A 144,179-nucleotide genomic window follows, 5' to 3' on the forward strand; every position below is an offset into this window, starting at 1 on the left:
TCGACCAACACAGCCACACAACTTATATTGATGGGAAAAAAAAAAAAAAAAAAAAAAAGCCCACTGATGGGCTGGGTCAATCACCAGAGCTCTTCTACGATTATGAGCCTGCATCTCTCATAATTACTTCCTTCGCGTCTGATAGAAATGTTAGCTGCCATACACAGCTTCATGATTGTAATCATCCATACTATTTCCAGGACAGACATCTCATTCAGTTTACTTACCATTCCTAGACCTGTCTCTTATTCAGTCTCAACAATATACTGATTCCTGCAATACTGTACCTTACTCTCCTGAATAAAACTGATGGTGGAATTATTCTTCAAAAAGGCAAAATTCAAGTACTGAAAATCTCCTCTCAATCGCTTTGCTAATTGCTCTTCTGGTGGAGTTGAGGAAGGACTGGCAGGCCTTTTGGTTCGGTGGAGTGGACTTCGTGGAGTTGCAAGTGAATGTGTAGTCTCAGTAGGTGGAATATGACCTGGAGTGCATGCTGGTCCATTACACTCAGGTCCACAAGGCTCTTTAGACCCACTGCTGAAGAGCTTGGGTATTCTGCTGAAGGTCTTTCCCATGCTTACCTCTTTTTACACACAGACAGTTTACTGAAAGGAAAAAAACAACAAAAACCTTAATTCATGCCATACATGGGACAGTGAAAGGTTGATGTGGCTGAAAAGGGCCTTTGGGCCTTCAAGATGCGTCAAAATGCCACTTTGCTCAGTTTAGATCCCTAATGGACGGCATATTGCTGGCCAGAGTACGTAATTATTTTTTCTTTCCGTCAGTTAAAAAAAGTGCCAACTTATCTATGATTCCAACTCAAATAATATTTAGTGAAGAGTTGTTTTAATGAATGTAGTATGATAACTGACTTAAACTCTGTCAAGCCTACTTGCCAAGTATATTAACTAACTGAATAAAAGTTTTAAATAAAAAATGCATTAAATTAAGAAAGATAATGAACAATAACAATGAAGAATATGAAAAGACAATGAAAAATGTGAAAAACTATGTTTCCCCCTTTCCATCCTGGCAGCGCCAGGGGTACTGTGACAGGGTTGGTACTGCAGGAAGCGAAACATGTTTTTTTCTGAATCTTTATTTAGAAGTGTTTTCTACAAATAGTAGTCACTTATTCTTATTTTTAAATAATGTATCAAAGAATAAAAATATTCTTTACATTCTTTTTTATATTTATAATCAAGGAAGAGTGTTTTTGGGTCTGAGATAATCAGATACATTAACTTTTAAAGAAATTCCACCATTTTGATGATTTCAACTTTGGTGACACATTGTCATATCAATTAATTGCCAAAATAGAGATCCTTATGTACTTATGTAGCTAGCACTTTCTGTATATCAATGAAGCAAATTGAAATCACACACCCTCATTCCTTGACAATAATTTATAACATAATTTTCTGACACTGTTGAGATTTAAGAGGAATAACCACAAGGGAAAAATAGAAAATGATAACAGGGAAGTTAGTGTGGAAATATAACAATATTTGCAGTGTTAATCACATGGACGTGTAATACAGTGAAGCAAGACAGACTGTGGGGAAACAAACAGTAAAAAGATTGTGAGTGAATCTTATAATGTACAAAAGTGTTTAAGTTTTTATGTATTTGTTAGTTGGTGCCGACACAGAGGGCAGTGGACGGAAGATTATTCTTTGGCAATGACATAAATGTATTAATTCCTGATTGGCTGTAGTCTACCCATACAAAGTGAAAAAGCTGTAAACTTGTAAAAACAGACATATGAGGACCTAGAGGAAGTCTTTTACTAGTTGGGGGATGCACAGATCCTTGCTGGTAAGTTGTTGAGGTTGCACACAGGCAGCAGGAGGACAGAAACTGGTGGTGGTGGTGATGGTGACATGTCTCACATACTCTTCAGGATCTAGAATATCTATTGGCTGGGGCTGGGGGTCATGGGGCCACTTCTGTTGGTGTACATTCTCTGCCCTGGAGTAAGGATAATCAACAAAACCAACTATAGTTCATCATGAACATCAGAATAATGAATTGTTTGATAATCTCAAATTTTTAGCATAATTTTTATATCTATTATAACCCTGTCTTTGAGGAGCTGAATCTTGAGCAGGATGAACTAAATACTTTGGTCGGTAACCACAAATGCTGAATGTAATTCTACTGAAACACATTCTCTTGAAGTTTACAGTTACAAATGCAACTAATTTTCATCCTAATCATAACCCATGATGACTTGGACTAATAGATGTACTGACACCTGGAATGACCTCAAACGAGGAGTTCAAACTAAAACAATTCATGAATTTGAAGATAAACTTGATCAACTGGGATTTGAAAATTAGATGCCATGAGTGTAGCTCACTTCCTGTATATCATAACTAGATAAGAACACACACACACACGCACACACACACACATGCATGCAGATGAAAGGTAAGCTAGATAAGACAAGACTAACTCTTAATCTTGTATAATGCACATGCATGCACACACACATACACACAAAAGAAGGATATCAGAAAGTTGGAAAGGATACAGAGAATTGCAACTAAAATGGTCCCAGAACTCTCGAATATGACGTATGAAGACAGATTGAAGGAGATGGACTTGACGACACTGGAACAAAGAAGGGAGAGAGGAGATCTGATCACGCTGTATAAGTTGATAAATAACTTTGATGAGGTGGACAGAAATGATCTCTTCTTAACTGCGAGAACGCAGGGGCTGAGAGGACATGGGAAGAAACTTAATAAAGGAACCTGTTTGAGTGACCTAAAAAAGTATAGTTTTCCACATAGAAGTCTTAACACATGGAACAGCTTGCGGAAGGAGGTGGTGGAGGCGAACAGTGTCCAGCAAATGAAGGAAAGGCTGGATGAATGTAGATATGGAGACGGGACTATTAGAGCTTAGTTCGGGCCCGGTAGACTACAAATTGGTAAATACACACACACACACACACACACACACCTAGTTGTATTTACCTATTCACACTACATGGATAAGGATATGTTGAAGCTGACTGTGTCTAATAATTGATGCAATGGAGAGTAATAATTATTTTAGGGGGAATAATGAATAATATTTATACCTCATTAACACAAAAACAAAGGTATCACTATGAAACTACAGATTATGATGATTCATTAGAATTCTGATGAGAAATGACAAAAACAGTAAATGAACAAGTAAATGAGACAGCCCACAGATGAAATGGATATGTATGGGATGGAGTATCTGGGGCAATTTAAATAACTGTAATGAGGAATTCGAAATAACTTTAATTAAATTCTTTCAGGATGGTTTCATCAATAAGAAAGTTATCAGTAGCTTGACATTCAAGGCATTCCTCATCCACAAGTACCTGAGGTTGAGTGCTTCCTTAAGTTGAGTTTCCAGTGACCCCGCACTGACATCCAGAGACACTAACTCTTGAAAAACTGTATGGGACTTGGGCAGATTGACTTCCTTGCTGAGCTGACATGGTGAAGAGAAGAGTTAGTATCTAACTTTTATTTTATTGAAACTCATAGGAGACAAGAGTTTAGGGGAAAAAACCTATCTATCTATCTATATATGATGAAGATGCACTTAGATGTATAAGGCAATATACAAACTGTAGAATGTAATTAATCCAAGCATCTGTTGAGCTGAGCCTGTTCAGAGCATTAATTTTTTACTATTAAATTACATTCTAAATCATCATCATCATCATGTACGTACATATCAGGGATGAAGTGTTCATATTTAAATACAGTACAGAATAAAGTTCAGTTTTCTGCACGTGCATTAACTGAAACTTGACATTACGGAACAAGGACAACTCACAATGTCAGATTGAGGGATGAGTACATATTACCTTACTGGGAGGCTAGCACTTCCAGGCACGGTGCTGGCATTCATAATGTATCTGATTCATGTAAATGACACAGTGATCTGTTGGACAAGCCTGTTTGCAGATGATACTAAGATACTGAGGAAAATAAAAGTAGAGGAGAATTGTAAAAGATTGCAAGAAAACCTTGACAGGATTTATGAATAGAACCATGAATGGGAAACTGAATTAAAAAAAGCAAGATATTGGAAATGAGTATCAGTACTAATATGCCATCACTGAACTATTCAATAGGAGTATTGGTCCAGAATAATTTGTCACCTCAAACACATCATCAGAAACTTTCCAGCTATTGGCACACAGGAGTGGCATTTCCCTACATAGACAAAGAAATAATGAAGAAATTGGTAGTGGCAATGATCTGTCTCAGGTCAGAATATGAGCCAATAATATCATTCCCATGTGAAAATAAACAATACAATTGAAAGAGTATGAAAAGCAGCAAGCAAGATGTTCAAGGCAATGAAGATGAAGGGAGTAAACAATATTGATGGAGAAGTTAGTACTTATATGTGACATGGGAGGAAGAAGAGGACATAAAGAAATTGAAAAAAACAAGATTCTTAGAAGATATCAAGAAATATAGCTTTCTCAAAAGATGACTAAAACAGTGTAACAACCAGGAGAAAGAGGTTATTTAATCCTGAACTCTTAAGTTAAAAGGTAAATTTGACCTACTGACACTCAGAGACAGGACCCCATGAGCATTATTCATTTCCTGTATATCACAATTAGGTATATACAATTAGGATTTGTTTTTTATAAACACACAGTTACTATGCTATTCATGTTTCCACAGTTACCTCTCCTTAAATGTTATCTCAGGTATGTATGTACTTCTGATCAGCTAACCAAGCCTTGAAGACAGTGGACAGTAAAAATGTCTGCATGCTGGTCACTCAGCCAAATTTGGATTCAAATCTGGCCTAGGTTTTTGCAGGAATGAGAAAAATACCACCTCTACACATTCATTGATATTTTTTGTACTGCACAAAAAGAAATAAAATAAAATAAAGAGCCTCCCTACTGAATAAGCCTAGCACTGGTTTGTCCAAATGTATTTACCTGTTTTTTTAATTTAGCAGCTGTATTTGGGGAATACAGCTTAGTTCTCAGGAGCTGAGGCACATTGGGTTGCATCTCCCTGGCTTGGGTAAGCATTTCTGCCACATGGAGTGTTGAGGAAAGTTTTGGAACTCTATAGGTATTCTCAGCATCATTCACAGTTACGCTGGGTGGACCATGACTTCCATGAACTCCACGTGGTGTTCTGCCCTTTCCTCTTTTTTTAATGTTGTCTTTCCTTTGTGCACACTTTTCCTGTTGCCAACAGCCAATATTCCTCATGTGGGTGTTGGTGAGGACTCTGGGGTTGGCACAAATAACCTTTGCATTGTCTTGTGGGATCCGGCAGTGAGTGCCAGCGGTTACAGAATAGATGTGTTCCTCTCCATCTATCACCTCTTTTCCTTTCTTTCCTGGCTGAGACATCTGCAGGGGGTTTCATTATGATACTCATCTTACCAAACAAAAATATTGCTATAATCAGTGAAACAATTTCTCAGAAATTAGAGAGATCAGATAAAAAGCAACAACAATTAAAAAAAGGTTACTAATTCACTTCTCATGTAAGTTTGTAATAGAAGCTTTTTAGAGTACGCTGGAGCAAAGGTCCCAAGTGCATATTCATTAAATATTATGAGAATTTCTACAGAAGGAAATTACAGCCATTCAACTCATGGGATGCACAGAAGGAATCACTTCCTCTCGTCTCATTGTACAACTCAACTTTTGGAAGAGTATTATCATCAGCCATTAGTATCCAAACATTTTTATATTACAGCACATACACACACACACACACACACAAAAAAAAAAAATGTCATGTTCTTCATGAGAATACTGATGTATAATAGGTTTTAGGGAATGATACATGTATGTACGTAACATAAAACAACCCTGAGTCAGCATTCAACAAGTCAAAATTATGACACATCCCCCAAGATGGAAAAAGTAGTCTTCAGTCAGCAATGTGATGCATACTGGAGACTCAAAGGTTCCTTTCAGGCACATCAAATTATTGTCGTCTGCCATGGACAGCACAACGTTGTGCGTTTCAGGGAGCAGACCATTCTGCACATAACTTTTGCCGTGAATGGTAAGACAAGACCTGAAGCAGTCTCCCTCTCCTCAATTGGCTTACACAAATCTATATGGTAAGCTACTACACACCAGAGTTATATGCTGTAACTTACTGTACCTAAACTACAAACCTGTATAGCAGGTTAGTGTCTTCAATACTGTAAGCAAGGTGTGTGTGTGTGTGAATTAACCTATTTGTAGTCTACTGGGCCCGAGCTAAGCTCTAATAGTACATGACTACATGTCCCTTGGATTCATAAAGGAAGAATGCCTACAGATATAAATAAGGGTACACGACTACATGCCCCTTAGATTCGTAAAGGAAGATTGCCCACAGATATAAATAAGGGTACACGACTACATGCCTCTTGGATTCATAAAGGAAGAATGCCCACAGATATAAATAAAGGTACACAACTACATGCCCCTTGGATTCAAAAAGGAAGAATGCTCACAGATTTAAATAAGGGTACATGACGGTAGAGATTTGTTTTAGTACCGTGGCAGTATCTCATTATCTACTTTATGAAACATCACTCTCTCTTCATATGCCTTTTCTACAAACCTTCAACAGTCATATAAACGCTTTCAAAATCCAATTCAAGGCCTTTTTTTTTTACTCTTGAAAATAGGGGATAATGTTTACATAAGTGCATCGCCTCCTCTGTGCTGGCCGCGGCGACGGTGCCGCCGCCACAAAATAGCTTGCAGTGGATTTAGAGTGGGGAAGCATATTTAAACTACTCCAACCGAACTTTACGACCTGCTAACGGGGGAGCTGCGCCCCCCTCGACTCCCCTTATAACCAGGGAGGGCTGCTCCCCCAACTGGACCCCCCCCCATATGTATATGCGACTTATTTCTGCAAGGAGGTATTTCTCAACACTGGCTGCACCGCCGCCGCGCCCGTCGCCAGAGCAAACCTGTTATTTTTATGCAAATACCGTGTATTTTATCATGGAGCATGAATATAACATAACATAACCTTACCTAACCTAACAAAACCCTATTTTGCGGCGACGGCGGCACCGTCGCCGTGCTTCCGTAAACATTATCCCTTATTTTCATGAGTAAAAAAAGTCCTGGAATTGGATTTTGAAAGCGTTTCCATGACTGTTGAAGGTTTGTAGAAAAGATATATGAAGAGCTACTGATGTTTCATAAGGTAGGTAATGAAATACTGGCACGGTACTAAAACGAATCTTAACCGTACGTGACTACATGCCCCTTGGATTCATAAGGGAAGAATGCCCACAGAATCATAACAAACCATCTCTACTTGCAACCGAGTCTACTATACGAAAACACGTACAGTCTCAAATTACCTTATGCACGAGGGGCTTGAAAAAAGGAAATTACTGGACCGCTTGGCTTCGTGACGTTTATCTTGCCGCTTCCGCCTTCCGCTTGGTGTTTATCATGTTTTTGATCTTGATGTCACGGGCGACTTGGGAATTTACTGTTGCCAGATTATCGTACTCAGAGCCTCATATTTACCGGTTTCTGAGCCATAGCTATTGCCAAAAACCACCAATAATTAACTATTTTAACGATAACTATATATGAAGAAAGTTATTGGAGTCAAGGAGGTAGTTTTTGGGTCGGAAATTGGCAAACATAGGAGGCTGAATACGACAATCTGGCACCGTTGCTTGGGGACTTCAGTCAGGCCTTTGTAACGGCACCTCCTGATTGATTGATAGTTTATTGTTGCAGGTAAACAAGGGAGAAGGGAGGAACATGCCATCCCAACCCCCAGGCAGGACAGAGTGTGATTATACAACTATTAATACATGTGTAGGTAGGAAAGGAAACAAAAATAAACAGAACGGCCACTCCAACCCCGGCCCCTCCCCCCCCTGGTGCTAGGAAAGAACGAAAGAGACTAAATAGACTGTGTAGACGAATGAGGAGAAGGAGGCAAGAAAGCGAAGAAGCTGAGGGTGAATATACCCAATGCATGGAAAAGCTATGAGAAAGATCATGAGTGCAAAGGTTCAGTGTAAAAGAAGATTCAGACCCTGAGAGAGAAAGAGGGAGGGAGGAGGTCGAGAGGTATAGATTCCTAGAGAGGAGAGAGATGAGTGTGAGTGTGAGAATGTGGAATCTGAAGTGAAAGGTGAATTAAAAAAAGAAGATAAGGAGAAAAAAAAAGGGAATTGGGAAATTAGGAGGGAGAAGAAGGGGAAGTAGGAGTAGGGAGAAGTATTGTAGAGAGAGAGAGGTATGGTGAAAGAAAAGAGAGAAAAGAATGATGAGCTGAGATGAAGGGGATGGAGAAAAGACAGAAGAATGGTAAGGCTGACAGGACCAGAGATGAGATCCCAGTGAGTTGTATAAAATGAGGATGACTGAGTTATTCAACCAGGTATGGGGAAGAGAGAGAGAGCAAGTAATGATGAATGAAATAGAGTGACTCTGATCCACAAGGGCGGCATAGAGTAAGCAGGAATTAAAGAAACATAGGCCAATCTCTGGTAAACTCAATAAAAAAAATCTTTAGTGCTGTGTTGAATGAAAGGGGTTGTGTGAATTGAGGATTGAGCTGGGTGGTGTGAGGAGCAGAACGAATTCAGAGGGACAGGCGCGAGTGATTGAAAGGAAAAAGAGAGGGAGGGACTGTACTTAGGCTTTCCTAGAGAGAGAAGAAAGCTTATGACAGTGGAAATAGAGTGCAGTTATGCAGAGTGAAAAAAGTGGGCTGAGGATAAGATTAATAATTAAATTAGAGAAAGTATAAATGTAGGTAAAAGAGCAAAGTAGAGACTAGTAGAGGAGAGAGGGAGGTGAAGAAGAAGAGGAGAGGAGAGAGACAAGGCTGTATATTATCACCATTATTTAGTCTTTTCGAATGAATGCAGGAGTGAGAATTGGAGATAAAGTATGTGTTGTGTTGTGTGTTGTGATGATGTGGTGGTGGTGAGTGTGAGTCTGCTGAAGAACTACTAGATGTGGTAGGGGTAGGGGAAGGGGAAGGGATTTGGGGTTAGTAGTGAGAGTGAGAAGAAAATAAAAGTATAGTAAAGAGAGAGAGGAGGAGAGAGAAAAGACTGAGGAAGGGAGAGAGAGAACAGAGAAAAAAAGAGGGAAGGGATCTAGGGGGGTGGATGGTAGGATGGATGGGGAGGCCAATGTAAAAGATAAGTATGGTAAAGATAAGGGGGGCAAGTTAGGAGTGGCTGTGCGAGGATGAGGAGGTGATGTCAGAGAGGTCCGTGAGGAGGCTGATGTGAGCATTATATGTGTTATGGAATGGATGTGATGATGACATGGAACATGTGGAATAAAAAAATGGAAGTGGGCAGAATAAAGTGGTAAGAAGAATGGCATTGAAATTGCAGGTAATAGAGCTCTTAGGGGGACAAAGGGGGGGAGGCAGGGAGGAGACGGGAAAGGGGAATGAGAACAAAACCTAAGAAAGACTGGAAACAAGAGAGATAAATGGATAGAGGAAGAGAGAAATAGTGAAGTATAAGAGAGAGAAAAAGAGATGGCAAATGTAGGAATATGATAGACAAGAATGTTATGCTAAGTAGGTGGGTAAACCTCTTTGAAGATAGACAGAAAATGTTTGAAAGAGAATAACAACAGAAAATGAGAGAGGGTTTGAGGTGGATGAAAGTGAAGAAAATGATAGAATGGCAAAGAAAGATGAGATATTGTATTGTGCAAGAAATGAGATGGAAAGAAAGAAAGAAAACTCAGGAAGTAAGAGGGGGAGAAAGAGGCCCCAGTGAAGCAGGGAAGCCTGGAGGGTGATCTTCTTTTTTTCCAGTGTCTGGTTGTCTGTGATGCAAATGCAGGAACTCCCGCAGCAAAGTATGCCAGATGTGTGACAGGGGTGGGGACAGACTGTGCAGCATAAAGCTGGAATGCAAGAAGTATGAGAGAGAGAGAGAGAGATGTGTGTGTGTGTTTTTTTGAGATGGATGACGACGTAAGAGGGAGGGAGGAGGAAGGGTGCTGCTGCTGGGCTGCTGCTGAGGAGACGGAGATGACGAGGAGAGAGGTGGGAAGAGTGAGGCAAAGAGGTGGCGAAGGATGTGAAATGATATCTTGGGAGAACATTGACTTCCCTGTGTTTTTTTTTTTTTTTTTTTTTTTCTTTTTTACTGCCGATATAAAGGGGGGGCTGAGAATTATCCCCTGAGCAGAGATCACATGTATCCTCAGTTGTATAATCACACTATGTACTGCCTGGGGGTTGGGATGGGATGTTCCTCCCTTCTCCTTTGTTGTTTACTTGCAACAATAAACTATCAATCAATCAATCGTTTTTACTCCACACGCCACCAGTCCATTCCGCCATCTTTAAACTCCCACGGGCCGAGGTATGAAAAAAACAAAATCCGGCATCATCGCCTGCTGAATCCCCTTACTACTAACTTTTCATTCGTTTATGTAGAAAAAAAAAAAAAAAAAAAAAAAAAAAATCGTCACCTGTCTCCATATTGCACAAAACAATACTTTTTCGCGTTATTTGACTGTTTCATCCTTGTTAGAGGTAGGGGGTTCACCAGAAAAGGCAGGCACCTCCCGGGGATCAGTGACAACCCACACAATCCTCCATATGTGCTTTATTTCAAAGTAATAACTATTTCATTGGATTGGGAAAGAACATATGCTAGTTTACTAAAAAGACCACGAAAATAATGTCTGCATGTAACATTTCTTTTGTTTACCCAATGAAAAGATTATAAATATTCTAAATCTAAGATTTAAGAGGAAACAAATCAGTTTATTGGGAAGTAAAGAATGTTACACTAACTAGTTAATTAGGTACACATAGTAACATTTTTGCACTAGATTGGTTGAAAAAATGGTAGCAAAAATAAAAAGAAGCATCTCTCTTAACCTCCCATATACTTGAACCAGATGAGTCATACCCTTTCATTCTAATCATCCATGCTCTCTCCAGGAACTCTTATTTCACACTTCATAACGATGCTACTTTTTGTGGCACATATTTCCCATCCAATCCAAGCATGTTTCATCTACAACACTTGAGAACAGCTGTAAGGCATTTTAGTTAATGATTCATATCTTACTCATAACCACATCGTGTAGTGCCTGACCCGCCTGATGGGACAGCCTCCCATAGCTCACTCTGGGAGTGGGGTACCTCTTCGGCCAACTGGTTAAGGAGTAGCTTTCCCATCTCGCTGGTCGTGAGTTCCATCCCCAGCGCCTGTAAAACCTTTTCCTGATCTGGACTAATTTCTTGTTTCATGACATGCTGTGGTTGTGGATATGAAATTAAATTTGGGCAATACAATCTAACACCTCCCTTCTCCCTCTGATACTTCCTACAGTATAACATCATGTTGTGCTGCATCTCCTCCACCCCTTCGTCACACATCTTATTTCCCTGATTCTTTCATCTAAACAATTTAGCACACACCTTCAATGATGTGGATATTGCCTTGTAACAGTTCACTTCCTCAACTTCCATCATAAAATCAAGTATTGCTTGGCTTTAACAGTCTAGTATACTTGCTTCCTGCCATATTTGTATGCCACTCAGACAATACTTTCTCCCCTACATACTCTCCTCTATCTCTTTCTTCCACCTGCCAATGTTTCAAGCCTAATTTCTTGCCCCTCTGAACACTAACAACTTGCCTTGTCTACCTGCCATTTTGTACCACTTGATTTTTTCTCCATTCCAGTCATATACCTTACTTTCTTCCATAGTCAACAATTTCTTAATTACTATCCTTAGAATATTAGGCTATTAAATCAAATAAAATTCACTCAAAACATTTTTACTTTTTAAATCCTAATGTAATCCCTTTGTAGCCATGAAACATGTAATATTATTAATGAACTTTACAAACATACTGAGAAATTCATGTTTGTATTATGTACTCATAATTACATTTATTCCATGACGTTTTAAAGAAATATCTACATTGATTCTTTATCTTAAACTTTTCAGGTACTTGAAAGTGAATGTGGAAAGTAACCTTTTCTATTGATATTCAATTACTTTCTCATAACTTGTGAGATTACTCTCATGACATTCCAAACAATAAGGTCATTGCAAATATATATTTTTTGTGGAAATGTAAGTTTTAATTTCAGTTGCTGAGTTTATGCATGGCTCAAAGAAAAGAATGCAAAATACAACACACACAAATACAAACTTATGTTGCATGGAATCAAATGTTATAATTGATTTATGGATGACTTTCAGAAAAGAACTAAAAGAATATATATATATATATATATATATATATATATATATATATATATATATATATATATATATATATATATATATATATATATATATATATATATATATATATATATATATATATATATATATATATATATATATATATATATATATATATATATATATATATATATATATACTAAAAACATATGGGTCTTACAAATACTTGATTTATAAATGCATCATGATTAAGGCACACATTACATTATCTATTGTGTAAGCTAAGATGTTATTTTTCTTCCTAATATCCATGAGAAAATAAACCATGAAAACTAAAATTTGTAAACTGACCCATATCTAAAACTCATCTAATGACTGTCCACAAAATTAAACTCAGTCATATTTCTCGCGCTCACATAGCCTTACTCAGTCTGCGAGACCTGCGCACAGGTGTGGGTAGGCTGGGAACTGAAAAAAGAAAAAAAATTCAATTGTCATTGTCTAACACATATCCAATGACCTATGACTAATGTTAGATAATAAAACATAAAAGTCTTACAATCTCTGAATAAGATACAGAGAAATAACTGAGAATATAGGAGACTTAAAAGTGCTGACGTCTTATGGTGAAAGGCATCAGTGAAGCAGTCTGAAGATTAGAAAAACGACACAAAGTAAAAAGATGAGAATTCCAATTCTGGAATATATATATATATATATATATATATATATATATATATATATATATATATATATATATATATATATATATATATATATATATATATATATATATATATATATAAGAAAATTTTGGCACAAAATTCCAAGCATTTTTCAAGTTATATGTAGCCTCCTTACAGGTACTGACTACACACACCTGGTAGTTGTACCAGTTTTACATAAAAGAATTCCACTGACATAGAGAATATGCATAAGCTGAATGCTAGCAATTGCTAGTTATACATCAGGCATCTTTACCAGAGTTGCCTCTAGTGTGGTGTGACTGCTTTAACCCGAGAACGTCAGCAGACCCTTTTCTGGGCTTTCACGGGTTGTTGCTGTGGTACGGTGGACCCTAAAAAGGGCTCGCCATAAAACACCTAATTTGAGCTAATTGTAGGCGGTGGTGGCATAGTGCAACCCACCATGAATGCCCTAGGTCATTGTGATGGATCAGTGATCTTGAGGTGGGCTTTTTTGTCATAGGTGGTGCTGTAAGGTCATGGCATACTGAATTAGCTATCCATACAGTAATCACTTGTCAAATTCTCAATAGTAGACAACAAGCAAGTCTCGGCTAGATGCCACGCGTCACGAGACTTTATTTTATAACAAACACCACCCAAAAAGAATGGAGTTTGAGTAAAAGTAAATATTTTTAACAGCTTTATGGTTATGAGAGGAGTACTCTGATGTACGTTCCATGCTATTTTCTTAGTTTCAAAATGCAGTGTAATTTTGTCGTTTCTCGGCCACTTCTCGGCTTTCCCATAGCCGAAGCCAACGGGTTAAGTAAGCTAATTATCTGTTCTTATTGAAAATGTAAGTTCTAACATGTGACTGATTTGCCACTTAGGGTAACTTTTGAACAAACCTCATATCTCAAAGTGAGAGACAACCTGCAAAAGCTTGAAGTAAGTGTAATGAAACCAAAAACAGTGATGAGAAGAAGTAACCCACTAATAAGTTTTATTGGGGTATAAGATGACAAAAACAAAGTTACAGAATGGAGGATAACTAACCTGCATGTCCTGAAGCTCTCTTGGTCTCACAAGGCGAATCCCAAGTTATCAAATCAGTTGGAATAGATCCAGCCTCTTCCTTTGCTGGACTAAGTGTCATGCCTGGAAGCAGGCTTACCCGGCATGACTTTCTCCTTGACGTAGCTGCAGCAAGAGAGAATTAGCTTCAATTATTTTTCCTTCATATGGAAAATACTATAAATACGTATTTCATAAAGAAATTCTTAGGGCTCAGTAAAGCAATATTACCACTAGCTACCCTTCATATTTTTAATCTTAATCTTGAGACAGAGTAGTAAAGAATATGTTTTAACACTTCATGCTTGCCAGACAGGTTTTGGTGTGAGTCCCACTTACATGGGATAAGCAGCTTGGATTACTCAGATAAACAAAATGCTAATGGTTGGAATAGGGGACCTTACTCTCCTCTAGCTTCTTTTTCCAACAGATTTGAATCTCTGGTCAGTAATATGCAAAATAGGGCCTGTAATATTAAGTTCAGCATGTGGAAATTTGAATGACTGGGTGTTGTTACTTAGTGGAGTATTTACTCATACCTAGTTGCACAAGAAACAAGCTATGCTTGCAAAGTCCTGTGTCTAAATCTAAATCGGTCAAGCTGAGATATAAACTCATTTAAGTTTGTGGATTAAGCAACCTCTGTCTAGGACAAAAAAGTTAACTGATCAAATCTACTTCTACACTTTATGTACAATGATATAAAAATAAGTACAAAATACTCACAAGAGGTATTTTTCTCAGTTATCGGGGAATCAAATGCAATTAGATCTTGGCCAGGAATGACTGTCTCACTGATCCTTGGATCAACTTTGGCAAAGAGCCCCACTGAAAAAATAAATAAATAAATAAAAATAAAAATAAGTAAAATAAATAAATAAAAATAAATAAAAATAAATAAATGAATAAATAAATAAGTAAATAAACAAATTTTTGCAAACTTTCAATAGTTTCTGGGAGTGCCTCAGAAGGCATGATCCCAAGAACATTACTTAGACAAAAAATAATACCAAGAATAAGTTTTATAAAATCCAGAATATTAGGCTGCTGTGACATGAGCGAATTGTGGTCTCCACGCCGTGATGACATGAGTAGCTTTGATGACGCTGTTACATGTGATCTGATAAGGCCACATAACCATCCTGCACAGCCCCTAGACACACTAAGACTCAATTTCTTTTTACAGCTTCAGTGGAAGAGAGGAGACAAAGTTAATTTGCATGTTACAAAAGCATATGCTAAATGATTTCATCTCTCTTTTATTTAATCATTTCTGCTATTAAATCATTTACTTGGTACCATGTTTCTGAGATGGGACAAACAACTCTGACTTGACATCTCTATCTGTGGCTGTTTAACAAGTAATTCCAAGCATCAGCTCAGCTTGTCAAGGTTTTAAGTATGTACAATTAAACATTTTATGGTTTGCAAAACTGGGGCAGGGGCCGCAGTGTCTGTTGGCAGTATGTATCTTCATCATCATTTCATCAACGCCTGCTCCAAGGAGCTCCCACCAGGGGATGGCCACGGCAGAAGTTTCCAACTTTCTCTATCCAGACACTCCCTCCTTGCCTGCTCAAAGTTTCTCAAAGATCTTTCCCCCCTCTCCCTAACGTACTCCTGCACCCTATCCCTCCATTTCACTGGAGGTCGTCCTCTAGCATTCCCTCCCTCTATCTCACTCACATACACCCTTCTGGTCATCTTACTCTCCTCCATTCTCTCCATGTGGCCAAACCACTTTAAAGTCCGTCACTTCACTTCTTCCACCACTCCACACTTCTTCCCTTCAACCCCGTGACACATTCCAAAACGCTCGTACACACTTTCATTACTCATTCCATCCATTCTACTCACACCACATGCACTCCTCAAATAACTTATTTCCACTGCCTTCATTCTAGACCTCTGACTTTCATTCCAGGCCCATGTTTCACTTGCATATGTGAGGGTTGGTACTATTATTGTATTCCTCAAATTCCTCTTTACCTTCATGCTCACACTTCTGCCATTCATGATTTGTCCCAAACCCCACCACCCTCCTTCTTTGCAATGCCCTTTCTCTTATCTCTCCCTCCGTACCACCATGCTTACACATAACTGATCCAAGGTACTTAAATTCATTGACCTCCTCCATTTCTTCACCATTCAAAATTATTTTGCATTCTTTTTCACATTCAATTCCCACTCTATATGGGGATACAAAATCTACAACCTCACTTCTACTTTGCTCACAAACCATCACTTTACTTTTGTTGACATTTACTTTCAGCTTTCTCCATTTACAGACACTATCAAAAACATTGACCAAATTTTGTAAGTCACTTTCATTTTCTGCAATGAGCACTGTGTCATCAGCAAACAGTATCGAATTCAGTACCCACTTCCTCCCCCCAGCGAACATTTTTACTCCAACTTCCCCGACTTTGCCCTTCATTTCTCTAACACCATCCATATAAATATTGAACAACCATGGTGACATGACACATCCCTGCCTTAAACCCACTTTTATCTCAAAATGTTCACTTGTTTCTCCACTAATTTTGACACATGCAGATGCATCCTCATAGAAAGACTTTATTGCACTAAGCAGTTTTCCTCCCACACCATAAATCTTTAAAACATCCCACAATGCAATCCAATCAACTGTCATAAGCTTTTTTCCAAATCTTCTATGAGCAAAAGAGCGACAGTTGATTTGTTTGTAAGTTTTTGTTGTTTGGATCATGGTTATCAGTTATCTTTATGGATCATTCATGTTAACTGTGCCAGATTTTTTTTTTTTTTTATTATTTTTTTTTACTTCTTCGCCTGTGGCGCCAGTAGGCTTGCGTAGTAGGGCCTGATGGTCGGCCCCAGCCCGTTGTGGCACAGGCAAGTGTTTATAGTAGCACCATATTGCAGTGGCTCATGCTGTACCCGGGAACTCATCTTTGATCCTAGAATCTAGAGTCCGGGTTGATAGGTGGTCTTATGGACATGTCCAGCATGTTGGGAAGTCTTAGGCCACTCGGCAGTGACTGAAAAATCCCAGCTTGGTGTCACCGGGCGGGGTGCGAACCCACATCATCCTGGACGTGGCGCCATTACGCTATCCACCCAGCCGCCACCTCAACAGTGGCATTAACAGATTTTCATCATTAAAAACATTAGGAATTGTGCCAATAATTCAGTAACCTGAAGTACCTGTAGCCACATTCACTTAGATACAAGCCAGATGCACTGCAAGGCAAGTTAAACACAGCACCAGAATGTCACTCACCAAACACACAGTTTTTCAAGGTAATCTCTTGGGGTTAGAGTTATAACCATTTTTGAAGTACAGGTTATGAATTGTGGCAATAAAAAATAAGTAATAGAAAGTAGGAAGTCAGTTATTTCAAACTTTTTTTTTTTCTTCTTCAAAAATCTAGCTCAACAATTTAGGGGCTTATCTTTGAATTACATAATCAAGTGGAAACTAGATAAAAAGATGACAACATGTCACATACTTGACACTCTAGTAGATCTGCAAACTGGTGTGCCAGGTAAAATGCATGAGTCAGCCTTCACATCCTCTTCCTCAGTAACAGCAAACATGACAGATTTGCGAGACTTCCGTTTCTGTGATTTCTCTGCAAGGTTGAAAAACTCAATTAATAACAATATCCTAGTTTACACTGAACAAGATAGCTATTTATTGTAATGGAAAATGTTTTGAGTAGGTAATACAAAGGAGGCTTCAGATGAGGCAACAAGCCGATACCTGCATTCACAGCTGCTGGTGAACAGGATATATGTATAATTTCAAAACTGTAGGTAGCCCAAGAGAGATGTGCAGCAACATATGCCATAAGGAATACAAGACATTCCCAAAGAGATATACATCCCTACTAACCATTTTCTGAGTATTAACTATCTACCTTCATCACTAACTTCACCACTGAAGACTTCTTACCATTTGTACCATCCTTATCACCTTATGTATTCTAAACCTATAAAAATGGAACTTCATAATATCCAAATTAAAACTATCAAGTAACCTTTGTTTTTTCCATTTTGAAATGCAGACAAAATGTCAGGAGAGGGTGAGGAAGGTTCTGAAGCAGCAGGGTCAATTGCTGAGGGAGCTGAAACATTGGCATAAGCTGTCTGCACTTCTGCTGGCTCCTGAGCCATTATCCTTGGTCGTGCTGCCTTCTCACTTGACCGCTTCTGCCTAGAAGACTTTGGGCTTCCCAGTGCACCGATGGCAGGGCTCTCCTCACTCCAAACGTTCACCACTAGAGAAGAGATTTTCTTTGTGATTAAATTATATTTTCACTGGGGAAATATAATAAAGAATGGTTTCAACTTAAAGTAAAACTTGCACTATCTGAATATTTACTCAAAAACTATGCTTAATCTAGACGGATGAACCTATTCAATATTTACCACGACACTTAAGGCACTGTCATCTCAGAATGAATGACATCAGACCAAAATTAAGAATTATCCAGAAATGTACATAAATTGGCAAGACTGAACTCCTTCTGCAACAAGGGGTGGAGATGTCTATAATGCAAAACCATCAAAATTAAATAATTAAATTAAAGGAAGAGATTGGTCACTGAAGTAGGCCACATTATTTTCAGCCATTACTGGTCCACTGCTGGACAAAAGCCTCTACCAATATTTTACACCTCTATCTGATGCTAGTGTACTCTATCTATTTTCAGTGTAAAACTGCAGAATGTTTCTAACTTTAAATCAAAGAAACTGGATGTGTGTAGCAGAAATGTTAGAAATGAATGATTTACCATTCAGTCATGTTGAGGACAAAGGATTCATGAGACTGATGGCTGAAGCTGCCCCTCCCCTACAGGCTAAGGCAACAAAACTTTTATTTTTCATTGATATGCAACAACATTTATGAGTGTTTTTAATAAAATAAAAAGACTGACTGACATTATCAAACAGGTGTGTGGTCAAATACCTTAGCAGATATGCACGATATCAATAAGGATTTTGAAAGCATTGACTTTGCATTAGTTCCTGTACCATTACAAGAACAGCACAGAGGAGAGTATACTAAGAAAATAATAATAATAATAATAATAATAATAATAATAATAAAATAAATCAATCAAAATAAAATAATAATAATAAAAGGTGATTTGTTGAAGTGGGACACATCTAGTATATATCCACGGTGTTTTGAGTGTGGTTGCAGCAAATGCAAAAAGGAGCTCAATCTTTTTTAGATGTAAATAATCTGGATTGTGTTGTGCACAAAATCAAACAAGTTGCAAAAATTGTGATATCATCAAAGGTTAAAATAGACAAGATAATTCATAAATGTCACAGCACTGCTACTCATTTTCATACCTCAACAATGGTACAAGATAAACTAAAAATGCAGGATAAGCTGCAAAACCCTATGCTATGCATTTCCATTGATGTACCCACAAGGGAGAACAGCACCTTTCACATGTTGAAAAGAATATTAAGAATAAGAGCCACTGTTTGTATGTTGCTGCCAACTCCAAAATAATAAAACAGCACCAATGAATTGTTATGGAGTGAGCCTATGGGGTATTTTTTGAAGAATATATTTAAAATCGGACGAGTACATGTTTTTCGCTCAGCATGGCCAGGAAACCCTAAATTACCATGTGGTGAGGTTTGTTTTCGTAAAATTAAAACCCCTCCCCCTTGCGGGGGCTTTAGAGTAATAGTCAGACATGCGCGTCATAAGACGCTCTTGTCAACACATGCGGTATCATTCGTATATACGTAAAAATTGCATTAGAATATTTTATTTCTTCGTAAATTTTGTCATGTCATCCTCTCTTCTTCGCGCGGAGAGGCAGGGGAGGAAGAGAGGTGCCACTGTGCCAGTGCCAAACGAGAGACAGACGGGAAAAGTATGTCGTACTTTTCTCTCCTCTCCAGCCAAAAAAACGTCCCGACAAATGATGTACAAGCGCAAGGCAACCAGAAAAAGTCACCAACATCAAGAGGGCTTATGGAGCGGCCAAACCTCAGAAAACAAGCAAGAGAGTAGTGTAGAAGCAAGGCACTCCTGCGGCACTCGCGCTACCTGGCCACAATGAGGAAGGTGGCGCCTTCTGACACCCTCACCTGCGAGTGAGTAATACTTTCTTAGAAAGGGGGACCAGATGCCTTATCATTCTGAGGTTAGTCAACAAGGTATATACAGTCATATGTGAGAATTTCATACCAATCAGATAAATACAAATGGCAAGACAGGGAGAAATGTAAAAAAAAATCTTTAGGAGCCGATATCTCGAAAAGTATCTTTTTAACCTTCAAATAATTTCACAAAATCGGTAAAACGTCTGAATGACTTTTGTTAGGTATCATTTTAAACTACAACTAAAGGGCGATTTTTTGTTGGAAATGGATTTTCAAAAATATTAAAAGAAAACGGGACACAGATTGGAGAAAATAATAAGTGACAAAAAATTTAATTTTTTTTTCGAAGACAAAACAAAAAATCAAAAATTCACTTCCAACAAAATGTAGATAGGTAAACAAAGTTTCTATGGTATTTTTTTTCAAAGCGATTAACTGAAAAATAAAGCCTGTGAAACAAAAAAATGAAAAACACACTTTGTTTGAGTCTCTCCTAAACTTCACCCGATTTTGATGAAATTCGCAGAATATAATTTCTTTACATCAACAAACAACATACTACAATTTCAAAGCTATTGGACGTACCATATGCACAGGAGGAGACCCATAGGCGCGCCCCTTAAACATGCCCAAATGTGGACATCCAACCAACATTGTAGAAAGTTAATACCGTTTCTAATGCCATTCTTGTTGAAAACACTTTTGCAAGTCGTTATGGGAGAGATCCTTCTGTAATAGTATTCATACTTCAAGTAAAGTTCACTTTACCTGGGGACTCTGTATTCTGTGAGTCAGAGGGCTGCAGGAGAGAAAGGAGGTTTGTGCAAGTGGTGTCCTCACCCAGACTAGTCCCCAAGCCACTAGGGATCACAGGTTGTGACACAGGTGAACCTGCAGAATGAAAAGTGATCATACTTATTGGAAATGTACTAGACACTGGGACATCAATATAAATAGATCCTTACCAGCAAAGGGTGAAAAATACCAGACTTGGTATTTTTGCCTATATTCTAATTCTGGAGTCCAAGGGAGATCTTAGTTGCATTTCAACAAATTTTACAGACACTAAACAGAGTGAACATAAGCACACACCCATACAGTAAGGAGAATGGTGTGTACCTAAACCTAGAGATGATACTGAACAATGACATACACCTCTAATGCATGACCCCAAGTCCCAGGCAGCGAAGGAGCTGCCAGGGACTAGAGCCCAAAGCAGAACTGGGTCAGGGTTACAACCAAAGCCTTGACCCGGCCTCTACTTCCTATTCTGAGCCGAGGAAGCTTAAGGGTTCTATGGAGAGGGGTCGCAGGCCACACTCCAACCAATACTGATCAAGGATTGGGCTGACTGCTGGAACACTGAATCCTTAAGGAAACCCCCCAATTTACTACTTACCATCAACAGGGATGTCATCAAATGCTCCTTGTAAATCTGATACCCTGAATTTTTTCTTCTTTGATCGCTGTAAATTGACCCAAGGACTTGTTTCCACTGTCCACAATCCTTGTTCCCGACGGAGTATATTTTCTGAAAAAGTTTTCTCTATTAGCAAAGCAACCTCATCTCTCCTGGTATTATTAGCTTTGAATATGAATATGAATGAGAGGAGAGAGAGAGAGAGAGAGAGAGAGAGAGAGAGAGAGAGAGAGAGACTAAATAAGGACCTGACATCATAAATTTTGGTGGATCTTGTGAAAATATTAACACAAGAAAAAAGCAAGTATACTAATCCTGACATACTTAACAATGAAACAATAAGATACAAAAACACAATGTACTCACCAGGTGTCATCAGTGGTGAAGAGGATTCTTTCAGGGAAGGGTCATTCAAAGAGATACCAGGAGTAAGTTGAGGGTGAAGCTGTGGCTCTGACGTATTTTTAGCATCCATCATTCTGTCCTCATTGTCACGGGCCAGCCTCCCAGCATCATTTATTCCACCATCAAGTGGCACGGGGAAAGGACTCCCAATATCAGCCTCATAAAGAACTTGTCTCTTAGCGGATTTACTAACTGAGCGTCGAGGAGTTTTTTTAGTTGATCGTCTTGCAGGAGTACAGAGCTCAATTGGCATATCACAGTGGGCTGATAGTGAGCGCCTTGTACTTCTACTGCATGGTGTTCGAGGACGCAGCCGTGATAGGAGAGGAGTCATAGTGCCATCCAGACAGCAGGCAGCTGACCTCCTGGTAACACGTTTGGCTGGTGTGCTTAGCCTCTTTCTCTTTGGTCTTGAGTCATCTTCATCCAGTACCTCCAAAGCATAAGTGTTCATGTTACTGAGGTTTGAGCTTTCATCCTCTGGCTTCACTTGATCATACCCACTTTTTTCTTCACTTGCAGCAGGTTCTTCATCTATTTTCTCATCAATAAGCATTTCTAAATTATTTTCAGGCTCTGATTTTTCTTGATGTTTGGAATCTCCAGGAAGCTCGTCAGACAATGTTACAGGATCAGGTTGAATTTCATTTTCACTTGTTTTTGAAGTGTCTGGGCCAAAGGCTTCCTTATGTGGCGAATTTTCATTTTCAGTTGTGTCTGAAGTACATACTATATTGTCTTCCTGAGGAAACAGATCATTTTTGTATACAGATTGTGTTTCACAATCACCTGTTTCTGAAATATCTCCATCATCATTTTTCTGAAGAATTGAGGGGCATTCTTTCATGGGTGACACTTCCTTGCTAATTGCCATGTCTTCTTTCCTGGCATCAGAATGATCTAAGGAAACTTCCAGAGCTTGTGAAGAAATAGGGTCATCAATGCAACCACTTGAAAGGTGTTCAGTCCTTTTAGCTTCAGAGGTCTGTGGTGCCTGTTAATATAAAAAAAAATATATGTATTGCTCAAGTGTATATATGATAGATATTTTTTTTGTGTGATAACCAAGGATTTCAGCTGAGGGTGAATGATAAAAACAGATATTTACAATCAAACTTGATATCACAATGACTGATTCAGAACTCCTGTTGTTCTCTCTTCCAATGTAGCTACAGAACAGAACATTTACATCAAAATTGGAATTAGAGGCAAAGGATAGAAATTAATTGAAATGCTGATGCTGAAATATGGTGGGAAAAAAAGTTTCTTAATAAGTGACACCTTACCTCAAAATTAAATGCAAAGTCTGCGGGAGCAAATGATGGTAATGTCTGTGAAGGTAGTGTGGACTTCTCTGCTTTCCTCTGGGATGATGTTACTCGGGGAGTAAGTGGGAGAGGCTTTACCCCAAGGTCTTCCTGATCACCAAGTTTTCTTGAGTGAGTGGTACAGCCTCTTGCAGCACCACGCTTTCCTCCAGGCCTCGTACCTTCAGTTACAGCATAAAGAAAAATAGCAAATTCATGTGTTATGTAGTCATACTAAGATAAAAAGAACAAAATAGTGAACATCTAAGTTTCTGTAATTCATAAGCTGTCTAATTAGACTCCAAGAAACTGACATGACCTACCATTCTTAAGGGCTCCATGTGCTCTAAGGAAAGGACCACGATTTTCTTGTTTGTCTTGCTTTATAACCATTGAGGCCTGGTTCTTAGTTGATACCTTAGGTGTTAGTCCAGTATGAAACTGTGGCACCCTCAGCAGAGAAGTGGCAGGGGTGCCTCCAAGGTGGAAAACTGGCACCTTACGGAGTGAGGCACCAGGAGTCATGGCCTTCTTTTTCAGTGAAGCATGAGGTGTCTTACTACTTTCATGTTGCTGTTGATAGTGAGAATACTTAGTTATTTTTATTGTTATTCTTATTGTTAATGCTGGGAATGGTAACATGGAAGTTTGAAACTGCATGTCAACTATGAAATGCAACAGATTCATTATTTCGCTGTCTTATCATTTTGAATTCATAGTAAAGGTTATTTCTTGTAATCATTCGTAATTGACACCCAATAATCAATGTGCAAGTGCTTACTTGACTCATTTTAACTAAGCTGATATTTGAATAAAATCTAGCAATTAGAATTATTGTGAAACTGAGGACAACTGAAAAAAAAAATGTAGTACAGTGCAGCAGTGAATGCAGTAACTAAATGCTTACTGCAATTAACAAAGGCTTTCCTGAAAAATACAATACCAGTGGAGCCCTGAAAAGACTTATGGTTTAGCATAATTATTTCTTAAAATTCATTAGCACATTTAAGCATGTGATGAAATTGCATGATTAAGTTGGACTGATAGAAATGAAGAATACATGAGCTACACAGAGGAGATAGGGGGTGCAACTGATTCCAAATGGAGTACATAGACAAGGAGGACTGGAGATTCCTCCCCAACCAACCACCTCAAGAAGAGTTCCCAGAAAGAAAAGGGCATCATAACTGTGGATAGATAATAGATACAGGGTTATGGAAATATTTTAAGAAGAAAGGAAACAATCAACATAGGGAACAAAATAAAATAAAATAAAATAAATAAATAATAAATAAATAAATAAATAAATAAATAAAATCTTAAAATTTATCCTGTGAAATGGGCCATTCACACTCCCATGTTTAGACCATGAGTAATAAGATTATGTAAATACTGCAATATGACAGTTCTGGCATGGAAAATGATACTACAAGTTTGTTACATTATAATAACCTCCACACAACTTCAACTATGTACTCATCACAACTTACATCTTCAGACACAAGAAACTTTGGAGGACTTGGGTGGTATACTCCCGTCTTGAATGATGGCATGCGCCTTTTCTTTTCCTTTTCCAGCTGCTTCTTTTTCATTTCCTTCCATTTTAAGAGATTCTGATACCGCTCCACTGTTCCAATGGAATAAAAAAATAAAATATATCCATTATAATTACAGATTCCATTCACAACTCTTGTGCCCTCAGGCTTTTCATGAAATATCATACAACCTAAGACTTAAATTAAGTTTGGTATCATAGTATTGTAATAGTACATGAAAACTTCACATGAAACTTAATAATTTTCTGAAAGCCTTAAACACAACCTACTGATACAAAACTGCTGGCAAGTATAATGATTGAAGATGCAGATAAATACTCCATAAGGTCTTAAGCCTTGGGACACCCCTGTTCGCCTCTCGTCTCAGGAGTATGGGTTTGAATCCCAGGCAGTGTTGAGAAAATTATTATTTCTCTAGAGTAGATCAATTTCTCATGTGCTTCAAGAAGCAGAGATACCTCCCACGACACAAATGTGAGAAAACTATTCTGCAAACCATGAAATACTACTACTCACATCCTTTCTGATACAGTTCTGCTTGTCTATCAACAGCATTCCTCTTCTTCGGGAGATCAGCGACTTGTGGGGAGTCCTGAATATCATCAATCTGTCGCCGTGTTTTGAGCACATCATCTCGTTTATTGCGCTGTCGTTGCTGGTTGTGAACTGCCCTCAGGGCCCGGGAATCAAGGTTGTTGTTGAACTTGAGCCCTCGTTTCTTGTACCTGCAAATGACATTGTGTTTCAGTGCTGCTGGTGCCATGTACGAGTTTCTCTAAGTATATCAGTCTTATATAATAGTGCCTGACACATACTGTACATAGAATTTCAAAGTAATGTATTTACAAGTGTCAAAGATGCACCACATTTTAAGTGCAATATTTTGAGGGGGAAAAAAAAAAAAAAAAAAAAAAAAATCCTGACCTTGAACAGTGCTACTAAGCTGTGATAGGTTTTAAATTAATTTGCAATAGTAATGCATTCACTTGAAGAGAGGCACCTAGAAGACAGACACTGGTAGGAAGTAAGAGCAAAATTGACAAACAGTCAAGAGTCAATTAGCACTCACAAATTTATAAATTTATCGGCTATTTACTTTTTAATTTACATTAAATTAACTGGTGTCCAAGGAGTCCTGATATGTGCTGCTTACTTTCAAAATTGTGGGAAATTACCTCTATCCAAACCGGGGGTATCAAATAAATATTCACCGATAAATGATTACTTACTTAGTTTACTTAATCTTACTTAGTCTTGTCTGGAGACCAAAGCCTCAGTCATGGTGATCCACAGCTGTATCCAGCCCTGGTGAGAGCCACTTGGTCTGGTATTAAATTTGTTGTTGCCCAGCTATTTGCAGTGCAGTACGGCACCGGTGGCTCATTTGGCATTGCCCTCAGAAAGGTATCCAGAGTTACTTTTAACTTATCCACTGAGCAGTTATTTGTCTCTTATCTCCTTAGGCAGTGCAATGAAGATTTTTGACCCATCATGTACTAGGCTGGTTGTGAACAGGGTCTTAATTCTCTATGGAGCTCCTGTCAGGAGGGCTGTTCTTCAGCACTTGTGGCCTGCTCGTTCGCACCCCCCAATGGTTTCGAAATAGGCCTCAAAATGCCTCGGTTAATCTAGCCAACTACTGCTTCTAATGTACTGAAAAAAATAGCATGCGGAGTGCATAGGATACTTCATTTGCTTCACATTTGTTAAGGTTTTAGTTCCTGGTCATACCAATTGACTGCATAAACAGCTTAATTAGATGGGGATGCAGAGAAGAAATACAAAGCATCAGTGGCATAAACAAGTCAAATAACTTACCAAAACTTCAAGATGTTCAGATTTCAAGAATGAGTAATTATCCAGAGAAATAGTTGTCAGGGGGATGATTAGCACAATAAAAATCGGTTAATCTAGCTAACAACTGCTTCTAATATACCGAAAAAAAAGCTGTCAGCTACCGAAGTAAACTGGGTGTAATTCTAGAGTAATAACATATTTCCGAGACAATGGCAGTAATATTCTAGTGTACACTACATTCAATACTGGAATTTTCCCGTCAATTCCCGCCAGGTTATGTAGAAGTCCGGAAAACAAGCAGGAAATGGAATGACCTGGGATGCGAGGGGCTGGGAAGGGTTTGAATCAGCCACGACTTTGCTTCCCCCTCTGACCTTCCTTACCCTCGCCTGCAATGTTATCCATAGCCTACAAGATACTCCAAGCTCTCACGAACCTGCTGAGCCCATGAACACTCACCTATCATCCATGGTTCGGCAATGGGAAGCTGAAACAAAAAACCTTCACACCGCCACCGCCTCCTCGCCTTGAACTTCTCAAATTGAACGTTACCCGCCCGCGCCGCACCCCGAGTCCAACGTTGCCGATTATCGTACTCAGTGCACCGATTTTTGACGCCTAACTATAGCCAGGAAACATCAGGAATGAACTATTTTAAAGATAAATATATGTGAATCTAGTTACTGGGGCCCAGGAGGCAGTTTTTGCGTCGGAAATGGGTAAATATTAGAGGCTGAGTACGAGAATCTGGCAACGTTGGCCGCACCCTGAGTGAGTCCACCACTGCCAGATTATCGTACTCAGAGCCGCGTATTTACTGACTTCTGGCCCATATTTGTTGCCAAGAAGCACCAATAATTAGCCATTTAAACGATAACCATATATGAAGGCAGTTATTTGGGTGATGAAAGCAGTTTTGGGGTCGGAAATCGGCAAATATGAGGCAGAGTACGACAACCTGGCATCGTTGGCCCTGATAGCATTGCCAAAGGTCGGAGGAAAAGTAGTGACGAGTGGATAAAAGTAGCGAGGAGTGGATAAAAGTAGCGACGAGTGGATAAAAGTAGCGGGTTAGAAACTCGAGTACCCCATACACAAAATATTAATTATACAGACTCCTATGTACTTTAAGATGTATAGATATAGCAAGGCTTTTTTTTAGCATTTGTTTAATACCATAAAATTGTACCTGTTTCGTTTCATATATGGTGTTATACCTACACATGTTCTCCGGAGACTTCATCTGATGTTGTCTTGTCACCTAAGTGCTCCTGGCCTGAGTAATGACCAGACCACAGTCACCGTAGTCCAAGCCATGTAATGACCTGACCTGTACGTCTTTTGAGTGCTCCCATGGCTGGTCTATATAAAATGACAATCAATGAAACCCACATCACTATCCTCCATACACTGAAGCTGATAACATAATTATAACTCATTCTGCTACCTGCAATGCTGTTAAGAGATTTCTACAGACATGTCCTTTTGACACATGAATTAAATGGCACTTGAATTTTTATGAGAAAACAATTAATCTTCTTGACAATGATTAATCATCATTCAACACTATTCAACTTTTTTTCATCACCCTGCAGTATATGGTTCCTGTAGTACGTTGTCGTAGACCACACTCACGCTAAAAAAATGTAAATGGCGGGTAGACCGTGCTAAAGCGGCACCCTTTTTGGGCTGTACAACAATTATAAAGCTTAAGCAGGATTTTATTTGATTCAATAATACATAAGGAAAATTGCACCATTTACTAAATACTGTACAAATCAGTAAAATAAATATAATTAATTTAATTTTAAATATTTCACTAAATACATACATATTTTGAAACTAGTTCCTAGAGGTCCTAAGAGATTTGGCAATGACAGTTACAAGTGATATGGATTGTAAATGTGAAACAATGGTTTATAAACTTTTCTTGATTCAACTCAGTTCAGGTTTATGTACTATTTTTTCAAGTCTGGTGTACAACTCTTGATAGCACTGTGTATAGAGTGACCCCCCTTACAGTATGGGTAGGTCTGGTTATATGTAAGGATTACATTCCAGAATAGGCATTAATGTAAGAAAAATGTGTAAAAAAAATCTACATTTCACTCTAAATAAAAAGTGTAATTTACACATAAAATGAAAAGTGTCTGTATTCATTTATTAGTCTGTTGAAGGTGGCAACCCAGGAAGCAAAGTTCTGCAACCCTGTACAGGCTCATGACCTGTGCTTTGAAGAATCCTGCTCTAAAGAATGAGGCTAAACAATATTGGTCTCCAGAAGTGGTGTCTGAGCCAAAATTCTCTTGAAGCCAAAGCATTCCAAGTTGATGGTTCGGTACTCCCCATAAATGATACACTCCATGATGGCTCTGCCCACTCCTGGTGCCTGCTGAATGCCTGCAAAAAGTGCGCGCACACACACACACACACACACACACACACAAATGAATTAACATGTGAACTACTCATTATAATGTTACAACACTTATATACATACTCCTACCACCATACTATTAGGTTAGCATACATAATAACCTCCATGATATTGTAGTTTGCATGCCTAGTTATGAATCCGAGGTCTCCGGTTCAAAATCCTAGCCTGGGCAGTCAGGAGAGTCCACACAGCTATTCAGTTTCCCTTTTAGATTGATCAATAAATGGGTACTACCTAGTGAAACCTGGGGAAGGTAAACTGTGGTGACCCAAATGTCACACTTAGGTACCCTGTGTCCTGGGGTTAAATATTTGGGTGTGGAACATGGAAAAGCTGCTCAAAGGCTTACTAGGATAACACTTTTCAGTGTAAAAAAAGTGATAAAATGTCATTGTTTCAGCATAAACTATTAAAATATAATAAATGAAACACTACGACTGAGAAACAGATATCATTAAAATATGAAATTAATAATAATAAAAAAAAGGGTAATAGACTAATAGACAAGGTGAGAGAAGATTAGGCCACCACCAACTGAAAAAAAATCATTCATAATTTGCATGACTGAAAAAAATATACTGTCAGATTTGTTACATTGCTAGAAAACTCAGTGCATGGTACTTTCTGATGAGTTTTTACTCATATGATATGTGTGATCCTTGAAAACTTTTTGACATTAAAAGATTATCAAAACATAATGTCATTAGCTGAGTTGTGGGGTATACATGTAATGAGTGACCCGCCTGATATGGAAAGCCTCCCAAACTCGCTCAGCGAGTGGGGTACCTCTTTGGCAGACTGGTTAAGGAGTGACTTTTTCATCTCGCTTGCTTGTGGGTTTCATCCCTGGTACTGGTGAAACCCTTTCCGGGTTTGGATTAACTTCTCGTGTGTTTTGTGACATGCAGAGGTTGTGTGGAGGTATGGTAAAGTGGAATTCAGTGGCATTACATTCACTCCTTATTCAGACATGATAATAACTTTGCAATTTATTGAAATATAAGCATTCCTGTTAAGAAAAAAGTGGCTATGGAGGAAATTCTTTGAAATTTCAATGCATAACATCATTCTGAAAAAGAGATTTAACACAAACATTCTCTCGATAGGGTGGACTGTACCTGAAGGCTGTTGTGACAGTCCTGCAAACCCTGAGGATATGACATCACTTTTTTTATTTTTTTATCCCATGCTATGTTATTGCAGTTTCTTAGGAGTATATGACGTGAAATATGCATTTCCTTATGTGCATATAGCAGACCTTCTATTCAACAAACTAACTGAGGGGAACACTAAAGCATTATAATATTCAAATCACATAAAAGCAGATACTGTTTACAATATTTCATAGTTTCATCATATCAATTGTTTTAACTGTTTCAAGAAAATATCATTTTATCAAATGACATGAAATAATAAAATGTGTCTATTAAATATGAAAAATATTATGTACACTTTGATTTCTCTGATTCAACAATACTGATTTTTTCTTAAACACAGGTCTGTTGAACAGGGGGTTTCCAGTATACAGACCTTGGAGCATTTAAGTAGTCAAAAAATGAGTACTACATCTGTTGGGTGAAAGCTCCACCAAAGAAAATTCAAGGGAATAAAATCAACAATGTATCTGGCAAGATACTAAAATTTAAGTCGTCTACTCTTGCAATATTCTTGTGTTTAGCCCCCCCCCCCCCCCCAAAAAAAAAAAAAAAAGACAAAAATATAAAAAACACACTCTATCTTACCATGGCCACTGAATCCACCGCAGATGAACATGTTGGAGAAGAGAGGGTGGAGCCCAATGATGCCATTCTGATCAAAGGTGTTGTAATCATAGTAGCCGGCCCAAGCACTTCGCAGCTGAAGTACCAGAAATCATTACTCATATATTACTATTTATACTTGTGTAAAAGTCAATCACATGTAAAAAATGACCCCTTAACCCATATAGCCCCATGGACATCTGAGAGACATCCACTTTTCTTTTGCATGAGGGACCGTGAGTGTCTTTCAGATATTAGCATTCTTTCCCTCATAGCTCGCAAGATATTTTTCAAATCAAACTGATTTTGCGCTATGAGTGAATTGAATAAATTTGGCACATGATGCATTAATTGGTAATTCGCTCTGACTCTCACATGACTTTTACGCAGTGTGGATTAAAGAGTGAAACATTTAGCCTAATCATGTCTGGCACTGGTCAGTTACCAAGCTCTTTAGGCCACATTATATCCACTGCAGAGGCAGTGGATATACTAATTGGTGTAGATAATCTCTTTGATGACTTAGATGTTTCATCTGATGAGAAATATGAGCTGTGGTAGTAATGGTGAATGACTAAATGTATAATAATAATAATCCACTTTGAGTACAATGCAGCATCATTGCTCGGCTCTACAGTGCGGGAAATTCAAAAACTTGTGTGCCGGAAATTGCAAAGATGTGATAGCAGACTGTCCTTCGATCAGTATGACCCATATTTTGGATGCTGTGACCAGTTGGATTATGTTTTCTAATATTATTAGGTACATAGAATATGTATCTGCACAAAACCGAAAATGCCAAAACCAGCTGGTCCTGAGTGAACACAGACTTATAATTTACTCTGGTGCTCTATGGGTTAAGGCTATGGTATGTTCAACTGAGGAACAAGCCCCTACAAAATGTAATGATGTGATAATGCAACAAGGGAGTATGCTGTGGAATACACTGGTAAAATTTTGTCAGGTCGCGATGTAGTCTTGACCCCAGCTCTATAATCAATTTTGTATAGATTAATCATACCGCACCTAAAATTTACATGCTTTTATTGTTTGCATTTTAACTCAGCCCTGCCTATACCTTCAAATTTTCAAATGCAGGCACTCGCTTGGCAATAGTTGGCCAGACTTCCTCTTCAAAGAAAGTGTAGTCCACATCCAAGTTGTCCACTGGTGGCTCCTTGTCTTCAGGTGGTGACTGTCCACACAGGTAATGTCCTCCGAGGCCCTCACGCCGGAAGTATGTTCCATTGGGGTCAATCAAAAGTGGAGAATTTAGTCCTGGACCATCTGGGGCATGAACACAATAAACATAGCGCTTCCTGAAAAAAGTAATAAATACCAAGAGTACAGAAATTTCTCCTTTGGGGTAATTTGATATGGGAGAATTAAGCTCTGAGCTATCTGGAGCATGAACATAGAGAAATGCACACTCTGAACAGTCTTGCACCACCACCATCCACAAAATCAAGAAAGAGCTCTCAATCTGTCAACCTTTCCAGTGTCAAAGTTGTCACAGACTTAATTGTTATTCCATAGAAATAAGAGATCTTTCTGGATTCTAAATGAAGGTGAACGAAAATTATGGCAAATGAATAATAACAACTAACTGACTGAATGACCTGGGGAGAGTATATGAAAAAATCCACCCATGCTTTGAAGGCAGGCCATGAGTGCTTCCAGAGAGAACCAATAGTGTTTTGGAGGTGAATCAGCCCAGGCCATGAATGCTTTAGGTACATAACTGGAGAGGCTTGGGAGGTGGTCAGGCCCAGACCATGAGTGCTTTTAGTTTCTTTCTTCCTGCAGGGGTGGTTCTACCTTTCAGATAAAATCTGGCAACTATGGTGGGCGACATGCATTCTTTTCATTTAATCAGTTTTTATCTGAGTTTTCCTAAAGTTAATCATCTTAAATATTCACTTATGGATGTTCTAATGAGCATTTGGTTACTATAAATCAATCCTATTTTGAAACATTTTGGTAACAGACAGAAACAAACAAGCAAACAGACAGACAGTCAACAATGAAAACATTATTGCTCTCCTCTCTAAGAGCGAGCTGGCATTAATACATTATGTAATACATGACACAGCTAATAAAAAGACCTATTTTTAATCCTCGTACTACCTCTCATTCAACATCAATTCATATTATGCATTATTGGAAGATTGTAATGCAAAAAACTCAAATAATTTTTCAATTTTACAGTAAATGTTGCTTGCTCAAATAACACAAACCAAACCACTTGACTTTTCAGGAAGATAGTCATTATGCACAATAAGAGCTACCAATACAACCAGTAAATATTTACCTTGTCTCAATAGGGATGGGCACTCCAAGCAGGCCCTTCCCCTCCCCTATGCCTGCTAGGCGGCCAACATTTCCTGTCCATGCACCGGCTGCCACCACCAACTGGGCAAAGTTGATGCTGCGTTTCTCCCCACTGGTGAGTGTCACCTAGACAATGAAGTCACTCATGAAAAAAAAATTAGGCCAATGACAAACCCATATAAAAAAAGGTCCACAACACTATGCCCTACATAAAAGGAGACAATTAACCTGGTAGCAGTGACGGGTCGAATTTGTGGTTTTACTGTGTACCAGCGACGGGCCAAATTTGTGTCTTGATATATATATATATATATATATATATATATATATATATATATATATATATATATATATATATATATATATATTTTTTTTTTTACAGCAAAGGAGGCAGCTCAAGGGAAGTGAACAAAAACAACAACAACAATAAAAGACCACTATAGACACTGCTGCAATGAAAGAAAATAGAATAAGAAGGCAAAAGAGAAGTCAATTTCGCCTGGAGAGGTGTCTTGATACTCTCGTCTTGAAAGAGTTCAAGTCGTAGGCAACAGGAAATATAGATAAAGGAAGGCTGTAACACAGTTTACCAGCGGAAGGGATAAAATAATGAAGATGCTGGTTAACTTTTGCATAAGGGGTTTGGATAGTATAGGGATGAGCAAGAGTAGAAAGTCGTGTGCAGCAAGGCCACGTGAAAGGGGGAGGCATGCAGTTAGCAAGTTCAGAAGAGCATTCAGCATGAAAATATTAATAGAAAACAGAAAGAGATGCAACATTGCAGTGGGATTTAAGTGGTGGAAGGCTGCAAGTAAAAGGAGGAGAGTTGATGAGACAAAGAGCCTTTGACTCCATTCTATCGAGTAGGGCTGTGTGTGGAACCCCACAAATGAGATGCATACTCCATACGAGAGCGGACAAGGCCCCTACATATGGACAGCATCTGTGCGGGGGAAAAGAAATGATGGAGATGATACAGAATGCCCAACTTTGAGGAAGGTGATTTAGCGAAAGAAGAAATATGAAGTTTCCAGTTAGGATTTTGAGTTAAGGATAGACTGAGGATGTTTATTGTAGAAGAAAGTGACAGGTGGGTGTTGTTGAAGAATAGGGAATAGGTGTTTGAAAGATTTTGTCGAGTAAATAGGTGGAGAAATTGAGTTTTTAAGGCATTGAAGGACACCAAGTTCCTTTTGAAAAAGGTTACTGCAAAACAAACAATCACAAATAAACAATGAAAAATTATACAAACTTCTCAAGCCCTTTTGATTTTGACATAAAACAGCTATTATATATATAAATATTTGGCCATCTTGATAGACTTCACCAAAAGTTCACCTCAGCACTCTGGAGACACTTGATGTTGGACTGTGAGGTGCCCTCCAGAATCATATCATCCAAAGTCTTGTGGCTGAGCCCCGTCACCTTCCCTTTGATGTACTGGGTGCCCAGGGCGGTGGCCTTCCGCTGCAGACCACACAACAAACTCCATGGGTCAAACCTAGAATGTAAAGTCATGTTCTCAGTTATACATGTCTGCTGATTATACCGAACTGCTCAGTAATAAGCTACATGACATTGACTTACTTGCCGAGCAGCTCGGCTACTGAACTTTGGGAAGGGCTAGTAACTATTCACTTTTACTAGTTCAGCTGACTGCCTGGAAAAAAGAAGAATGAATTTCACCCCTGCTACATCACAATATACTATGGTGACTTAAATTTCCAGTTTACAAGAGTGTATTCATACAAAAATGTGCATTTTTCCTTACAACTGACCATCCTTCATTGTCTCTGCCCAGGACTCCTGCTGCCACACCAGACACATCCATCCAGGGGTACAAGTTGCAGAGCTCCTTGCTGGAGAGGAATGATACCTTGGCTCCCACACTCCTGAAGCACCAGCAGAGAATTACTATGGCTTGTCTTAGTGAGTTTATCAAAAATAATGCTCATCATATGGCAAAAATTTCCATCCATTATTTGTCTGTCTTGGAATCATTAAGTGGGCAGCTGTCATTTATTTTTATCAGTAATTATTGATCATGTGTCAATGAAAAAAAATGGAAAAAATAAAAAACACAGCCACTTAAGATAGTATACCAGAGAACTGCAGAAGACCTAATTAATGAAGAGATTAAAAGAAATACAGCTGATAACAATGGAGAAGAGGGAGAGGAGACCTGTATTTATATTATGAATGACTTAGTGAAATCAGATGATAAAGATCTATAACTGAAAAACTGAAATGAGAACAGAGAGGTAAGAGACCACAAGACAAAACTGAGAAGTGCAAGTGCATGCGTGTACATGTGTGCGTACATCTGTGTATATTGTGAGTGTACATCATACTGTATACCTTTACCTATTTGTATTTACCTAGTTGTAGTCTACCAGGCCTGAGATAAGCTCTAATAGTCCCATCTCCATATCTACATTTATCCAGCCTTTCCTTCATTTGTTGGACCCTGTTTGCCTCCACCACCTCTTCCCTGTGTGTATACATGTTTATGTGTGTACATTGTGTGTACATGTATGTGTATATTTATGTATATGTATAACTGCATGTATGTACATGCGTGCATACATGTGTGTGTAGATGTGTGTGTACATTGTGTGTGTACATGTGTGATGTACATTGTGTATACAATGTGTGTGTAAATGCCTGTGTATATGTGTGTGTTTGTTTATGTGCATATGTTTGTGTACATTGTGTGTGCAGCCCTATTCTTTTTAGGTATGGAATTAAGTACAAAATTACGGTATGATAATTTATTGTACTATTACGGTATGGACTCATTTTTTAAGTACGGTACGGAATTACGATATGGTATTATTCCAAGGTTCGAATTACAAGAAACTAACGCACCGTATTGTACTACATGCCCTGCTAATGGGTGAACCAAACACAGCTGAAACTTGTAAGCAGTGGGATATCCGGGTAGCTTCATATCCACCCTTCCTCAACTCACTTTAGCCGACTGGCGCCAGCTAGATCTAGCAGTATATGCTTGTATAGTAGAGCAGTATGCTTGTATAGCAGACTGTAGGCCTATAAAATGATAGAGTAGCGACTGCAGCATGAGGCAACTGAGGGGGAAGCATGGGTGGGGTGTCCCAGCCCACCCATGCTTCCCCCTCATTTGCCTAGCCCACCCACCCTGCTGCCCTACCCCAGCCTGGCTGAGGTGGGGTCAGCGTATGAGGACTGAGGATGGCTGCAGAGTTGGGGCGGGAGGGGAGGTGTTGGAACACTGTGCAAACAAACAACTGATCTACATGCAGGGGGATATTTTAAATGTCAACTCATTACTTGACTAAGCATTACGAATAGTATTGGCCTAGTCATTAGTGTGAGTGGTTGTAAGTTGCATATGTCGTAACTTGAGGACTTCCTCAACATAAACATACCTCTGTATATCATAGTTTTCCTTCAGTCGTTCATATCCTTCCTCTGAGGCAAGTGTGAGGTAACCTGCGGCATTGAATTGCATGTCGGGGGGATCCATACCCTCCACTGCCAACAGCTGAGGACTCTTGCGTAAGAAATTCATTCCATACATGGACAGCATAATATTCTCTGGTATACTGAATTGCTGTCGAATCCCCCCCACCGACAGCACCGTAGAGGCACGCTTGTACTGATGATAAAGAGGAGGTAAGAGTACGTCATGCAATCTTGACCTAAAAGACAATCTTGATTATATTATAGATAGGTGACCTTCACTTCATAACACCCACACATCAAATATTATGATGAAGATCACCTTTTACTTTCTTTTGCTCACTTATTACTGAACACCCAAATTTGCTTAACCAAACTTTTCTACGGGCAAATATATAAATGGTCTCTTGATTATCTAATTTCCTTTTGTGCTTGATTTAATCATTCATCATTTTATAGATTATGCTCCCCAAATCATTCCTGATTAATCGTAGATAATCATGTAATGAAAATGTTCCTAATTCAGGTCTAGTGCTATATAGCAGGGTAGTAATTTCTGGAGGCTAGGGGGGCTATATAGCCCCTTCAATGTTTCCTATATCGGCCTCCCACTAAAAGTGCTTATTTAAAAACAAAAATTCCCCACCTGCATATGCCCGCTTCATTTGCCACCCTCCCCCCTCCTGACTCACAAACCTATATGATGCCCTCTAGACCCCTACAAAAATTTGCCAAAATATTATGGGCCTGCATCGAGAGAAGGTCTAACTGAATCAATAGTTATATCAAAGATTTCCTTTAACAGTAGCAGTAGTAGTAGTAGTAGTAGTAGTAGTAGTAGTAGTAGTAGTAGTAGTAGTAGTAGTAGTAGTAGCAATAGTGGCAGTTGAAGTTGTAGTAGTAGTAGTAGTAGTAGTAGTAGTAGTAGTAGTAGTAGTAGTAGTACTGTAGTAGTATTGAGTCTTCTAGTAATAATTGGATAAGTGCAAAAGCAGAAAAGTTCAGAAACTTTCAAAATGCCATAACTCCAATCTTGAAATACTTATTTTTTTTTTTCTAATGCATGTAAAAGCATCTACAATAATGTAAAATATACGAAACAAAGAAGAAATGGTAAATCAAAGAAAAAATCAGTTAATGCATTTTCCCCTGATTGCTGCTGGACTATATAATTGACTTTCTGACTCATGACTTCAGTTCATGCTGATAAAATTGGATAAAAGATATAGCTAGAGCAAGTCCTATAGGATACATCAAGATATGGCAGAATGGAAACATGGAAATAGGACAATATAAACAAAATCTGACTTACAGTTGGGTCCTCCTCCACCACTACGACACTGAGTCCATCGCGAGCGTGCTCCTTCAGATGATAGGCGATAGAAGAGCCCACAGCACCACCTCCCACCACCAGCACATCACAGTGAGATGGCCACACAGCCTCCACCACCCCTGAAGCACTTGGTTCAAGATCATATACACTCTTCTTTGTGGTCATTGTCCTTCTTGACATGCCTGCTTTCATGTCTACATCTTTTCCTGCTTTGGTTGCTATTTGCTGGATGGTATCCCTCTTCCTCCCATGAAGGTCTTTTATGTCATCAGATACTGTTGTAAATGCTCTCTCCATGGGAGCTGAATGCTTGAACTGTCCGAAATTGTACACCAACTTCTGATTCTTTGAGCTATTCTCATAGGATGGGCACAAGAGTGACAAACTATGTCGAGACACTTGAGTGACATGCTGTGAGGAACATAACCCATAAAATATGTTTAATCTCCTGAACTTTCCAAGGACACTCAAGGTGGCCATAGTTGCAGATAGTTCAGTAACTATTTTCTGTTTCTTTTGAATACTTCAAGAGAAAAGTGTTCGGTGACAATTATCTTTACTGCTGTTCTTATTATAGCAGCTTCAGGAGTCTTGTAAATTGGTCAAAACCTAAAAGGAAGCATACTGTGAATACATATCTAGAAAATATTCATTATAAAGCCAACATTTATTTTCAGTTCTTAACTCATTATGATAAAAGTATCCAGTAATTATACTTTAATTACTGCTCTATATGCAGTTGTACCATGAATGAATACTAGTAACTTCAACCTTTGTCTGTTCTCTAAATCATGATGTCCCTCCTCTCCTGTCTCGGTGTTATACTCAGCATTTTTCTCTCCATTACTCTTTTCTCTCTAAATATTTAGTGAAGAGTCAAGTTACTGAACCATAGTATGACTGGAAGGATACACTGACTGAACACTATAATATATGATCTTCAAGGAGGGTGGCAGGTTGCTTTTCAAGACATTACAATGTTTAGTAAAAGTGCTCATCACATTCACATTTCTATACTCTCTCTGATTTCCTCATCGTACGCTGGGTTTGCATTAACTGCTTATCCTAAATGTGTATTAATTCCTCTAACCACTCAACAGCTTTAAAAATTGCTCCTTATCAATAATTATTGTTACACCAACAGATTAATGTTGTTTTCTTCATTATGATAATCATACTGAACCTGCTTAATTCAGACTTAATAAAGTTCCTTGATCAGTCATTGTAAGTTTCCCTCAGACTCATTTATTATATAATTATGACTATCATCTGTGAATATAAGGTTGTTGAGGTATCCACTGTATATTTTCATCATTATTGTATCCCACTCTAATTTCTTTAATATTTCTTCTGATCAGGCCATGAATCAGTTTGAAGAAATTGTGTCACTTTGCCATTCTTTTTTTTTCCACGCCCCGACTGGGTTATATATCACATAATACACTTGCAACAATAAACTATCAATCAATCAATCAATCAATCAATCACACCACCTCACCACTAGTGATTGGGGGGAGAGACCTTTAATCAGGTATTTAATTATAAATTATCTCAGTGTCTCGAAACACATTAGGAATGAATCTAGTCTGTAAAAAGGGAAATGAACTTTCCGGGTAGACAAATTGATAGATAGATACCATGTACCCCACTGCAAGTCTGAGCACTGACTGGTGATCTGCCTCGGCCTTGCCCCTCATGGTTTCTTGGCTCACGTCCAGACAGACACAAATTGGCTGGGATTGGAATTATTAGGCAGTGTTGAGTTGCTCTCTCTCTCGTGCGCGCACGACACCCGTGGCACATTGAAGTTATATCCATGGGCGTTCGTGATAACCATCCTCAAATAAAGCATAAAGAAAATACATTTGGTAAAACCTAGACGTGGCCACGAAACACATGAATGAAATGCAATGGAAGAGCCCAGAAGTGACCGCGGAACACATGAAGTACAATATGGAAGAGCCTAGAAGTGATCGACCATGGATCGAACACATGATCGAAATACCTACAATGGAAGAGCGTTTTAGCTACTATTAGTTTCTTTAGATTGAATTTGAAGCCGGAATTACACATACCAAGCATCACAGGTTAATAATAGGTAAACCTCTGATAAGTGACATAGCTTTTTTTTATGAAGGTCACAAAATTTCAATGATTCGATCGAGCAACTTTTCGCTAACTATCACCGCCGTACGTTTTAAATTAAGACCAGTGCTGTCCAAACTTTTTCGCCTATTGTATACTGTACCCTTTATTACCTTCTCCTACTGTTACGTACCCCCCATATAGCTGATCAAACTTAATTATATCATATTTAGGTACACGTACATTACGCGTCCTTTCTATAGGTAGCTACCCGTCCCTCCCTCTCTCTTTCCTTCATAAAAACAGTACAGCAACGATATACAGTAGACTCCTTCCTCACCCTCCACTATACCCATTGGTCACTTCAACAATAATGGACGTACGTTACCTCTGAGAATCCTTTGTCGTTGTGCCAGTACACTAGTGGCCCCGCTCCTCATAAAAAAGCTGTTATCATTATCACTTATCAGCTGTCACTTTGTTTACGCGTGTCAAGGCCGAGCTCACACTTATTCCTCTCCTGCTGGCTTAATTATTGCTGTATTTTCCTATTCACATCCACTTCTCCCTCTTTGAGCTTGCAGATACCTACTCAATAATTAGGCTACAGTTTGGGTGACATTATTTGTAATTATTTCAATTAAATTCACCATTACTTGGCCTGTTTCTCAAATGCTCATAATACTTGATACTAAGCATTCAGAGGTGGTATCGATGTATTTCCTGAATTCCACCTTCCATATTTTACCACGCGACCTCTGCGTGTTACGAAGCACATGAAAAATTGACCACCGGAAACTGGAAAACAAATGTTTCCGGAGCAAGGGATCGAACCTCCATGTTCCTGTTTTTTCAGATGTGACCTCAGCAACAAAAGCCATGGAATTCCAGTCACTCTTGAGTATAGAAGACTGGCTTGTTTGATCCTTACACCTTCACCTTATACTTTGGGTGTAGGCACTGGAAAGCAAGAGCCATCTTTGATTATTTCCAGTGACTATAATGCACTTATTTTCAACTTCCAAGCATCAATAGTCTCTGTCTCCATCTCCAACCATCTTTCTCCAACGCCCTGTTCTGATAGGAACTTCCTCCAAGGAGGTGGCTAGAGCAAAAACTTCTTCATCTTTCCCTATTCTGGCATGCATTCTCATATCTCTCACCAACTTAACTCTCTCTTGCACTTGTTCACTCTATTCATCTATTTCAATGGTGGTCTCCCCCTGACACCCTCACCCTCAAAAATTCTCTTCATAGTCAACCTGTCATTCTCCTTACATCTAGATCATCTCAGAGCACCATGCTTCACTAATTCACCCATTCTACTACACTCCACTTCCTTCATTGTTACACCCATATTAAATCTCTCATACACATTTTTATAACTTTCTCCATCCTATCAGACATGCCACATGAACCATTAATATTTCCACTGTAAATATTTGTGATTACTGCAATACATTCCATGTCCATGTGTTTGATGCATGACATAGCTGGGAGGATAATGCTGGTTCTTAACCCTTCTTACTCACAATCCTCACACTTCCTTTCAAAACTCTCTAATGTACCTATTACTTTTCAACCCTCCACTGCTCTTCAGTAATTGAGGCATTTAAATGATAGTCATGGTCAGTTTTATAATGTATAATAATGTAATACCAGAATATCTTATACAAACAAATTCTTCCCAACTTACTGAGGTTTACTGGTGTAATCCACCAACATTATCAATGAAAAAAATGCTGCAAATCAGTAAGGTCATAAAGACCTTCAGCTTAAATGAAACTTAACAAAATTCCAGCTTTACGTGCTGCAATGCCCCAGACACATACTTGTTACCCTGACCCTAGAATCATTCGAACACATTACAGAGTGTTTCTGTTGCCCTGAGAGTTCTAGTTCAACTGGCCGACATACCATGTAAGCTTGCAACACTATATTGTCTATTAAGTACCAGCTCTTGTGTGGTAGTTTTCATGGTAGATGTATCAAAGTTCTATTATTAAATATAAGCTTCATGATGTAGTTACAAATCACTACCTACTTTAAAAAGAACCCCAAATTAGCTGTACATTCTCCAACATTCATTCCCCCTCCCATACACAGCAACTATCCCAGTTTTGAGTATTTTCCTGCAGCAGCCATCAGTGTAGCTAACATTGAGCTAACAGTTTCAGGAGAGCATTCTCACTGGTACAAAGATTATGAGATCCCAAGTAATACAATTGTATTTTTATATATACTGTTGTGTATATTTGACTGACTGAGAAGTACAATTTCAATTTCTTTGTACATAGTCTTATACAGTCAAGTTCAATAATCCGAACACAGATAATCTGAAAATTCCAGTAGTATGAATTTTTTTTAGGTAGCTGACAAAAATTCCAAAAATAAAATACAAATATATAAAATTCAAATCAAGTACCAAATACACTGAGCAATGCCAAGCACTGGGGATGAAAAAGATTTAAATTTAGTCCTAAATGTAGACAGCCGATTATTTGCTTGACTTTTGGACTTCATATAGTGATCTATATCGCCAGAAAGATGGCTCCCATGGCTTCAAGAAGTGTAGTCCTGAATCGATGCTCGAGGATGGTAAGTGAAAGTGACATGTACAGTGGGTGTAAGAAATCTTAAATGAGTGAAAAGAGAATAGATTAAGTGAAAATACAGCAGTCAGGCAGCCTCGACTATTCAGTTGAATGACATTGTTCCTTGGCATTTTCATGACGCTGCTTTACTTATTTGTGCCTTTGTTACCTCTAGATTAACTCTCTTTACATGAATTTACCTTTCTAAAACTGCTGTTCAACTTGTGAGTAATAGAACATGTCATGCCTTTATTTTCTGATTATGTGAATCAAGTTTTTGTTTTGAGGGGTCCCTCTCAATAATTTGGACAATTCGATAATCTGAATGACCTTCGGTTCACTGCCATTTGGATTATTGGACTTATACTGTACAAAATGATTCTTTTAGTATTTCTGACTGATCCCTGTCGTTGTATCAGTGAGCTTTTGCACATCAGTAATTATCCCACTTTTCGACCAAGTTCCATACTCCATACTTTATTGGAGATGATATTTCTACTGAAGATTAACTTATATGTATGCCACACTGCAAGCAACACATCGATAGAAAATAAGCTTGGTAAAGCCAAGCCGACTAAGAATGATGTTCCTTATCAGTGAAAGCTTCATTGTATTATCATTTGAACACACTGCATTGCATTTTCCTTCAGTTTCATAAAAATTATACTAATATTAACTATAGATTTAGCAAATTTACATACTACCTGAGGCATTGACAATTATTTTATGTATAAATATACAAAGGGGTCCTGAATTCTATTGCCATGCCTAAGGCTATTTAAATATGAAATAAAAGGACAGATATATCAAAGAAGTATTGGAAGAGTGACCTCCATTTTTAATCAAAGCTAAATATATATGTAAGAATACATACATGTAAGAAGGTATATAAAAGTAATGGCAAATTAGACCAACATTATGAGCACAGTTTCTTGATAATAAGCTTAATTTGCTTGGCATCCATCTTTTCCTTAATGTTTTCAATCAAGGGTGAGTTTTCTCTACCTGTTGCATCTTCTAAAAATTGTCTCAGCATCATCAAATCTCTCTCACAGAGGAAAGAAATTTTAGAACGTTCACCAATGCCTTCATCTTTTCCTTGATAATTGAGGGAATTCAATTTGTGTACCTTTTCAGGAACAGGCAATATTTGAGGGAATTTCTTCTCTGTGATTGAAGAATTGTCATCATGATTAGAATTGGGAGTACACAATGCACTGCTTGCAGTCCAGTACTCAGCAGTGTTTGTACGAAGGGATTCTACCATACCGAGCTGCAAGGCCATGCATAATCTATTGTTGATTTCGGTTAGATTTACACATTTCATGGTTGACCATGAAGAAATTTCTTCTTTGAATCTATTGGAGTGACTTTTCAGAGGTGCCATTTGCATCATAGTCAGGGTGGAGAGTCTTTCCCCAACGGCTATTACCTCCTCTTCATTCAAGTTCAAGGTGAGTCCTGACAACTCATCAACAAGGAGGAGCAGAGCATCTAAGATCTTCAGAAGCTCAGGGAATATCAAGGCTGCATTGTGGTGTCCATGTTTCCAGGATATATACTTCAATAAAAGTTGAACATACTTGTTCCTCAAGTAGTCAACTTTTTCCATGTCCTGGATTACCTTTTTAATTGGGGTGTACATGAGGATGCAGTTGGTGATCACCCCCATGGACCAGTCAAAGTCCAGTTTGGCAGCAGCTGAGTGTAGTTCATACATCTTGGAGACAATGTGTTGAGGGTACACCTGAAGCAAGTCAGAGATGTGCACCACAGGGTGATTGAGTCTGTTGGTGGAGCCGGGAATATACCAACAACCAGTGTCTTTACTAAACAAGTACAGACCAGAAGAAATGACTGCCCTCAGTGAGCACCCATTTAGCAATGAAATTTGATCAGTCATCAAGAGGTTCAAAAAGTCTTCATTTTTAAAAACAAAGAAGAACTGACGCATGACAGCATTTAAATGTATATCCATGTAGTCAAGGGGTGTAAACCCTTTGTTTTTGTACAAAGTATCAGGCAAACTTATGGTCAGAACTGAATCTGATAGGCTTTTGATCAGGTGATTTATGTGACCAATTTCTTCAGGGTCAATAAAGTCATGAATATTTGATTTATCTGGAACATAAGGAATCAAGGTAGGCTGTTTTATAGACTTGAGAAGTGTGGCTATATCAGGTGGCTGACTGCTTCTCTCTGAGTACCTGCTACTGGTGTTACTGCACTCATCGGTGTCAGACTCTTTGGAAAAATTCGAGTCCACACACATTAATTCTGAAGACACAGTCTCACTACCCAAGCGCTTCTGACTCTTTTCAAATCTGTTTTCTGATGCTCCTGGAAGTTCCTTTTGTACTTTACGAGGACGGTTGTTGGCACTCCCCCTCCCACTGCTGCTGCTGGTGGCACTGCTGGAGCTGTAGTACTGTGACTCCCCTTTAAGCACCTCATCCATCAGTTCTTGGTGGGCTGCATGGAAAGGGTCTTCAGCTCTGCAAGAGTATTACAGTTAGAGCAAAACAATAAGTTCTATACACACTTAAGTCCATTTATCCATATTTTATTTGGTAAATTTCTGCACTCCAGATTTTGGACAAAAGTTGTTTTGGGTTACAATTTTCTGGCTTCAAGAATTCATACTCCTGATATGAAAGATTATAATTTACTGCATGAATTCAGACTGAATTGTCTGACCTGTGAAGATCAGATTAACAGACTTTTATTTGCCATAAGCTATCTAATTATGCAAGTCCTGTCCTCTTTCTGGAGTCATTTCTGACTGGCTGAGGATTTTTTTGCTGTCTTTGAAAACATCACCCAAAACATGAGATAATCTGATATGAATCATATTAAGGATGAATCATTCATGGAAAAAAGTCCTTTCTACCTCTGAGCCATATATATATATATATATATATATATATATATATATATATATATATATATATATATATATATATATATATATATATATATATATATATATATATATATATATATATATATATATATATATATATATATATATATATATATATATATATATATATATATATATATATATATATATATATATATATATATATATATATATATATATTGTGTAAAAAGATATGTATTTATCACCTTAAATATACAGATGAAGTAAGTGTACATAAGAAGCACAAAAAATCAGACACAATTATACAGATAAATTTCCGATTTTATGTACGTGACATCTTGAGGTCGGAGACTGTAGAAAATCCGCAGATAAGAATCACAAGAGAACGACACTTCGAGTAATCACTTGAAATTAATATATTCACCAATGAATTTGTAATTTTCCGGAGAGTTTTTTGAGGCAAAGAAAACCAATTAAGAAAAGCAACATGACATGACCTTTTGATTCATCCAAAGTCGATACTACGCATCCCAAGGGAGTGCTGGCTTAATATTGAGTTGAGTTTGGTGTAGAACACTGCATTATATGGCCAGCAAATGGAGTAACATCAACACCAAATGGCTGGGGTTGAGTGGAGATGCCTAAAGCTATCTCATAATGTGGGTACCATTGCTCATGCTGAACCAGTAGTAGGTGTATCCCAAACTACTGATCTTGTCACTTTTTTTTTTTACAACAAAGGAGACACCTCAAGGGCACATAAAAAAGGAAACAATAATAAAAAAAAAAGCTTGCTACTCGCTGCTCCTAAAAAGAATCCAAAGAGGTGGCCGAAAGAGGGGTCAATTTCGGGAGGAGAGGTGTCCTGATACCCTCCTCTTGAAAGAGTTCAAGTCGTAGGCAGGAGGAAATACAGATGAAGGAAGATTGTTCCAGAGTTTACCAGCGTGAGGGATGAAAGAGTGAAGATGCTGGTTAACTTGTGCATAAGGGATTTGGACAGTAAAGGGATGAGCGTGAAAATAGTGACAGAAGATAGAAAGTGAAGCAACACGGCAGCGGAATTTAAGAGGTAGAAGACTATCAGTAAGAGGAGGAGAGCTGATGAGATGAAGAGCCTCAGACTCCACTCTGTCCAAGAGAGCTGTGTGAGTGGAGCCCCCCCACACGAGAGGCATACTCCATACTCCATACTATGCCTCCTCATCTCAGAAAGTCCCACCATATCCACCTTCAGCATTCTGAGCTCATTTACTGAATGAAGTAGTCAGTGATTCGCTGAGAGGCTCAGAGTATATCAAGTGTCAACAAGCTGAAACCTTCAATGGCCTGATTCCATGGTCAGGTGCCACTTCTGCACCATCCTGGCCACCCTCAAAATAGAGAGGGGTTAGGCAATGATGATAATGATATCTGAACTTGGTCATGGTGCTCTTAAGATTTAGTTGGGTGTGAAGTCTTTACACAACAAATTCATACAGGTTATAGTTATGGTTACTCTCAACTATACACTGGTTCAGAGAATTAACATTTATATTGTTTATGTCTTTCTGCTCATGGGTATCTATATATGATTCTGATCATCACTGATTACATCAATAAAAGTGGTCTACAACTAGCTACTTAGCATAATTTGCTTCAAATACTGTATGCTATGATAAAACAAACTTGATGTGTATTATATTGCTAAAGAAAAGGAAGTGACTTACTGTGTTGACTCTTCAAGGCAAATATAGCTTAAGGTATCGCTCTCTTCGCTTATTGAGGGCGAAGGGCAGTTGCTGCGTGATGGTCTTTTTTCTCCTTGCTGTTGTGACTGGCTGGAGCATGCAGTCAGTCCTGCAGTGAGGCGTGAGATGAGGCTTGTAGGGGTCTCCCAAGCTTCACTTCTTGTGAAGGAAGGCCTTTCACTCCCAGACCATAATGATGATGAGCCCTGACTGGGTTTTCCTTCAGTGGCAACACTATGGAGTGGGGGTTGATCTCTGCTAGGATGCATTTCATACATGGAATGAGTTACAGCTGGTGTGGGCATTGTATCTGGCCTTGTGGCAGAAATTGCTGCTTCTGTGCTACCACTTTTCATTTCAGATGGAGGAATCTCTGCAGAACAAGTAGATTCTTGTGAAATGGGTAAAAGATTAGGGAGTAATCTATTCTGGATATGATGATCATCAGATTCAGGCACATTATGGATACGGCTGTCATGTGCAGCTTGTGATGACACAAGTACTTGAGGCCCTTGTCTTGGCACTGGTGGGTGCTGCGACACGTTCACAGTGGTGGCACATGATGGAAACGCTATAGTAGATGGCTCTGGTATAATTTTGCAGTGATGAGCAGTTCCAGCAACCACAGAAGAGCGACATACTGGACAAAACTTGATATCCCTTGTATAATTAATGTCAGGTGATGAGCTGCACGATGAACTACTGTTAGCTGAACTACTTGTTTTTTGTGATCCCCTCGCATGTACATCAGGGTGTGTTCTCCCTGGCTTCTGAGACCATCCTGGTGAAGGAAAATAACTTATCTGAGCATTTTTGTTGAACACAGTCAGGAGACTACGAGGGGGTTGCAGGACTTCATTTACGTGGCTGGAAGAGTAGTGTGATGCAGAAGGGCTTGGCTCGGTGTGGCTTTCCTCTGTGACCAATGAAGAACTCCTTGGGTTTGAAGTGTGCATATGATGGCTATGTGGATACTGCCTGATGTGCTCATCAGCTGTGTGTGAATAACTCTGTTCTGAGTCACCCTGTGAGGATAAGCGGCCATCTTCTCTCCTTCCCAAGGAGGCATTTGTCAGTCCCAGGCGAACCATATTCCTTTATGCCTCATCTGAAATTATGAATTTTAGATCAGCATCTCCAATTATACTATAATGACAACTGCTGCTAGTCTCACATAATACCTGAAACTAAAGAATCTTTTTATCTCAATAAATAGCAAACATATTCATCAAAACAATAACTTATCGTGCTGACATGGGACTGTCCCCCAGACATGCAGATTAAGAAAACGTGAACAAGCCTGAAAGATGGACTTGGAATGGATAGGGCAGGTGCATGGGAGCTTGCTCAGGGGGACCATAGGGAGTGGAAGCAGCGAGTGAGTGAAGCGATGTGCCCCCGGGCAGCTTCCCGTTAGTTAGAAATAGCCTTCCCACTCCTATGGCTCATGAGAAGTATTCAAAAGGGGCATAGTTACTGTGTTACTGGAAGTTAACAGTGACTGGGGACTGAACCTCCTTAACCCGGTAGCAGCGGGGATTATGTTTCTGAATGGTCCCTCTAAGCGAGAAAAATGAGAAAAAATCACCCCTCAAACAAACCATTTTATAATATATATCAAAGCATTTGTGATCAGATTATGTATCATCTATTTTGGGGGGTAAATATCATGGCACAAATTTGGCCCATCGCTGCTACACGGTGAAGCCACAAATTTGGCCCGTCGCTGCTACCGGGTTAACTACTTTTGCCAAGAACAAATGTCAGATTAGCAACATTTCCTTTTTCTATTATCCAAGTGGCATACCCATGCAGATGGAACCTGAGAAGTGTATGCCATTGCAATCTAAGAAATCAGCAACTTTATTGTGTTATACCAACTTCTACACAACAGTCATCCAAGTTCCATGACAGCTGCTAATATCCATAAAGCTGTATATGATCATCATGTTTTAAACCCCAAATACTAATGGTTGGATTTCAATTTCCCCCAAGTAGACTGGGATATTAGAAAAGTACATGGAGGCAGAAGGCAAAATACTTCCCAAGGTATGCAGCTGTTAGACCTTATAGTTTACAACCTGAGGCAGCACATTCATACAGCAACTAGAAAACATAAAATTAACAGTTTGGCAAATATTTCCATTTTTAACTTTTGGTGATTTTTTTTCTTCAACTTGACAGTTTTTAGTTCACTGAGTGTTTTGAGGCCTCATTTGTTGTGCAAATGAATAATAACCATAATAAGACCATGACAAATGGGTCAAGATTGGTACCATTAATGTGCTGATAGCTCATTTCCTACTTAACCACTACTCTCCTGTTGTTATATATTTTCTATTATCCTTCAAATTTCCTGGAAAACCACATGAAAAAGTGTAGAGATTGAAGCATGTGAAAATACGCAGGAAGTGTGTGTGGGAATTCACACAGAGTAGCCCAATGCTTCCCACAGTAGGCTGGCAGCCAAAACCAATGACTCACCACAGCTAAAATTTATTAGGAGTGTTTATGCTTTTACTAACGGATGGCTTTGGCCCCCTTGCCCTCTCTAAGGGTCCCTAAAAGATAGATAAATATAAATGAACCTCCTAACAGGGGCACTTCCTCCCTCATGACCCCCCTATGGGACTACAATTGGCCACATTATGCATTAGTCATATTATGATTAAATATTATTCATTTGGACAACAAATGAAGCCTTAAAACACTCCCATGAACTAAAAGAATATTAGAAGGAAGAAAAAACAAAATTAGGAAGTGGCAATAAAGGAAATAAACATTATAACACAAACCTTTAATAGTATACATGGCCACATACAGGCACCCCCCCCCCCCCCATCAAGGTCTACAATAATAAACTGGATCATTATACTCCCCTACAAATGAGGCAGAAAGGAGAGGATAGAGTAGCAGTCCTGGAGCTGAAATCAAATAACTGAAACCATCACAAAAGATAAAGTCTGTTGGGAGGGGAGGGAGATGACAGGGCTGGAATCTTGACTGGGTCTCAAAATGATGTGGTACTGCTGACTAGAACTGCCCAGGAAGGAAGTGTTGTGCACAAGTTGTGAAGGTACAATGGCTCAGAGCAATTGAGTACCTCCTCCTGTCATGATCTCTTACAGCATAAACCCCGGACACGACACACACACCTTACTGACTCGTTCGACATTAGCGCAACACCTTGAGGATAAGACCAGCACCTGGGAGGAGCCTGGAGGTGGCGATGCTGGGGACGTCGTGGGAGTAATGACAACTTGGCCATGGTGACAGACCCTCCCAGCCAGCCAGTCAACCTCTCCCTGCACCGCCAACCTGCCGCGGCTCATACAGAGACCATTCCATAGCTTTGAGGGCGTGCATGTCCCTAAGGTGGAGAGGCAGTGCAGGAACGTCTTGGGGGTGATGACTACCTGTGGCCTTCATGACAACGGACCCTCCCAGCCAGCCGCCAGTCAGCCTCTCCCTCCACCTCTCATGGCTCGTCAAAGGAGATCATTGCATACTCTGAAACAAGCGCCAGTCATTACTTACCTAACCGGAAGACTCCTCAAGGCGAGCCCAGTATGAGATAGTACGTAGAGGTCGATGTCTGGAGAAAGTACAACCTTGAGGCGTAAACACATGCATTGGCAACACTGGCTTCTTCTTCTTCCTCTTCTTCCTCCTCCTCTTCTTCTTCCTCTTCTAACCCTTGTATCACTATTTTTTTTGTATCGCTTTGTAGGTTCTCCTTTTGATCCTCTCTTCTGCTAATTGACACACCTTGCCTTCCAGTGGACATACCCGATTTATCTTTCCTCGTTATGACACAATATTCCACTCTGTCATTTCTTTATTTTTTTTGTTTGCTTTATTTTCTGGCCACACGTACGTGAGCTGAAGCGAGACTGACAGCTCCTCCATCCTTGTTTTATTTGTATTTACTTAGTTTAATGAGTATAGTATAGAGGTCCAGAGACACGTATGTATTTAGTCCTGACTCCAATCTATTTTTGTCTACGGTAGTTTTTCCTTAGAGGACAATAATGAAATACGAATCAAAACGCATCCATTTGGAAAAACTAGATTGCTTTGTAACTTCAAACATCTCTTCTCTATAAATTTATTTCACTGTCTCTCTGATCCCCTTATATAATAAGTACATTCCGCACAGAGATGGTAGAAACAAGGGAAAAATTGTTTATCTTAATTATCACTCTTTGCAGCACTTGCCCCGGCCTATCCTCTTGTCAATTATAATCTCATTTTCATCTTCACGTACACTGCTCAAAGTAACCGAAATAAAATCAATAATCACCTGAGCAAAAGTATTAAAGAGAGACAAATGCAAAGGTGTTGATTGGCAGTCAGAAAGGTGGTATGACAGGTATTATAGGCTATCACTGTTGACATGCACGTTGGAAATCACGAACATTGTATACCAGATCAAAGTGTATCTTCAAGGCCATTAATGTAGCAGATCACTTTATTACATTCCAATAAAATCGCAAATAATCATGTTTTTTTACGTGCTACAGACATACTTTAGTATCCGCTTCTTATACGACTCGTTTTCTGTACAATATCGTGTACTCAGCCTAGTAGCGGAGAGACTATACTGAAAATCCTACACATGATCAAATGAATAAAACTATTTAAGACAACATAAGATAAATTGTGAATATTATTGATTTGCTTTCTATACTCTCTAACTAACTAACGGGAAGTACGGTTAAATAAAAAAAAAAATATATATATATATATATATATATATATATATATATATATATATATATATAGATATATATATATATATATATATATTAGAACAAATAAAACAAAATACCATTTCCAGCAGTCACATGTTTGTGTATTTTCTATGTAATTCATAAAATACGTCTCCGTGATGCAGAGATTAGCGAGCTTCGCTGCAAATTTGCGGGCCCGGGTTCGAATCCCGGCCTGAGCAATGGACGTGCAGTTCACCCAGATATTTCCCCCTCCCTTTCGGGCTGGTCAATAAATGGGCAGCCTACCTGGGGAAACCTGGAGGAGGTAAACTGTGGTAACCCGGTTGTCACAGCGGCCCGTAATGGCCGGGTTCCCGCCAACTACAGGCTCAAGGGGAAATACGACAAAGATGAGCACCGCGGCCACGTACGCAATGGTGTGTGCTCCCAACATTACCTTGTATAATGATGACGTGTGACGTGTGAGCTCAGGCTTGCAGGCTTGTTACGCATTAGTCTGTCAATACTTTCTCGTAAAAAGTAGCACCAGGTAAATTTGCAGAGTTCGTGCATATATGTATCACACCTGTCAGGTGTGATCAGTGTTAAGAACAATAAGAATTCGTTCACAACTGTTACACAGGTATACGGTGTCTGTGCCAAACACCTGAATCTACTTATAATGAGCGTACTGAGTCGCAACACGGACACGTGCGCTGCGTATCCTACAGAAATATTAGTGGATGTCCGTAAATTAATGTCAAAATCAAATTAGTTAAGATTTGAACACATGTTTTCAGTAGAGAGAGAGAGAGAGAAGTAGTAACCCTGGTAACCCTGGGTAACCCACATGACGACGTGCCTCGCGAGGCTGTCCCTCGACACCAGCCTCCCGGCCTTTATCACCAACATCAGCGGCCCACTCCCACAGCGACTTGAGCGCTATCTCCCCGGGGAAGAAGTGAATAAATTATGGAAACACTCTTGGACCATCAAGTCCCTTCGCTCTAGAACTAAAGCTCCGTCCCTTCGCGGCCGGGAAAATCCAGGTCAGCATCATTAAGTTAATGCACCCCACAAAAACAAGAGAGAAAATGGCTTTGTCAACAGTAGTGACAGCAGTCATTAATCGCAGTGACTATTAGTGACACCTCCCAAGAAATTATAAATCATCAGCGACACACTACACCGAGGTAAGGAAAATTAAACAGACAACGCCCACCCGACCTTTCCTCCCGAAGCGCCGGGCATGTTAATTATTAGCTCCAGCCTCGCGGTAGTATCCTGATTGTGTCACAACTTCATCACGCTGTTAGCAGCCAATCACTAGTCCCCATAAAACCTACTACAGCTGACCAGAGCCACCCGTGAGCTGTGACGCTACCTTAGCTCCTCCTACGCCACGGCAAACGCCAGACCTGAGGCAAGCAGTTATCTAGGCCCCACCTCGTAGGTCATGTGGCCACCCTTTGGGCTCCTCCCTCATCCTCGTCGAAGACTGCACATAAAATAGGGAATCCGAGCAAGAAGAGACCGAAACAGACAGACAGAGAGAGAAAACAGCTGAACCTGCAGAGTCCGCAGACACGACAGCAGAAGCAGCAGGAGCAACGTACGGCAGCAGACACAAGAAACCAAGAAACAAGAAGTCAAGAAGACGAGAAACAAGAAGTCAAGAAGACGAGCAACAAGAAGTCAAGAAGACGAGCAACAAGAAGTCAAGAAGACGAGCAACAAGAAGTCAAGAAGACGAGCAACAAGAAGTCAAGAAGACGAGAAACAAGAAGTCAAGAAGACGAGAAACAAGAAGTCAAGAAGACGAGAAACAAGAAGTCAAGAAGACGAGAAACAAGAAGTCAAGAAGACGAGCAACAAGAAGTCAAGAAGACGAGCAACAAGAAGTCAAGAAGACGAGAAACAAGAAGTCAAGAAGACGAGAAACAAGAAGTCAAGAAGACGAGAAACAAGAAGTCAAGAAGACGAGAAACAAGAAGTCAAGAAGACGAGCAACAAGAAGTCAAGAAGACGAGAAACAAGAAGTCAAGAAGACGAGCAACAAGAAGTCAAGAAGACGAGCAACAAGAAGTCAAGAAGACAAGAAGCAAGAAGACAAGAAGACGAGAAACAAGAAGTCAAGAAGACGAGAAGCAAGAAGACAAGAAGACGAGCAACAAGAAGTCAAGAAGACAAGAAGCAAGAAGACAAGAAGACGAGCAACAAGAACCAAGAAGCAAGAAACCAAGAAACAAGAGAGAAGAAAAGACGTGTCACGCTCAAGCCCTGCTCCACGCTCAAGATGCTGACTTCTGTATTGTTCGTGAGTAGAAGTGTGAACCGAGTAGACTAGGTCGTGTGCGGCATTAGACTAGGAATTTGTTTAGGCATCACTTATCTTTGGGTTATTAGGTTGTACTATTTATGTTGTGATTTTTATGTGTGTTGTAGGAGCAGTGATTACTGTTCCCGTTTGCTATGTTGTATTGTGCTGTGTTATTGTGAATTCACGAATACACTCGCGCCGTTATACAAGGCAGAGAAGTACCGAGCGTCTTTGAAAGATTTAAGAGTTTAATAAATAGGTTAGTGTATACGTCTTTAAATATCCCAGAACTCACGTGGTTCGGCACACGTTACCTTGTAACCACAAGCAAGCCCTAATAAGACGGGTAGAGTTACAATGAATAAGGTAAATGAGGATTTGAAAGTCTTTGAGGAAATAGACTCCTATGATGAGTGTTACATAAGGTTAGCAGACGCCAAACGAGAACCAGGAGAAACAATCACCGAGTACTTTGTGCGCCTATATGTGATACTGGTCAAAATGAAAGCAAAAATACCTGATTTTACATCTGCCTCCACCTACTTCATGACTTTAAAGTTTTTGGAGGCCTTGCCCCCAAATTTTAAGTCAATTGTCACAAAAGAAGACAGGTCACAACCACAGGCCCTCATCGGTAAAGCCCGAAGCTACGTAGAATATAACCCACAGTTTAAACTCAGAGATCAGGATGTAGCCGAAGAACTGAAGAACACCGTAAACGTCGTAGCCAAAGAGACTCAGTTAGGTGCGACCCCTAAGCGTAACTTCAACCTCAGGCAAGCTCGACCACAATCAAGGCCTCAAGCCATTCAGTGTTATAACTGCGGCAAGATGGGTCACATTGCCAGACGCTGTCGAGCGGGGGGACAACCAACATGTAGCTACCAATTTCAATATGAATGATCAGTGAAGTGCATCATGTTGGAAGAATAAGCCAATGCAAGGCCCAAGTAAAAAAAAAAAAAAAAAAGTCAACTTCCGACCGAGGATGTAAAACCACGGGTCACAGAGGGAATGATTGGCACCAGTTGGACAACTAAAAAAAAATAGTAATAAGCCAGAAAAGGAATTGTTAGCTACAATAATAAAAGTAAGACAATCCAGTGGACAGTATAGACTTTAGAGAGTTAATTGCTTTGATAGACACGGGAGCATGTACCAGTTTAATAGAGGAGCCTTTGTGAAACAGTTTGATGTTTATGGCGAGCTAGAGGACACTCATGCGAATGTATGCTCAGTGAACGGAAACATAATTCATAATAAGGGTCGTCTAGAACTCACCTTGAAAGTAGGAAGTAATCTTAGTAAACAGAAGGTTGGCCTCCAGCTTCCTACCCCCATCATTTTTGGAATGGATTTCCTATTGACAAACAACATGACCCTCACCTTAAGAAACACCTCAGGCAATGAGTTTGCAGCTATTGAAATAGAAGGGAGCGTGTACCCATTAGAACAAATAGGAAAGGTCAAGTCAAGTGCATGTCATTGAAATAGAGGACAACGCCGTTATTAAGGAGACAAATATGACAAAGTGCAAAGCGGTAGAGACTTTTGTCCTTCACCCTGCCGTTACGGGATACAGGATTATTGATGCTCAGAACCTCTCTAACGGGAGTGCAAGACGCGCTGTTCAGTCCGTGTCCCAGCAACCCGGCTGCGCGTGTACTGTGCAGCTCCGGCGTGGTGAGATTAATTCCATCTGAAGAAACACACCTCAGTTTTTATAGTACGATATAATAATGTTGAACAAAAGACCAAGTTAACAAAGACAGTACTTTAATTGGATTTCGTACAACCACTGCAGCAAGAGAACTATCGGAGAAAACCCCATCAGCTTTTGTTGGTACAGTAGTAGAGAAACAGCAAGGAGTGCAAACTACGTATTATTGACAGTAAATTCCCCCAAAATCACGCAAGAATGAAGCTCTTTGCAAACAGGTGAAAAAGTGTCCTACCATGGAGTCTTTTCCACGGAACGAGATCCTTTGACGGTCACTCCTTATTTTATGCACACTATTCAGCAAACCACACATGAAGTCGTCTATCGAAAACTTTATCTCAATCCCGTCAGTTATCATGAACATGTAGAAGAACAGCTCATTGCTCTACAGGAACAGGGTATTATCCGCCATTCACATTCTCCCTATAATGCACCTTTGATTCCTGTTCCCAAGAAAGACGGAGGTTTACGACTCTGCCTAGACTTCAGCAGAGAACTCAATCAGCTCTCCTCCTCTTACTGACAGTCTTCTACCTCTTAAATTCCGCCGCCATGTTGCTTTTCTTTCTATCTTCTATCGATATTTTCATGCTGACTGCTCTTCTGAACTTGCTAACTGTATGCCTCCACCCCTCAACACAACTTTCTACTCATGCTCATCCCTATACTATCCAAACCGCAAGAGTTTACCAGCATCTCCATTCTTTCATCCCCTTCACTGGTAAACTCTGGAACAGTCTTCCTTCGTCTGTATTTCCTCTTGCCTATGACTTGACCTTTATCAAGAAGAGTGTAACAAGACACCTCTCCATCCGAAATTGACCTCTCTTTTGGCTACTCTTTACTTTTTACTTTTGTGGGAGCGGCGAGTAGCGTTGTACCTTTTTTGTTGCCCTTGAGCCGTACCCTTTGATGTAAAAAAAAAGAAAAAAGAAAAAAACTGAACCAGCAGAGTTCACACTCACGACAGCAGAGGCAGCCGCAGCAGACACAAGAAGTCAAGAAACGAGAAGCAAGAAGCTCAAAAAACTAAGAAACCAAGACGCAAGAAACCAAGACGCAAGAAACCAAGAAGCAAGAAACCAAGAAGCAAGAAACCAAGAAGCAAGAAACCAAGACGCAAGAAACCAAGAAGCAAGAAACCAAGACGCAAGAAACCAAGAAGCAAGAAACCAAGACGCAAGAAACCAAGAAGCAAGAAACCAAGACGCAAGAAACCAAGAAGCAAGAAACCAAGACGCAAGAAACCAAGAAGCAAGAAACCAAGAAGCAAGAAACCAAGAAGCAAGAAACCAAGACGCAAGAAACCAAGAAGCAAGAAACCAAGAAGCAAGAAACCAAGACGCAAGAAACCAAGAAGCAAGAAACCAAGGAGCAAGAAACCAAGAAGCAAGAAACCAAGAAGCAAGAAACCAAGGAGCAAGAAACCAAGAAGCAAGAAACCAAGACGCAAGAAACCAAGACGCAAGAAACCAAGAAGCAAGAAACCAAGACGCAACAAACCAAGAAGCAAGAAACCAAGAAGCAAGAAACCAAGACGCAAGAAACCAAGACGCAAGAAACCAAGAAGCAAGAAACCAAGAAGCAAGAAACCAAGAAGCAAGAAACCAAGACGCAAGAAACCAAGACGCAAGAAACCAAGACGCAAGAAACCAAGACGCAAGAAACCAAGGAGCAAGAAACCAAGACGCAAGAAACCAAGGAGCAAGAAACCAAGAAGCAAGAAACCAAGACGCAAGAAACCAAGACGCAAGAAACCAAGGAGCAAGAAACCAAGAAGCAAGAAACCAAGAAGCAAGAAACCAAGAAGCAAGAAACCAAGACGCAAGAAACCAAGACGCAAGAAACCAAGAAGCAAGAAACCAAGAAGCAAGAAACCAAGACGCAAGAAACCAAGACGCAAGAAACCAAGACGCAAGAAACCAAGGAGCAAGAAACCAAGACGCAAGAAACCAAGACGCAAGAAACCAAGACGCAAGAAACCAAGACGCAAGAAACCAAGAAGCAAGAAACCAAGAAGCAAGAAACCAAGACGCAAGAAACCAAGACGCAAGAAACCAAGACGCAAGAAACCAAGACGCAAGAAACCAAGACGCAAGAAACCAAGACGCAAGAAAGAAGAAGACGCGTGACGCTGAAGCCCTGCTCCTCGCTCAACATACTGACTTCTTGATTGTTCATGTGTAGAAGTGTGAACCGAGTTGATTAAGTCATGTGCGACGTTAGATTAGGAATTTATTTAGGCATCACATATCTTTAGGTTTATAGGTTATATTATTTATACTGTGTTTTATGTGTGTGCATGGAGCAGTGATTACTGTTCCCATTTTTACATGTTGTGTTATTGTGTTGTGTTATTGAGAGTCAGTACAGTGAATAAACTCGCGCCGCTATACAAGGCTAAAGAAGTACCGTGCGTCTCTGACAAATTTAAACTTTAATAAATAGATTAGTGTACACATCTTTAAATATCCCAGAACTCACGTGCTTCGGCACACGTTACCTTGTACCCACAGGCAAGCCCAAATAAGAAGGATCAAGTTACAATACCAGCACCGAGTAGGGTATATGGGAAGGGAAGGAAGATGAAGGAAGGGAGGGAAGGGGAGGGAAGTAGGAAGACATCGGGTATAAGGGATGGGCAAACAGTAAGGGAGGGAAGTACAATTATCACTATTACGTTGTGTAAGAGAAGGTCAAACCAGCACCGAGTGGGGTATATGGGAAGGGAAGGAAGAAGGAGGAAAGGAGGGAAGGAAAGCAGGAAAGAAAGAGATGTAAGGAAAGAGTGGACAGGAAGGAAGGGGAGAATATAATTAACACTATTACGTTGTCCATGGAAATGAAGGGTCAAACCAGCACCGTGGGGTATAAGGGAAGGGAAGGCAGAGGAAGGGTAGAAAGGGAAGGGAAGGTAGAGGAAGGGAAGGAAGGGAAGGGAAGGTAGAGGAAGGGAAGAAAGGGAAGGGAAGGTAAAGGAAGGGAAGAAAGGGAAAGGAAGGTAGAGGAAGGGAAGAAAGGGCAGGGAAGCAGGGAGAGAACAAGTATTAGGGATGGGCACCCAATAAGAAGAGGAAGAGAAGGAGAGAAAGAGCACCGAGTAGAACATGGAAAGGGAAGGAAGAGGAAGGAAGGGAGGGAAGGGAAGCAGAGAAGGAGAGGAGGTGAAGGGAAGGGCAGACATTAGGGAGGGTAAGGATAACCACTACGATGAGGAAGAGAAAGATTGAAAGAACACTGAACAAGAAAGGAAGGGAGGAATGAGGGAGGGAAGGATGGAAGGGGAAGCAGGAATAATGAACGGAGGGAGAGGAGAGTGAGGTAAATATATCACTAATTTGTCAAAGATACGGATCGAAAAAGCGCTAAGCAAGAAGCCGGTGGAAGGAAGGAAGGAAGGAAAGAAAAGGAAAGAAAAGGAAGGAAGGAAGGAAGGAAGGACGGAGGGTAGGTGAAGCAGGATGAAAGCAGACAGGAAAACATTGAATTGAGGACATGGAGAAGCGGAGAAAGTGGAAGAACAAGCAAAACTCAAAGGGAACTTGACTATTGGGTAGAGTGACTGGATGAACAAAGAGAGGGGTGTGACCAGGATGAGAGGAAGAGGAGGAGGAGGAGGGGGAGGAGGAGGAAGAAGAAAAGAAGAAAAACTGAGAGAAATGTCAGGGTTAGTGCATAAAACGTGGCTTCAGGGGAGAGTCAACCAATGGACCAAGGTTGATATAATAAAAAAATATAAAAAATAATAGAAATAAAAACAAGTATATAGACCAGTATTGAAAAGAAGAGTCGACCCATCCAGTTCTTAACATTTAGGTCTAATATACACTGCAGCGCCTCTATATAAACATTAATAGCAAAGTTGATCAGTCCATTACTTCTGACTTTCGGCCTAATATATTGTCAAGCCTTAAGGTCGGTATATATTGTAAGACACTTTCGGTTCTCACATGAGCTATTTCTAAAGGTCAAAGAGGGGATTAGTCGGGTTCTAATGAGTGTTTCTTTAGGTTCATGGTACAGAAGAAGGGTCAAACTATACCACCAGGGCCATAGAACTACTCCTGGAAATGCCCACAACTCCTACGAAAGTCTTGTCAAATAATGTGTTCTTGGGGGACGAAAAGTCTTATAATATGACCCATTAATGTTCACTGTGCAGCCCTATACACTTTCTTCCCACTCGTCGCTGTTAAGTTACGTCACGAGTTTATGAGGGACAATTCCAGGCATGAGGAGGGAGGAGGAGGAGGAGGAGGAGGAGGAGGAGATAGTGAAGGGGAGAGTGAGACTGAGAGATGAAGGGGAGAGAACGAGAGACAGACACAAAGAAAGAGATGTATAGAGGAGGGAAAAGGAAGGAGAGGATAGAAGAAGGGAAGAAGAAAGAAGAAAGGAGAGAAGAGGAGGAAGAAGAGAGAGGTTAGATAGGCGACGGTCTGTGTTCCGCTGCAAGGCTCGCCCGCGGCCTCTCCGAGTGTTGCAACTGTCTAGCGAGAGGGAATGGATCCGAGGATTTTTTTTTTTTTTGTTTATTTCGTTTCATAAGACTACACCACCTTCTCCTTCACCTGTCTCTTTCTTCTTTTCCTTCCTTGTTTTTTTGTTTGTTTCTTTGTTTATTTTCTTGTTTGTTTTTACTTTTCTTTCTCTCTTTCGTTCCTTCGTTCTTTCTTTCTCTCAAACATAAAAATAAATGAATCTATATCTATCTACCTCTCTATCCATTTTTCCATTATTCCATTTATCTCTATCTTTGTTCCATCTATCTCTATCTTTGTTTTTTGTTTAATTATTTGTTTATTTGCTTGTTTGTTTTACTTTCTTTCGTTCGTTCGTTCTTTCTTTCTCTCAAACAAATAAATAAATGAATCTATCTGTTTATCTACCTCTCTATCCATTTTTCCATCTATCCATCTATCTATCTATCTATCTATCTATCTATCTATCTATCCAGTCAGTCGAGCATACCATAATCTAAAGAAACAATGAGGTATTTTTTTTTCAGTAATCACATCCTGTTTTTTTTTACTACGTTTTTATTCTTCTACTTGTTGCTGCGATAAAAAAAAAAAATGGCCTTGAAAATGGTTGCAAAAGAACACACACACACACACACACACACACACACACACACACACACACACACACACACACACACACGGACACTCTTATGCCAGCACTCCACTAGCTGTTTCAAAGGCGGAAAAAAACCGAAATAAAAAACAAAAACAAAAAAACAGCAGTAAAACAATAAAACGCCTGGAATATTGAGGAAATCCCTGACTGCACTATGACAAAAACAATATATGCGCATGACGAACCTGCGCCGACACTGTCCACTTGATCTTGAAGGGGGAAAAAAAACACGTATATCTAAAAGTGAAACTGCAAAAATTATCATGATACTACACGCAAGAAGCCGCGCGCATAAGCAATGACACAGATTCTCTCTCTCTCTCTCTCTCTCTCTCTCTCTCTCTCTTGAGGGTTATAAGCACAGGAAACTATAAAAAAAGAAGGCAACATAGAAGTTATCGTTATCCTTCTCTTTCCTCTAATTCTTCATTCATTCACTTATTCCTCCTCCTCCTTCTCTCTCTCTCTCTCTCTCTCTCTCTCTCTCTCTCTCTCTCTCTCTCTCTCTCTCTCTCTCTCTCTCATTTCCTTTATAAGCACATGAAACTATAAAAAAGAAGGCAAGGGAGAAGTAATTATCAAGTACATCTACGTGGGAAATTCTGCTTCTCATGTCGCGTTAAAAAAAACAAAAGAAAAACAATGAGACCATCTTCGAAGAGCGGCCATGCATGCGTGGAGTACATTATTAGAAAACTCACAAAGATAAATGGCAAACTGACCTAAACTATGGTAACCCGGATGTGCATTGGGCCTGTGTCGGGTTATTAATGGGTTCCCTTCCACCAAAGACTCGTAGGGGCCAAGGAGACGAAGATGAGCACCGACGCCACGCGCAGCTATAACGTATTCTCCCAACTTTACCTTTTACAAGAATGAAAACAAAGCAAAACAAAACAAAACGCTTTCCTTGGTCGCTACTCGTCATACACAACACAAACGCGCGAGGGACAGTCTGTGTTTACGAACGAAGGAGGTAAGTAATTTTCATGCTGTAGAGAAGGGAGGAGGGAAAGGGGAATGGGAGACTGGAGAAAGAGTAAAGACGAAGAGAACAAGGAAATGGGAGATATGAAACGTATAGAAATGACAGGAAGAAAATGATAACAAAAGCCTAATACATATTGTTCAGACACGCAGCCGAGTTATATGACCATTACCGTTACGTTTGGTCATAATATCCTTGAAGAAATAACGTAAATGTCACACACACACACACACACACACACACACTCACGCACAGGCATTATAATAAGAGCTGCTGCAACCTTCCCCACCACCTGAGCCTGACTTCCTCTCCTCGTTCTCGCATCTTCAAGGCCACTTCTTGCAGTCCCGGAAGCCTCGGAGCGCACGCACCGCCACAACCCATCCGCTGTCACTAAGAGGCAAGGGCTGGTATGTATGCTCGACACACCCCTCTGTTATTACTCCATGTTAACAGTTATTGAATGAAGGAAAAAGTAATAAAAAACACCTGCTATCCCACTCCAGCAAGGGTTCTCAGATAGGGTTGTAAAGTTTGAAGGTGAACGATATGTAGGTATACGTCTCAGAATATAGTTTTATTCACCCTGCCTGTCATTACCTCGTTTTAAACTTCTTTTTCTTTGACCGGCTGTTCCGTTTCTGACATCGCCATAAGTTCCTATTTAAGTCTAGCGTTTAATAGTTACTGAATGGAGGAAAACGGAATAAAAACACCAGCTATCTCACTCTAGCAAAGGTTTTCAAATGGGGTCATAAATTTGAAGTTGAGCAATGTAACGTATGTCTCAGAATACCTATTTGCTGATGGCACTAGGAAAGAGGGGGGATAGATGCAGATAGTTTAAAGTTAGTAAGCTATTTAATATATCGGACAGAGTGGGCAAGGTTAATCTACCATGTGTTTCTATTTCACATTTCTGGAATCCATATTTTTAGTTTTGGATGTGCGTGACTTACACAGGAAAGAAAACTGAATTTGGAAAAGAAAAAAATGGCACAGGAAAGAGAACTGAGTTTGGAAAAAGGAATACTAGCACAGGAAAGGAAATTGGGTTGAACTGGCATACGAAAAATAAATGGGTATGGAAAATAAATATTGGCACAGGTAAACTCAAATGGTAAACCTGCCACTAGAGTTTGAGAATCACTGCGCTTAATCCACTATAGCGGCTACACCACGGCCACACTTCACGGCCAGTTCCACAGTTCCAGTTAGTAAGCTCCGAAACCAATATCAAAGTCTTTTAAAAATCCTTGCATATAGTGTTTCGTGTTCATATCCAAGTAACGAAATCCCAGGAAACTGTACCGAATATTTCTTGTGTATCTAATCATTTGGGAGTGCATGGCATTGTATAATTTGGTTCGGGCGGTTACGAAGACACCGTGTTGGACTGTGGAATTAGCTCTTAGTCACACACACCCTATCACCTTACGTCACACTTCACCACTCATGCTTGCAGTCTAAAATTGTTTATACCAATTGTTTCGAAGGCAGAGGTCGCTTCAAGGAGACGTATGACAAAACGAACAAAGGCGGAAAACAACGATATAACAAGGCGCGTTTCCTAATATTAAAATGCCACTGGATATAACGAGACAAGGTGCAGCTCCCGGAGAAGGTGGGAGGCCGCTTGCTTACAGATGCTGCTGCTTCGTCCGTGTCAGATTAATTGTTACGCAAAAAGCATCACCTGAAGGTTTTATGATGGTTGATGGAGATAATGGAAAAGAATAGTTTATTATTATTATTATTATTATTATTATTATTATTATAGTAGTAGTAGTAGTAGTAGTAGTAGTAGTAGTAGTAGTAGTAGTAGCAATAGTAATAGTGTAGCATGCTTTTCTAATTTCGTCGGTCATTAATAATAAAAATAGAAACATTAAGTAATATTAGTAACATTAAGTAATATATAACAATAAAATAAGTGACAACAACAACAACAACAACAACAACAACAACAACAACGAAGGAAAGAAAAATAAAAACAATTAAGTAACAAAATGCTTCAAAACCTGAGAAAAAAAAGTCAGGCGTTTACGGATGACGAATATAGGAGTGGTGGCCGGCACTGCCTCTTTTCTTATCCCAGTGTTGCATGTCTCTGCGTTTCTTGCACTGGTGGCCTAGCAATGAGAGACGCGGACGAGAAACGAAGGAGAGTGGTGGCCGGTACTACTTCTTTTCTTATCCCAGTATTGCATGTCTTTGCGTTTCTTGCACTGGTGGCCTAACAATGAGAGAGTTACGTACGAGAAACAAAGGAGAGAGGTGGCCGGTATACCTATTTTCTTAACCTAGTACATTGCTCACTTTGCGTTTCTTGCACTGGTGGCCTAACAATGAGGGACACAGACGAATTACAAAGAAGTGGCGGCCAATATCCCTTTTCTTATCCCAGTATTCCCCCCATTGCGTTTTTTGTACTGGTGGCCCAACACTGAGCGGCGGGTCTTGATCTGTCTGTCTGTTCGTGTGAGGTGTGAGAGGCTACACGGAGGTACACACTGCATGGCGTAAAAAAAGGGGAGTGACGCTTCGCCGAGCATGTTGGTTATGTAATCATTCGTGCCGTCATGTGCTGATAAGTCTTGTCAGCTACGTGTTTGCGCTGTGTTTAAACGTGTGTGCTCTATGACTAGTGTGTTTGATATTCGCTGTATGCTACTTAAGACTGTTATTATAGTGATGGTTATGTGTGTTTGACGGTTGAGGTGTGACAGGTTATCGTTTTAATGCACTGAGATACCAAACCTTAAATACACAAGGAAAAAAGAGAGGGGAAAAAAATGAATAGAAGTTTAAGCTTACTATACACAGACAGACAGACAAACAGACAGGTAGACAGACTGACAGATAGCTAGACAAGTAAACAAGCACCCAATTAAAGTTGAAGTCGGAAAGAATATAATAGAAAAAGAAAGGAAGGGAAAAAAAAGTCTTGAATTAATGCGTAAACAGAAATGTGAAGAGTAAAATACATAGGGTGACGATGTTGACGTGTTAATTTTTGTTTTTCTTCCTATTATTATTATTATTATTATTATTATTATTATTATTATTATGGGTATCACTGATGGTTGTTTTATTCTTTCACAAGAGGGGGGGGGGGGGAGATGGAGGAGGAAAACACTAGAATTTCTTCCTAGAGAGAGAAAAAAAAAAACGTGTTGCGGGCTTTTTTCTTTTCTTTGTTAATTAATTCGTCTTGTCCTTGGCCTGCTTGTCTGTCTGTCTGTCTCCTTTACTGAGGAAATACAATAATGAAGTGTTTTTTTGTTGTTGTTGTCGTTGTTGTTGTTGTTGTTGTTGTTGTTGCACTCTCATCAGACAGGGAGAGGTGGAGAACGTTGAGAATCTTTGTCGTGCACGGAACTTTAATAGTATGTAATGATTGGTGGTGATGATTATGATGATGAGATGATGATGATGATGGTGGTGGTGCTCCTCCTCCTCGGATACGCCACTTCGTCCCTGCCAGGCTTCCCAAACGCGCTCAGCCTCCGCAAAGGTGTGTTCAGATCCCTCAGAGATTAACCCGTCCGCCTTTACTGGTAGCCTGGTAACATACACTCCCAGGTCTTTCTCTGCCTCTGTGGTGGAGAGTGGAGTGTTTCCCATGTTGAGTTTCCTTCCATTTATCTTTACTGAATTGTAGCAGCCACTTTTTGTTCCACTCCTGTAGCTTGGTGAGGTCCTCTGATAGGAAATCCGCTGTCAAGGGGTTAAGTCGGAGGAGGCCGCCTTGTAGCTCTCCCGCCCTCTCCCCCCGCCTTACTTCTGCATGATATATGATTAGGATTCGAGAGATGAACTTTATATCTTCATTAGAGCACAAAAGAACAAATCGTCAAGACGCCGTTAAGTCTACACGGGCAGCTCATATTCTCCCTGTCGATGAATTTATTATAAAACCTTATCTTGAAGGCGTCTGTCGTATTGGCGCTACATGGTTGCCAAGCATGGTCCACTCATCCACCATAATGTTTGTGAATCTGTTCTTGCATTTGTCTTCACTTAGGCTGGAGATATCGAACTTAATAAAACCGCTACCGTACGTGAGTCCTGTCCTTATCAAAGCACTTCATCCATCTTTAACTCCTCGAGGTATTGCTATTTTTTTTCAGCATCTTTAGAGAAAGTTTAGCATCACGCCATTCAAGATGTCGGGTAGATTTTTTTTTTCATTGAGTGGCTATGAAGGTCATTAATAATATCTACTCTTAGAAATATATTTACACAGTTGAAGTTCCTGATCTGATGTCACTATATATAGCGTTCACTGTCAAGGTGTTAACACAAGGAGAAAAAGTGGGAAGAATTTAATTATCAGGCTACGGGGAAGTAGGTTTTTATGTGAAAAGAAACTTGTCGACTTAGAAATTTCCACAGGAAATTATTGTTATAGGCTTCCTGCTCTACGGCCCATCCCGCGGTGACAGCCAAGGTCTACTGCTCCGCCGGACCAGTCTTTCCTTGCCCCACTCAGGAGCAGCTGGGCGGCGCGAGGACAGACCTTGCACCCGGAGCTGAAGGATTTTTTTTTTCAGTCTTAAAATGCCATGTGAATGCAACTCGCGTCTGCCGTCTGAGCATCTTCATTAGGCTTGAGTATGTGGAGGACACGTTCAGAGGATGAAAAAAAAAAGTCTTGAGCCGGATAGCAGTCTACATCTTCATCAACATCTTCCCACCTGACGGAGCGGTCACACGCCACTTTCCATCACTCTTCATAGGGGATGTAGCAGTGCTCTTACGAAACGGTTACACGCGAGTATAAAAATCTAAACATTGTCAATGCCTTCTTAGACCACACGGCCCACTCACATCTGATGTTTGTTCCAGGGATTAGCTTAACAACCGCCCCTTTCGTTTCATCATTATTGACTATCATTAGTTCACTGCAGGATACGGACCTTTCCAAATGCTTTCCATCTCTCTATCTGACGGTGTTATATTAAAGTCTTCGGCAAAGGTTCTTATTTTATCTTTCCACCTGCGTCCCTGTCTGCCCTGATTTCAACAGTTCCTGGGCTGCCACTGTTGGGGTCCAAATGTTATGTTCTACGCACGATACACAAATCCGCGTTTTATTCTTAATTGTTATTAGAATATCTTCAACCATTGTCTGTTCCATGATCCATGATAATCGCTTTCTGTCTCATGTTATACTTGACATTTTTCTCTCCGTTACTCTTTGAGCACTTTTTATATTTTCCTCTAGACCTTTTGCGAGGCACTTTTTTCCGAATTACGTTAAGACTGACAGGCTACACTGATTGTACGTACCCACAGCTTTCTCTTCAAGGAGAGTGAGTCAACAGTGAAGGATTACCACGCGGAAGTTTAAAAGTCGCCACCCCATTGCCTTTCGCGGATAGCAACCTTTCTCTCCCGCGGTGGTCGGGTCCGCACGGCGCCATCCTTCCAGCCACCCCTTTGGGTATGCTGCTGCCTTCGCCAAAGTGGAAGTCGGTCATGGTTGTTGGCAACGCGTGACGCGGCGTGCAGGAATGGACACCAGCGCCGCCGTAAAGCTTTCTTCAGCTCCGAGGGGCGGCTTTCACAGTGGCAAGTGTCGCAACCTGACGCAATGTGAAATGTGTCAAGAATTGTGTCGCGGTGATGATGCTGAGAGAGAGAGAGAGAGAGAGAGAGAGAGAGAGAGAGATTCTTGTTCTCTTGGTGACAGTAATAATAAATTCTCTCTCTCTCTCTCTCTCTCTCTCTCTCTCTCTCTCTCTCTCTGTAGATAGGTATAGATAGGTAAGCAGATATAAATAGATATAGACAAATTAATAGATACCTAGATAGATAGACAGAGAGATAGATACCTGGCATGCAGTAGAAGAAACAGCCAATACCTTCCTTTTTGGTGCGAGGCGGCGAGAAAGGTCGGCGGAAAGGTGAGGGGCAAGGCGATGGGAGGTGGTGCGGTGAGGGGCAAGGTTGCACGCCCGGGCTAAGGGACGGAGGACCCAGCTTGCGGTGACTGGTGAAGGACGAAATACAAAGGGACGAACACGCGACTGAAAGAAAGACGTAGGAAAAAGATTGATTGTAGCAGCTTGAGGCGATGGGTGAACTACAAATCACAATGGCAGAAATGAAAAAAAAAAAAAAGCTTACGGTGATTTGTAAAAGACGAAATACAAAGGGATGAACACGAGCTGAAAGAAAGACGCAGGAAAAAGATTGATTGTAGCAGCTTGAGGTGATGGGTGAACTACAAATCACAATGGCAGAAATGAAAAAAAAGGATAAGTAAGAAGGAAGAAACAAGAAAAAAAGAAGCTTACGGTGATTTGTAAAGGACAAAATACAAAGGAACGAACATGCCATTGAAATAAATAAGGAAAAAAAAGAGTAATAAAATAGCTCACGGCAATAGGTAAAGGGCAAATTTCAAAGGGAGGAATATGGCACTGAGAGAAACAAGAAAAAGATAATATGAAGCAGCAAAGAAAAGATTATGCCACTGAAAGAAATATGAGAAAAAAGGATAAAAAAAAGTCTTACGTCGATTAGTGAACAACAAATCACAAAACAACGAATGTCAATGGAGGAAGTAGGAAAAACATATATATTGTAATGTTTAGTTTGTATTCAATAACACCTGATTGAGCTTTGAGAAAGTTTAGAAAGTTTGGTTTAGTCGACGCAACATCTGTGGTCATACCCCGGAGAGAGACAGGAGGGGGAAGGAATTATAGGAGAAGGGAACAGATCCCAGGAGACGAGACACAACCCCCGATTAATACCTGGTACCCATTCACTGCTGGATGGACAGGGGCGTATAGGGTATCGGAAAAGCCGCCCAAATTTTTCTACTCCGCCCGGAAATCGAACCCGGGCTCTCTCGGTTGTGAGCCAAGGGTGCTAACCACTGCACTACGAAGCCCCCGTGAGCCCTGAGACGACAGGTGTGAAGACATTATTGTGGCACTTCTTCTTTTGACCTGTTTCGCTTTGTATCGCTACTTAGGTCCTCCTTCTCAACACTTCTATACTTCACACCATACACTTAATTACTTCACAATGCACACTTTACACTTCACCCTGAACTGATGTGTTTTTCTGCTCTTTTCTTCCCCTGACTTTGCTTTTCTATGCCCTTTTGCTACTTTCCACTATTACACTTTTCTTTTCACTCCACTTTCATTGTACAGTTCTTTTTTCATCACAACATACTGCTTTAGGAAACATCGGGAGAGTAAAAAGATGGATACCCAAGCGTTTGTGCATGTAAAGAATGGAGTTGCCAGGAGGACCTATAAGTATGCAATGAATTTTTGGTACGGAGCATCTGATTTTAGGGGGGAAACCACTTTTTTCTGGTAAATTTGGGAGCGAAATAATAACCACGTATGCTAGGCTATTAAGAGTCCCGCATCGTCTGTATATAGCAAAACTGTGGCACTATATAGCGATCTGAGGACACTAGTAACGGCATAAAAAAAGATAAATAAAAATTAATCTAGTGGACTTTAAATTTAAATTCTCGACTCCTTTCGTGGGCGGCATCATCCACCAAGCGTTTCTATTCACTTTTTTTTCTTCTTTTTTTTACGTGTCTAGTATAGAGCTATATAGGCTTTCTTGAGGGTCCTCTTGTGATCCCAACCCGTTAGTGGCGCATTCGGGTTATGTAATGAAGTAGCAATTATGTAATGAAGTAGCAATTATGTTATGAAGTAGCAATTATGTTATGAAGTAGTGGCTGATTTGGGGGAGAAGAGTGACGAGCGAAGCGAGGATGCGCAGGTGGGGGAAATTTTATGAAAACAAGTATTTTTAAGGCATTTTAAGGCCGATATAGAAAACACTGATGGGGGGCCCCCTAGCCCACCATGAATTACGGCCCTGAGTGTAATAATAACAATAAATTTCGTTTATTATATCTTTAGTTTGCATGTTGTACTTGTTTTGCAGCAGGACAAACAAGATAGCGTATTACAGGTTCACACATTTTTTTTTATATGTATCGTATTATAAAACCAAGTATCTATTAAAACGTGTTATGTCGTAAATAACAATAATACTTTTTTATATGTAATGCCATCTACACTCTCCACCTCTCCAGGAGTTACCTAGTTGACAAGCGCCGACCTTCCCACTTGCTGTATGCATAGGCCGGTATTATGAGACAGTTTTGCTTCTCACATCAGCTATTTCTAAAGGTCAAAGAGGGGGTCAGTCGGGTTCTAATGAGTGTTTTTTTAGTTTCACAGTACAGAAGAAGGGGTAAACTACCGCCAGGGTCATAAAACTACTCCTGGAAATGCCCACAACTCCTACGAAAGCCTTGTCAAATATGTGTTCTTGGGCGGCGAAATGTCTTATAATACAACCCTAAGTTTCGTGACAAATAAACGCACCACATTACGAGACACTAATAAAATTTTTTGCATATAATTCCATATACACTATTTGAGAGTTACTTGACATATCCTGACTTTTCTACTCGTTTTATGCTTGATTTCGTGACCAATAAACTCCAACACAACACGAGATAAAGCCAGTTTTTGTCCTCTTTCCGCTGGGCAGGCGTGCGGTAAAGGCGGCAGCGGCGGCCACCTCATCCATTTACCCCCAGCCGCAGATGAATCAGCGGGGAGGTGCCAGACGCTGCCATGAAGACGACTCACCGTGACAGAATACCACCTAACACATATCTATTGCACTCCACATTATAAAACTTTCCTCCCTTCTCCAGCGTTTATTCATGGCGCGAGGACTGATATTAAATACGTTCTTTTTCAATTTCACCCTTCTGCTCAAAGTCAAATTATAATGATTAGTCTTTGCTTCTGCTGGACATGCGAGGGAATGTGTGTCTGGCAACCGCTCCATCACGGCCACACAGAGCATTTGTAAGCAGCGAGCAGGGCGCTGAGTAGTACAGTCAGGCAGCGCATTGACGAACACAGTTGTTAAGTTCTGCCGCAGTGCCTTCCCGTCTTATCCTATTTGTTACCATGGCGAAGCTCCTCCTCCTCCTGCTCTCCCTCGCTGGCCTGGCACACGCGACGAACATCTCAAGCTGCGGTAAGTACAGTGGTTTCCTAATTTCCACATATTAGACACAGTTTGAAGGGAAGAGTGATTTGAGATGTGGAATATATAAGTGTTTTGTGAGACTTTTGGATCGAGCTGTGTGTGGCCTCTCGTCTGAATTGATCTTCGTATATTAGGCGCGTATGTTAGAGCTATATACGAGTGCACAAGGAGAGGTATACATAAATAAACGTTTCTGCTATAGTCAATATACGCGTACCTTAGAGAATGTGAACCTGATGATGTTGATTGACTGATTAAAGTTTAAAGTTTATTATGATGTTGAAGACATAAAATTCATGGGTTGTTGATAATTTGCATACGAATATTCCTTTAATAGGGGGAAGTGAGCGATTCGAGACAAGGAACTCATAGGAAGCTTGTCAACCAGTGATGCTTTTACTAGAAGGGTGCTTATAGGTACTTTCAAGTGAGATTTACTGATGTATTTATATATGTATTAGACGATAAACAACATGAAAACCACCGGATAACTTAATTTCGTCCGGGAGTGGGTGGGCTGAGAAGGATGAGCCCCTCCGTTTGTGTGTGTGTGTGTGTCACCTGCCTGTGAAGCCCCACCATGGAAGACTGAATATATATATATATATATATATATATATATATATATATATATATATATATATATATATATATATATATATATATATATATATATTATTCCTGCAGGGCTCAATCCTTAAACCTCCGGCCAAATCAAGTCTTCATAGCGGTTTGCATGATGGCCATTTCCTGGACACATACAATTAGATCGAGAAATAACCAGTATTTCACCACGGAGTTCATTACTGGTTGAAATTATTTACCCCCAAAGGAGTGTGTATGAGGCAGTGGTGGGGAAGCAGCTCACGGGTTTATTACTCATTAAGTGCGTCATGCGAACGGAAGTGCTTATTATAGTGAGTGTCATCGGCGCGGATGTGAGGGCAACGAGAGAACTCCGCCTCACTGATAACTGGTGATAGGGCGGTAAGCTGACATCAACCCGTTACGTTACTGAAGTTCATGAGTGACTGTCGAAAGCCGAATGTTACTTTACAGTGTTCTCTTCAGTCTTCCACGTCGATGATAAGTCCACAGGAAGGGTCAGTGGATATGTTTGCTATTCAGGCGATAGGTGTGTTTGTAGGGAACTATAAGCAATGAGTAGTAGTAAAAGTAGTATAAGTATTATTATTAGTAAAAGTAGTGGTAGTAGTAGTAGAAGTAGTAGTAGTAGTTGTAGTAGTAGTAAAAGTAGTAGTAGTAGTAGTAAACTTGACCTAAATAAAATCTTCAAAAAACTCTATACTACTTTACTATGGCGTGTGGCTTGTGTTGTGTGTACCTCGCTAAATCAGATTGTCAGTGAATAATTATTTCTTTTTGACACGCTGTCAGTCAGCCCTGTTAGTCAAGGCCACGCGCTCCCTGCACCCTTGACTTGGGAGAGCTATGCCACCACAGTCAATCCACACATTAACATAAGCAAAGGAAAAAAGTAGAGTAAATGTAAAGACAAGAAGGCAACTGAAATTCTAGGGACGTTCTGAGTGAGAATTCGAAAGGAATCGCTTACGTGGAAGAATTGAAGGTGTCGTAGCATGTGGAAGACACATTTCGGAGCTTACAATGCCACATTAAGTAAGGTTTTCGTACATGTTTTGGGTGTTTCCATGTATAGTTTTGTGAGCCTTGGGATAGTTTGACGAGGTTTATGCACCATGAATGTTGAAAACACTCATGGGAACCCGACAAAGCTCCGTTGTGACCTTTGGAAATACTTATTGTGGGAGCCGGAAGCGTCTGAGAATACGGGTCACTAGCGGAGACTCGGCAGACGTCAGATTGCTCGAGCGAAGATCTGGGGAAGAACTGATTGCAGACGTTGAAGTTATAAAATGATGAAGGCCAGAAAACAGTCTATGGAGCTAAATGTTCACCGACTTCTCATGAATGGCACTCTGTTAAAGAAAGGAAAATAGTGTATGTGAAGATTCCCGTCTCTTACAAATCAGCGAAAGGTTCAGCACATCTCGTATTCCTCGTGGATGGAGGCTGGCGGAACAACATAACGTAACGTATGTTGAGGTCTGGCTGGCATAGGCTGGCCCATTGTCTGGCATCAGTACCGCTCCGTAACGGTTCCAGGAATCTACTCTCGGTCTCGGAGGTCTTCCTGTAGTGTAGACATGAGCTGTTCGTATGGTTGGTGTGAAATGAATGTTGTGGCAGCAAAGTTTAGTTACCTTGACGCGTGATGTATGCAAGAATAAGGTTGAATAATCGCAGGTGTGTGTGTGTGTGTGTGTGTGTGTGTGTGTGTGTACGCAGGGCAGGGCATTGCTCTCTTCCTGGATAAACATTTCCTTTATCCAAGCGCCAGCACCCTCGGGCCGTGTGCTCCGGTCAGAGACCCGCAATTCTGTAAACCTTTTATTTTCCGTTATTCGTCAGCAAGTTACGGTACAGTTCGGTGTAACAAGTGAAAGTCAGCAAGTACCGCGTGTGGTCCGTGAATCTGGACTTCATGCATCCTGCGTCCAGACATTGTTGCTACACTGTACTACCGCTGCTGCACGGCAGGGTTATAGCACAAACGGGGGACTCACAGGCTCACTAGACAGATCTTGAGACTGCTTCAAACTTCCTACTGCATTTTATTGTAAGCAATGTCCTCACGACCCATATTTTAGCTTCTTGACGGTGTTGAGAGCGGTGCGTAGTGGTAATCAGTAACGTATCTCATTATGTGAAGAGTTAGCGCCCCAATGAGTAATTTATTGTGAGGCAGTATGGGGGTGCAACCCATAACCTACTTTGAAAAGCGCTGTTATAAAGAAACTTGTTTATAATGGTACTAAAAGGTGCATGCCTCCCTCCATTTGGCATTTATGTTTCTATTTTGGAAGAAGCTGCGACTCGGTGAGTAATCTCTCGCGACACAGTATTGGGGCTGGACCTGCACTCTGGAGAATGGTGCTACAAATCCTTGTATAAAAATTTAATGCTCACCCGCCACGCTTATTGCTGCCCACGGCGCACCTGAGGCGCCGTGAGCGACGCTTGAGAACACTGCGCCGCGGGGGAGGCGGCGAGTCACGTTGTGCCGCCCAGCAGATCAGATCAGGCGATGTGCTGGCAGCAGGGGAGATTGGTGTTGCCAGATTTGCTTCAGTCATCTAAAATGCAATAAGTTGACCAACTGTACGATAGGCGATAGTATGAATGCAACAATGCAATATTTTTCATATATTGATGCGTGGATTGCAAAAAATACTTAGTGCAAGTACCTACGTTACAGAAGCAGTATGATTTTCTGGAACAAGATAGTCTTGTGAGAGCTATGAAAAATATCTGGTGTTAAACATTTAAAACCGATTCAATAACATTAATTTTCCCATTCTACATGAATGAATACATCAATAATTAAGTTATTAACATTTTTGTTGATTAACTACTGTTATCTGAATGGGTGCGATAATTTTGGAAAGGAACAATTTCCATATACTGAGTACGATATTATGGGTTTGTGACTCAAGCAGCGCTGCTCAGCCGCGTCAACGTTGCACATTGGACGAGAAAGGTAGTAAGCTTTCACCCAACCGCTACCGCTACCGCTGACGACACGACCAGCTGACACCAACACTCCACCAGCCTCCCGAAGTTTCCTATTGATGAAGCACTAACATGTCAACGGTATTAGTCACGACACTTCAGGCCACAACTTCAAAATATCGAAGAACGAGAAGGAATATTGTGTTTGTACCCAGAGGGGGCTGGGGAAGGAGTAGCAATGTAGTAAGGAAAAGTAAAAGATTTATGATCGTGTAGTTATTTCAGGTTGAGCTGAAGCGCTATTGAGGGAAGGGAAGATCGCTAGGATGGAGTTTTAGGCTTAGGCATTTCGATGTACTAAAGCAAAAATCTATGCTTCTTAGTGGCTTAGCAAGGGGAGCACATTCGGCGCCGACACCTTTAAGACTTCACCTTCCGGAATATGTTACCCAAATGAAGTTTCCAGTTAAGATTTTGAATTAAGGATGGGCCAAAAATATAAAAGAAGGTGACAGATAACTGTTATCGAAGAATAGGGCTTAAAGGTTTATTACTTTTTCTGTCCATGACCGGTCGCATTGTGTGGCTGAGTTTGTTTTTGTTGTTGGTGTCAATGCAACACTGACACTGGAGGAACGAATTCGCAGCTATGAAAGGAATGGTAAACGTAGATCTATAGTGATTTGCTTAACATGGGAAGAGGTATAAGAAGTTCATGACCGACCAACGTGGGAGGATTTTATACATGAAGGGAACATATCTAAACCATTATGTTGATCTTGTGACAAAGGTATTGGCAGGACGTTCAGAAGCGGCTATATGGGAGGATAGTGAATACAAAGTGGATGCATCTACTATATGTTTTAATTGTCTGTCATTGCTGGAAACTTAGGAGATGCTTTTGAAAGATAAAATTGGGCTCAGATTGAAGGGTATGTGACATGTAGTTCGGAATCGACTGACACAGGAGGATGTCGAACCTGGAATGTATTCAGTTCTGGGCGTGGGAATGGGGTGAGGGCGACTGCATGTGAGCCGCCCACCAAACCAGATGCTAGAAAGTGATATCCGCGTGCACTAGACGTTTGAGTCTAGAGAGGCGACCAGCCATTTGTGCGCATTCCACGACCTTGCTGCCTTGCCCGTGACTCACACGAGGAATGGTGACGAGTGACGACCACGAGTTGCAGCTCACCAGTGTGCACCGCGCACCCTTTGACCAACAGTCGTATGATGAGGACTACGAGTGTGCACTTTGCATCCTCCTAGCCAACTCTTCTTTTTTCTATTTAATAACCTTTTCTTTCATGAGATCTCCACTTTCTCTGCTATGAAAGGCTTCGTTTACACGCGCACACGGACGCGCACACGTACACACACTACATTACACCGCTCCGTAGCTCAATCGGTTAGAGCGCTGTGCTGCCAGGCTTCTCGGCTTGACAGGCGCGTCGAGTCCCGCTCAGCAGGCCGGAATCTTTCCGCTGACAAGGAGTGGTTACTGTCCCCCCTTGAGCAAGGGGGATGGGGTGTGTGGTGTGTGAGGTCCAGGCAGTATCCAGAGATCGACTATATATAATGAGCATAAGCTTGCTCATGTCGGGAGGGTACTTGCTGGCGATTGCGAGTCCAACTCGTGATCAGCCCGTGGTGGTGGTGGTGAATTACACACATATTCTCAAATACACACACACACACACACACACACACACACACACACACACACACACACACACACACACACACACACACACCCACGCAACCACACACCCACACACACACACCCACCCACCAACAAATATATATATATATATATATATATATATATATATATATATATATATATATATATATATATATATATATATATATATATATATATATATATATATATATATATATATATATATATATATATATATATATATATATATATATATATATATATATATATATATATATATATATATATATATATATATATATATATATATATATATATATATATATATATATATATATATATATATATATATATATATATATATATATATATATATATATATATATATATATATATATATATATATATATATATATATATATATATATATATATATATATATATATATATATATATATATATATATATCTCTCTCACACACACACACACACACACACACACACACACACACACTTTCGTTAATGGATGCGTTTACGCTATTAACAATCTTGAGCCTTCATCGTCCTCTGCCCAAGTAATCCGCAGTAATCCGCTTCCACGCCGAGGATAAAGCCGTCAGCTGATTGGCATCATGCCCCGGCTCGCGGCAGGTGTGTTGGTAGGTCTAGATCACTCCAAGATTACCTGCCCCGTGGGTTAGGCCTGGCCAATCTCTGCTGCCCCTAGCCCTCGTCGTTAATATGCAGGCCTAGAGAGAGAGAGAGATAATTCCAACGTTTCTTTGGTCCTTTAGAATGTATTCGTGGTGGCCGGTGCCTAACACCGGCTACCACGAATACATTCTAAAGGACCAAAGAAACGTTGGAATTATTCATAAGGTCTCTCTCTCTCTCTCTCTCTCTCTTATGGTACGAAAGAGGTCAAGGCCAAAAAAAAAAAAAAAAAAAAACCCACCACGCGGCTCCATCATAAAAGGAGTCAAGTGTCGGACGCTCTTCGTAGGTGTTTGCTTGTTTTCTGCGGCTTCTAATTCCTGACGCAGCAGCCGGCGCAGGTTTTCCTTCCCGTTCTACATAGATTTGGCTTCCTCAGAGTACTGGGTCAAAAGAGGTTCGCTGCGTCGCCAATTCCTTTGTTTTTGCCCTTGAAGTGCTGCGTGTAAAAGAAAGGAAACACAGCTCACATAACTTTTTTTTTTTTTTTTTTACTCTTTTCCATCTTTCTTCATTTGCCTTTGAGTTGTTTTATTTACTGTAAGGGAGGAAGATTATAGAGTGAAGAAAGAAGAACAGTTAGGAGAGTGATGGAGGCGAGGGAGGAGGATTTAAGAGAGTGAAAGAAGAAAGAAGGACAGTTATTATAGGAGAGTGACTTCAGGAGAGGGAGGAAGATTATAGAGTGAAAGAAGAAAGAAGGACAGGTAGGAGAGTGATGGAGGCGAGGGAGGAGGATTTAAGAGAGTGAAAGAAGAAAGAAGGACAGGTAGGAGAGGATGGAGGCGAGGGAGGAGGATTTAAGAGAGTGAAAGAAGAAAGAAGGACAGGTAGGAGAGGATGGAGGCGAGGGAGGAGGATTTAAGAGAGTGAAAGAAGAAAGAAGGACAGGTAGGAGAGTGATGGAGGCGAGGGAGGAGGATTTAAGAGTGAAAAAAAAAGAGAGGTAGGAGAGTGACTTGAGGAGAAGGAAAAATGAGGCACACAACTCGCATGTCCTTTTTATTTTATTTTTTTTTTTTTTACTCTTCACCCTCCTAGAATTTCCTCTCTTTACCTCTGAGCTCCTTCCCTTACTGTATAAAAAAAGATGAAAAAACGAAGAACATAAGAACGTAGGAGTCTGCAAGAGGCCGGTAGTACAAGGCAACTCCTTTGAACCTAAGCTCCCGTGTATCTAACCCCACCTAATATCGCTGTCCATGAATTTATCCAATCTATTTTTGAATGTGACAGTTGTATTGGCATTCACCACATGACTGCTAAGCCTGTTCCACTCATCCACCACCCTGTTAGTAAACCAATTTTTGCCTATGTCCCTGTTCAATCTGAGTTTATCCAGTTTAAACCCATTACTTCGTGTCCTACCCGGTTCTCTTACCAACAGGATGACAAACAACTCACACAACTGTACACTTTCTCCTTTCACTCTCCGAGATCTTCCTTCTTTTGCCTCCAAGCTGTTTTCTTTACTGTAAAATAAAAGATAAAAACGGAGAAGGAACATAACTCACAGTACTGTCCATTCTTCTTTCACTAGTTATTTTCCTTCTCCACAAGTCGCTCTCCTGCCTGTTCTTCATTCTTCTTTCACTCTCTTAAATCCTCCTTCCTCCCCTCCATCACTCTCCTAACTTTCCTTCTTTCTTATTTCACTCTCTTAAATCCTCCTCCCTCCCCTCCATCACTCTCCTAACTGTCCTTCTTTCTTCTTTCACTCTATAATCTTCCTCCCTCTCCTGAAGTCACTCTCCTATAATAACTTTCCTTCTTTCTTCTTTCACTCTATAATCTTCCTCCCTCTCCTGAAGTCACTCTCCTATAATAACTTTCCTTCTTTCTTCTTTCACTCTCTTAAATCCTCCTCCCTCCCCTCCATCACTTTCCTACCTGTCCTTCTTTCTTCTTTCACTCTATAATTTTCCTCCCTCTCCTGAAGTCACTCACCTATAATAACTTTAATTCTTTCTCATTTCACTCTCTTAAATCCTCCTCCCTCCCCTCCATCACTCTCCTAACTGTCCTTCTTTCTTCTTTCACTCCCTTAAATCTTCCTCTCTTAAAGTCACTCTTCTATCTGTCCTTCTTTCTTGACTTTACTCACTTTTTTCATTCTTCTTTCACTTCCACTCCCTCCACTCCAGCACTCTCCTACCTGTTACTCCATCATACCTGTCCTCCTTTCTTCTTTCACTTCCTTAAAAAAACTTTTCTAGTGTCTCCCTCCCTCTCCTTCCTTGTCTCCTTACCCCCTGCCCTACCCAACCCTACCATTATCTCGGTCGCCACGGGGACTTGTATAATCCGGTTCCTTGTTCTGCCGAGGCTTAAAACTGGGTCATGGGGGTGAGAATTGAAATAAAACTGTGGTCATACGGGTGAAACTTAAAATAAAACTGGGCCGTGAAGATGATAGCTAAAATAAAAGTGGGTCATGGGGTTGATACTTGGAATAAAAATGACCCGTAGGGAGGTAAGTTTAAAGAATACTAATTGAGAGGCTCCCTTCCTCGCTGCGCAGGTACTCATACTAAATTAACCACTCCAGCCACCCCATACCAAAATAACCACCCCAGCCACCCCATACTAAATTAACCACCCCAGCCACTCCATACTAAATTAACCACCCCAGCCACCCCATACTAAATTAACCACCCCACCCACCCCATACTAAATTAACCACCCCAGCCACCCCATACTAAATTAACCACCCCAGCCACCCCATACTGAATTAACCACCCCAGCCACCCCATACTAAATTAACCACCCCAGCCACTCCATACTAAAATAACCACCCCAGCCACCCCATACTAAATTAACCACCCCACCCCATACTAAATTAACCACCCAGCCACCCCATACTAAATTAACCACCCCACCCAATTCCATACTAAATTAACCACCCCAGCCACCCCATACTAAATTAACCACCCCAGCCACTCCATACTAAAATAACCACCCCAGCCACCCCATACTAAATTAACCACCCCAGCCACCCCATACTAAATTAACCACCCCAGCCACTCCATACTAAAATAACCACCCCAGCCACCCCATACTAAATTAACCACCCCAGCCACCCCATACTAAATTAACCACCCCAGCCACCCCATACTAAATTAACCACCCCAGCCATCCCATACTAAATTAACCACCCCAGCCACTCCATACTAAATTAACCACCCCAGCCACCCCATACTAAATTAACCACCCCAGCCACCCCATACTAAATTAACCACCCCAGCCACCCCATACTAAATTAACCACCCCAGCCACCCCATACTAAATTAACCACCCCAGCCACCCCATACTGAATTAACCACCCCAGCCACCCCATACTAAATTAACCACCCCACCCACCCCATACTAAATTAACCACCCCAGCCACCCCATACTAAATTAACCACCCCAGCCACCCCATACTAAATTAACCGCCCCAGCCACTCCATACTAAAATAACCACCCCAGCCACCCCATACTAAATTAACCACCCCAGCCACTCCATACTAAATTAACCACCCCAGCCACTCCATACTAAATTAACCACCCCAGCCACCCCATACTAAATTAACCACCCCAGCCACCCCATACTAAATTAACCACCCCAGCCACTCCATACTAAATTAACCACCCCAGCCACCCCATACTAAATTAACCACCCCAGCCACCCCATACTAAATTAACCACCCCAGCCACCCCATACTAAATTAACCACCCCAGCCACTCCATACTAAATTAACCACCCCACCCACCCCATACTAAATTAACCACCCCAGCCACCCCATACTAAATTAACCACCCCAGCCACTCCATACTAAATTAACCACCCCAGCCACTCCATACTAAATTAACCACCCCAGCCACTCCATACTAAATTAACCACCCCAGCCACTCCATACTAAATTAACCACCCCACCCACCCCATACTAAATTAACCACCCCACCCACCCCATACTAAATTAACCACCCCAGCCAGCCCATACTAAATTAACCACCCCAGCCACCCCATACTAAATTAATCACCCCAGCCACTCCATACTAAATTAACCACCCCAGCCACCCCATACTAAATTAATCACCCCAGCCACTCCATACTAAATTAACCACCCCAGCCACCCCATACTAAATTAATCACCCCAGCCACTCCATACTAAATTAACCACCCCACCCACCCCATACTAAATTAACCACCACAGCCACTGCATAGTAAATTAACCACCACAGCCACTCCATACTAAATTAACCACCCCAGCCGAGTGGTCAGCGTGCGGGGGTGGGGGTGGGGGGGTGGGGGGGGTGAGCCCGTGGACCTAGTTTCGAGTTCCACCGAAACGCGTTGATTTTTAAAGCCATCGCCGATTGACGGAAGACTACCCAGTACCCACATGGTGCCCGGATCTTCACTCAACGCTAACTTCAGCGGCTTCGGTCAAGAGGAGCACCGGGGAGCAGCATGGGCCAAGCAAAAGACATACATCACGGCAGCCGCTTTAAATGAAATTCGCCTGCGCCACCATCAGGCTGGGGCCGTCCAAGAGGCCCCTCAAAAAAGCCTACCGGCGCTACAGGCAGCACTTAAAAAAAAAATTAAAAAAAAAGAGGAGGGTCAAGTGGAAGCTTATCCCCTTGTCGGTGTAGGAACAACGCTTTCCCTTATCTGAGAATCTTGACCAACCAGGCGTATCGTCTGCTATCTTGCGGTCAGGTACAGGTGCATACACGGTCAGCTCTTTTTATCTTGGGATAGAGCAGGTGGCGGTGGTGATGGGAGTGGAGATGGTGGTGGTGAGGGTGGGGTGGGGGGTGAATGTTCAGGGTAGTGACATGAAGCAGGTGTCAGGGAACATACAAGGGTCAAAAATATTCTAATGATGATTAAAAATAAAATATAGCTGATAATTAGATAGACAAGAAACGTAACAGAATGGCAACCCAGGAACTGCAGAAGTCAAGGCAGACCAGGCGAAGGAAGAGTTGAAATACGAACCTGTGCCGGAGGAGAATGGAGCATGAACTGGGTAAGATCAGATGAAGCGAGTTAAATGAAGGCTTTTGTTGCCGTACTGCGGACTGCGTAATAATGGCTGTGTGTGTGTGTGTGTGTGTGTGTGTGTGTGTGTGTGTGTGTGTGTGTGATGCAGATGAAGAGGAACGCGAGATAGTGTGTGTGTGATGCAGATGAGGAGGAACGCGAGATAGTGTGTGTGTGTGTGTGTGTGTGTGTGTGGGAAGGGGGGAGGGAGGAGGGGGGAAGGAGTGAGCTGAGATGGTCGGTCTCTAGAGGAAGAGAGAGAGAGAGAGAGAGAGAGAGAGAGAGAGAGAGAGAGAGAGAGAGAGAGAGAGAATGTTATAAAATGAATTGCTATTTCTTGATATCATGGGTTCTGTCCACACCTAAAAGTCGAGTGAAGAAGCAACATGTAGTTCGTCCCATCCACCCACACACTGCGCCAAAATCTGCCATCAGCATGCATACCTCTGCTTCCCTTTGGCCTTGCTACACAAAATTTGCATCACATTCCCAGTCAGTCTTGTCCATCCTCCTTACCAAGCGTTTCCAAGCCCCTCTTCAGCACTTCTAATATACCAGACTCAGGAACGGACCAAGACCAACACTGTTCGTCCGATTATTTTATGGAAGAAGAGGACGACACTATTGGAAATTTTTTATTTGAAAATGAACACACCGAAGAAAAAAAAAGAGGGAAATTATAGACCCAAGACAGTAGAGACACATCAGGGGGTGCCGTTACAAAGGCGAAACTCCCGACCGACTACTACTACTGATTGATTGATAATTTATTGTTGCATATCCAAGACTTAAATTTATTGTATATCGGTCTGGTTTATTCACTTGTGGGGAGGAAGTTTTTATTTTATTTATTTATTTATTTATTTTTTTTTTTTTTGGTGTGTGTGTGTGTGTGTGTGGGTGTGTGTGTGTGTGTGTGTGTTGCAACTCATGGAATGCATTACCGTGATGTGTGTGTTTATGACCTCCCTGCTCGTAATGCAGTTAATGGTAGGAATAACAAAATCATGGGAAAATCTTCATGTAACTGCAGAATACACGACAAGGTAAAAGCGATAAAAAAGGAAGAAAGAAACCGAGAAAAATCTGTTGCGCCAAGGTCGATTAAGAGGCCCGAGACTAGGGAGAGAATGCATCGTTCAGGTGGGATTAACCCCCCAAGACAGGCCCCATTTCCTACCCCTAACGTCCTTCACCAAACAACTATGGGCCATACTTTTAAACATTTCTGCGCCCAAGAACACGTAATTTACTAGTCTTTCGTGGGAGTTTAGGGCATTTCCAGGGGTACTTTTATGACCCTGGTGGTAGTCTGAACCTTCTTCTGTACCGTGAACCTAAAAGAACACTCATTAGAACTCGATTAACCTCCTTTTTGGCCTCTGGAAATAGTTGGTGTGAGCATCTGACAATACCAATTATGGCCCGTGTTCTCAGAAGCTATCGACTCTCACCACAAATACTCCCAAGGCCACAAAGGAGCTTATAATCGGGTTCTTCTGAGAGTTTTTCACATTCATGGTGCAGTGGCCTTGTCAGACTATCACTAAGCTCATAACACTACCCATGAAAATACTAACACAGCCTCTACGAACGCCTTACCAAATTTAGGTGTGTACGCCCATTTACTTCTCTTTCGGCCACTCCTCTCTAATCTTTTTAAGGGCAGCTTTTTCATTAGTGTTTTCTGTTTTTTTTAAGCCCTTGAACTGTCTCCTTTGCTGTAAAAAAAAGTGAGAATTTGGGTCTTAACGGGCGTTCAATGCAATCTTTTATCTTTACCTCCTTGTGACCTAATCTTCACCTGTTCGACAAGACGCCTCAATTTACGATGAAAGGGGTTGAAAGCGTAAGTGACCGGATAGGTAAACTCTGGCCCAGGTGTAACCATGCACGTTGAAGATTAAGAAGGTGTTTAAAAAGGTCGAGAAGGATGAAAAAAATCGAGCACTAGGCTACTTTTACAAAATTAGGAAAGCAAAGTCAGTCTGAACGTTATGACCGGTACAGATTCTCTCTCTCTCTCTCTCTCTCTCTCTCTCTCTCTCTCTCTCCAAAGCCATTGATGGGGAGAGTTACGTCATTCACCACCTTGTTTCTATGCCGCTCATGCCCACTGACTCCTCCCCAGTGTTTCTGCCTGGAAATTCAACTAACACTGTGTTCTATCTGCTGGTAGGGAGTTTGTGCCGAGTTAGAAGCGCTGGGTAGGAAGCAGCAAGCATTGGGGGGCTAGATGCAGGATAAGGCTTCTCGGGATCCCATTGCCAAACTCTCTCTCTCTCTCTCTCTCTCTCTCTCTCTCTCTCTCTCTCTCTCACACACACACACACAGACACGCCACATTTTAGTTTACGTATATAAGTAATTTATTGCGCCTATACGTGTGTGAACGTGCAAACATATGATGATAATTAGGGTTTTAACATGATTGAACACAGTTATTTGAGCGCGCTATTGTCTTGGTTGGATATCGATAGTTTCAGCATATTCCCGAGAACGTCGATCAGTATTATAGGCCTGGGAAAGCTGGCCACACGGTAAAATTTTGAGCCTTTGAAGTCTGGGAGTCACATACGTTATAATTATTTGTGTTGAAGTTCAAGGCGTCACATAATAATTTTTCTGGCTATGTAATTACCTTGAGAAAACAATGGAGGAAAGGTGACCGTTGTACCTCTTGGTTATATGTGCTTCGGGACGCGTCGCTTCACTCACAAACCGCCTCCACTACCGACAGTCCCTCCCGAGTAAGCACCCACGCAGCTGCTCCATCCATCTCAAGTCTCTCCAGGCAGGATAGATCGAGTTGCCCCAGTCATGAGTTACGTGGCATCCCCTTGGTTTCCTCCACTCAGGGTTGTGTCGTACAGAAACAACCCAGTGAGCAGGATTGACGTTCGGGAGGCGCGCCACGTGCTCATGTAGCCGGAGTTGGCGTTCATAGATTAAGCCGTTAACAGTTTCATGACGTAGTAGCTGGTTCGAAACTCTTGTTGAGCGAATCGACTAACTTCCTGGTAAGACCCATCATTGTAATGCACTAAGTTACCAAGGTATGGGAAACTTATGGTGACACGACACGACAGAAAAAAAACGATAATAACGAGCGAGTAAAACTTCAATGACAAAAAAAAAGAAAAAAAGATAACGGTTGTGTTGGTTATCCCGCAAAACAAAAACAAAACAAAACAAAAGGGGTGTCTGAGAAGTCAGCGCGTCACGAGGCGGTCGGGGAAGTACTGGTTATGAAAGGTATGTGGAAAGGCTGGTGTCAACAAACTTGTGAATGCAAACACATCTTACATGGCTAGGGACGTGACTCAGCAGCCTGACATACACACACACACACACACGCACGGCTGGACCCCCACCTTGGCACTCAGTAGAGGCGTGACCGTAACCACGTGCCATTGTTGCTAATCCAAGGTATCTTACAGGCCGGAATATCGTGAAACTTTAATGACGATAATAATAATAATAATAATAATAATAATAATAATAATAATAATAATAATAATGATGAAGATAATGCTATTCATATCTATTGGTAGTGAGCTTGTGTTGAGACAGAAGCGCTAAGCAGGTAGGAGGCAGCGGGCAGGAGCGGCGTGAATGCAGGATGGCGTTTGACCCCAATCTGGGACACCTCTCCATCCAAAACTGACTCTTCTGATCATTCAGTTCTATTTACTCCTACAAGGGCAGTGCTTTGCGACTTTCTTTTTTTCTTTTTTTTTTTGCCTTGAGCTGCTTCCTCTACTGTATATATAAAAAAAAAAAAAGTGCAACCAACACATGGGAAAATAGCCTCCAGCCTTCATGATATACCACGTCTGCCTCATAGCGCTCACCTCCCATCCAGCGTTACCAAATTATCTTACTCAGTGCATTGTATTTTCCGGTTTCTGTCACATAAATATTACCAAAAACATCAATAAATAACGTTATGTGTGTGTGTGTGTGTACGACAGCTTTGGGTCTGAACCGATAAATGCTATGTGCTGAGTACGATAAACTGATAACGCCATGGTCCCTTCCCACCTGAAGCTTAGAAACTGCAAGACGAGTGACGAAAGAAACTACACGCTATCGTACCTATTTATCAGTTCAGCCCCGCCCCCGGACCGGCCACGGCTGGAGATAAGTCACACCAAGATCACTGACTCGCACCACCCGAGTCTCAAGGTTCATCGCACTCTCAAACACTTCCGACTCGCATGTCAATCTAAGGCCGAGAGCGATTAATCAGGCTTTCGTGAGAGCTTTTTTTTTTTTTTTTAGGTTCATAATGCATAAGCAGGGTTAACTACCTCCTGAGTATACCCATAGAATGCCCGCAAATCCTACGAAAGCCTTGTCAGATGTGAGTGTTTGGCCGTATTACTAAACATCTCGGCGCCCAAGCACACATATATTTGACAAGGCTTTCGTAGGAGTTCTGAGCATTTCCATGAGTAGTTTTATGACCCTGGTAGTAGTTTGACCCTTCTTCTGTACCGTGAACCTGAAGAAACACTCATCAAAACCCTATTGATCCCCTCTTTGACCTTTAAAAATAGTTGAGGTGAGAAGCGTTGGAGTTTTGGGCATTTCTAGTAGTTTTATGACCCTGGTAGTAGTTTGACCCTTCTTCTGTACCATGAACATAAAGAAACACTCATCAGAACGCGATTGATCCCCTCTTTGACCTTTAGAAATAGTTGAGGTGAAAAGCGAAAGGGTCTTACAATGCCGACCCTCTTGCTAGGCCACAGAAAGATGCATGTCACTCTCCCTTATACGGGCGAGCAGTAGAATGACAGAATCCTTCCCGCAGATCAATCGTCACCTCGCCACTCCCGCCCCTTTCTCTTTACCTACCCCTTCCGTACCATCCTTCACCTCTTACCCTTCTCTCCATCGCCTCACCCTCTAGCGTCCTAAATACCCCACGCCCCTTCTCTGTACCCTTTCCATACCATCCTTCACCTCTTGCCTTTTCTTCCATCCCCTCACCCCTCATTCTAAGTTCCCTACATCCTTTCTCTTTACTTATGCTATACCATCCTTCACCTCTTACCCGTTTCTAGTATCGCCTCTCTAATCCTCTAATTTCTAAATGTCCCCCACCTTCATCCGGCCCATATATATATATATATATATATATATATATATATATATATATATATATATATATATATATATATATATATATATATATATATATATATATATATAAATGAGGTACGATGTTTGCTTTTGTGTGGCAACCTCGAAATTGCTAGTGTAAAGGGAAATAGGGAAACGGGTGGAGTTAAAATTAGAGCCTTATTGAGAGGGGTGTGAAGTATGACAATGGCGTATTAAATTGGAATGACTGATGATTGTTATGATGTATACTACAATTCCACATTTGCCCTCATTACAGGCGGTTCGGCTCAGGTGAACACTGCTGACATTAAGGTGACAGGATGCGAACAACCCTCACAGCCCTGCACCTTCCACAAGGGAAGGATGGCCACCATCGCACTGCCATTCACCCCAAGTAAGGATACCATATTCATCAATGACATTTTCCCCTTAGATTTTGTGGTCAGTACCACATTAGGGTGTGCTCACAGGCTTGAACATTTTTCCCCCCTAGATTTTGTGGCCAGCAGCTCCTTAGGGTGTGCTCACAGGTTTGGACACATCAATCCATTTAGTTTTCACATCAAGGTACTCTTAAATTTAGCTTAGGTATGAAAATACACTAAATTTTCCAGAGTTGCTCTTTCCTTGTTATGAAAACTAATTTAAATATGTATTGTGTGCAAACCAGGAACATGATCTACTGACCAATATTTTTACTCCATTACTCAAACTCATCCCTAAGCATGAGTTAACCAATATATCTTCATTCCTTCATCCTTTTCATTGGTAAACTCTGGAACAGCCTTCCTCCTACCATATTTTACCCTCCTATGACTAACTGTTTCAAGAGGGAAGATTCAGGATACTTCTGGAACTAAATCTAATAATGTTTTCTAGTATCTTTGTCTGCTTTTATATGGGGCAGCATACTGCAGGCACTTGTTTTGTTTGTTTTACCCCTAACTTGTATTCCCTACCATTAAGATACTATTTGATATTCCATAGACATCTGTTGCCTGTTATGAATACTGATTGGGAGGGTGTACTCTAACTACCAGACATCCCATTATAATCACTACTTATACGGCAATCTTTACTCCCCATGTGCAGCCTCCCAGATCTCTACTGTCAAGGCAGAGGTGCATGGCATCATTGGTGGCGTGCCCATCCCCTTCCCGCTGCAAAACTCTGATGGATGCAGAAACTCTGGCCTCACGTGTCCCCTCGTTGCTGGTGAACAGTACACGTACCAGGCCTCACTACCCGTCAGGAAGATCTACCCATCGGTAAGTGGCTGGCAGTGATCATATACATATCTTTAGGAGGGTGAATGAATTACTGGGAAAGGCAGGAGAAAGAATAAAACACAATCCTGGAGTAACTAAGGCATTTGAAATAATTAAAGGTAAGTGGTTATGGCAACTGAAGTAGTAGTTCACTATAAGATATGGAGAAGAGGAAAGAAAGGGAGTAAATGATGGGCAGATTAGATCATTTTATCTTGAAACAAAGGAAAGAGGCAAAGGTGACTACACAATCACCTTACATGTGCCACCTCTGAGAAACATCAACAACTTTAGGACAAAGCTGGATGGATAAAAGTAGATACAAAGACAGAACAAAACAAGGCTAACTCAAATCCTGGATATGCACAAACTCATGCATCATTGTTAACACTGTTTTCCCTCCACAGATTGGCCTGAAGGTCAAATGGGAGCTGAAGGATGGCAGCAACTCTTTGGTCTGCATCATGATTGATGTCAAGTTGGAGTAACAGCAAGGTGACTTCCTCAAACAAACCTCATTGCTACACTCTGATTTACTGTACATGGTCATGTAAAAGTTAATCTCATGTAAATCTTATGTTTAATTGCAGAAAAAAATCACCTCCGCCCCCAGGAAAGTAGTGTCTAGTACATGAAATTTAGTCCCCTTAAACTTGGCATTGAAAGATTATATATAAAAAACTTCTCCTCCTCCAAAGACTATGAGTGTTCATTTGGATGATAAATTTAAACTATCAGAAAAGTACTTCATTCAAAGGTTACTCTTTGAGCTTGGGCTTAAAAACTGGGGAAAAAAAGCACTTTTACATAAGTATTTAGAGTTGCTGGTTGTTGTTACATTATACCACTTAAAAAAATGCAGTTTTATTTATGTGTGAAGTGAGTTGAATTACTATAAACGTGCATGCAGTTTACATTTAATGATATACTTAATTGTACATGTAAAAGATAAGTTCCTGGATATGTATGGTAAATATATATGTATTTGTTAAATGTGGAATTACAAGGTAAAGCTGTTCCTCAAGTTCATATTGAAAAGTGGGACTAACTGCTGGGTTTTATGTAATTTCTCAGTGAAAATGGCATATGTATGTCTACTAGAAGTGTAAGGAAAAATACTTGTTTTTGTTAATTAAACATGGAATCAATAGTTACATAAAGGAGTTTATCAACGAGTTCATTTTAAACACTGGAACTGTAATTGCTGGGCTGCACATAAGTTTTTCAGTGAAAATCACATGTGTTTGGCTATCTGTTATTACCTATTAGGCTGCATCTAAAAATTGATTTGGGGTGAAGACTTTGTTTATCAACTAAGGATCACTTTCAAATTATGCCAAGATCCATTTTAAACCAACTAACATTTTGAGGGAGGGTTTCATCCCCATCACCCCTGCCCCTTAAATACGGCCATGTTGTCTGGCATGTGGAAGTCTGAGTGAAAGCAAGAGCTCAGCATGTCACCAGGTCACAAACATTTCTAGCTTAAGGTAATTTATCAATTATTTTTTTATGCATACATGAACATGTATATTAAGTGTTCACAATGTTGATGAAAAACATTTTTTGCATGTTGCCAATCAATAATTCAAAAGTTTTATTCATCAACTTGTACTCATCTGAAAGAATAAAATCTTGAGATGACGGGGAGTTTCATTTGATGAGTATCATCTTTATATGTTTCTCTCTTTTGTAGTACTATAACACTCCTTTTCCCACTTAGCACATGCAACCTATAAAAGGGTACTTTTGATTAAAAGCATATATGATGTATGTTCAGTCTACTATACTACTTAGTGGTACAGGGTTACTATACATATACTCTACTGGTCTATCGTCATTAATGAGTAAAATGTAAGTGAACTGGGTGATGTGATGACCCACTCCCACCTCCATGGTCACCCAGCCCGCTCCCACCCCCATGGCACTTCCGCCTCTCACATCAACTGTTTCCAAAGGCCGAAAAGGAGGTTAATCGGGTTTTTATGAGTGTTTTTTCACGTTCATGTAGAGGAAGGGTCCAACTACCACCAGAGTCATAAAACTACCCCTGGAAAGGCCCACAACGCCTTCGAAAGCCTTGCCTTGGGCGCCTGAAGGCGTCTCAGCCGAGTGGTGTTTTCTGGCGCCTTGCTGCCAGGCGGTGCCCATAGTGGCGGCAAAAGGTGTGCATGTAGTCAACGGTGAATTTGGCCATGAGCATCTTCCACTGGCCTCTTCCCCAAACCAAAACATATATATTACTCAAAGTTGTGGTCATTTCTTGCAATAACTTGGGTTTTTGGTGTCCCACGAGCACTTGTTTTCTCCTAACATATCACATAGAGATGCCACATCATCCCCTGACCAGCCAACATTAGCCACTTCTCTATATTCAACCCAGACACAGCAAGGCCTCTATGTCCCAGGTTATGGGTTCTAACCCACTCAAGCTCCCAATGGTAAGGAGAGGAGTAATGTGGCCATGCACAGCTAATAGCATATGCTCCCAACTTTACCTTTTGATGGCAAGAAAGCTTGAACAAACAATGTCTAGCACAACCACCACCTATAGGCCAATCAACTGTGAAGTTCAACTGTAAACCATAATCAACATGAGCTGCTTCATAAAGACATAAAAGTTGATGGGTTGAATGAACGATGTAAATATGCCCAAGGGAAATAGTAAGCATAAGCATTACAAACAACAAATGCACATATTTATTGTGTAAAAATTAACACATGCTTGTGCCAGCCTTAGTGACACTTGCAGCACCTCTATGATCTAAGTGTGCACAAAGATATCCATGTAAAAAAGTATATATGTATATAAAATAAATAATTATATGGCAAACGTGTTGCTGCAGCATTATTTGGCAGTGACTACAATAGAGGTCATCATACTGAACTTACATTAATCTTCGGCTTTATTATGGCAAGCAGCCATCTTCCATCCTGTATCATAAAATCCACCACCAACTAATCAATTAGTATGTACTTTATACCATTGATAAATGATGAATGGCCACTGGCCAGTGAACAAATCATGACATTACTGATATGTGGCTGGCCACAATGCAGCCTATCATGCTGTCCAGGGTTGTGAACTAGGTCACTCAACATGGAAATTAGTAGAATGTTTAAGCACTGTTATGAGACAAGATACACACATGTAGAATCTACTTTGAAGAGAGGAAAAATGGGGAAGATTCATTAGAAGGTTCTTTGATTACTTTAGAAGAACACAATAAAAATTGACCAGTCATGCTACACCTCACTCAGCACCCACTGTCTATGCAGATACTCATAACTTAACAAAGGAGCCCTTGAAGGTGCAGAAAATGGAAAATCAACAAACAGGTCTAATTATATAATTATATTGATTGCGGAAGACTGGGGGAAGGTCAAGGTCGACCATGAGGCCCCTCTAAGAATATCAGTGATAATGGTTCTATCAACCTCCATCCATACTTAAGACCATGCCTGCAACTAAGGCCATGGTGGCTTGATGATTTAAGATCATCTTTTGGTGTTTCTAAATAGTAAATTGTACTACTTGTCTAAGTGTATGGCATTTAATGGTAACTCTATACTATACATATTTTCTCAGTGATTGTTTCCTCATCGATATGAGATTCATAAAACATAGATCTCACACAAGACAGCTCTCAGTTCCCAGCAAGCCTGGCAGGGGAATATTCTATAATGTCTCCTCTAAGACAATGCCACTCCTTGACTTAAAGCACTCTCCAGTGCACTCCTTTATGGCTTGGAGTTTCATGTTTGAAGGTGCCCCACAGTTCTACAGGGTCTTCAAGGGTGCTGAGCACAGTGAACAGATTTGAGTCACTGCATACTCATGGGTACATGGTAAGCATTTCAGCCTGTTAAAATGAAACACAATATGGCTGAATCTTGAGTTTTCTTGACCTGACACAAAGCTTAAGGGTTTAATTTAATTGTGCAAGAATAAATATAAAGTATATGGATTGCATGTGACTCAGAACCCTAAGTTATGTGATGACCAAGATACTGCCTCATCTTTAGTAAGTACCCTAGCTGGTATTTCTCTCCTTCATTACATCTCTGTGCTACAGTGATTAGTGCGCCTAAGTGAATCTGCTGGCCCAGGTTTGAATCCCAGTGTGGGCAGTCAGTGTGCAGCCCACCCAGCGGTTTATCCTTTCTTTCAGGATGGTTGATAAATGGGTACCTGGAAAAACTTGGGGAAGATAAACTGTTGTGACCCAGATGTCACAATGGCCCTGTGTCCCAGATTAATGGGTTCTCATCCATCACAGGCTCAATGGGCAATGTTAAGGATATGAACACAACAGCCACATGCAACTAACAGCATATACTCTCAAATTGACCTTTACTGCTGTGTGACACAAATGCCTCGTACATTATCACTATTATTATTATATTATTAATTATTATTAATATTATTAATTATTATTATTCATCATTTTCATCATTTTCTATGTGGAAATCCATATCATTATCATCATTTTCTATGTGGAAATCCATAGAACTTTCTGGGGATACTGAATTCTCCTGTTTCATTATCATGACTGTGCTTCAAGTAAATGCACATGAACAACAATCTTCAAAGTTAAATCAATAATGCCACGGCCAGTTTGGCTTCAACTCTGTTTACAACAGTCATGTTTGAGTCCTTCCCTTGGTAAATGGGTGATAAACTTGTGCTTTCAAAGTTTGGGTTAGGAAACTGTACTAACCCACATGCTCCAATATGTTTTAAAGCCTAACATGAAGGACTTCCTACCTAACAAAAGCTATGAGACAGAGGAACCAGAGGCAATTACTGCACCAATGCAATTTGATTTTTTTTTTTACATAATTTCACATCCATTCTCATGTTTCTCTGAACAAAATACTTCAGAGTGAGATCTGTGTGAATAAATGGATGTTACTTGTTGACCACCATGTAAGCAATTAATCCTCTCACAAAACAAAAATTGTTCCATCTGACAATTATTGTAATTTCATAGCAAAAAGGAATCCACATGTAGCTATGTATACCATCAAATTTTAAAACTTATTTAATAAAATAATAATTTGCATAAAATTCAAATTTGCTAAAATATTATATAAGGTATAACCTGATGAACAATACACTTCGGATGCTTAGCTAATTGATTAAGTTATAGAAAGTTTTAGCACAAGGAGAACCAACTGAATTATATTTGTTTGGATTTTTTTTTTTTGTAATACATATTTTGATTATGCTATTTTTGCTGTTGATAAGAGAACATGCTAATGTAAAATCCTAAGTTAGAGTAAAAACTACAAACTCTAAGTATGCATTAATGATCTATGTAATCTTATATAAAAGTTTAACTTAATTCAGCTTACTATTAAAGAGCAATATTATAAGTACCAACTTTACGTCAATGTAAACCTTTAAAACTCATCGTGAATGTCCTCAAAGTCTGAGGCATCTTCGTAGTCATCGTACTCGTCGCCCGGCCAGGGCCCCCAGTCATCTGAGGAGCAGGCAGCAAAGGTTCCTTCACCTCTGAAAACAGCACACAGGATACAAGTTATTCTTCATTCTCAGATAAACAATCTGATAAGTACAGTTGGATGCTATTAGTGCATCAAGACAAGCCCTAGTAGTGCCATCTTCTATAGAAATGTTCAAAGAATAAATTACACTTTAATTTGTTTTCTTTAATGAAGTATAATCATAGCATAGAAAAAAATACCGATACCATTAGAAGGTAAGAACGTGAAGAATTATAGTTACTTTTCCAAGATATCTGATTCATTACCTGCACAGGTGGTCCTCTAAGGAGTTGCCACTTGCCCAGGTGTTGTAAAGAATTTTTTCGTCAGACGCCTCGGCCAAGAGCTCATCACACATGTCTTGCAGTCTTTGCAGGGAGAAGAAAAATATTCACATGATCACTTATTTTGCATTTAGCTCAACAAAAAAATAATGGCAAAAAGTTCTTCCTTTATGCATAAGAATGAATTTGTATAGGCCTCCTGAAAACAAAATTCTGAAGCAAAAGCCTTAACTAGCTAAGTTATAACACCACCTTTACTACTATCACATGTCATAATAGCAATAATAAAATAATATGGAAATATTAAAATTAATAATAAAATTAATAATCATTGGAGAAATAATGCAAATTTACAATGAACATCTATAATGTTAAAAATGTCTCATTATTAGATACGGTATATGAAAAAATCATAATACTCAAAATTTTCCAATAAAAGAAGAATATACAATATACAAACACGCAAAATTTATTTGTTTTCATCCGCCAACCAATACCATTCATGTCAAGTAAAAGATTTATTGATTTATTGGTTTCTGTTGGAAGGTTTGCATATATACAACTTAAGAATAATGCATAAAAGCACATAGAAACACACATTACTAGCATGATTATAATGATGACAATGGTGAAGGTGATGAAAATACCCCTCACTGGAGAATGACCCACAAATTAAGGTAACTCATCATAACTGAAAAGAGACATCCATACCTCCGGGACCAAACCGTTTCTTCCTCGTTCCCTGCGGCTGTTAGTTCCAGGGCTGCGAGTTTCTCTTGGCCGTCTACCATTTTTACGCCAAACCTGCACAAATGTCAAACTGAATTAGGCCTCATAAAAACTATTCTCAATAATAATAAATAATAATAATAATAATAAATTATGTACAAGTTTAGTAGCTTCCGTGAATACATGCTTTTTTTTTTCCATGGGTGAAATATGCCCCTTAGTAAAATGCATCATATCTTTGAAAGGGTTAATTTCTACACAATCATATATAATTATCTCTCAAGTCTGCCTACAAGGAAAGGGACTAAGTTAAACAAGAACTGCTCCAAGCCCACACTTACTTTTTCCATGCATCATCACACACACACACACACACACACACACACACACACACACACACACACACACACAGCATTAATAATCACACACACTACAGCATTAATAATCATATCATTGAAAGGGTTAATTTTTACAATCTATAATCATCTAATACCCAGCATCTTTAGAGTCTGCCTACCAGCCAAAGTGATATCAGGAGTAAAGAAACAACTGCTCTGAGCCTTCACTTACCCTTCCCACGCATCATCACACACACTTTCTGCAGCGTTAATAATGTCTTCATCGTGAGGCATCTGACTGCTGGCTGCTGCTTCCTCTTTAAGTTCAGAAAAAGCATCAACAAACTGTAAAAAAATATTGTAATAAGAGACAGTATCCTTCAATCTATCTTTTTCAATGATAAAATAATGAGTCTGCAATATGTCATCAGATTAAAATATTGATATGCATAAATACCTACACATTCTTTTAAGTATTCTGTGAGGGAATACATGCAACAGATAGAAAAGTACTTTTACCCAAGCAAAAATTTATCAAAATGAAAACACATGTCATTCATTTATTTTCTTTACATCAAAGAACACAGCTCAAGGGGAAAAAAAACAAAAGAATCTGCAAAGTACTGTTCCTGCAGAAGAATGTTAGAATATGCTAAAAGAATGATCAGTTTTAGGGAAGTGTCTTAATACTGCCTCCCTCTAATTGAGTCTTAACTATGGATATGAGGCATTTTCCAAACCCAATTACTCATACAGTTAAATGAGAATCTGTGACAAAACATCCAAGCTAGTGGTGAATAAGCAATTGGGAAATGTTTATATAACATTTGTATGCACAGCTTATGAAGATCACACAGACGTGGGTCTCACCTTTCTAGCGACAATCGTACAAGCATCACACTTCTGAGCCGCCTCCTTGTCTTGTGTTGATTCTGTGTCTATAAAGTCCACATCCTCTTTCCCCATTATGCACATATAGAGTGTTGCAGAGAGCAGAAGATTGTGTGGCAACTTCATCTTGAGTTTTTTGTCTGGAAAAAAGTTTGATATCAAATTAAGTCAATCCAGCCAACGTTATTTTAACTTAGTCATCATCAAAATATGCCAGACAAAAACAGTCTATGAATGACCTTTGACAAAAAATTACCCTTCTCTGGAGTGCTTTTAATCTGTTTATATCTTTTACTATGTGTGGAGATCATGGGTAGCAGCAGACCTATTCTGAGAAGGACCAAGGCCTTCCATAGAGTCAGCATATATGGTCTGTCTTTTGCATTCATTTATAGTCCTGGGGATCCAACAAGTGAGTTTCTTGGTTGTGTCTGAAAGATGCGTAATCACCCACGTAGACGACCAGCTCAAAAAAATTTCCTGAAGTGTTAGTGCACTTAGCTGTGATTGTAGGAATGGTCTGCCTCCCCTGCCCTCATCCCTGCGCATACCACCCTGCCAGCCTCTACAACTAGGTAAATACAAGTAGCTAAACACACACACACACAGACTCATTGATAACTTACTCACCCACAGCCTGGATAATCGTACAAGACAGCGTGAACTCTGCCTCCCCTGCCCTGCCTTCCTGCCTCTGTTGTGTTTACATGACCGTCACGTCCCCGGAGGCTGATGGCGACCCTGGCCTAGACTTACATTTTCCGCTAATCATCCCAAAGTTCATGGTTATAATGAATGTTTGGGTGTTTTTATTAATTTAGTGAGAATAATGTAACAAGAGACAAGGATAGTACCTGATAGTCCTTAATATTGGTATTGTTGTACTTTAGCGTCAAGTGTCCGGATGCTGGCGCTGGCTTGGCCTCTGGGAAGAAAATTGAACTAAAGTAAAAGACACAACAACAATCAACAATCAAGAATCAAGACTAAGGAGCAACAATAAACTATCAATCAATATCAATCATAAGTGGGAGCCGTTACAAAGGCAAGCCCACGCCTACTAATGGACTGACCTGCACCCTCCACCCGCCCCAACACCCAGCAGGAGGCTTGACAACAAAAGGTAAGGAAGAACACCAAGGAGTTAACTATTACATCAACTGAGTTAAGAATAGCCCTCACAAGACATTTCCTACCACAGACTCGAGGGCCAGTGTCCACCAAGGCTCCGCACAGCTTCAGCGTGTGCTCCAAACTTTACCTCGCCAGACAGTTACTAATCTAATAAGGTATTTTTTTTAATCAGTGCTCACCCTTTTGATGGCCTCCACAAAATCTAAAGCAGCTTGTGATTGAGTCATGGTTTTAGCAAGTGATTCTGAAGAAAACACAAAGAGAAACTTCAAAGAAATGAAATTCTAGCATTTGTCGAAGTTAGATGGAGTATATTCTAACATCAGGGAGATGGATCGTTGCTCTGCAGTGATTTCGTAATAGCTGAAGCTGATAATGTCCACGATGGTCATTATATGGCTTCATAGATTTGATACTTTTATTTGGTTAGTTCAAACATGACACCGGTTAGCCTTAATTCCTTCACATCACTGATAATGATTTAGCCAATGTAATCGGATCTGGACTGCGCACACTGACCTAAAGTTCCCTCGAAATTTCGCATGCCTTCGAAGACGCTGGACACAACACCGGTGTTGCTAAATGTTTAGGGGAATGTGAATATGGTATTATCATAGTCATGTAGCGTGCAAAAGAAATGATAAATAATTAAACCTACATCCTTTTTAACGACCACTAGGGTTATGATGGTATGTGGTAGTCGTCGAGCGCTGGTCCCGGATGTTAAGGCCTCAGGACAAGTGAACACTCTGTCTGAGGTTTGTGACCAGAAGGTCGATACTTGTGATGAATTATGGAAGGTGGGAGGATTTCAGTGGGAACCACTTTTGAAACAGCATTAAGAAACTGGATGGTGATAATGTACTATGGGGGGGATGTGGATGGTTCAGTAATCTCAAATGAGCAGCAAAACAGGCTCCAAATGATAACACTCGCTGTAAGGTTGTATATAAATATGTATTTAGTTTCCTTTTGCAAAGGTTAGCGGAGTACTAATAAAAATAAAAAATATGAAAGACTGACAGGCTGTAGGCCTCTAATCTAGCTAGCTAGCTACCGGCACAAGGGAGATTTGGAGAATACACAGAATGCTTATTGCTGGATGCGGAGGAGGAGGAGCTGGCGTGAGTGTCGGGCTCGGCAGAGGACGTTCACGATGGGAATGGGCGGTCCTGGTGATGGACAGACGGGCGGCGCTTGATGTGGAGATGGAGCGGCTCGGGTGGTGTGAAGAGGCGGGCGCCCTTTGATGTAGGGAGCAGCTTGGGGCAGTGGTATTTCGGCCCCCAAGACAGTTGAGGGGCAGGTTACCCCGCCATACAAGTTCCCATCCTGTAGTCAGTCTCACCCCGCAGGCCGTGGGTGGTTTTTCGGGGGGGCTGAGTGGAAAGATGGACACCTCTCACTCAACTCCAACTCGCTGCCTTTCCCTGCTAGGGCTGCTGCTCGTCTCCTGACTAGCCCGCCTCACACAGCAGACCGTGGGTGTGGTGTTCGTCTCCTCGCGTCTCCCAAGCTTCTGGCCTGCTGCAGTGGTGCTTATCTCCTCACTGACCCGTGGGTCTCCTTGCCCTCGCTTTCTCGCCTCTGCTCCTCGCTAAGCTCCTCCCCCTTCTTCACGTGACTCCCTCTCGGGATTACAATCAAACCCTACCTAACTAACTAACTAGTTATTGGTTTCTTGGAGGGGTTCGAGGCTTTGAGATGAGGGATTTCAGTAACTCGTTCATATATTCGCTCATTCGCTCGCCGTGTTATCTTCTCATAACCTTTTACGCACTTACATTCCTCAGCCACCCATTCACTCTTTCACTCATTCACTCTCACTCATTCACGCTCCCACTCGCTCACACTTACTCTGTCACTCACCGACTTACTCACATTCTCTCGTTCATTCATGCACTCGCTTACACTTACTCACTCTGTTACTCACTGACTTACTCACATCCTCGTTCACTCACATTCGGACCGTTACAGTCATAAAAGACGTAGCTTAGGCTGTTTCAAAATTATGCATGCTTTCCCACCCACACTCATCATTCATGAAGGAAAAGAGTTCAACATACTTAAACTTACTGAAGATATTAGCCTATGAATGCAATTTTCATCTCTATATATAGTTTCAATTGTCGTGCCGTTCATGGGCACTCTTTCTTCCGGGCCATTACACAATTACATATGAGCCGAATGATTCTGCGTGTAACAGGAAGACCAAAATTTTATGGACATGGTGCTTGGCTCGCGACCCAGAGGTTGCGAGTTCAGTCCCAGCTGGGTCACGCGGTGGCTTCTAGGTGGGTTTTAGCTACTTTTAGCTTTGTGGAGTATTTTTTAGCATTTTATTTGTTTCAGGTACATTGTCTTAATAGACTCCTCAGTTACCAACACCTATTCAACAACACCCAAAACTTCCTCCTCAACCCCAACCTCTTCCTCAACCTCCACAGCCTCTTCTACATACCCGACCTCCTGAACCCCTTCAACCCCAGGACCAATTCCTTGGTCTTCACAGCATTCTCCTTAATCTCCACAACCGTCTCATCGACCTCCACAATTTTGTCTTCGACCTCCCCAATCTCATTTTTGAACTCCACAACCTTCTCGACCTCTGCAATTTCCTCTACCTTCACAACTTTCTCTTCGAGCTCCACAGCCTCCTCTTGCATGTCGTGTTCATGTCAGTGGATAAATCGCTATACCGTGGGTCGTTAGAGATGAGCCAGACAAAAATGTTAAGTAGTAACTCACAAGTAGGATAGTAAAATAAAAGCACGCATAAAATGATAAGTTTATTGATCTTTCTATTTTTCTCATACACGGTTGCTACGATATGATGCAAACGAGAATGAGGGATGCTCATGAATATATATATATATATATATATATATATATATATATATATATATATATATATATATATATATATATATATATATATATATATATATATATATATATATACACACACACACACACACACAAGTATACATACACACATAAAGGTACCCAAATAACAAAACAAAAAAAAAATTACGCTTACACTGGACTAGGCCTCATGAGGTGTTCGGTGTTCCCGCCGTCACCGGCAGGAGTCTTTATCCACAACGTACTTATGTATACTTAAGTTATATGAAAATATATAAAAGTCACTATTTAAACAGAATAGTAAAAATCTATAAACTATCAAATCGTTTTCAACCGAAAATTTATTCACTCTACCAATTGATTCAGCTCTTATGATATCAAACCGATAATTTTTTTTTTTAAAAGATAAATTACAGCTTTCAAAATCAGTCCTGATATTCATGTCGGGTTTGATAATGATTTCTGAAAGTTGCTTCGTCTGAAAATAAACAAGTTTAAGAATTTTGTAATGCGAGTAAACTTTCGGTTACGTACATGACAATGCTAGAGGAACATTGAGGGTCCAGGCACCTCATTTTGTGAGGTGACATCACCCTCCCTACTGAAGAGGTACAAGCTGGAAATGCAAGCCACTCCAGTCTGAATGTAATAGTCTTGTTTTGCGAGTTGATTATCAATTATGGCCACGACGATGCTTAAGAAGCAAACACAGTTCACCCAGCTGCATTTCGCGGGATGGCACTGTCTTCATTACTATTATATGAAGAAAACAAATTGAAGATGGGAAAAATTCCATTTCATATGTAACAATTTTGCAATGCGAGAAAAAATTCTTATGTACATGGTGATGCACAAGGAATATTTACTGAAAAATAAGCAGGCCAAAGGCATAACAAAATTATAAGAAAGACCCTCGACACGCTGTTATTGAAAAAAAGAATACATAGCATGCCGAAAAATATGATCAATTTTTGTCAGAGATGCATCCTGAAGTCTCCTCTTGATCGAGTTTGTGATGTGCCTCTGGCTTCATTCATACATGGGTTCCTCCGGCAGGAGTCCTCCCTGCTGGACCCAGATGTAGCCGAGTGCGGACAAGGAGCAGTAGGCGTGGTAATAGCGTCCCGGGCTGCTGCACCACGACCAGTGGGGGCACCGGCAGCGAAATTCCGCCTGGAACTCCGTCTTGCACGCCTCGCCTGCCCAGCACGTCCGCTAAGGCACAAAACACACGAGACTAGAGGCGCCGTGCTGCTGGAAGCATTGCAAAGGTTCATGCTAAACTTGTAACAGAGAGAGAGAGAGAGAGAGAGAGAGAGAGAGAGAGAGAGAGAGAGAGAGAGAGAGAGAGAGTGTAGTAAAAAAAAAATAACGAATGTGTGTGTGTGTGTGTGTGTGTGTGTGTGTGTGTGTGTGTGTGTGTGTGTGTGTGTGTGTGTGTGTGTGTGTGTGTGTGTGTGTGTTTGTAATTCACCACTGCCTGATCACGAGTTGGACTCAAAATCGCCAGCAAGTACCCTCCCGACATGAGCAAGCTCATGCTCATTATAGTCGATCTCTGGGTACTGCCAGGACCTCACACACCACACACCCCATCCCCCTTGCTCAAGGGAATAACCACTCCTAGTCAACGGAAAGATTTCGGCCTGAGCGGGCTCGAACCGCCGCCTGTCTGGCAGTGAAGCCTGGCGACGCAGCGCTCTAACGAATTGGGCTACGGAGCGCGCGCGCGCGCGCGCGTGCGTGCGTGCGTGTGTGTGTGTGTGTGTGTGTGTGTGTGTGTGTGTGTAAGGGGAACGTTACCTCATTGTTAAACTCTTTGATGGAGGAGTCGAAGTGGGGACCCTTGGTTGGCTTGGCGTCGACCAGAACCACCCCGCCAAGCCCCACCGCCACCATCACCACCACCACCCGCAGCAGCATCGCCAGTACCAGTCAAAACCTTTAGATATATACACGGTTATATCATCAAGTTATGATAACAAAGGAATCAGCAACCACGTTTATACAGCACATAATCCATATTTTAGCCATTATGTTATGATAGTACGTTTGTTATTATATATATTACCAACTTAAGGAAAACACATAATTCGATATCCCTATTTAATTATGTTTTTTGGCGTACATAGGCTATTAATGGCGTTGCGATCCACTGTACTCGTTCATGTAGATAATTAGACACATGCTGCGATGTACATGATCCTTCCCCCCAAAATCTCTGATACTTCCGCTCGAGCATTACCTTCGGCTGACAAATGGGTACCAGTGAAAATCTGGGGAGGGTAAAATGGGGTATCTTGGATGTCGCAGCTAGCCCTGATATCATCATTAAATCTACGCTACTTTAGTATTTATTTACTCTTTGTATGCCGTTTTTATGTCTGACTCAAGGTGAAATATAACGTCTTCTTCTTCTTATTATTATTTTTCTTCTTCTTCTTCTTCTTCTTTTTATTATTATTATTATTATTATTATTATTATTATTATTATTATTATTATTATTATTATTATTATTATTATTATTATTATTATTATTATTATTATTATTATTATTATTATTATTATTATTATTATTATTATTATTATTATTATTATTATTATTATTATTATTATTATTATTATTATTATTATTATTATTATTATTATTATTATTATTATTATTATTATTATTATTATTATTATTATTACTTGTAGTAGTAGTAGTAGTAGTAGTAGTAGTAGTAGTAGTAGTAGTAGTAGTAGTAACAAAATGAAAATAAAAGACGATTCGCTGGCTACCAGTTCAAGAAAAAGTCTATGGTACGTTTTTACCACGTTTCACTTACCTAACTAACTTTTCTCTTAAGTCAATTACTAGACAACGTATTTCAAAGAATACGCATCACTAACAGTACCAGATATTTTTTCATTGAATGTTATCGGAAAAGAAGCGGACCAACCCTTCGTTACGCGAGAAACTGTTAGCATTCAAGGTCTAAGCTGAACCATCTCCAAATGTCCCTCCGGCATAGTAAACTAAATAAGACACACCTGTTAGACCAGCAGTGGTTAAGACAGTTGACAGAGCACTAGGCGTCATTGTACGTACACACATGAAATGCCAGCACTGTGTTTAACATGGGTCTTAGCTAGGAGAACAAGATGATCCAAGATATTATTAATTTTCTTGGTTCTGTGCTGCACGAACCACTAAGATAGTCACGTCTATAATTATGGCCTGCAAAACTTAGAATGTGTTGAAAAGCCAACAATAATATCCCACAGTCTGCGACTCCGGGATGAGCTGAGTCGCTCTTACGCAGTTATTTTGAGAACACCAGGAACGGGAGAACTCGCACGCTACATAATTGCTAGCTGGACACTAACATTTGATTGTGGGGCGCCAACGAAAAACAAAGAAACAGACAGTGACCACCTGAGTCACTGGTAACTGGAATTAGTGTGGAATTCGACGTAGTAGTAGTAGTAGTAGTAGTAGTAGTAGTAGTAGTAGTAGTAGTAGTAGTAGTAGCAGTAGCTGCAGCAGCAGCAGTAGGGGTAGTAGTTAATAGGGGTAGTAGTTAGTAGTAGTAGTAGTAGTAGTAGTAGTAGTAGTAGTAGTAGTAGTAGTAGAAGTAGTAGTAGAAGTAGTAGTAGTAGCAGTAGTAGTAGTAGTGGTAGTAGTAAAAAATCTGAAGGCAATTTCTTAAGACTTTCACAACTTTTCTTAATTAATTTTCAACCTTAAGTTGCTTCATTTATTTATTTATTCTATTTTGTTTGTTTATTTTTACGTTTCGGTCAAAGGTTTCTTGGTGGGGCCTAACAGTCGGCCCAACGCAGGTGCTGGCAAGTGTCTAAAGTGGCGCCATGAAAGAGAGAGAGAATCTAGAGTCCGGGTTGATAGTGGTCCTCAGGGCAGGATGTGGGTGGTCTTTATGTTCCGTCTATGTGTGTGTGTGTGTGTGTGTGTGTGTGTGTGTGTGTGTGTGTGTGGGAAGGAGGAAGGAGGGCTGGGAGGAGGGAGGGAGGGAGGGAGGAGTGCGGGTCGGTGCGTCACAACATACGCTCTACACAGAACAGGATGAGCCTCATTTGTTACGTCTTTGCGCTTCGGGGAAAGAATAATGTCGTCAATAAAACACACTGAAACCACTATTATTATCATTATTATTATTATTATTATTATTATTATTATTATTATTATTATTATTATTATTATTATTATTATTGTTATTGTTGTTGTTGTTGTTGTTGTTGTTGTTGTTATTAATGATGATGATGATGAAGATGATGATGTTTTGTTTTTATTTGAGAGAGAGAGAGAGAGAGAGAGAGAGAGAGAGAGAGAGAGAGAGAGAGAGAGAGAGAGAGAGAGAGAGAGAGCATTGATTCGGTAGATAGTTCAGGAGCAATGTATGTGAAGGTGAGGCAAGGCCCACCGACCCTCCACTCAGCTTCCGCCTCTCAGCTTTAAAACTCAAGCTTGCTCCGCCCATTTGTCCGCCCCTCCCCTCCCTCCCTCCCTCCCTTCCCCTCCTCACCCCCTCTCCTGCCCCACTTCTCCCCTTCCCCTTTCCCCTCCTTCTCCCCTTCCCGCGCCAGCTCTTTCCTAGTTCTAAAAATACCTCTTGAACCTGATACTATATAAAGCAAGCTAGAAAAAAACCCCGATCTATTAAGGTTATTGTTTCGGCGCTTTTCTCTGTATCTATTAATAACTTGACTATAATAATTACGTAACTCCGGTCCACGATGTCGTGTGTGTGTGTGTGTGTGTGTGTGTGTGTGTGTGTGTGTGTGTGTGTGTGTGTGTGTGTGTGTGTGTGTGTGTAATTACTTTAGTGTATGCATGACGTGTGTGACAGTGTGTGCGTGTTGGGTAATGACTGGTAGTGTGCATGCATAGTGCAGGTGTGCGGGGCATGTGTCTGGCCGGGTTAGATCAAAAGAGACTAGATTCCAAGAAATGGGTGGGAGTGTGTGTCTGGCTGGGTTTGACGAGGCAGAGCTAGAGTCCAGGGCAGGGGGAATGAGTTTGGTTGCAATATATCAAGGCAGACTAGGGTCCAAGGCATAAAACTTATGGTTTGTTGGGGTAGATCAAGGTAGACTAGACTCCATGACAAGTGGCGTGTGTGGGGCTGGTTAGATCAAGACAGACTACACTCCAAAGGCTTGGGGCGTGTCTAGCAGGGTTAGGCCTAGTTAGATCATATTCTAAGACATTGGGCGAATGTTTAGCTAGGTTATATCAAAGGGGACTAGATTCTGGTGTCAGGGGCATATATGTTTGACTAGGTTAATCAAAGCAGACTAGCCGCGTGAAAGGCGGCCAGAAAGTGGTTTGTCGTGATCGACTGACTAATGGCTCGTGTGCGAACGCTCTCTCCCGTAGGTGGCATACGATAAAAACGTCGAGGGACGGGGTATAGCTCTGCAGGACGTGATAAGGCATTATTACAGTGGTTGCTTGAAACAGTGGCTTGAGTGGTGACTGTGGCAGACGAAGCTCATTGATAGCGAATTCTGATAGGACCAAATAATCGTGTATGACAACCTTAAAGAGCGTGATAGAACATAATTTCAAAGTTGCATCGTGAGTTACATATGCTTTACGTGCTAAACTACAGCACTCGTCATCGTGTCCTGAGTCCCTTTCATCTAGGATAAAGAGCTTCCTCCACGAGACAGAGTCGTACGTGTGCAACATTTGTCTGAGGCAGCTTACCTTCCATGGGTACTTTCTACGTACCCATGCATCCATGCCGTGAGAGAATGCGAACCAACACACGGCTGATTCTATACGTTTTGGTCCGTACCAGAAAACAGCAAATACTTAGACATGTAAGTGGTAAGAAAGGGGAAAAATGGACGGATACAGAGGCAGCTACACAAGTATATATAAATCACAGTTACAAGTTGGTCGTGGACTGTAAACACCGATAGGTACACAGGCACCATTAATCCGGTACGTACGACAAAGTAAAAATTGGTTCACCTCCCACGTATCCGTAGCACTGTGAAGAGGCAAGCCACCAACACACCTTGCCTTCGAGGGAGGCACTGGCGGGAATATTACATTAGGAGACCGCGCTCACCTCCCTCCTGCCAGACGTTAGAGAGTTGTTTCTGAGTCACTACGCCAGTGCCGATGTCAGTAGATTATGCCGTGGGGCTCCATAACGCATCTCCTACTGTATTTTGATATAGGGTAAACAGATGATCGTGAAATGTCAAATATAGACAAACCCCTTTTTTTTCGGGAGTAATAAGCTGGAGTCCGCACACACAAAGTGGCCCTAAACGGTTGCAAATATATCCCTTGTCCCTGAAACCAGCTCTGCATTACATTTATGTGATATGATGTGGATGCAATTTTACCCTGACAGAGGATCGAATGTCGTTACTGCCGTTAGCCATCGCCCACTGCGGTAGATGCCCAGCGTAACTACTCCAGAAAAGTGTAAGACCTGCGTTAGCCCTCCCAGGCGCAGCATGATGACGCACTCCTACAACAGACAGACGACCAAGGTAGATGGAGTGATTGAGATTTATTAGCGAGCCGCAAGTTAGGCGAGTTTACATTGAAGCAGCAGGCAGTGGCTCCCAACACTGCTTGTTTTGATAGAGCACCGTCGTGGCTTCGCCTGGATCCTATCAACCTCCTACCGTGAGGCTCATAACTCCTTCACCTGACTTCAGTGTCGCTGCTTTCCGGGTCCCTGGCCAACCCCTATACCCACTCAGCAACAGCAGGTATCTTAAACATGACAAGAAAGCTAAGAAAGGATAAAGACGATGGAAAAAGAAACTGCTTGGTGATTCTACCCCTATACCGTTGACCCGAACTGGTGAGCAGATAAATAATATAGACTTGAGTACATGGCGTGTTTTTTTGTTTTGTTTCTTTGTCTCCTTTTCCTTCTGTCAACTTTTTTTGTTATGTGTTATTTAATCTATTTTGCCTCCTGTCTGTGTAAGGTGGAGTGTCTGTCTGTCTTTGTAAGTACGGGACATTTGTCGTGGGTAGAGGTCAGTGGTGTACGTAGCAATGAGGGGGGCATAGGGTATCTAACGCTTCTCCAGAGAAAAATTGAGACCCCTGGAAATTTTGGGGATAGGGGAGGTAGTATATATTAACACCATATAAACAGTTTAGATTATTCTGTATGATCACTGCTCCCCATCAACCCCCCTCCCTACATAGCGTGCAACCTTTTAATATTAGAGTGAGATTGATCCTCACTTTCTTTATCTAATCGTGAATAATCAGTGTGCAGCTATCTAATATTAACCTGATATATACCTTAGACTTTCACAACGCTGCCACGTCTCCAGAAGCAGCAGCACATCCAGGGAAACGGCAGATTCACAAGTCCACAGATGCTGCAGCGCGAGAATTATGAATTGTTTGCTGATCTAAAGTTTTAAGAGGAGCAAACTTCCTTATGAAGAGTTGACGTCATCTGGGACACAGAGGAAGTTGACACCGGCGTGGTCCAACTTCATGACGCGAGCCTCCTTCGTACCTCTGTGTGTTAGTATCTATACACGACGATCCTTTACGAATACTACCTCATCAGACTATGACCGTACAACATGTTCTAACGGCATGTTTTTATGATTGCAGACACACTATATTAATAAAGACTGAATATACTGCAATGAGACAAGTACAAAGGGAAACAGTATTTAATGAAAACCCTCAATTCCATGCGTGTTATGATTATTATGGATTGAACAATACATTACTTGAAATAAATGCAAAGAGAAACAGCGATTATTAAAAAAAATCCAAACCAATCCTGTGTGTTAAGGCCTCGATGAAGAAGGGCTAGTAGGGCCTGTATGATATATAAAATGAGACAAATGCAAAAGGAGACAGCGAGTATTTAAGGAAAACCCTCACATGCTTCAGTCGTTAATTGAGTTGAAGCTTCGAGGAAGGGATCGAGTCTGATGTGAGTTGAGGGAGAGGGGAGAGTGGAAGGAGGCGGGCGGGGAGTCACTTGGTTAGTTAGTCTGTCATTCAGCCGCCTCCAGACTTACCAGAGTGGGCGTTAGGGCACCGTGAGGCTATTCTGGTATGTGCTTGATTGGATATTCTCATGATTTGCTTAGCTTGTATGGATTCATGTGGTGGAGAGCAATGAACTGGTGAAGGGGGAAGGGAGGGATGATGCATGGGTGAATGTTTGCAAATATAGAGGATGTGTGGGTATTATTTCGTTAGAGGGGGGAGAAGCTAGCTATTTGTGAGGGGTATGATTATAATATTCTTCAAAATACATCAAAATACGTCAGGAAACTTCAGTCAACGTCTGTGAAACCTTTAATCAGTGACCTCTAACGAGCATTTACCGTAGTGTGATGGAGGCATGGCATGATAACAGGGCCGTATTTTTTGGGGGGCTAGAGGGGGCTGTAACCCCCAATGTTTTCTATATAGGCCTCAAAATGACCCTAATAGTGCTTATTTAAATAAATATACTGTGAGGAATGATTCGACACAAACATTATTTTATTCAGATAGTTTCATTTGTATTTTCCAAAGAGAGAGAGAGAGAGAGAGAGAGAGAGAGAGAGAGAGAGAGAGAGAGAGAGAGAGAGAGAGAGAGAGAGAGAGAGAGAGAGAGAGAGAGAGAGATTTTTACATCGATAGAAAATCAGAACACACAGACCCCATGGTCCAGACTAGGTGGTCTGTCCTTAAACCTAAGTGATTCAACAGAAGGCTCCAAAACGTTGCATTTCTACTCTAGTTAATATTAAGTTGAAGGAAATGACGGTCGAGCTTGTTTTTAAAGGAGTCAATCGCGTTACAGTGGAACACTGAAGGTGGGAGCTTATTCCATTCTCCCACTACAACGTTGGTGAAGAAAAATTTGGTGCAGTCTGAATTTACTTGTCTACATTTGAGTTTTATGCCATTGTTTCTCGTTCGCAAAGTGTCATCGATCATAAACAATTTTGTTTTGTCTACGTTCGTGAAACCATTAAGTATTATAAAGCATTCGATCAGTTTTCCTCGGAGGCGACGTTTCTCAAGAGAGAACATGTTGAGGGTGGAAAGCCTTTCTTCATAAGATTTGTTGCGCAAGGAAGGGATCATTTTTGTTGCCCGACGCTGAACACCTTCTAATTTAGCAATGTCCTTTGCATGGTGGGGAGACCAAAACTGTACCGCATATTCCAAGTGGGGTCTGACTAAATTATTGTAGAGCGGAAGTATTACATCTTTATTCTTGAATAAAAAGTTTCTTTTAATGAAGCCCAACATTCTGTTCGCTTTATTTGCTGCATCGATGCATTGATGTGAGAATTTGAGGTTTGACGCGATTTCCTTAACGCATTGAACGCTTGTGAGTTTAACGCCACCCATTTCGTAATCAAACATTTTATTTCTTGTTCCATCTTGAAGGACCTGGCACTTGTCTACGTTAAAGGGCATATCCCATCTATCCGACCAAGCTGAAATTTTGTGCAAATCCTCTTTGAGGCTTTGCCTGTCTTCGTCAGTGAGAACCGAGTTACCAATCTTTGTGTCGTCTGCAAATTTACTAATGCGATTATTAAGTCCAACATCCACATCATTGATGTAAATAATGAAGAGCACTGGGCCAAGAACCGAGCCCCGAAGGACGCCACTACCGATGAGAGAGAGAGAGAGAGAGAGAGAGAGAGAGAGAGAGAGAGAGAGAGAGAGAGAGAGAGAGAGAGAGAGAGAGAGAGAGAGAGAGAGAGAGAGAGAGAGAGAGAGAGAGAGAGAGAGAATACCGTTTGTCGATGCTTCACGATTAAAAAAGAAAAAAAAATAGTGTAATGTTTTTTTTATAAGGTGTAAGGTACAATTTTTCAGGTGGCCGTTGGTGAGGCTGACCACGTAATCAGCTCGCGGCCGCAAAATACGTCGCAGAGTGAGGTCCAAAACTTTCTTACTTATTCAATATTTCACTCACCGCTATTGTTTAATTGTCCTGCTCCGGCTCCAATACATGGCCCAAGCATCAGAGAAACATTTTTAATCATGAGAATGCATTACAACGATCGAATAAGGCAGAGTTTAGAAGGAATTACCCCACGTTGATGTTTACTAAGTTCTTGTTTGGTTGGTCTGGTCTGTTGTTTTCTTGCGGGCAATATCAACCATCACAATGATCACAAATGGACAAACTAGAGCTAAACCAGGCAAATTTATATGTTTTCCTGTGTCTATTCCCCATTGAGCATGCGTAGTGGATAGCAGAGCGACTTATTTCTGCGAGGAGATATTTCTCGATCCACCGGTTTGTCAACACACCGAGGACGAGGCAGAGGAGACACAGGCGGCTGCTGCTGGAAGGCCGAGGTGAGTTATTCCTTCGTTGGTGTTCAGCGGTCAGGGACAGGCTGTGACATGGTGCATCACTGTGTCCTGAGTCATTGTAGGGTAATTACTCAGATTCACTACGCTCCTCCAATATTGCCCCCTTGACTCCTTAAGAATAATAACCTTTCCAAGGTCTCACATTCTATTGTAATTCTCTAGTTTTTCCGGCGCATCATACACGTGGGGGGGATCCAGGGGGGCTGTGTCCCCCTTGGTTAGGAGGGGGGCGAAGCCTCCCCGTTAGAGGTTAGGTTATGTAAAGTTTGGTTGGAATAGTTTAAATATTCTCCCCAACCCAAAAAACCCGATTTCCCACGGGTCCCCCGAGATTGTAAGGGGAAGGGGGTTAAGCCAATTTTTTACTTTTAAATACTTGCACATTCATATTATGGTTGAGGGACATATATTTCGTCCATTAACTATAATATGGAGGTGTAATATCGTATTTTGGAGTTGCGGAGTCAATCTCCACAGTTACCTTTATCTGTATATATTTAATTTGTTTCAGGTATTGGGCTGAATTACTACAGATGATGAATTTCTTATCATTGTTACATCGAGCATCACCATCCCCTGCAAGTAGAATTGGGCTGTTAGTGGGGCAGATCAGCCATGTCCTTAGGCCACCCCTGGCCTCAGCAGGCCCAGCCAGCCATACCGTGAGACAGTCACTTGTAACGCTTGCAGCTCGGCACACTTTACTGCAGGTGGGTACATTAGTGTAGATATCTTCATCTCCATTTTGTGATAATTGTCGATTAACTATAGTTACCAGATATGTATTCATGCATATAAAGTCTCGTGTCTTCTATTATATATAGTCAACATTTCATAGTTTGTTAGATAGAAAATCTTGGTACTGAGGATGCATATATAAATTATTTTATTTTATTATTTTTTTTTTAACCCCTTCACTTCGGCGACGCCGACGTCAGCGTCCGACGGCGTCACCGTATGGAAAGGGTTAGTCCTATTCCAAACCTCTTAATCCTCTTCCATTTCCTCTTAATCCTCTTCTAAACCTCTTAAGTGGAAATGGAAGAGGATTAAGAGGAATTTAGAGGAGGATTGAGAGGTATAGAAGAGGATTAATCCTCTTCCATTTCTTCTTGACCCTTTCCATACTGTGACGCCAACGTCTGCATCATGGATGGAAAGGGTTAATGATTTGGCTCATATAATAGTGTCGGTAGGATCTCTTGGTGGTGCCTGGTGGTTGGCCCCTGTCTGTTGTGTTCTGGGTTACACTGCGGGTCCTTTAAACAGACTTTAAACGTGGCAGGATTGTTTCTCGCGGGAAATAAGCATCTTGGCGATGATTCTAGATAGATTTTGAATATAGATTACTGCACATTTTGAAATAGGCCATTTTTTGACTCCTTAAGAATTTCAATAACAGGCATAGTGGAGTCAGAAGGGGGATGAGTTGGAGGAATGTCCTGAATTGTCCAAAGTTAAATTTTTAGAGAAAGTTTGAGTGAAGAGTTCAGCTATAGAGACAGATGCAGCTGCAGGGCTACTGTGAATAATTAAATGGAGTTTCACAGAATGAATTATGAATTAGAAGGATACACAATGATGACACTTCAAAGTTGGATAAACACTCTCTTACCCCAACTACCACCAAATAGCAATACAGGTAACTCTCGATTTACGCGAGTATTGTGTCCTTGAAGAGGTCGCGTAAATCAAAAACAACGTAAATCAAACAAGAGGTAGGTTTCTATCGAAAAATAAATATTAATTCAGTGGAGAGAGAGAGAGAGAGAGAGAGAGAGAGAGAATATCCATATCACTGAGATATCCACTCAGGCACTCAATCTCAGCCTCACTCGTGTGAGGAAGAAATGAGGGACAGCATGAGCGACTGGCTAGTACTGGTACCGGTGCCGAACAGTCTGGTACCGGTATCAGTATAGCTGGTACCATTAGTACCAGTACTGGTACCGGTACCTGCGCACCCCTATTGTTGAGTAGTGTATAAGTGAAAAAAACGTGTAAATTAAACATTTATTTGGATTTTGGACCCCGCGTTATTTCAAAAACGCGTAAACCAAACTCGCATAAATCGAGAGTTACCTGTACTTACATGATCCAGATGTGATGGACCGGCGTAGAGCCATACCATATATTAATTTCTGAAATCTATGGATCCATACTACTCATATGGAATCCAATGCTGCTTTAATCGTTTGGATCTCACACGGGAAATCAATTCAAATGTACTTAGCTCGGGGCAGGTGAGTTGGGTGATGCGTCTTGGAGGAGATCGTCTGGCTGTATTCCCAGTGGTTGCTTGTAGGCCGTGAACAATGTATATTTGTGCTACAGTGTGCGTTGTACTTATTTACACCTTTACGATAAAAATAAGAATCATAAGGTTGTGGAAAGGTGAGACGGTATTAACTCGGGGACGAGATGGCGACGGGTTGGTGTCTTATATCTGAGTGCTCAACTTTGTGCCTCAAGTGTACATGATGTAAGTTGCATGTTAAAGCTTCCCTACCCTTTGGTACCAAAGATGAGAAAAACTCACCAGAAGTGAAATAGCCATCCTGGTGTTTATGGCCAAACCTTTCCAACAATGACAATAATTATACACCTTTAAAGCACAGCACCCAGCAGTGATTGAGCAAGTGACCACAGCCACAGCCAGACCTGCTCCAAAACAGAGGGGTGCTAACAATATCTAGGCACAGTCAGGCCACTTTTCACTGGCAGCAAACAGTTTTAGGACTTTAGCAAGTAAGAACAGCTTGGTTGTCTTGCTAGAACTGAAAGATATTAGGTGGGACACCATAGCCCTCGGTGAGTATAGGAGGACAGGTGAGGTATCCTAGCATTGCCTGACTGACATATTTTGGGCTACAGAGGTCTTTTTGATAGGAAGGGATGTGGAGTTGGATTCTTATTGAACAAAAATCTAGTAGGGAACCTAGACTAACTTTTCAGCATTAATGAAAGAGTAGCAGAAATCATTGGTATCATGCACTAAAGTGAAAGTTCTGATTAATGGAAGTTTTGTTGTGGGGTGCTTGACATCTGCTCATTGTCTCAGCAAGTTCATCATTAGCAGTGGGAAAAAACTAGGAGTACACTGAGTTTTACAAGACAAAATGAGATTTATAGCCAGTATATAAATATATCACTGAACATGTTGGAGTGTAAGACACTGCAACTATATATAGAACTTAAATAGCTAAAAGTATCTGAAGGGGGGAAGTAATGAGTAGCTGAAAGAGTATTTGCCTACCACAACCTGAAAGACATAATTTGTGATTGGTGTTACTCAGAGTAAATGTTTTTCCTTAACATTATAAAAAAATATGATATTACCATGACAACTAAATATTATTGAAATCAACATGATTTTAACCTGTGTTTCATGCAGATTACTAAGGCATTGTTTCTTATCAGCCAACCATCCCATCTCTGGTTCAAGTCTGTGGGATGAAGCAGAAGGGTCGACTCAGGAGGCGTTGTAAAGACTGTTACTTTGTTATGGCGCGAGGGCGCCTCTATGTAGAGTGCAAGACTAAACCCCGCCACAAGCAGATGTCCATGCAGAAATCAGAAAAGAACACATGGATATTAACATGGGCCTCCCAGTCACCAACGCGACCGTGGTAGTGCTTCGTGTCTCTAATGATAAGATAAGTTAAATATGTACTATGTACATTTAAAAGTTGCACACCAAAATAATTCTGTAAAAGTTAGTGTCAGACAGTCAGGATAAAATAGTGTTCAGACCTGCACACTTGAAATTTTCTACAAGCCAATGGCTAACAAGTCTCAAGAACAATGTCAACCCAATGGCCACTCTTTGATTTCCATACTTCTAACCCTTTTATTGTGACACCATGAAGTGGGAAGCTATATCATTAATTTTTTAGTCATTTTCAATTTGATGTAATGTGTTGGTGATAAACTATATAGATGATGTACTTTTTCCCTCTGTTGGCAGAAATATACAAGGAGAATGTCATATCATATCCCAAAGGCTGTTGCTCTACTGTGTGCATTATTGGTGACATTTGGTGAAGTGGATCATAATTTCATTGCAACATAGTAGAGAAAAATAATACTGCCACATGAAGCCACAGGGCTACTAATAAAACTCCTTCAATCATGTTGTGACCAAGCTCATTACAATGCAGGGAAAAAGTATAAACCCTCATGTTTTGCTGGTATGATAGAATATGAATTTAAGAAAAATAGGACATGGGCCCTGGGGATCTACCACTCAGGAATCCCACTCCTCCATTGCTGTAACAAAGGCTGTAATCCTAATATTCTCTACTTGAGATCTTGAATCATTACATCTATTTCATGTCAATTAAACAAGGAATTGTTAGTAAATATGAAGTCAAAGATGTTACTTTTAAGGGTCTTGCACCAGCTGTCAGCTGGTACTATTTTGGTGAGGTTGATGCAACACTCACTTATGTTACAGCCGATGTAAATAAACTGTTCATACTTTATTGATCTTTAGTATTAAATTATAAGTTTCACACTAGTATTGAGAATCTTTTATGTAGTAAGAGCTGAAGACTCTTTATATATATACATCTAAATATTGGCTGCAAAATATTAGAAAGTTTAAGAGCACTGGTGGCTAGGGTTTTTATAAGCTGTAGGAGAGAAAGTTTGCAGTAGATGGTGGGACCAGCAATGTTGGCAAGGTTATGAAAGGAGCAGGTTTCAGTGAGAGCTCTGGACACCTAATATGCTGCTACGTGAAGGAAAATTTTTAATGGTGTCTCAAACGAGCTAATAAGTTTAGTATTAAATATCAGGGAAATTTATATAAACATGAAAGTAGATAAAATAAGTAAGTGAAATGACAGTAAAAGGTAGACAGTTTTCATCCCCAGCAGCTACTTCCTTCTCATCTGTCCACCATGCCTCCCTTTTTTTTTCTCTTCTTTGCACCTTATATCCAACTACTTCTAAAATTTCAATTACCTCTGATCCTTTCTTTTACAACAACCAAATGTAAAGAACTATTAACCCTATCGCTGTGCATGGCGAGGAAGCGACTATCCCCTCAGGCGCACTCGGGCAGATATTATTATTAGCTCTGATATTATTTATCATCTGTTAGGTCTGATATTATTATTATTATTATTATTATTAGTTGTAGTAGTAGTAGCATCAGTAGTAGTAGTTGTTGAAGTAAGCCCTAGTAAAGTAGTATCTGTGCAGGTAATGGTCGACCTCCCAAATTTGGCTTTAAGAAATCGTTCAACATTTTTTCTTTTACATGAGTATGCAGAGTATGTCATGAAATGGGTAAACACAACAGCATTATTAATCTAGTTTATTTTGAAATATTCAAAACATTACAATTTCTGATTTCCTATGAATAATCAAAATAACATTGTTTTTAATAGATTCTGATAAAAATTGTGCCAACTAACACCACCATATCCTCTAATAACACCTTCACATTTTTTATCTCCCCTGAGCACCTCATATCACCAATGCTGTATGCCATGCCAGACCTCCTTAATGGATAAATAATCTTTATCTGTACAAATAAATTACTAAAGTAATAAATACTGGATTCATCTTAATATTGGAGGATTCTTATTACTATTCAGCTTATTTCTTCCATTACTATTATTTAAACCTTTCAGAATCAACAATCATGCAACAACAGCAACAGACGATATTTATACTTGTACTCGTTGAAGTACAGTGACAATGGACAAATATGGTAATAGAAGAAGCAAAACTTACGTTCAAAAGGTTCTACTAATTAAAAATTAACTTTAATGCCTAGAAATCAGTCAGCCAAGCTGTCACAAAATTTAACTTTCAAAGTGTCAATACAAGTAGCCATATATCATCGTTTCCATTCTTGCTTTCAATGGAAGTGTCAGTGTGGTGTGAAAGGACTGCCCTGAGAAACAATTGAAAACTTGTGGCAGCGGTTTTCTGTAGGTTCTGTCACTGCCATGTTAAAATTTAAAATGGGTGGTCTGCTGCTTTGTCTAACATCGTGAGGGAAATTAGACCCAAAATTATATTAAAATCAGAATTATTTTAGTATTCAATTTAATAGTTGTCGTAACTGCCAAAGGAACGTACATAACAAAACTAAAAACTTCTAATAAAGAACAAGGGAATAATGACATCCTGAGAACTACATTAGTGTCACTAGATGGTGGCCACGATGAAGCAGGAAATATGATTTCAAATTTTGTAGATATGTTTAAAATTTCAACTTTAACACTGTTTGGCCTTTCATGTCTAGGTTTCACATACATGAGCTATCTAACATGTTAGGTTAGACTTTTCCAACCAGTTTGAAGGTGTCTGAGCTGGCATTTTATCCTCATCATAGACATCTTTCATGGTGGGGTCTAATCACATTGTCAGCTAAAGATTTCTGTGACTTTACTTACTGAGGAGGACATTTTTTTTTTTTTTTGCACTAACAATATGTAATGCTAATTTTTTGCTAGTATATTGTTCTGTTATGCATTTCATTAGGATTACAGACTAAGACAGAAGCAATCAAAGGAAAATGGCAGGTATTATACTATAGGTTTTGGGTGCCTGGATTTACTGTAATACTTGTGTAAAAGTTAGTCATGCAAAGTTTGACCTTCCAAGGCTATAGCATGCTTGAGAAATTCATTTAACCCAATAAAAAGTAGTAGTAGTAGTAGTAGTAGTAGTAATATTACTGATAATAATAATAATAATAATAAATGTAAAAACAATAGTAGTAGTAGTAGTAATAATAATAATAATAATAATAATAATAATAATAATAATAACAACAACCCCCTGGAAAAGCAGTTTTCATGTAAAAGTAGAGCATCTGAACTATGCCTCAAAAGTTTTAAAAAGAAAAATTACTTTTACAAAAGTGTATACAGCATGATGGACTCCCAATTTTCAAACATTTATCTGGGAAGTTGTTGCCCCTCACACCTGCACATTCAGGTGATTATCACAACTTGACATGGCAAACTGCATTTAGTTGTTGGAAGGTTCTTTCATAGGATTAACATGGTGGTCTCCCATTGTAACAAAAGGACTTGAAAGAATGGATATAGATGCCCTTTGTGTATTTGCTCAAAACCAATATTTCCTGTTCAGTGCTGAGATTGTAAACCTCTGCTGTAAATGTTCTGCTGATGTAGGATTTCAGATGAGCTGCCAGCTGTATGTTTCTCACCACTGGGTATGTACACTGAACAAGTTTTTATATTTTAATTTTAAGTTGATAAATTGTTTTTCTTTCTTGTGAATGTTCTATTGATTTCATGTGTCCCAAATTTTATAGAAAATTGTGGTAGTATACAGGACCACCCAAAAAAAAATCTAATGTTCCCAGATGGTAGCCTACCCCAGTGGTGTGGTATACAACAATACTGAGAAAATCAGATTTATCGAACCACAAACTTACTGAACATTTTTATATCCAACATCTTTATTTGATACCTCTCGTATTTTTTTTTTAAACAAAACCATTATATGAACTACTGTAAACAGTATATTTTATTATATAACAACTTGGTGTTCCCCATAATTGATGTGCCAAATATATGTAGTATACTGTAATCCAGATACTAATGAATCAGAACATTTGATCCATACTAGGGCTTATGAGGGTTGTGCAGATTCCCACAACCTGTATATCACAAAACTCTAGTATATGTAGGTAGGTCTGTACTAATTCTAGAGTTCTAAACATTTTAATAATTTTATCGACAACATATTTTCAACTAACTAAAAATACATCTTTTTATATCGTGTACATACCTCATCCTACAGCACACATTGCTACATGTTGAACAATGCTAGTCTTTAGTAGCAGCATGCACCTGTTCCTGCATCATTCAAATTCCATATCCTAAAAAATTGTCTACTATTTCACAGTATTTGTCTACAGCATTATACACCATCACTAAAGTGGCCATCACAAGAAACAATGCTACTCCAACTGGCAACCATAAGACTAATATTTCAAGTAGCAAAATTCCCTTCTCGAAGTGAGGTTGAAAACAGTTGCAGATGTCTTTTAACATCTTATTGCATAAATCATTCCTCAGTATTGCATTTCCACATATTTAATTAATTGGTCGCCATCTTGCAGAAAAACATTATTATATAACAGCATATATAGTGTGTAAACAACTATTAGTTTTGTTACATATTAAGCCCCTTACCAAGCATGCGTGACAAAGAGAAGACAAACTGTTTTTGAAGTTTTCAAATATTTTCATTGTTCTGTTAATGTAATTTCATTTGACATTGTGTCCAAGCAAATTTGTTGTTGGCGAAAGGGGCATTACCTCATGTAATAACACCTTAGCAGTAGTTAAAATGGTGACCGTGCCCTATAGGACTGAATAATCTTCATGTACATATACTTAATTTATGGAAAATGTTACTATAACTGAAGTAAGACAAAACTTCTGTAGTAAGAAGTGATTACATCACAATAAATACAAGGCAAGACACTTTTAAAATAAGACATTACAATTAACATTTAGGCAGGATATTTTCAAAGTAAGTAAAAAAATAAGCTCATTCACACTATAGTCAAACTGCATTCAATAATCTATTAAAAGGGAAATTGTATATTCTCTTTAACCCTTCAAGTGCTGGGAGTGTGTCTGAACCTGAAGTTTCAGACATCCAGGGCTCACAGTTTTCTGTTTAAGAAGTGGGAAGGGATAAATCAGACTGTGCTGACAGGCCTAGTAACCATCTTTGGATGGGAAGTGCAAGGCATTGGATCCCGTCTATGGATGGGGATGGATTGTGCTCTGCCATTCTGTTAACACTACTGCTTTAACCATCTGTTGCATTTACTCTTTTGATTCGGTGAGTTCTGATGCTGTTGATCCTGCCTCGTCTCTCCAAGGCTCATGCCGTGGAAATGACAATATTTATCAGAGTGGGAAAGTAGGACAGGATTTGTAGTTTGCAAGGCATTCACTATCACAGTCAGACTGAGGGCCACTCCCAGTGACATGGAGCCAATTTCACAGTCCTTGGGTACTCTCCCTAACCAAAGGGCTTACCAACATGGCATTACCAACACCTTGATCTGATTTCACAGTTGTTTTTGTGGTCTCCGAGATCCTCAATCAGGTGACAGTGAGAACAAGAGAAAGGATTCAGTACTGTTGGCATGCCAAAGCAGCAGGAAATACAAACATTGCATCAGCTGAGAAGATGACTGTGAACAATAAATCTTGGAGGTAAATGTGGAAAAATAAATGCAAATAATAATAAATATGAAGAATAAATGTAATAATTAATTGTAAGGAATAGATGTGATGAATAAATGTAGAGTTTGTTTCACTGAAGTACACTGCTAAGTAGTATCCCAAATATTTTTTAGTTTCTACACCCCTGAAAGTATTACTTTGTCTGCAGAATAAAGTAATTTTTCCGAAGTGCAGAAGTCGGGAAATATTTTTGGTGTTATTTAGCAGATTTGAGCGGTGTTCTTCAGCGAGACTAACTCTCCACATTTATTCATCGCAGTTATCCTTTTCATTTACTTGTCACACTTATTTAGCAGACCACATTTATTAGTCATTTATTTTCACATTTAGCATTAATTTCATTTTTCACATCCTTTACATATAATAGGGCCGATTACACAGTATGTATGCCCTATGCATACATATCTAGAGTATTACAAGAGTTTGACCAAGGAGGCATAACAGGTGAAATAATAGGAACAGGTATGGAAGCTCTCAACGTCGGCTGGTGAAGCAAGTTCATGTCGTCATCCAAATTCTTTAAAAAAATTCATAGTACCATTAAAGCTCTGTAACATGTTATATTGTTTAATAATTTTTAATTTATTTAAAGACATAATATAACCATATGAGAGCAAGAATTTGAGTTATTTGCTAATAAACTGCATAGGTAAGCTCTGTTGTGGAAGTCTCCAGCTTCTAGAGGTGTATTATTAAAGGTTCCATTCTCTGGTATCAATGCAGTCAACCAACACTGCTAAAGACGACTGTGAAATCAGATTTCATGGTGGTGGTGGTGATCACTGCTCATTGGTGATGACCACGACAAAAGGAAGTGACTGTGAAATCAGTGTTTAGTAATTGCTCAAACCAAACAACTCTCCAAGTTTGTTTGGTTTTCTACTAAACACAAAAGATTACAGGAGCTTCTTATATTGTATTTGGTGCTTATAGAGAAGCTAACAAAAATGGATACTATGCAAAACATGTTTAGTCTTGGGTGCTCTTTAGAGAACCTAACACTTTGGGAGTTGTTTCGTTTGGACGCCTACAGTGTGTGGAAGTGGCCCTTAGGAGAGGATGGGAACAGTGCAGAACTTCTTATTCTATTAGTAAATAATATCTTACTTAAGGGTAGTGAAGCAATTTAGTCTCATAAGGTCAATAAAGAGCACTTGGTAAAGATTTTGCATGAATGTGTCTCATGGGGTTGGCTAGAATGCCATACAGCAGCACTTCAAGGGTAAAGTTATTGCTATGTTCAATTGTCCACTAAGAAGCATAAATATTGCATATATGACAAAAATGATTCCTATGGTTTGTCCTAGAGACTCCGTTCAGTATAGTATGTGGAATAAATTTTAATATTTACAGTTATGTTGTCATTAGTGTGAATACTTTCATCTCGTCCAGTACTCTCATTATCCTACATAAGAGGGGAATATAAAGATGCCTCTGTAACAAAGATTGATCTTTGTCTTTCAGTGTCTTCTGTAGTGCATTAAAAATCCTTTTATAGAAAAAATATGCATATATTCCTTTTTACATCCACTCAATACTAGGCAATTATCTTCCACGGACTTCATCACAACAACAACTTGCAATACTTGTTCTCAAATACATGTTAAGTTTAAGAAAATACTAGGATGCATGTACAGTAATGTAAAATATGAAAGTAACTGGTCATAAATAATTACTTATAAAATAGGTGTACTAACTAACTAACAGGGAGCATACACCTGGGGGGTGTCACTTCACTCACTTGCCATCCATACACCATAAGTAGGTGTACTGCCAAAGATTAAAATATTCAGGAATAATGGGTTCTGTCTAGGGTTATTAACCACTTAATAGTAGGACTGTCCCTGTGGACAAAGCTGTAGCAAAAGACAGCTTAGGACAATTCTGTTGAGAAAATTTAAATTCTTTTACCAACACCGCATTACAGGGCACAACCAGTGGTGACTGATAACATCCAGCCCATGCTGTTGCCAGGAGGGAAAACTCTTCTAGTGGCAAGAAAATGCAACAGGCAAAGAAGGCTGATGGTTTAGTGCAAGGTTCAGCTACAAGCTTAACAGTAAGTGGTGCCCATCATGGATAAGTTTGGCTGAGTATTAGTTTAAATAACAAACTTTATGCTATACAAAAAATGTAGTCATTGGTGCTTTGTAGTAAAGTAATAATCGTACAGAGGTATGTGCTTTTGATATTAGTCAGTGTGTTGTATTGTGAAACTGGCCCACAAACTTTCCCCTTACATATGGGATGGGTAAAACTGCATAGAATTTAACTTTGGCAGAGTTTTTTTTGTGAGGTTAGGTATTTATTTATTCTAAAAGTACAACATTGAACAATCTTAAGGAGTTGCTAATTTTTGCATATGTAACATAAAAATGCATATTTAACATAAAAATCACATCTTACAGAAACTCAACTGCTCCAACATGTATCCAAGTCAATGCAGTTCAAGGTAAGTGCAAATTTAAAGTAATACACTGAACCTTCAATATTATTAACTTGGTTTTCGGTGATATAAATCTCACAAAATTATAACCTTTTTTTAACCCAGTAGCAGCAATGGGCCAAATTTATGGCTTTACCGTGTAGCAGTGACGAGCCAAATTTGTGCCATGATATAAACCCCCCAAAATAGATGATAAATAATCTGATCACAAATGCTTTGATATATATTATGAAATGGTTTGTGTGAGGGGTGATTTTTCTAATTTTTCTCACTTGGAGGGACCATTAAGAAACATGATCCCCGCTGCAACCGGGTTAATTATATCCATCTCATATAAGGTTTGGAAGCAGAATTGTACAATAACATTGCATAGAAGTATGAAATCCATCTCCTCAACATTTTAAAGCATTTGGAGTTCCATAAACTAGTTACAAATTATCGCAGATCAGGCTTGTGCTTCAGGGACAGCTGAAGTTTCACAGGTCAGCTTAATAGTTACAATTGCAGCATTTATTATTATTAAGTTCTGATTTCAAGAGAAGAATATGAATTTTTTTTTTTTGAACTGGAATGAAATTTGAGGTTTCAGTAGGAGCAGCATGGTATAGACATTATTTTTTTTATCTCTTGCACTGTCTCCTTTACTCATACAAGTTTTAGGAGAAATAAATCTAGTTGTAAAGAGAAAAAAAACCTCAAACCTGGATTATTGAGGGTTCAGTGTAATACTGCATGTACAGTAACAGCAAAAGTAACAATAAATTAAGATTTTTCAGGTAAACATAATTGTGCATGTTGTAATACTTACCTAAAATACTGAATAGTAATGTATATCTTTCAGAATATAACTTGCCACAGTATTTGAATACGTATACATTTACTGTCCAGGCCAGCATACTCCTTTGTTTGTATAAGATAAAAGAAAAAAGCACCAACTTTCTGACAATTACTGAGTGAAAAGTTATGTGGCTGCAAGTACAGGCAGCTGTTCATACATATACATTGTCCTTGGAACTTGCTATGGACACAGCAGTCAGACCTATGAGGGAGAGAAAAGTGCAGCAGTAGCTTCCTAGTTAAGGACTGGCGGTTTGTTCTTGGGAGACGAGGGTGTTTGTGGCCTGCCTTCTTCCTCCTCAATGACCGACACGCTGTGCATGGCTCGCTTTATAGACATCTCTTCTAGTACCTGCCAGGGGAGAAGGTTTTAAATAACTAAGTAGAATTAAATTGAGATTTGTTTTCTAGAAAATTTCTAGAATAAATGCAATATTAGTGATTTTGGCTCAATTTTGTGGTACACTTAAATGTATGTGTGTTTGTGTGTAATGATGAGGAATGTGGTATGGCTTGGCTCCAGCCAATAGAGGCACACCTCACTACATTTTCAGGCAAACACAAGTGTCTCCTACTTCAGAGCTTTGAACTAGCAAGCAGAAAGTTCATTAGTATGCAGGAAGGTACTGGAGGAGACTGCTATCCTCAAAATTGAGGCCCCTGGTTCTATAAGGTACTAAGCGGTACTCCATGAGGATTTTTTTTTTTTTTTTTTTTCACCAGTGCTTAGAGCAGTGGCTAGTCACTACTCTAGCAGTTTATACATCTTCAGTCTGCTGTACAAGCATACTGCTAGATCTAGCAGATGCCAGTTAGCTAGCACATGAGCCGAGCAAGAGTGGAGTGAGTCTACCCAGTTATCTCCACTGTTTACGAGTCTCGCCTGCATTTGGTTCACTCGTTAGGTCCCACAACTCCCTGTAGGTGGTGGTGAGGGTGGTGAGTCAAACTGGACAGTCGATCAGCTGATCACAACCAATATGGCGTTGCACAACAACCGCTCCCTCGCAATAGTCATGCAGCAGTCCTTATAGACGACCGTTTACTGGAAACCGCAATCATAGTTGAAAGAAACATTCACAGAAGGTATGAATATGAAGCAGAGGTGATACGTGTCCCTTGTTTACAAACATTGCCCCCTCTGCCAACACAACCCCTGCACAATGACTTGGCAGCCTTCACAAAACTTGACCGTTCTATTGTTCAACACTGCAAAATGGTGCATGGCTAAGGGGTCACCTGGACGAAGGGCTTGGGTGAAAGAAGCCCATGAGGACAGAGGCAGGGTAGGGGGAGAAGGCAGAAGGCATAGGAACACTGCTTTATCTGTGACAAATTTGAATAACATTATTTTAATATTAGTTAAAATTCTGACATGACTGATTCAACTTATGATCAGCCTGTCAGTTCTGAACCCCATCATAATATGAGGACTACCTGTACTAGTACCAGTGTCAAACGTCTCTGTGCCAGTTTCTCAAAATGCTCGTGCTGACCGTCAAGAAAGTGTAACTCCAGAGTTGGGACACCCCAAGGCAGAGAGTTGTCAGATGGGTATTGCTTTGCTGTGAGGCTAGTATAGTTTTGCCAGATGTTTACAATGGCCACCAAGAAAGTAGCTCAATATCATCATTGTTTAGTGTTGGGACAACAAGTAATTTCATCAGTGGTGTGATACTGTAAAGCAGAAAGTGGTATGTATGCACACAGCCTAACCCCTAATGAAATGTTATTATGAATGAGAAAGGCATCACCACTCTAGTCTGTTATACAATGTGGGGCTCACTTGGTGCTCTCCTGTGCCTCTACTGGTGGTCCCGTTAAGCACTGTTCAATGATAGTCACAGGCCCTGAGTCTGCGGAGTGCATTATCATGCTCTGGCAACCTGCTGCAACACGGCGTGTCTAATTTCATGGGTAGTATATGATATGCTAAGAAGAGGAAACAGTTGTCAGTATCAAGTGATATGCAGGTAGCAATGAACATGCATGGTTCACTTAAATGTAATATTAAGACACAGCCAAGGCCCAACCTACCTCATCTGTGGCCACTACTATCCTGCCCTCCACTTTTGGTGCTAGTTTGCACGCCAAGTTCTCCAGCTCATGGAAGCTTTCTTGCCGGGATAAACTGCCTCGAGATCTCTTGCTTGTGCTGGAAAGATGCACTCTTGTAAGTTTGAAGCTTTTACTAGAATGATTGAAGCACTTGATGAGAATAATGAATTTTGCATTTGAAAACAATGTTTGGAAGCTAAACAGTTAACAAGACCTTTTTTTCATTTACTAGAGGGACAAACTCTCATTTGTTTAAGAGGCAGCCCTGCTGGGCAACAATATTAGAAATATCCATTATTAGGAATCCATGTGGGACAGGAATTATAATTATATTAATTTACCTTACATTTTCTTACCTTGCTGTCATCAATAGTTACATGAATGTATTATAATGATGGTAACCATCACCTACTCACACTAACATTACCTCCCAGTTATATTAGTACTGACAGAAACACTTGACAAGTAAAGTGGCCTCTACTCAAACTTACAAAATGGTGTCAAAATGGTCTTCATTACTGGAGCTGATGAACTATTATAGTTTGTATTGGCCTTCACTTTTGTGGTAGGGGAAAAATACCAGATGTCACCAATATTATAAGACTCGCTCTCCTTTTCGAGATAAAGGGGTACTCTAGCTACACCAAATTACATTTATGACATTCACTACTATTATATTATTACAAAAACTATTAGCTGTGACTGAGGCCTTTGTGATGCCATGGTCACCAGATTCACTAGCGAATCACAGTCGCTTACTCAATGTGTGCCAACCAATCACAATGCAGCCCTAAACTGCCATTTAGCCCTGCTATGAGTAACTTGCTGATAGCAGAGCTAAGCAGTGGACATGGAACTGAGGCACAAATTCAAAGACACGTGAATAAGTGTCGAGGTAAGTAGAAACTACATTGATTTGATGCTTAACTTATTGTTTAATCTTTTTTGCAGTTAATTTGACTACGTTGTTTTGAACTGTTTTCTCTTATTATGTGCAGGTTTACAAAGGAAACAGTGGGAACAAATACAGGAATAGTGATGGTGGTAGTCAACTGTGATTTGAAATAGCTGTAATACCCCTTTGACCTTGAAATTTCAAAGCAAATGGTCACTGTTTCCCTTTTAGTGAAATTTTCTTTCTCATTAGTATAACTCTTAAGGAAGATATGGGAGGAGAAATTCTCTCATATGTGAGCTGCAATTTCCTGGCTGTTCTTCCTTAACCACACACAGGACAGAAGGCATGCATCACTAGTTGCGACTTGTGTATTGATCTTATTACTTCTTGGTAGACTCTAGCCATCCACCAAAATGAGAGAGAAGAGATTTCACCATGTGTGAGCTGCACCTTTGATGTTCTTCCTTACTCACACAGAGGACAAGGAACTTGAGGAACCGGTGGAGAGTGCCGAATCTGTGGATACTGAGCGGCCGAGACGTGCGTGTCCTTTGGTGCGTGCTGCAGCAGGGATCTCATCATCGTTACGTATGAGACTGTGTCTGTATGTGTGAGGTGAGCAGGTTAGGCCACAGCTGGGATGGAAGCTAATTCACATGGAGTCACTGCTAGCCAACTTAACCCCGAAGCCCCCCCACTCTCCTGATTGGCTGAGTTTTTTTTTGTTATGATAGAAAAGATTACATAAACCATGAAAGTTTTCTCATGTAAAAAGAGGTTAGAGAGGAGTTTGACGATACTCTGAAGATAGGAAAAGGGAAGGGTTAGGGTTCAAGGGTTAAGTTTCCTTTTGGTGAGCGACCATAGTGTTCTAAAAATAAATAAATGAATAAGTAAAAAAATAACAAAAAAGCATAAAATATTTGCATCATGCACAAACTTCATTAGTACAATAAAATGTTAAAGTCAAACTTGCAAACATTATTTTATAGATTTATATTATGAGGCTGAATATTCATGCAAATACTATGTTAAAGTCTTATTTTTATACAGTGTGTTCTGGGGGGATTTTTAAACACGAAATCACCTCTGAAATACTACTTGGTTTATGATGGATTTTGATATAATTCTTAAGTGCTCAACATTTTTATCATTCAGGTTCTTTGCTTCTTACAGCTGCCCAAAATTATTTTCTATGTACGCACTTTCTGTATGTTTACCCGTGTAAAACCTGAGTAAAAAAAAATTAACATCAAATGAAGGGGGTCAACTATGATGCCACTCTCCTAGGATCTTCTGTTCTGCACTTAAAATCCCTGTCTGGTTAATTTTAGAATATCAGCCTCATGATAATTTACTAGTAACAACTGAACTTATTAAAAAAAAAAAAAAAAAAAAAAAAAAAAAAAAAAAAATTAAGGATTAACTCACTCAACAGATTATACACATTCCACTCTGAGCAATATTACCTTCTGGAGAGCAGCACAAGAGACTGTCTGTGTGTTGAGTTGCGGCGTGTTCTGCCTTGGAGAGTCTGGATGGAAGTGAAGTGATTCTGGACAGCCGTGGACATCATGGGACATTGCTCTTCATCTTGCTGTGGAGAAAATGAAATCCTTTAATAATTTCAATAACCAAATTCAGTTTCATAGATGGAACTGTCTATGATGCTTTTTAATCAAATTATATTTCTCTAAAGTAACAGTTCCGAGGCAATGATAAACAGAAAAAGGGAGGTTACTGTAATATCTGTTGTTAAATAAATGCCATTTGTTTGTGCAGAGTTCATGTCAATATGACATTGATGCTAAAATTCTAGATCACTTTGTTTTGGAATAAATGTTTAGTATGTTTATTATATTGGTGTATTAACTAATTTTGTTTAAGGATTACTAAACTACTAATCAAGAGATATACTTCACTGTTAACTGCATGTTTCAATCACATCATTAAAACTAAATTCCTAAAAGTTCTAATTTTATATTGCAGATGAGTATGGAGTTATGAGTTAAATAAAGCCTTTTATCAAGAAAGTGTTCATCTGTCACTGTATGCCAAGGAAACTTGCAGGACAAAAATTAGCATTGTACCTCAGTGTCTCGTTTTTAGCAATAAAAAGTAAAACAGTATCTTGAGACAAAAACTGGTGAGTATTGTGGATGCAGAGGACAAAGGTTTGCTTTACCAGGACAGGGCATTCAATCAGCATGTTGTAGCCATCGCGACCCTGATGCATGTAGGCCTTGGTCACCAGGCGGTATTTCATGTCAGGGTTAAGGTACTCGTCCCCAACCTTGACTAAATCCCTAATTATCCGTGACCCTGGTTCAGCTTTGGGATCAAACACAAACTGCACACCAGCCACCTGTGGGAAGCGGCCCTCCAGTTTGGGGTACTGGGAGACTCCGTTCTCCAGGGCTTGCACCAGCTTCTCGCCTGTTGGGTGCAACACAAATTAAATCTTGCCATTTTATGTGTGAATTATTCATGTCACAATTTCCCAGTTGCTGAAGAATTTTATGTTGTTTGACCATAGAATCAGCTACCATACATGCAAGCAAAAGTATTTTTTTTTACTAATTTTAGGGAGTAGTATAATTGAAATCTGTAAGTAGCAGTAGTAAAGCTGATGTTGCTGCTGCTCATTCCTAAGTTGAAAATCAAAACTTCTTGGGGTTGACTTTCAAATGCAAATGGCTTTTACACTAGTAGATATGGTATATTCATTCTGATGCAACTGTCTTGCCTTTGATTATGTCAAGTAGTCAGTTTTCATTTTACTAAAGTGAAGGAAAATTTAGCTAAATGTTATTGATATGATACTCAGATACTCAGAGGGTTCCAAGTACAGTAATATTACACATCCGATTCCAAGTTCATTGAGAGTGGACAAAACAAGGTTTGCGTTAAATGGATGAAATATTTCAAGGAATGATTTTAAAGCCTTTGATATGCTAAAAGCGAAGCATAAATGAAAAGAATGACAGAACTTATACATCTGATGAACCTAAAGGTGCTAACAAAAGTGTTATATATGGAGTTATGAGTAAGTAATGAGATGGGTGAAGAAAACAGAAATGACACCAACCAATAACGACCAGACAGATAAATGATTAAAGAGATAGAACCTACAAGAGAGGTCAAACTTTTGAAAAACCTAAACCTATTCAAGAGAGAGTATCTGAAGTTGTAACTTTGAATAATGAATTGGTTGGAGACAATAGAAAAGACACCAATCAGTAATATCACTGGAGGATAAATCTTAAAGATCAAGAACTATCAGTCATGAACAATAACATGACATGGAAAGGAAACACAAGCCACACTTACTTATGTTTTAGTGGTGGTGGCTTAGAGCCTCACCAAGAGAGATAAGTGACAGGTAAAAAAATAGAATTTGACATGCAATGAATGTGGCTAAAGTTTAAACTAAAGATTAGACAATTATATGACAAATAGGGATTCATGCCAGATGTTAACACAATTACATCATGCCTGCTTGCCACATCTGTGATTAATGGATTACCTGTGATTTCCAGGACAAGTAGTGGGTCCAGCATTGGTAAGATGGTCATGAGATCTCTCATCTTGAAGTCTCCTCTGGGGTGAATTCTGTCAGACCTCAGTGTTCCCGAGTTGAGCAGCGCCACATCACCGTTGCAAGCCGCCATTATGATATCACAGATAAAGTTGCCAAGGTTGGTCTCGGAGGTTCTTATTGATGAAAATCTCCCATCTAGCTCGACACTGAAGTTGCCTAGAACTTCATCCATCTTCTTCCCTACTACATCTGTATCCAAATAAACCAAGGACATTAACAAAAGGGATGTTGATAAATGCTTGTACTAAAAACAATGTTAGGACCCACTGCAGTGGCTTCAAAGTGGATAAATTCTAGTTCAGGAAGGACAGGCAAAGAGTGCTTTATGAAGAAGGTAGTCGATTGGTGAAAAAATTTAGGAATTGTGTGACGAATACAAATATGATGAGTATCAAATAGAGGTTAGATGAACAGGCAAGGCACTTGGAAAATAACTGATTCACAGGAGCCACCATGTATAAGCTGACTGGCCTCCTGTAGTCTCCTTATATCCTTGCATTCTTTGTGTATTTAGAGGAGGGACTGTGGAAAAGACAATCACGTGCCTCTTATAGAAGAAACTGCCCCTTGAACACATGCACTAGCCATCACCCTCCCTTTCCTCTATGATATGTGAATTAAAATTATAAAAATGTATGTAATGGTATGAAGACTGCACTAAAACATTACTAAAGTACAGTATGTACAGTAAGTAGCCTTTCAAGACTCACCCTCAAACTCTGTCAAAGTTTCCTTCAGTTCAGGATCCAGCTCAAAGGAGGAGTCCACCACCACCTTCTTGATGTCCACATTCACCTCCTCACCCTCTTGGGTGAGGGTCAGTGCAGAAAACTCCCTGAAGTCAGTCCCACTTTTGAGGATGATCTTACCATTTATCTGCAGAAAGAACAATTATACATAACAAATACTGCACAGCTCTCAGCTCTGGAATTAAGGCCTTAAAGAGGTGACATAATTATGCTATTTGATATGTGAGTGGCAAAGGAAATTATTGAATGACTATATCACCTACAAGAAGATAGCCAAGTTGAAACAGTAAGAACCTGCTCAAAAAGGGAATATATATATATATATATATATATATATATATATATCTATATATATATATATATATATATATATATATATATATATATATATATATATATAAGATTTTTTTTTCAAACCAAACAATTGATGAATGGAATGCCTTACCAGATTAAAGATTATACACATATATGAGTAAACATATCATAAAATTTGATAGAACATGGGACATATGAACTTGACTTAATTCTGTAAAAATACAAGCAATTACAAAGAGCCAAGAGCCTATGAGTGCTAGCTGAGCACTTAACCTTCTGTATTCCTTGTTTGAGATTTGCTGCAGGAATTACTCAAGGATAAACATGAATGAAGGAAAGTCTGTGCCCTACCAGGGATTAATGTTGTAATGTGGTATTGTGCTGTGAGCTATAACTGTAATATAGTGGCTTACTGGGTTTGTCTAAAATATTATTTCCCTTTATTACATATGACTCCTGCTTTGTTTCATGTGGAAGGCCAAGGCAAAAAATCTCTCCATAAATAGATGAGAGGCTGAGATGAAATATCTTCTTACCTTTACTTCCTCATAAACATGGTCATGACCTCCTAAAATGAGGTCAATTTCTTCCACATTTTCGGCGAGTCTAATGTCATTGGGTGTTCGCATATGAGTTAGAGCGATCACGTAGTCACAACCCTGAAAAGATACACGGAATACTGCACTTACATGAAAAGTGACATCTTTACAAAAAGCTGTCTAAAGAAAAAAAATTGTGCATAAATGGGAATGGAGAGAAAAATGTTGGGTATAACGTGGAGAGACGGGAAGTGAGCGTTATGGAATAGAGAACAAACAAAGATTGAATATTCTCTAATGACCGTCAAGAATAAGAAATGAACTTGGGCAGGTCACAGCACCCATAGCAATCCAGGAATTGTATAAGTCAGGGCAGACAGAGAGCCAGAGGGAAGACAAAGGACCTTTCCAATATTTTCTGCCCCTTGGGTCCACCTGGTTCACTACATTCGCCTCTACTTCTATTATTTCTAGGTTACCACTGTTACTTTCAATAGTCCAAGTTATCATTTCTATGCACTACTACTTATTTTTAATCATCATTTGAGTATATTCAACCTATGTCTGTTCTCTAATTCACGAGGAGCCATGTCTCGGGCCATCACAGATAAAATGCTAACTTTCAAGCTTGACTTCCGAAGACCCCAAGGAACCTGATTCAACTTACCTCATTCTTGAGTGATGTTGCAAGTTCTCTGCCTCTGTCCACATAGTCTGTAAATGTGACTTCATCGGCATTTATGGTTGCTAACGTTGCCAGCCACTCCTGCTCCACCAAGCCAATCTGAGGAATGATCAAGGATGAAAACTGCAGTTCATGGAAGCTGATATTTTTCATTTCCACTTCAATCCCAATCTTGCCTACTTTTTGCAAACCATTCACTTCCCATATCTTTTCATTAATTATTTTCTAGATATCTGATACCCATAGTGACAACCATATCCTAAGAATAACATAGCTGGTCAAGTGCCATTCTACCCCAATGGCATTATGTTTCCTCAAGTCACCACTTTCTGGAAACAAGCTCAACAACTCAAGATGCAACTGGGAGAATCTGCATGAGGAATAAAGTTATGGTATTCTGTAAGCTGAAAATTTCAAGTACATTTTCTTCCCTTTTACATTTTAGGCACATTTCTTAGCTACTTTATTTCACTACAGCAAGTATGTCAAAGTAATACTTGCTTGATGGAAACAGCTTGGTTCCTTAGCAAACTTATTTATCATAACAGCATGGAATAAATAATTTAATTTTCAGTGGGGTATTGATCAAGTTTAACATGTTGACAAAAAATTATCCGATACAATTTTTTATTCGCTGTGGGTGAAAATCTGTCAAAAGTGCACTGCATCGAAGCCTGAAGGAACAAGTGTGGGAAAGCTGCTGCCATAGTTTGAGCATTGTGTTTGGCAAAGTCACTGGAAGGGACAACAACAGCCTGTCCTGACCCACCAGCCCAAGCTTCCAGCCGTGCCAGTTGACTGTGTGTGTGAGGATGCCGCCAGCCAAGGGTTTGCCAGTCTCGTTGTCTTCCACGTTGCTCATGAGCCAAGGAAAAGTGGTCCTCTCAGCCACATCCACGAGTCTTTCCAGTCCAAAGTCTGAAAGGGCAAGGCAATGAGTTTGAAAAAGTTAATAAGAATAGCTATAGTTTCTGTTTGTGGCCTCACTTTACTGACCATAACTATCACTGAAATGCCCCTCAACAATTATTGATGAGCAGTGAAGGGTACACACATAATAGGGGCACTAGGGGCACTGAAGAAAGTTTTGTGAGGAAGTGTAAGCATGAGGGTAAAGAGGAGGGGTATAGGTAACATCATTATCCTCTGTCATGCATCAGAGACATAAATGTGGAATGTAGTACTGCAATCACAAATATGTGCAACAGAAAGGAGCTTTACAATAGGTATGTGTGGTGTGTCAGAATGGGAAGTAGAAAGTAATGAAAGTACACATGTAGGAGAGGCTTGGTATTGGTGTAACAACAATGGAAGTATATTGTAGAATAGTTGAATGGGTTAAGCGTGGTAATGTATTGAAAATGATTGAGGGAGAGGGTGTCATGGATCAATAGTGCCACGGGAGGATCTGCCCCTTCTTGAAACATATGAGAAAGTGATAACTGCTTGGGAATAATTTTTTTCCAGCAATCCTCCCAGGAATCAAACTCAGGCCCCAATGTAAGCGGCAGACACTCTAGGGTTGACCCATAGGATAGCCCTTAAGGATAGGGTTTAAGGTCTTTGGAGTCTTTATCTGCAATTCTGGCCATTACAAGTGGACAATTATTGAAGAAAGAGAGTTGGTAGGCAAAGGATTGAGTGGGCTGAGAGGGAGTGCTGGAACAGGAAAAGTTGGAGACACTTTTGCCATGGCTGCCCCCTTGAGGGAAGTTCCTGTGAGGGAACAGGGCATCGGAGATACAAAGTGACAGATAGATGTACCTTATCCATGAATTTATTTAGCCTTTCTTTTAAGGTATCTATCATATTGGCACTCACGACTTGACTACTAAGCCCGCTTCACTCATTGACCACTTCATTTCTTTCATATGTCTTTATAAAGAATAAATCTCCATATATCCATCCTTGTTATTCAATTCTGTGATGACAGTCAACCTCTTCTTCCACCAAACACAAGAACACAGAGCACTACTATGCACTACATCTGTGACAGACATAAATATCATTGAAGTATATTAACCTACAAAAAAAACATGAATCATTTACTTACCAAAGTCATGATTGCCAAACACTGCACAGTGAATCCCAAACTGGTTCATGACGGGCACCATTTGCTCTCCTTTGGTGAACGAACTCACTGTAAGGAAAAAAAAAAACCTGTGACGTCTCATTCAAGTGTAGGTAAGGCTCATTAAGTGGTCATCCACTGTACAGTTTCTCGTTTGTATGATTTTTATTGTTTCAACATGCTGTTGTGACAACTTGTACCCCATATTTTCCTCTTTCTTACAGCACAGGAGACAGTCCAAGGCTAGCAAAACACTGCTTCACAAGAAGTTAAGGTAACTGAGGAAGGAGCTGAAAGACACTGATCAAAGTTAATTTGAGAGTTGTATTGATGTATGGAGGTAAATATTTGGAGGCAACACACTGCAGATTTTATGAACATATCTTGTTGCCATATTGGTACAGTAGTACAGTGTTCTTTGTTAAGGAGTAGGTTGTGTAGAAAAAGTGATAACAAAAAACAAAGGAGAAAACGAAGGGAGGAGGAAGTGTTAAAGAAGAAGGAGAGGAAAGAAAAAGTGAAATAAAAAAAAATCAAAGGAGAGAACGAAGGGAGGAGGAAGTGTTAAAGAAGAGGGAGAGGAAAGAAAAAGTGATAAAAAACAAAGGAGAGAACGAAGGGAGGAGGAAGTGTTTGAGGTGAGGAGGAAATGAGGAAGGGTGGGAACAGGAGAGAAAGAAAGGGGGGGGGGGGGGAGGAGGAGGAATAATAAGAAACTGAGCTCCATTCGTCCCCCGAGGTTCCTTTTTCTTTCCGCCACTTACTAATGGACGGCGCCAGGATGTCCCCGCTGAAGAGGATGAGCGGGTCCTTCTCGGCATGACTCTTGAGGGCTGTTTTGAACCTCGCAGCCCCGGCCTTGGGTTCGGTGGGCTGCTCTTCCACGTTATACACATCGTTGAAGTGGAGGATCGTGATGGACGGGGCGCGGAACCCATTTGGGACAGCCGTGGCCTCCCCATTAGTGGTGGTAGCTGAGGACTCCGCCGACACCATGATTGTGGCTGGATCCGATGGGGAGTTCTTGGGGGCTGATGGAGTGCCCTGTGAATACAAGATGGTGTGTTAACCTTTTTGAAATGGGTGGATGGTACTTATATTAATTAATGAGACGTATGCACTATACTAATAACTGAAGGAGGGATGGGTTTGTATGCATCTGATAGGACCTTTCTTTCCTGGTGTTGGCGTGACCTGATAATCCAGAAACTTCTTGCGCTATTAAATTATTGGGTGATAATCTTAAGGAGGCAGATACGCGATGTACTAATAACTGATGGAGGGATGGGTTTGAATGCGTCTGATAGGACTTTTCAGTGTTGGCTGCTGGGGTGACCTGATAATCCAGAAACTTCTTGCTCCATTAAGTTATTGGGTGATAATCTTAAGGAGGCAGATACGCGATGTACTAATAACTGATGAAGGGATGGGTCTGTATGCGACTGATAGGACTTAGGTGCTGGCTGCTGGCGTGACCCGAAAATCCAGCAGAATAGTGGGGTTATATTTTTGCTCAACTGAATGTTTGGATAATAAACTTGATGAAACATATGTGCGATGTAGGTACTAATAACTGATGGAGGGATGGGTTAACATGCTTCGGATGGGGTTTCCTTACTGGTGATGGATAATGGCGTGTCTTGAGAATCCGTGTTAAACATTTGCTCCATTAAATGACTGGATGATAAACTTAGAGACATAATAATCCAATGTACTGTTATGCCGGACGTGTTACTTGGGTTCCGTGTCGCCGTCAGGAGACTCCGTGGCAGGGAGATATGTAAACACTGCACAGTTTCTGTAGTTTAATATTCTTCCTTAGTAGTACACTTCACTCTGACTCTTCACTTACCACTAGCTTACTATGACTGGGACTGGCCCTCTCTCGCCCTCTTCTCCTATATATCTCCAGAACAGTACAGTCTAGAATATTACAGTACATTTCAGATCATACAAGAACATGTAGCAAAAATATATGCGAGTTGGCAACACTTCCTGCCTGGCGCCTGGCCGCGCCCCGTGGGCGCGGACGGCTCGCCTTGCTCCCCGCCCCTTTGCTCGTTTCTCCGGGAGCCTTCTAGAGGCCTATGGTCGCCGGGGGAAGCTTCCAGCACAACACTATCCCCCCCTCTTAATTGTGATCGTCCCGATCACACACTTAACTATGTACAAACATAAGAGAATTAATCAAAAACATAATAATCGTCGTATCGCTGTGGACGCCTGCGTTGTCTCTGTCTTCTGTTCGTTGCCTCCTGCGCGTCTGTCTCTTGGTGCGCCTCGTCGTCGTCCGCTTCTTGGGGTGTCCCTGGAACATCTGCCGAAGCCGGGAGGTTATCTCCCTCGGCTGAAAGGGCCAGGAGGCCTACGTCGTCGTCGACCTCCTCTCGGTCCTGGACGTCCCTTGCGTTTTCGTCGGCTGGTGGGTGTCTGTAGTTGTTCCAGGTGTAGTTTCCCGGACCGTGGTACCTCCATAGGCGGTTGACGTGGACAACTTTCGGCTTGGTCTTTCCGTTCTCCGGATTCGGTAAGTCACGTCGGAGAGGCGTTCTAGCACAGTGTAAGGGCCTTCCCAGGGGCTCTGTAACTTCGGAGACTGTCCTTTCTTCCTCTGCGGGTTGTAAAGCCAGACTCGGTCTCCTTCCTTGAAGTCAACGTGGCTTGCCCTCATATTGTAACCGCGCTTCATGGCCTCCCCGGAGAACTTCAAGGCACCACGGACTTGATGGTGCACCTCTTCCAGCCGTTCCTCTAGTTGACGGGCAAAACTGGAGGCGTCCCTTGGAAGGCTTTCCCCAGGAGGCCTTCCTGTCAGTAGGTCCACCGGCAATCGCAGCTCACGTCCAAACATCAGCTTTGCCGGTGAATACCCCGTAGTCTCGTGGGCGGCAGACCTGTAGGCCATGAGAAGCGCAGGCAGCTTCTGATCCCATGAAGACTGATCATTGTTGCACTGCTTGGCCAACTCCTGGCCCAACGTCCAATTAAACCTCTCCACCATTCCATCTGACTGTGGGTGCAGAGGGTGGTCCGGGTCTTCTTGATACCCAGAAGCTTGCAGCACTCAGCAAGGACTGTTGACTCAAAATTCCTTCCCTGGTCGGAATGGAGCTCGTTAGGCACACCGAAGCGACAGAAGAACTCCTCCACCAAAACCTTGGCGATGGTAGTGGCTTCCTGGTCAGGGATGGCGTAGGCTTCCGGCCACTTGGTGAAGTAATCCATTGTGACACAGATGTACCTATTTCCGTTCGTCGTCAGAGGCAAGGGTCCTGCTATATCCACTGCCACCCGTTCCATGGGGCTCCAACCTGGTATAGTTGCAGTGGGGCACGGTGACGCTTCTTGGGCCCTTCTTTGCACAGCACACCTCACACGCGTGACACCATTCTTCCACGTCCTTCCTCATGCCAACCCAGTAGAACCTTTGGCGCAGGCGACTCAGTGTCTTCTTTACCCCTAGGTGTCCGCTGGTGATGCTGTCGTGCATTTCTTTCAAGACGCCTTCCCGGGACTTCACAGGTAACACCGTGGACCAGTAGTGGTCAAGACCATCATGAGAGACCCAGCGTCGCTGCAACACCCCGTCGTCTATCCGAAGAGTGTCCCACTGAGTCCAGTAATTCTTGGTGGTAGGGCTTTCTCTCGAGATTACTTCCCACCCAGGTCGCGTTGACGACTGACTCAGCCACTCCATAATTGGTCTCAGATCTCGGTCCTCCCGCTGCAGTTTTCCCAAGTCTTCCCATGGCACCTCCGCTGTCTGTTCCACTGTAGTGCGGCGGCACATATTCTGGACGCTTTCCCTCTGGAGGCAATGTTGACACTCCGGTAGGCATGGGCGCCGGCTCAAGCTGTCCGCGTTACCGTGTGTTAGTCCAGATCGGTGCACAATAGTGTAGTGATGCTGCTCTAGTTTACCTATCCAGCGAGCAAGCTGGCCCTCAGGGTTTTTCAGTGACTTCAGCCACCGCAATGCAGCGTGATCCGTGCGGATGGTGAAAGTTGCACCGTACAGGTAAGCATGGAAAAAGTCAAGGCTCTTGACTACTGCCAGGAGTTCTTTCCGGGTCACGCAATAGTTTTTCTCGGCTGGGGTGAGCTTCTTGCTGAAGTAGGCCACAACCCGTTCCATGTCGGCACATGCCTGAGATAGCACTCCACCAATCCCCTCATCACTGGCATCACAATCCAGTATAAAAGGCTTAGAGGGGTCTGGGTAGGTGAGTACGGGCGAGCTGATGAGGGCCTCCTTGAGCTTCTCAAAGGCAACCTGAGTTTCCGCTGTCCACTCAAACTTGCGCCCCTTCTTCGTCAGGAGGTGCAGTGGTGCAGCAATCGTAGCGAAGCCTTTCACAAACCTGCGGTAGTATGAACACAACCCGAGGAAGCTCCGCAGCTCCTTCACGTTGGTGGGTGTCGGCCAGTCCCTTACTGCAGCCACCTTCTCAGGATCAGTGCGTACTCCAGACTCGCTCACGATGTGTCCCAAGTATTGGACCTCCTTTTGGAACAGACAGCATTTCTTCGGGCTGAGCTTAAGGTGTGCAGCTCTAAACCGGGCGAAAACCTCTGATAGCCTTTCCATCTCCTGCTCGAAGGTCTGGCCAAAGACAATCACGTCGTCGAGGTAGATGAGTGCCGTCTTCCAGTGAAGTCCCTCCAGCACCCTCTCCATCAGCCGCTCAAACGTGGCCGGCGCGTTGCACAGGCCAAAGGGCATGACCTTAAACTGCCACAGGCCTTGACCGTAGGAGAAGGCTGTTTTTTCTTTGTCCTGTTCCGCCATTTTGACTTGGTGATACCCAGACTTCATATCCAGTGTTGAAAACCACTTGGAGCCCACCAAGGCGTCGAGCGTGTCGTCGATCCGTGGGAGTGGGTATGAATCCTTGATGGTGAGATCGTTGAGGGCTCGGTAGTCCACGCAGCACCTGAGGGAACCGTCCTTTTTCCTGACGAGCACTACAGCAGACGCCCACGGGCTGCTGGACCGCTCGATTAACCCTTGTTGCCGGAGATCATCCATTACCTCATCCATCTCCTTGCGACGGGCTGGTGCCATCCTTCGAGGAGCTTGCTTCACTGGGCGGTGGCTACCTGTGTCGATGTGGTGCTCTACCAGGTCCGTACACCCCAAGTCCAGGTCTCCTGTGGAAAACACATCTGCATTTCTCACGAGAAGCTCCCTGAGCTGTTCCACTTGGGGTTCCTCTAGACACTTGGAGCTCCTGTCAAACAGGTCGCGCAGGTAGTCAGGCAGCTCCTCCTGGGGCTTCGTCAGGGTTCTCCTGCAGACACAGGTTCTTGGTTTCTGGTCGATCTCTTGGCACAACCCCACCATGGTCCCTTGTTTTATTTTCTTTGGGCTGAAGGAGACATTGGCCACGACGACAGGCACTTCCGCTGCAGCAGGGTCTACCAAAGTACTGCCTACAATCACCCCGTTTTCTGCCGGGCATCGACTTCCACTCTCTACCACACACAGGCTAGCCGGGGGGGCACCCGTAATTTGACAGGGTAACAGCATCTCCGACCTCGGAGGAATAATGGTGGTGCGCTTGACCGTCACTGGCAGGTCTTCCTTGTTCACAGTCGTCAGTGGCACCCTCCTTCCTCTTACAGTCAGCTGCTTAGCTCGGAAGTCCAGCTCGCACCTGTGGGAGACAAGATAATCCATACCTAGGATGCAGGGGTCATCCATGTCGGCCACGTACACAGAGAGGAACTCTTCCTTTCCTCCGAGCTCAAACTTCACGTCCACTGGGCCTCTGAGCTCTGCGTAGTGTCCTGTGACTCCGCACAGTCGATGCGGCGTCTTGGGAAGCCGACGATGACTCACCACGTCAGGCCGCACCAATGTGCGTTCCGAGCCTGTGTCGACGACCACAGGCCACAACACTCCGTCAACCTTGCCCTCCACTTGGCAGCTTGTCATGGTGGTTCTCCTGCACACTGATATCTTCGGGGCATGTACAGGACAGACTGGTCGTTGCCCCGTGAACCAGTCCTTCTTAGTTTCCCAGTGGTGGTCCCTCGTTGGGGCACATTTGTCCGACACTCATTCTTCCAGTGCCCCTTTTCTCCACAGGTCCAGCACTTGGGTCCTTCCCTGGGCTTCTTCTTAGCGGCACCTTCATATTCCTTCTTCCTCTTATAGCATTCGTTCTCCTTGTGCCCAACCTTCTCGCAGTACCAGCACGTTCCTTGGAACCTGTCTGTGTCGCTGACAGCGCCCTTTCGTGCCCTAAAGCCAGAAGTCGAGTCGTCCCTGAAGCTTGACAAGCTAGACCTAACAAAGGACTCAAACTCCATGGCACGTGCCAGAGCTTCCTGCATTGATGTTGGCTTAGCTTGGTTCACTTGTATCTTCAGCTGAGGGCTGTCCAGGGCATCGATGAATTGATCACGCAGCAAAACCGTCAGCAGGTCAGGGGTGGCACCTGGGTATGCCTTGTGCGCCATGCTCTCAAGGTCCTGAGCGAGTTCCTGAAGAGACTCGCCGCGCCTCCTGTTGCGGGTTCTGAACCTAACCCTGAAGAGCTCGTTCTGGTGCTTGGTCCCATATCGTTGCTCCAGCGCCTGTGCCAGCCCGCTGTAGCTGCCCTTTGTTGCATTGTCGAGCTGAGCAAGGACCTCCAGCGCCGCCCCTTTGAGGCTAGTGGCCAGCTGTACCGCGCACTCTTGGTCATCCCATCCGTTCCGAGCTGCCAACAGCTCAAACTGAGCGCGGTAAGCCTCCCAGGAGACCTTGCCATCAAACTCCTGAGGCTTCTTTCTAACAGGCGAACCCAGCAGACCCATGGGGCTGGCGGAACTTCTTGCGGGGATAAACTCAGGCGAAACAGGGCTCAAACTACCCCGGACTTGCGTAGAAGGAGCATCTTGGGTACAACTAGCCCCTGCAGGCACTGGCTGTCCGTTTCCAGCCAAGCAGTCTTCAAGGGCCTTCACTCTGTCACTTACTTCTAGTATTTCTTTGTGTGTCGTCTCCCGTACCACCTCCATCTCTTGTTGAAGATTTGTGTGTTCTTTCTCCACTTCTATCAGGCGTTGTCCCAAGTTCGTGGTCACATCAGTCATTTCTCTTCGCACTGATTCACTTCCATCTTGTACTGCTTTTAGCTGTAGCTGTAATCCCGTGAAGCGATCTTCTAGCTGTTCTTTGAGTTCTTGGAGTGTTCCTTCTTGTTGTTGCTGTGCTCTTTCTTGTTGTTCTTTGAGTTCTTGGAGTGTTCTTTCTTGTTGTTCTATGAGTTCTTGGAGTGCTCTTTCTTGTTGTTGCTGTGCTCTTTCTTGTTGTTGCTGTGCTCTTTCTTGTTGTTGCTGTGCTCTTTCTTGTTGTTCTTTGAGTTCTTGGTGTGCTCTTTCTTGTTTCTCCCCCTGTAGTCTCAAGGCTTCCAAAAGTTCAGTCAACATGTCGTCCCTCTGGGCAGCTTGGGAACGAGTCTCCATGGCGAAAAACAAATGCCTACACTCCTGACACCAGTGTTATGCCGGACGTGTTACTTGGGTTCCGTGTCGCCGTCAGGAGACTCCGTGGCAGGGAGATATGTAAACACTGCACAGTTTCTGTAGTTTAATATTCTTCCTTAGTAGTACACTTCACTCTGACTCTTCACTTACCACTAGCTTACTATGACTGGGACTGGCCCTCTCTCGCCCTCTTCTCCTATATATCTCCAGAACAGTACAGTCTAGAATATTACAGTACATTTCAGATCATACAAGAACATGTAGCAAAAATATATGCGAGTTGGCAACACTTCCCGCCTGGCGCCTGGCCGCGCCCCGTGGGGCGCGGACGGCTCGCCTTCCTCCACGCCCCTTTGCTCGTTTCTCCGGGAGCCTTCTAGAGGCCTATGGTCGCCGGGGGAAGCTTCCAGCACAACAGTACTATCAACTAATGGAGGGATGAAGATTTTAAGATCAATTTGTCCGTAGGTTGTGTGTGTGATAATCCGTTTGCATAGGCTACTTACATACCTCACAGGACGGATATGCAATACTCCATCAACTGGTAGTGGACTTAAACTAATATATACGAGACCATCTTGTATTAAGTAGCGAGTTTTTTTTTTCAGTATTGTTTTATTTTTGTTTACGCCCTTGAACTGTCTCCTTTACTGTGAAACAAAAAAAACACTATACCGTTGAGCAAGCGATAAACATATACATACATACATACATATTTACAGTTAGATATGCAATGTACTATGAACTGGCGAAGAATTAAAGCAAAACATGCTTACTAATAGGCTACACAACACGCATTAGGCTCCATTCTTCCTTAGCTGGCCAACTGTAGTAATTAACGCTCATCAATCAAGTATCCATTCAGTCCTTGATAATTATAGTGACTTGTGCCTAAAACCAACTCGTGCAGTGTAACGAGTATGCGGTAACACACACACACACGCACACACACTTACTTCAGTGACACCTGCTGACGCGCTGCAAAAAATAGATGACCTAGATACTTTTTGGAACCTTCACAAGCGCAAGCATCGTGGAGCAGTGAGTAACATTTCAGTATCTTTCCCCGGTAATGCAGGAGTGGAGGTCACGGCTCTTTCCTGTGTCTGTGTGTGAAGGGGGCGGCGGCGGCAAGTGTCAATGGCTGGAGCGATACTGTAGGTGGGTGAGGAAGTGGGAGTGGCCGTGAAGCGTATGCCAGTGGGTGCCAAGTGGGGCTGAGAAAGTCTGAGGACACACTCGCTCGTGCCAACAATGCTCTGGGCCTGCCCATCCCTCCCCCTGGCCCTCCCTAGAAGATAAATGACCTTGCTTACCTATTGTGTGAAGGAATTATTCAGTTTCTACGACCTGTGTAAGAATCCAATTACTCTCTTATGCTTAGTTCTTACAATGTTGAAAGCTGACCCGTTTTCGTGAAATTATTTTTTCTTTTTTGGAGTACACTCGGAAAAGTTAACTGTGGGGACAGCGGTGTCACAGTCAGCCGTGTCACTTGGCTAGAGACATGTTACGTAATAATAATAAAAAGATAGTACACATCGCTAACTTTACACAGTTGACTGTAGTCTGATGGACAGACCAATTCGACATTTTACGAGACAACTCAATAGGCTACATAATTACTGCACGCTACGTGTTTTCCCTCCCTAGCAGGTACACCAGCGCCTCCCTCCACGCACGTCCCCGGAGTAAGGACTCCGGAAACAGATAAATACATGTATAATAACCATTTGTCACCGCCCAATAAGCATCAATGAGTGATTCTTTACTAATAAGCTAGAAGACGTGGTGATCCCAAGGCCACGGTCCCACCGCAAGACGCTGGCAATTTTCAACCATCACTGAATGGGGGAAGTTTGCACACATGCTGCCTAGATCTTGTCAACCTTGACTTTAGCGACTCTGGGCGAGAGGAGCACTGCGGAGCAGCATGGGCCATGCAAGCAAGAGTCATATATCAAGAGAGCCTACTGACGGTATAGGAAACACATTGTAAGAAAAGAAAAAATAGAAGCAAATATAATGAACAAAGTTTCTACAACAAACTATATGGTTCATTCTATTGATTGTTTATATCTTAAAAAAAAAAAAGGTTCCAAATTTATATCACTCCCCCTCCCCTCCGAACACTCCAACACTATTATAAAGTACAAGCTTGAAAAAAACAAAACCTGCTTTCAGTGGGGCTTCGTTATTATTTTGGTGAAGGGTTAGACTACTATCCCATTGTTAAAGATGGTGATTGAGGTTGTCTATTATTTTCTATAAACAGTGGTTCTCAAACTCTGAAGTTTAGTGTTACCACGACGCCTGAACATTATACCACAAGGGTAAAATGGAAAGGAATGCTACATTACTTTGTTTTGGTCTGCCACAACTTTATAGTCAGTGGGAAATTACAGATGACAGAGTTAACCAGTTAAAACTGCCAACCTAAGTCCCGTTCTTTCCCCAGTGGCATATGTGTTAGATGTAACTCACCGCATCGAACAGATGTCCTGAGACACCTCGTAATACAATATTTGTCACGTGTCCCGGGGTTATGCGTGCCCCAGATATGGAGAGCCAGAACTACGGAACTAACCTGCCCCGGACAGATGGTCTCCTGTCGCACTCC

The 144,179-nt window shown here is 40.8% G+C and overlaps 7 protein-coding genes and 2 long non-coding RNA genes across 26 annotated transcripts in view; 2 read left to right on the top strand and 7 right to left on the bottom strand.

Moving 5' to 3' along the window:
- Nucleotides 1–7,706, bottom strand: part of LOC127007269 (2',3'-cyclic-nucleotide 3'-phosphodiesterase-like) — a 13,272-nt gene extending 5,566 nt beyond the window's left edge. The window contains exons 1-3 of one of the 4 annotated variants that reach the window (XM_050878030.1): nucleotides 7,369–7,706; nucleotides 1,779–1,977; nucleotides 288–608 (exon numbers count right to left, since the gene is read on the bottom strand). In XM_050878030.1, coding sequence (XP_050733987.1) covers nucleotides 288–578 — 291 coding nt within the window. In that variant the 5' untranslated portion in view covers nucleotides 579–608; nucleotides 1,779–1,977; nucleotides 7,369–7,706. Of the gene's footprint in view, nucleotides 1–287; nucleotides 609–1,778; nucleotides 1,978–4,966; nucleotides 5,116–7,368 lie in introns of those variants that run through there. The other 3 variants (XM_050878027.1, XM_050878029.1, XM_050878028.1) reach the window with 3 other exon arrangements.
- A 4,722-nt stretch (nucleotides 7,707–12,428) lies between these two features.
- Nucleotides 12,429–27,181, bottom strand: LOC127007270 (uncharacterized). The gene is made up of 13 exons (XM_050878031.1): nucleotides 27,049–27,181; nucleotides 25,309–25,517; nucleotides 24,727–24,863; nucleotides 23,560–23,809; nucleotides 23,216–23,418; nucleotides 21,891–22,923; nucleotides 21,504–21,635; nucleotides 20,873–20,995; nucleotides 18,010–18,249; nucleotides 17,479–17,601; nucleotides 14,714–14,815; nucleotides 13,970–14,113; nucleotides 12,429–12,692 (listed from the first exon to the last, which is right to left on the bottom strand). The coding sequence occupies exons 1-13, from the start codon at nucleotides 27,057–27,059 to the stop codon at nucleotides 12,637–12,639; spliced, it is 2,763 nt and encodes a 920-aa protein (XP_050733988.1). The 5' UTR covers nucleotides 27,060–27,181; the 3' UTR covers nucleotides 12,429–12,636.
- Nucleotides 27,182–28,335: 1,154 nt separating this feature from the next.
- Nucleotides 28,336–40,473, bottom strand: LOC127007271 (FAD-dependent oxidoreductase domain-containing protein 1-like). 3 transcript variants are annotated; one of them, XM_050878033.1, is made up of 9 exons: nucleotides 40,368–40,473; nucleotides 37,874–38,503; nucleotides 36,528–36,757; nucleotides 34,896–35,009; nucleotides 34,456–34,618; nucleotides 33,098–33,243; nucleotides 31,865–32,105; nucleotides 30,769–30,883; nucleotides 28,336–28,989 (listed from the first exon to the last, which is right to left on the bottom strand). In XM_050878033.1, the coding sequence occupies exons 2-9, from the start codon at nucleotides 38,372–38,374 to the stop codon at nucleotides 28,850–28,852; spliced, it is 1,650 nt and encodes a 549-aa protein (XP_050733990.1). In that variant the 5' UTR covers nucleotides 38,375–38,503; nucleotides 40,368–40,473; the 3' UTR covers nucleotides 28,336–28,849. The 3 variants fall into 3 exon arrangements, with proteins under 3 accessions (XP_050733990.1, XP_050733989.1, XP_050733991.1); XM_050878032.1 differs by lacking the exon at nucleotides 40,368–40,473 and adding an exon at nucleotides 39,532–39,681; XM_050878034.1 differs by lacking the exon at nucleotides 40,368–40,473 and adding an exon at nucleotides 39,532–39,606 and having other exon boundaries at nucleotides 37,874–38,305.
- A 1,135-nt stretch (nucleotides 40,474–41,608) lies between these two features.
- On the bottom strand, nucleotides 41,609–50,887 carry LOC127007272 (uncharacterized). 3 transcript variants are annotated; one of them, XM_050878035.1, is made up of 3 exons: nucleotides 50,725–50,887; nucleotides 47,167–48,295; nucleotides 41,609–45,068 (listed from the first exon to the last, which is right to left on the bottom strand). In XM_050878035.1, exons 2-3 carry the CDS (start codon nucleotides 48,276–48,278, stop codon nucleotides 43,490–43,492), a joined length of 2,691 nt encoding a protein of 896 aa, XP_050733992.1. In that variant the 5' UTR covers nucleotides 48,279–48,295; nucleotides 50,725–50,887; the 3' UTR covers nucleotides 41,609–43,489. The 3 variants fall into 3 exon arrangements, with proteins under 3 accessions (XP_050733992.1, XP_050733993.1, XP_050733994.1); XM_050878036.1 differs by lacking the exon at nucleotides 50,725–50,887 and adding an exon at nucleotides 50,394–50,652; XM_050878037.1 differs by lacking the exon at nucleotides 50,725–50,887 and adding an exon at nucleotides 50,343–50,652.
- Nucleotides 50,888–52,752: 1,865 nt separating this feature from the next.
- Nucleotides 52,753–58,391, top strand: LOC127007543 (serine/arginine repetitive matrix protein 1-like). Its single transcript, XM_050878713.1, has 3 exons — nucleotides 52,753–52,951; nucleotides 53,038–53,095; nucleotides 56,892–58,391. The coding sequence occupies exons 1-3, from the start codon at nucleotides 52,753–52,755 to the stop codon at nucleotides 58,072–58,074; spliced, it is 1,440 nt and encodes a 479-aa protein (XP_050734670.1). The 3' UTR covers nucleotides 58,075–58,391.
- Nucleotides 58,392–65,157: 6,766 nt separating this feature from the next.
- On the bottom strand, nucleotides 65,158–70,811 carry LOC127007280 (uncharacterized). 2 transcript variants are annotated; one of them, XR_007760158.1, is made up of 3 exons: nucleotides 70,517–70,811; nucleotides 67,910–68,104; nucleotides 65,158–67,660 (listed from the first exon to the last, which is right to left on the bottom strand). It is a non-coding gene; the product is annotated as an uncharacterized LOC127007280 (long non-coding RNA). The 2 variants fall into 2 exon arrangements; XR_007760157.1 differs by having other exon boundaries at nucleotides 65,164–67,660; nucleotides 67,940–68,104.
- Nucleotides 70,812–70,954: 143 nt separating this feature from the next.
- Nucleotides 70,955–90,164, top strand: LOC127007277 (NPC intracellular cholesterol transporter 2-like). The gene is made up of 4 exons (XM_050878051.1): nucleotides 70,955–71,123; nucleotides 87,530–87,646; nucleotides 88,345–88,520; nucleotides 88,928–90,164. Exons 1-4 carry the CDS (start codon nucleotides 71,054–71,056, stop codon nucleotides 89,006–89,008), a joined length of 444 nt encoding a protein of 147 aa, XP_050734008.1. The 5' UTR covers nucleotides 70,955–71,053; the 3' UTR covers nucleotides 89,009–90,164.
- Nucleotides 90,165–95,614: 5,450 nt separating this feature from the next.
- LOC127007279 (uncharacterized) lies at nucleotides 95,615–97,038 on the bottom strand. The gene is made up of 3 exons (XR_007760156.1): nucleotides 96,904–97,038; nucleotides 96,253–96,413; nucleotides 95,615–95,727 (listed from the first exon to the last, which is right to left on the bottom strand). It is a non-coding gene; the product is annotated as an uncharacterized LOC127007279 (long non-coding RNA).
- Nucleotides 97,039–115,933: 18,895 nt separating this feature from the next.
- LOC127007274 (5'-nucleotidase-like) overlaps nucleotides 115,934–144,179 on the bottom strand; it is a 73,716-nt gene continuing 45,470 nt past the window's right edge. For 4 of the 10 annotated variants that reach the window (XM_050878045.1, XM_050878048.1, XM_050878041.1 and 1 more), the window contains exons 2-14: nucleotides 134,848–135,127; nucleotides 134,066–134,152; nucleotides 132,782–132,930; nucleotides 131,995–132,111; nucleotides 131,325–131,447; nucleotides 130,435–130,600; nucleotides 129,650–129,913; nucleotides 128,309–128,559; nucleotides 127,593–127,720; nucleotides 126,597–126,725; nucleotides 125,205–125,322; nucleotides 124,954–125,072; nucleotides 123,498–123,519 (exon numbers count right to left, since the gene is read on the bottom strand). In XM_050878045.1, coding sequence (XP_050734002.1) covers nucleotides 123,513–123,519; nucleotides 124,954–125,072; nucleotides 125,205–125,322; nucleotides 126,597–126,725; nucleotides 127,593–127,720; nucleotides 128,309–128,559; nucleotides 129,650–129,913; nucleotides 130,435–130,600; nucleotides 131,325–131,447; nucleotides 131,995–132,111; nucleotides 132,782–132,930; nucleotides 134,066–134,152; nucleotides 134,848–135,079 — 1,890 coding nt within the window. In that variant the 5' untranslated portion in view covers nucleotides 135,080–135,127 and the 3' untranslated portion in view covers nucleotides 123,498–123,512. The other 6 variants (XM_050878047.1, XM_050878039.1, XM_050878042.1 and 3 more) reach the window with 6 other exon arrangements.

Source organism: Eriocheir sinensis, chromosome 35 (assembly GCF_024679095.1).
Source record: "Eriocheir sinensis breed Jianghai 21 chromosome 35, ASM2467909v1, whole genome shotgun sequence".
Lineage (NCBI taxonomy): Eukaryota > Metazoa > Arthropoda > Malacostraca > Decapoda > Varunidae > Eriocheir > Eriocheir sinensis.

Bases quoted from the DNA above. Each gene is read 5' to 3' on its own strand.
- LOC127007270 (XM_050878031.1), bottom strand. The intron at 24,864-25,308 runs GTGAGTAGTAGT...CCATTGGAACAG, and splicing joins AGAACTGTATCAGAAAGGAT to TGGAGCGGTATCAGAATCTC. The intron at 22,924-23,215 runs GTAAGGTGTCAC...TTATATTAACAG, and splicing joins ACTTTGCATTTAATTTTGAG to GCACCACAGACCTCTGAAGC.
- LOC127007271 (XM_050878033.1), bottom strand. From the start codon at position 38,374: ATGGCCACCTTGAGTGTCCTTGGAAAGTTCAGGAGATTAAACATATTT. The intron at 36,758-37,873 runs GTAAGTCAGATT...CTTTATCATCAG, and splicing joins TGGTGGAGGAGGACCCAACT to TACAAGCGTGCCTCTACGGT. The intron at 34,619-34,895 runs GTCAGTTGTAAG...TTTACATTCTAG, and splicing joins GGCAGAGACAATGAAGGATG to GTTTGACCCATGGAGTTTGT.
- LOC127007272 (XM_050878035.1), bottom strand. From the start codon at position 48,278: ATGGTTCGCCTGGGACTGACAAATGCCTCCTTGGGAAGGAGAGAAGAT. The intron at 45,069-47,166 runs GTAAGTCACTTC...ATACTCTTGCAG, and splicing joins TGCCTTGAAGAGTCAACACA to AGCTGAAGACCCTTTCCATG.
- LOC127007543 (XM_050878713.1), top strand. From the start codon at position 52,753: ATGACGACGTGCCTCGCGAGGCTGTCCCTCGACACCAGCCTCCCGGCC. The intron at 52,952-53,037 runs GTCAGCATCATT...CATTAATCGCAG, and splicing joins TCGCGGCCGGGAAAATCCAG to TGACTATTAGTGACACCTCC. The intron at 53,096-56,891 runs GTAAGGAAAATT...AAACTGAACCAG, and splicing joins CAGCGACACACTACACCGAG to CAGAGTTCACACTCACGACA.
- LOC127007277 (XM_050878051.1), top strand. From the start codon at position 71,054: ATGGCGAAGCTCCTCCTCCTCCTGCTCTCCCTCGCTGGCCTGGCACAC. The intron at 87,647-88,344 runs GTAAGGATACCA...CCCCATGTGCAG, and splicing joins CGCACTGCCATTCACCCCAA to CCTCCCAGATCTCTACTGTC. The intron at 88,521-88,927 runs GTAAGTGGCTGG...TTCCCTCCACAG, and splicing joins TCAGGAAGATCTACCCATCG to ATTGGCCTGAAGGTCAAATG.